Below are 144,179 nucleotides of genomic sequence, written 5' to 3'. Positions count from 1 at the left end.
CAACAGTACGAACGCCAACAGCTACAAACTTCTTGCAGACAGCGCTTCATTACAGATAAAGACGTCATATGCAAAGAATTTGCGGTTATTATTAACTATATCTGCCAGATTATTAACATAAAACATGAATAACAATGGTCTCATCACACTTTCTCGGGGCACGCCTCAATTTACTGCTACCTCTGTCGACGACTCTCCATCCAAAATAGTACAATGAGTTCTCCGAAGTCAAGAAATATTTTATCTACCTGACTGTCATGATCCATGACTTTCAGGATGTCTTGTGAGAAAAGTGCAAGGGTTGCTTCGCATGATCGACTTTTCCGGCATCTATACTAGTTGAAGGAGGTCACTCTGTTCACAGAAACTCAGTAAGTCTGAGTTCAGAATATTTTCTAGGATCATACAACAGATTAACATCAATGAGATTGGACGGTAGTTTTGTTGATCACTTCTGCTATCCGTCCTGTAGACGGATGTGACCAAAGCTCCCATCCTATCATCTGGCACAGTGTTTCATTAAAGGGATCTACGGTATATTATGGTTAAAATGGGAGTTAACTCTGCTGCAAATTCTGTATGGAATCTCACATGGATTCCCTCACTGGCGCCTTGTTTAGTTTTAGTCACTTTAGCTGATTTTGACATCGTTAACACTAATATCTAGAAGACAGTGCAGGACCAGTTCGGAAGAATGACTGACAACAGCGTCTATTAGGTAATGGATGTGCAAGATTGATGCGTGACATCAACACCTGTGGCCGAAATTGGCCTGCAGTTTCCGATCGCCCGTTGGAACATTTTACCATTCAGATGTGGTTGCTGCGGTTTGAAGTCTGTAGACTGGTTTGATGCAGCTCTCCACGTTAGTCTATCCTCCCCAAGCCTCATCTCTGTATAGTTACTGCAGCCTATATCTTGCCCATATCTATAGGAACCTGGTTGTAAGTCCTACTATTCCTCTACAATTTTTGTCCCCAATCGCCCCTCCCCCCCCCCCCCCCCCCCCACACACACACACTTCCTTCTAGCACCAAATTTTTAATTCCTTTATATTCCAGAATGTGTCCTAGCGTTTCGGACTCTTAACCAAGTTGTGCAACAAATTTCATCCTCCCTCAATCCGATTCAATACGGTACGCATCTAATACTTAGAATTCTTCTGTAGCACCATTTTTCAAAAGCTTCGTTTCTCTAATTTTCTGAAATGTTTATTGTCCACGTTTTACTTCCATACAAGATGAAACTGTACAAATAATTTCAGTATAATGTTCCTAATATTTAATTTTATATCCGACGTTCACAGATTTCTCTTTTCAGAAAAGCTTTTGTTGCGATTTCCAGTCTGCATTTCATATCCTTTCTACACTGAAGAGCCAAAGAAACTGGTACACCTGCCTAATATCGTGTAGGACCTCCTCAAGCACGAGGAAGTGCCGCAACACGACGTTGCATGGACTCGACTAATGTCTGAAGTAGTGCTGGAGAGAACTGACACTATGAATCCTATAGGGCTGTCCATAATCTGTAAGAGTACGAGAGGGTGGAGATCTCTTCTGAACAGAACTGTGCAAGGCATCCCAGATATGCTCAATAATGTTCATGGCTGGGAAGTTTGGTGGCCAGCGGAAGTGTTTAAACTCTGAAAAGTGTTTCTGGAGCCTCTCTGTAGCAATTCTGGACGTGCAGTGTATCGCACTGTCCTGCTGGAATTGCCTAAGTCCGTCGGGATGCACAATGGACATGAATGGATGCAGGTGATTAGACAGGATGCTTACGTACATGTCACCCGTCAGAGTCGTATCTAGACGTATCAGGGGTACCATATCACTCCAACTGCACACGCCCCACACCATTACAGAGCCTCTACCAGCTTGAACTGTCCGCTGCTCGCATGCAGGGTCCATGGATTCATAATGTCTCCATACCCGCACACATCCATCCGCTCGATACGATTTGAAACAAGACTCGTCCGACCTGGCAACATGTTTCAAGTCATCAACAGTCAAATGTCGGTGTTGATGGGCCCAGGCGAGGCAAAAAGGTTTGTGTCGTGCATTCATCAAGGATACACGAGCGGGCCTTCGGCTACGAAAGCCCATATTGATGATGTTTCGTTAAATGGTTCGCACGCTGGCACTTGTTGATGGCCCAGCATTGAAATCTGCAGCAATTTGCAGAAGCGTTGCACTTCTATCACGTTGAACGATTCTGTTCAGTCGTCGTTGGTCCCGTTCTTGCAGGATGTTTTTCCGACCGCAATGATGTCGGAGATTTGATGTTTTACCGGATTCCTGATATTCACGGTACCCTCGTGAAATGGTCGTATGAGAAAATCCCGACTTTATCGCTGCCTCGGAGATGCTGTGTCCCATCGCTCGAGCGCCGACTATAACACCATTGTAGCAGCAGTAACCGATCTAACAACTGCGCGGGACACTTGTCTTATATAGGTGTTGCCGACGGCAGTGCCGTATTCTGTCTGTTTACATATATCTGTATTTGAATACGCACGCATATACCAGTTTCTATGGCGCCTCAACATATATTGTCCATTATCAATTATTTTGCTGGCCCAATAGGAAAATTCGTTTGCCAATCTAATTTAATCAGCACCGCCTGATTTAATTCGACAACATTCCATTATCCTTGCCTTAACTTTGTTGATGTTAATCCCATAACCTGTTTTCAAGGCACTATCCATTCCGTTCAACCCCTCTTCGAAGTCCTGTAATGGACAAAAATTTCTACATGGTATCCGTCACAGTTTGCTCAATGTCAATACTGAATGACGTTTGGAATTAACTACAACGCTGAGTCACTCCCTTCTCAACCGATTCTTTCACCTTTCGTACATTTTGTTTATTGCACACTAGCTATCCACTGATCAGTGAAAACATTATGACCACTGCTCTCCGCAACGCTGAACGCCGCCTGGTGACGTTGCGGGCACATGACGCGGTAGTAGAAGCATGTAACCGGAGCAGACACAGATTGGGCCTCACTCTAGCGAAAATATGGACTACAAATGGGGAAATCCATGGAGATAAGCGACTTCGACAAAGAGCAGATGATTATTACTCAGAGCCTGCGAACGAGTATCTCGAAAACGGCGAAGCTGGTCGAATGTTCACGTGCTACAGTTGTAAGCATCTACGGAAAGAGGTAGAAGACTAGTGAAACCACCACTAGGTGCTAGATTGGTGGGCATGCACGACTCTTCGCGGAACGGGGGATGCGGAGGCTTGTCTGCTTAGTAAAGCAGGCAGATGGTGATCTGTGGCATCTCTGTCGAAAGAACACCATACTAGTGCACACACAGGTGTTTCGTAGCACACTGTTTATCGTACAATGTTGAATATGGAGCTGTGCACCAGACCACCCTTACGTGTTCACGTGTTGACCCGACAACATCGTCAGTAACGATTGCGGTGGGCACCGGATCATCGGGATTCAACCGTCGATTAATGGAAACCTGTCGGCTCTTCGGGTGAATAACGTTTTGACTACCCTAGGTCGATGGTCGTTTCCACAAACGTCATCATCGAGGTGAACGGCAGCTCGAAACGTGCAGCGCACCACGGACGCAGGCTGGTGCAGCAGTTTTATTCTGTGGGAGACATTCTATTGCACTTCCATGGGGCCTGCGGTAATAATCGGAGACACGCTGACAGCTGCGAACCACCTACATCCCGTCGTGCTCGACGTCTGCCACGACAGCGATGTTATCTTCTAGCAGTGTAATTGTCCTTGTCTCGAAGTCAGAACCGTGCTACAATAGTTTGAGGAGCATTTTAGTGAATTCGCGTTGAGGTCTGGGTGACCAAATTCGTCTGACGTAAACCGTATGGAACCGATCTGGGTCACTATCGGGGCCACCACTGTGTACGCGAATCTGTGACCCGTTATTTATGCTAATTATATGACCTGTGCGTAGATATCGAATCCCACGTACCTACACACACCTACCAAAAACCTGTCGGATCCCTGATACGCTGAATCAGTGATGTATTTTGTTCCAAAGACGGACAAACAACCTATTAAGCACATGATCACAATGTTTTGGCTCATCAGTGTACTTTTCTACCAGAGGTTTCGCAGAAAGTTACGTTTCATAGTTCAGCCAGTCTAAACAGCGGAGATTCTTATAACTAGCGTGGGGGAGGGGGAGGGGTGGTGTGGGGTGGGAGAAGAGGGCGCAAATAACTTGTGTGGTTCCACAAGGCTCAATCGAAGGCCCGTCGTTGTCTCCCATATATGAAAACGCGCAACTGTCTAATGCACAACAATCAGAATTATTTCTTTTTGTCGATGACACTAGTATTGTAATCAATCCAAATATACCTACAGTAACAGAAGAACTTGTAAATAACGTTCTTAAAAGTATTACTGAATGATCTTCATTGAATGTTTTCATACGCAATTTCAAAAATACACAAAATATTCAGCTCTGCCCACCTATAGGTACGACACCAATGATAAGTGTAGCAGATAGTGAGGGAGTAATAATAAGGGTGAAAACTTTAAAATCGTTGGGTATTCATATTATTCAGAATTTAAACTGAAAAAACATGTTTTGGAACTACTAAAACAACTTAATTCAGCAATAGCCAGTAAGCTGACAAACAGTGACGTGACGAAAGTCATGTCGTGCGGCTCCCCCCGGCGGAGGTTCGAGTCCGCGCGCGCGCGCCCGTGTGTGTGTGTGTGTGTGTGTGTGTGTGTGTGTGTGTGTGTGTGTGTGTGTGTGTTCCTTAGCGTTAGTTTAATTAGTGTGAAAGCCTAGGGACCGATGACCTCAGCAGTTTGGTCCTATAGTCCTTACCACAATTTTCCAAATTTCCAATTTACAGAAGTCATGAGATAACTTCTAATATTGTGTCGGGCAGTCTTTCGCCAGTTTAGTGCGGCAGCTCGACGTGGCATGGACTCAGCAAGTCGTTGGATGTCCCCTGCAGACATATTGCACCATGTTGCCCCTATTGCCATCTATAATTGGGAAAGTGTTGCCGCTGCAAGATTTTGTGCACGAACTGACCTGTCGATTATGTCCCATAAATGGAATTCATGTCCCGTCATCTGCGTGGCCAAATAATTCCCTCGAATGGTCCAGAATGTTCTTCAAACCAATCACGAACTGTTGTGGCCCAGTGACATGGCTCATTCTCGTCCATAAAAATCTCATAGTTGTTTCGATCTATGACGTCCATGAATGGCTGCAAATGTTCTCGAAGTAGGCAAATATAACCAGGGCCCTGTCCATTTCATGTAAACTAGCTCACACCATTATGGAGCCATTACCAGTTTGCAGAGTGCCTTGTTGACAACTCGGGTCCACGGCTTGGTGGGGTTTGCGCCACACTCAAACCCTATCAACAGCTCTTACCAACTGAAATCGGGACTTATCTGACGAGGCCACGGTTTTCCAGTCGTCTAGGATCCAAACAATACAGTCACGAGCCCAGGACAGGCGCTGCAGGCCATGTCGTACTGTTAGCAAAGGCATCCGCGTCGGTCGTCTGCTGCCATAGCCCATTAACGCCGAATTTCACGGCACTGTCCTAAAGGATACGTTCGTCGTACGTCCCACATTGATTTCTGCTGTTATTTCAGTCAGTGTTGCTGACAACTCTATGCAAACGCCAGTGCTATCGGTTGTTAAGTGAAGTTCGTCGGCCATTGGGTTGACTGTGGTAGGAGATGATGCCTGAAATTTGGTATTTTCGGCACACTCTTGATAATGTGGATCTTGGAATATTCAGTCCCAGAACAATTTGCGAAATGGAACGTCCTATCCGTCAATGTCTTAATTCCCGGCGTGAGGCCATAATCACGTCGGAAACGTTTTCACACGAATCCCCCGAGTAAAAATGACTACTCCGTCAATGGACTGCTCTTGAATACCTCGTGCACACCATACTACCACCATTTGTATATGTGCATATCGCTATCCCATGAATTGTGTATATTGCGTATATTCATTCAGTACCGTTATGTGACAATGTTCAGGGGGAAGTCATCTATAAGAAAGAAAATCTTCAATGGTCAAAAATTTGCTGTAGCAATAAAATATGGCGCTCCCCAGGATCATCTTGTAGAATTTGTTTTAGGAATTTGGGCATTTTGCCTACTATTTCACAGTATATTTATTCCTGCACGATGTTTCTTACTAATAATCCAATGCAGTTTAAAAGGAACTACGCTGTACACAGTTACAATACCAGAATAAAGAAAATGACGTTCGTTACTCCACATTAGCGCAAAAAGGTGTGCACAACGCTGCAATCAAAATATTTGATCACTTACCCAGTGATATAAAATGTGTGCCATACGGCAAACCTAAATGTGGAAACAAAATGAAATAGTGACTCTTTCACATCTTCTATTGCGTAGAAGAATTTCTGTTTTTGTAATGCGTTAAATTTGGTGGGTAGGAGCTACTAACTCACATCTGTTTACTAAATAAAACGAAATTTTAAATGAGAGTATGTAGCTATATTTATAAATTATTGTAACATGACTCGGTTCACATCATCACTATTAATCGTACAAATGTTCCACGGATCACAAAACTAAGTAGGTAATCAGGTTTTATCAACAACGAATCCAGCCGTATGAGCTTTGAAGTGTAGCAAAAGCACAGCGACACGGCGGAGAGGCGGCCACTCCGATTCCGGAGTGAGTGTGGTCCCGCCGGTACCTGGGCCTTATCTGGCGCCGGCATCGGCCTTGGCAGCGCCTAACCAGCTCGCGGGCCGCACAATAAAATCACTTTTTACTCCCGCCGCCCAGCTGCGCCGCCCGACCCAAGGCGGCAGGGCTACACCATTCCGCGGACTCGGTTACACACGCTAAGTTTACACCCGTCACAAGTCGCGGAAGACGCAAATTCGATTCCGCTACAAGTTCCGCACAGTCCCCTTACAAACAAAATACGACTGTACGGGATATCAGACCACCGGTGTTATGGCATTAAAAAAAGTCGTAAGAAATAGAACACAACCTGTCACTTTTATCGGAGAGAAACTTCCAGACGGAAACTACTTCGGCCGTATGTCGAGGGAGTGTTATGGGACCATTACTTTTCACAATATACACACATCAAAAAATGTTTTGCATCATCCCGGTTCCCAGAACTCCTGAAGATAGACGTTGACTGTGGATATTGTATCACAGGCACAGTCGCTTTGACTCTCCAGAGATGTCACCAAACACGCCCAAAGATGTTAGCAACCGTGCATGAGCAGCGCCTATTAGACGGAGGGGGGCCAACAGCCGATCAGTTCCAGTCATTCCACCAGAAAGGAGGTACACGGCTCGTGTTGTCTGTACTTCAACCGTGCCTAGGCGGTCAATACCGCAGTTCGATCTCGTCCGCATTGTTACTTTGTACCAGGAAGGGCTCTCAACAAGGGAAATGTCCAGGCGTCTCGGAGTGAACCAAAGCGATGTTGTTCGGACGTGGAGGAGATACAGAGAGACAGGAACTGTCGATGACATATCTCGCTCAGGCCGCCCAAGTGATACTACTGCAGCGAATGACCGCTACCTACGGATTATGGCACAGAGAAACCCTATCAGAAACGCCACCATGTTGAATAATGCTTTTCGTGTAGCCACAGGACATCGTTTACGACTCAAACTGTGCGCAGTAGGCTGTATGATGCGTCACTGCACTCCCGACGTCCGTGACGAGGTCCATGTTCGCAACCACGATGTGAGCGTGGGGTTGATCTGCTATTCTGTTATTCTGCGCAACGGATTAATCTGAGATGTACCCTTTACCCTGTGGCTCCTGCAAGATGCAATTTCCACCCCCACACTACCACAGAAGTCAGACAGACGCTGCTAACGTCCTAAAGAGAAATGCCTGAAAAACTTTCAGCAATAAATATCTTCTGGAGTCGTCCGCTGTAAGGAAATGACACAAAAATTCACAATATTTCTTACGTAACTAGTGGGATACTTGGATACTGGAATAGTACTAGTTAGTGTAAGAAAAACACGAAACTAACGAAAATTATTATTTATTTTGCAAAAATTCTGAGAAATCACAATGGCACTTTTAGTTATGAATTGAAGGAGTTATATCCTGGTTCTTTTCGCAATGTGAAGTTACCTCTCAAGAATAGGATTCGCTTATGAAATTTCTATACAAAGTTTAAGATTGTTATTGACTTGGCAGAATGGCTGAGAGGCGCGCCTACTCAGCTTGAATAATTATCCTTTCGAATGTTGTTAGGTACGGTCGAGGCTGTCGCGTGTGAAATGCAGTGAAGTGTACTGTTGTGGAGGAAATATGGGGCTCGCAATAGCTGTAGTGCACAATACCGTAAGCTGCGACGACTGCTGTCTGCGCCGCTCGCTGCTGACAAATAAGATAACTCTCGTTCTATCTGGATTGACCTTCGCCAATCAAACTCTCCCTACGCCTTCATGAAGTCAAGGATTCCTATTCGCCCCTAGTCTAACTATTGGCGTGATACAATGGTCAGATAACCAGTCCACCGCGATGCCACTCAAAAATTCGCCCGCAGGCGTTTAACTATAACTCTGTCCGTTCACACCGCACAATAAGTATGTCGGCCAACACAGTGAACAAAGCCTAATCGCAAGGACTCAATATAGAGTTGCACTTCGATTCGCTCTCGACAGAGTTGCTCTCCCACTGAAGTACTGAGGAGAGACTTGTTCCTCACTCCAAGAGTGACAACGGAATGGCGCCTCTCCATGTCAGACGTGAAGGGGTATATCTTTCAGTCTCTTCCATTACTCCTTCAGCTCAGGGCGTCGGAAATATCGTCTGCCAATCAGCATTGCTCTTCTAAAACGGGAGAATGACGTTTCGTTTAAGGAGAACAATCCGGAGATCTGTAGTATCGGCGTTTGGCGTTTGCTGTCTCCCTGTGAAAATCTCTAAAACTGTGTGCTGTCTGTAAAGAATGCGTAGGCTGGCCGCTCCCACACAATGTAGCGGAATTTGCTTTTAAGTCAAACACGGGCTCGTTCCCCCTTTCACTCAGGCACACGCTGTCTGCTCCATGGGCGGTCGAGGTTGACTCATCCTCCGAAGGGACCGGCCTCCCAGAGTGTGGTCTGCCTCTCTTGAACTAAAAGCTCCTGTGACCGTCGTGTCTGGAATGTATGTGTACGCCAGCCTCGAGTATTTCAACCCCGGTGCACACTTGTTATTTTCATATCGTTTACATGAATTCATACAACATTGACTTCATCTTATCGAGTTCGGGTTCGAATGAAGCGTTTCGATGTGCGGAATATGATTGTGAGGGCGGAATATGTAAGCAATGAAGGTCAGGAGACCACGACATCTTACAATGACACCATGCACCACAGTACAGATGTGCCCAATAACATGCTGAATGGACCGCTCAGGATTGGCATCACGTTCTCTTCACCGATGAGTGTCGCATATGCCTTCAACCAGACAATCGTCGGAGACGTGTTTCGAGGCAACCTGGCCAGACTGAACGCCTTAGACACACTGTCCAAAGTGCAGAGAGGTGGAGGTTCCCGGCTGTTTTGGGGTGGCATTATGTGGGGCCGACGTACGCCGCCAGTGGTCATAGAAGGTGCCGTAATGGCTGTACAGTACATGAATGCCATCCTCCGACCGATGGTGCAGCCACTTCGGCAGCGTATTTGCGAGGCATTCGTCCTCATTGACAATTCGCTCCCCCATCGTGCACATGTTGTGAATGACTTCCTTCAGGATAACGACATCGCTAGACTAGAGTGGCTCGCATGTTCTCAGACATGAACCCTGTCGAACATGCGTGAGATATACTGAAAAGGGCTGTTTATGGACGACGTGACCCACCAACAACTCTGAGGGATCTACTCCGTAGGTTGTTCGATAGAGAGAGGTTCAAATGGCTCTGAGCACTATGAGACTTAACATCTGAGGTCATCAGTCCCCTAAAACTCAGAACTACTTAAACCTAACTAACATAAGGACATCACACACATCCATGCCCGAGGCAGGATTCGAACCAGCGACTGTAGCGGTCGTGTGGTTCCAGAATGAAGCGCCTAGAACCGATCGGCCACATCGGCCAGCCGATAGAGAGAGGAAAAGGTGAAAATCTGAGGGTGCATGAGCAGGTGAATAAAGTGGGTGCGGAATGATTTCGCATCCCGACTCCTATACAGTTTTTGTTTGTTTGGCGAATGCGGAGGGTGTTATCGTGAAGGAGCATCACTTCACGCAGTTCTCCTGGTCGTTGTTCTTGGACTGCATCTGTAAGACGTCTCAGTTGTTGACAATAATGGCAACGGTGATGGTTACACTTCGAGAAGCAATTCGTAGTCACTATACCGTCGTTTTTCCGCCACAAGCATAACATTATCTTACGAGGTTGCGCACATGTCTCTGTACGGGGAGTTGCTGCTTTCTTTGAGTTCAACCATTCCTTTCTTTTCCTTATGTTAACATAAAGATAGCATTTCTCTTCACCAGTAACAGTACAGGATACGAATGGTCGTTCTTGTTCACGAGCTAATTTCATGACGAGCAAGCATAAATTGACCGACAGCCACTCGCTGATATCTGATGCTTTGGCTTAGAGCATGCGCTGCCGATACACCCGATTTTTCACCTTTCCTCATTGCATACAAATATCGCTCGTTGGTGGAATGATCGCAGTTCATCACATTTGCCAGTTCTAGAGTACAATGATGTGGATCATTGTGGATTCATGCGTTTAAACGATCTCCATGCAATCCCGTAGGCCTTCCTGAAAGTGGAGAGTCGCTAATGTCGAAAAAAACCTCCTTAAAACGAGGAAACTATTTTCTTGCCGTGCTCTGTGCAATGGCTTTATCCCCCATACACGAAGAAAATGTTTATGGCTTCCTCCGCTGCTGTCACCCCTTTGCTGTATTAAAAAAGAACAATATGTGCCGCGCGGGTTAGTCGTGCGGTCTCAGGCGCTGCAGTCATGGACTGTGCGGCTGGTCCCGGTGGAGGTTCCACTCCTCCCTCGGGCATGGGTGAGTGTGTTTGTCCTTAGGATAATTCAGGTTAAGTAGTGTGTAAGCTTAGGGACTGATGACCCTAGCATTTAAGTCCCATAATATTTCACACACATTTGAGCATTTTTTGAACAAAATGTCGGAAACGTTCCAATTTCTCTATTTGGCACGCCATCTTCTAGCGTCCATAGCTCCACTCACTATCTCCAGATGATAAAATGACGATATGTAAACTCAAATAGCAACAGTGAACCACAAATAAAAAATGACAATCGATAAATACACTCCTGGAAATTGAAATAAGAACACCGTGAATTCATTGTCCCAGGAAGGGGAAACTTTATTGACACATTCCTGGGGTCAGATACATCACATGATCACACTGACAGAACCACAGGCACATAGACACAGGCAACAGAGCATGCACAATGTCGGCACTAGTACAGTGTATATCCACCTTTCGCAGCAATGCAGGCTGCTATTCTCCCATGGAGACGATCGTAGAGATGCTGGATGTAGTCCTGTGGAACGGCTTGCCATGCCATTTCCACCTGGCGCCTCAGTTGGACCAGCGTTCGTGCTGGACGTGCAGACCGCGTGAGATGACGCTTCATCCAGTCCCAAACATGCTCAATGGGGGACAGATCCGGAGATCCTGCTGGCCAGGGTAGTTGACTTACACCTTCTAGAGCACGTTGGGTGGCACGGGATACATGCGGACGTGCATTGTCCTGTTGGAACAGCAAGTTCCCTTGCCGGTCTAGGAATGGTAGAACGATGGGTTCGATGACGGTTTGGATGTACCGTGCACTATTCAGTGTCCCCTCGACGATCACCAGTGGTGTACGGCCAGTGTAGGAGATCGCTCCCCACACCATGATGCCGGGTGTTGGCCCTGTGTGCCTCGGTCGTATGCAGTCCTGATTGTGGCGCTCACCTGCACGGCGCCAAACACGCATACGACCATCATTGGCACCAAGGCAGAAGCGACTCTCATCGCTGAAGACGACACGTCTCCATTCGTCCCTCCATTCACGCCTCTCGCGACACCACTGGAGGCGGGCTGCACGATGTTGGGGCGTGAGCGGAAGACGGCCTAACGGTGTGCGGGACCGTAGCCCAGCTTCATGGAGACGGTTGCGAATGGTCCTCGCCGATACCCCAGGAGCAACAGTGTCCCTAATTTGCTGGGAAGTGGCGGTGCGGTCCCCTACGGCACTGCGTAGGATCCTACGGTCTTGGCGTGCATCCGTGCGTCGCTGCGGTCCGGTCCCAGGTCGACGGGCACGTGCACCTTCCGCCGACCACTGGCGACAACATCGATGTACTGTGGAGACCTCACGCCCCACGTGTTGAGCAATTCGGCGGTACGTCCACCCGGCCTCCCGCATGCCCACTATACGCCCTCGCTCAAAGTCCGTCAACTGCACATACGGTTCACGTCCACGCTGTCGCGGCATGCTACCAGTGTTAAAGACTGCGATGGAGCTCCGTATGCCACGGCAAACTGGCTGACACTGACGGCGGCGGTGCACAAATGCTGCGCAGCTAGCGCCATTCGACGGCCAACACCGCGGTTCCTGGTGTGTCCGCTGTGCCGTGCGTGTGATCATTGCTTGTACAGCCCTCTCGCAGTGTCCGGAGCAAGTATGGTGGGTCTGACACACGGGTGTCAATGTGTTCTTTTTTCCATTTCCAGGAGTGTAAATCCATAGTAAGTGGAATACCAACATGGAAAACAAAAACGCTACGAACGTATGCACCAACCTAATAAATAAGCAGGAACACACATTATTGTATTATTACACGATTTCAGAACATCACTGGAACCAGCCATATCCATTAAATATCTGGGAGTATGCTTGTGGATTCACTGGAAGAATCCTAAGGAAGTCTACTCCACCCACGGAAGAGGTAGCTTACATAATCCTCGTTCGGCAAATACTTCAATATTGCACATCATTTTCGATGCGTAGTAGATAGGATTGATACAGGAAATAGAGAATATACAAAGAAGAGCACCACGTTTCGTTTCAGGTTCATTTAGTAAGCGTGAAAGCGTCACAGAGACGATCATACAACTTCATTAGCAGATGCTGCAACAGAGGCATTGTGCATCACAGTGTGGTCTACTGTTAAAATTCAGAGATTGTGCGGTCCTAGAAACATCAACGAGTATATTGCTTCCTGCCACATGTATCTTGCGGTTAGACCATGAAGGTAAAATTAGAAGGAGTAAAGTTCACACGAGGGCTTACGAACAATCATTCTTCTCGCGAAACAGTCGCGAGTGGAACAGGAAATGTGGGAGAGAGAGTGCCATAAAAAGTACCCTTCGCCACACACCATAAGGTGGATTGAAATGTGTGGACGTAGGTATAGTTGTAGATTTTTTATTGGGCTGCTTACAAGTTAGGCCTGAATTGGTTTTGCTATCCCTATGAACATCCAATTACCGACCATCAGTTATTTTACACGTATGGCGTCTGTAAATCAGCTATTCTGATATAGAATGAGGTGTGAAATGAGGTTATGTGTACTTCCATAATTTTTTTAGTAGAGAGAGGAAGTCAACGATTTCCTTTAACTCTTAAGGTGCAGGAGGAGCAGGAGAATGAGGAGGTAGTTCCAGAAGAGTTGTTTCAAAATCTTATCAACTCGAATTGAAGTGGGAAGGTGTTTTATTAGACGCTCCTAGATCAAGCGCGTTATGGAGACAGTACAAGGTTACCACTGGTCGCACACTACTCTACTCGAGCATTTAAATCTGGAATAGCTAGAAAACTTATGAATTAGTAAGGACACGTACCTATTCTAGTGCACAATCCTAATGAATGTTTTGTTGACAGGCGTAGTGGTGTATGAGAGCCTTCGCAGTAAAATGAGAGTCGGAATGGCAGTTGTAAATAATAGTACATTGCTATATAGTATATGACTTTTTGGCAAGCAGATCAGTTTTGATGACTCAGCAAATACACTAATAAGCCAAATCATAATTAGCATCTACTTAATAGCGTTTTGGTCCATTTATCGAACGCAAAACAGGGCCGATTCCGCATGGCATAGATTTAGCAAGTCCTTAGTAGGTTTACGAAGGTATGTGGCACCAGTTTTCAACGCACAGTTCACGCAAATTCCGTAAGTTACGTGCGTGTGGTTTATGGGTGTGGGCATGGTGCCCACTGACGTTCCACATGTACTCCATCGCATTCATATAAGATGAATTCGATGGCCAGGATCAACGTGAGTTCATTATCCTGCTCTTTAAACCACTGTAGCATAAATCTGGCATTGTGACACAGACAGTTATCCTGCTGGAAGGCGCCATCTCCCTCTGAGAAGAGGTCAGGCATCAGAGGAGGTAAGTTATGGGCAATATCGCAATAATGTCCACGTAGTCCACAGCTGTCACTGTGCCATCCATTATCGCCACAGGTCCTATAGAAGCTCAGATGAAATTTCCTCATAACTGCCAAATTTATAAGATGCTTTAATTCCCAGCAGTTCTTTGCCCTACTGTCGTTCATGAGGTCAATCTCACCCCAGCCTAACCTGTTCCCCTCTCCACCCCATTCCACTCCATCTCCTTCCTCGTCTCCCCTCTCCCCTCCCCCCCATCCTCCCAACCCCACAGGCGGAAGTTTAAATTAGCTCACTTGTGCCACGAGGTTCTCCAGTCTAGTTGCTTTATTGTATGTTTTCAGTTTATATATTTTTAGAAATTTTCCGTAGCCACCTAAGTGCGAATGGTGCTCACACCCAAACCTCCAGAAATGTGCTATTGTCCAGTAGAACATGCGTAAAGGGTAATTAAAAGTAATACCAGAACTACGAAGCACAGGAAAAGTGTGTCAGTGTGTGATTGCTTTGCAGACCTCGCGACGGTTGGTACAGCGTGAGGTCCTCATACCAAAGTTCCTGCTTTTTTCTCTCGCTCTCCCCCCTTTTTTTACGCGTTAAACTTATATGAAAGAACATTTTCCTGACATGTAAAAGTACTTTTTGGAGTTTGTACCAATGTACTTTTGTCAGTCTGCTTTCGCTTCTTTAGGTGAAAATAGCAAACCTATAAAGTACATTTGTATAGATGGGTGTGGTGTTTTGCCGGACCACTCGAGATGAAGCAGCTAGTGCATTTGTAGTTTCACAGAATAAACAAACAATCGGAACAGAATAATAAAGAGACAATTGCATCACACGTGCGGAAGTATTAATAGACCAATACAGCACTTTCGAGCATAATACGTAGATTACATTTACACTTCTTTTATAGCGTTAATCCTGGAGAGGAACCGGATGCAGTATACACCGGGCATTCCTTATAGTTTTGGCAAACACTGACTGAGTGTATATCAGCACTGCAGTTACTGATTAGACGCCAGGCAGCAAAAAAGCGTTTAAATTTCGATCGATGAAGTTTTACATAAACTATGAGGGAATTACTGAAAAGTCTAAAAATACCCCTTCAAAAACCTTTTTCAGCTTCGCAATTAGTTCTTAGAGTATCCTAAATAGTCAAATAGTTCCAAATGTTTGAGAAGTTGTGTTAACAGTAAGTTCTATTGGGTCTGTTTTGATTCTAGTGGGGCCATCTTGGCTATCAAGGTCTTGAATTTATATGGTGCAGCGTCTCTCCCCTACAGAACGGTATACGTGCCGCAATGAAATCCAGTACATATGCCGCACATTTTTTCGTCAGTAATACTTCCCGCAGAAATCAAATAACAGTTTCAAATAAGTGAAAAAATTTCTGTTTTGTTTGTATTTTCGTTTAGATGACTTAGTATGCACAAAGTTTCAGATCCCGACTACCTTGATGACACAAAAGAATAAAAAAAGTATCCCTACATGTGTGTAAGAAGATTGGAGAACTGTACTTGAAAACAGCAAAAAAAGATTGGTTGTGTTGCGCAACTTGTAAGCTTTGGTTACACTATTTTAGATATTTTTCTGTCGATTGTGGCCGAGAAAGTAGAAAGAAAGCTGAATGAACAACTTTCGTAAATCTCACTTCTATTTTTCATTTAATATTTCACCAGGATGTATTGAGTGTATTAACTAAAGATAAATTGATTATACTTCTTAATTTTAATGTTTTCAATTATTAGTAAGTAATCTAGTTATCTAAACCAGTGAGGTACTTGGAAGGTAAACTCACCATCTCCACCCACCCTCAGATATAGTCGTAAGATGGCCCAGTGGATAGCCCATCAAAAACTGAACACTGATCAAGCATGAAAACAAGGTGTACTGAACTGTGAAAAAAAAAGCAAAATAGAAACATCGAACTGTCCAAGGACAATGTGACACAGCAATGGCGTTGTGGGTAAGTGGTCTTGGTATTGGACTGTCATGAGGGCGAGGCGCGTTAAAAGCACCTTCATGCAAACTTTTCCCGCCCACAACATTATAAAATGTCTGTCCGGTCTTGAAATGTTCGTTATCTTTCTGTAGTCTTGGCAGTTGTGATACTATACATTGGTTATAGAATATGAGTCACGTGGTAAGAATACGTTACCGTCGCAAGTAAATGTGGTGAAGAGCAGGCGAGATACCACATAGACGTCTCACAGGAATGAAAACAACAAAGAAACGGATGTGAACTATGATACAACAAAGGAATTCAAGAGTCAAGACTTCTAAATCGGAACGCAACTTCAAAAACATTAAAAACATATGTTTTGACAGAGCAGAGACAAACTGTGTAATTGTGAAACATGTGTGTATTTGTAGCAGCTTATGTGACAAACTATTATGTTTTCATCATTTCCTTGGTAGCGACCACATTCACAGTCATACGAACACGTATATCGGGCAAGTAGGCATATCTCACTTATTTACCACGCGTACAAATGAGGTGACTTGGTAAGAGATTCCTATCATATGACACGTAATCTCATTGATGCCGTGTATGACACACCAGACGTGTTTTCCAGTGGAGGATTCGGTTGATTTGTCGCCTTGTCATCAAACGTTTTCAGTTCCCATTGAAAAGTCATTTCCTTTCGGCTGCTACCAGAGTAGTTGTTCAGAATCACCTGTCGTTATAGGTCCCTCCCTACCTTACACCACCCTGTTGCGAAGAGACGTTACACCACGACACAGACACAAATGTGAATAAAGCATAAAGCGAACATTTTGTTCATTATTGTTCGTCGCATCTGTTTAGGGCGGACGTCACATGACATCCGTTAAAGTTGATTGTTGATCCGTTCAGTCAGTTATTTTTTATAGAGGGTAGCTAACCCTCTGATCGAATACGCTGAGCTACCGGGCCGGCAACTGGCAGTCTATCACCATAACCACTTAACAACGACGCCATTTATCTTTCCACCTTCTTTATATTGCAGTTCTTAATCTTGGACCGCTCAGTGTTTCTTCTTTGCTTTCTTTCCACAGTCCAGTACACCTTCTTCCTGTTTTCATGTTTGATCTGTGTTCAGTTTTTGAAGGGTTGTCCACGGACCCTTCTTACCACTAAATCTGAGGGACGTGCGATGGGAAGTTTCCCTTGTTAGATATACAGATAATATATTTAAAAAGCGATTGTTAAAATTTCATAGTTTTTTCCTTAACTTCAACACATTTTTAAACAAAAATGTATTTATAAGTATATATGTTCAGGTTTTGACTTAAAAAACAGGGTATTTTTGTGGTTTTCAGCATGTGGCACATCACCCATAGCATAAGGGAGAGAGGCTGCAATATAAAGATGTTTTACGCTCAAATGTTATGTTTCAATGATTACTGAAAAAATCAAAAATGTATGTCATAGACAATGGGTGTGCTTAGTTGTACAAAAAAAGTTTTACTGTAAGTGCACCTTGGCACTTTACACATGCGATTTTGAAAATGTGCACCATCTCTCTCAGATTTACCCTACTGTAAAAATCCCGGATAATATGTCACGACAGTATTTAAAATACTTGTTCCCACTTAAACGTAGGTTTTACCGACTAATAGAATCGAGATCTTTTTCGTTCCACTTGCTATAATTTAATTACCTGTATTGGTACAATTTTTTTCAGTTCCCGCTTCTTAGTTATGGCGTCAAACCATTCAATGGGGATCTGGTGCAAAGGTACATCCGGAGGACTGGTAGCTTTACGCTTAAAGTGTAGCTAGAGTACACAAGTTGCGGTAAGAAGTATGGGTATGCTAGCAGCAGAAACACTTATTGTGATAGTCTGATAGTGTTTTTCCCAGAAATGTCGTATATGTTCGAAAATCTGTTCCATAGTAATATACCCTGTCAGTTCATCTATTGAATGTAGGAGTACCAAAGTCAAAGCGTCATTAAGAAAGGTTAAATTAAGGATAGATAGGGTACTCAAACGTTTTTGTGGCCAGTACAACATTGGTGTCGATAACTTGATTGTATTAGTACCGGTAATGGTTGCAGGTAAATGGTAATTCATTCTGGCTAGTAGTAGTAGTAGTAGGTTTAGTCATCCGTAGATCTCTTTTTATAAGGATATAAGACATGTCAAGTATTTACAGGTTTAGATAAATTTAAAATAATCTAATTCGTAAACACATACATTTGCAGACTTCCAGTTAGAGACAATCATTAGATGTACTCCTGGTATACAATACTTTTTTTTACAAATAACTTATTAAACACACACACACACACACACACACACACACACACACACACACACACACACACACACACACACACACACACACACACAGAGAGAGAGAGAGAGAGAAAAAGAGAGAGAGAGAGAGAGAGAGAGAGAGAGATATAGATATTATCTTCTGGGCCATTTTCTGTACCAAAACTTCCCATTTGCTATCCTGAAAAACTGAGTCAGTGTCCCTCTATAATAAGTGAGATGTTGGCTCAGAAAGAGGAACAGGTGTTAGTACTGTGCAATGCATAACCTGGGGGTAAGTTTTTCTAGAAAAGAAAAAAGAAAAAAAAACAGGCGGAAGGTGTTATGCGGATTTTCGGGTGTTTTATACTCATTATTATTACTTATTTGTATAACATTTTTTTACCAAACCCCTCTGTTTTATCTAACTAATCATCAATGTGTAAAATATATTGCATAAAACGTACCTTTTAGCTGCTTTTTTAAATAAGTGTATTTTTGCGAATCTTTTATCTCTTATGGTAATTTATTGGACAGTTTTATTCTTTGGTAGAAAATGCTGTTTTGAGTTTTGTGTTTATTTTTTCTTAGCAAATGTAAGTTGAGTCTAGCTCTTGTTCCATTGTCACGGACAGAACTGTTTGTGCACAACTGATTGGTAAAAGTATTCACACGAAGCAGTTAAAATCCCCAGTGTTTTGAACAAATTTTTACAACGAGCTCGACTACCATTTTTGGTTATGATTTTTCTGGAGTTTGAAAATTGGGTTCATATTTTGTGCATTTCTTCCCTAAAAAAGAATGACAGCACAAGTCGTGTCATTCATCAACATAGTTCTGAAGTTCCATACCCCTTGGTTTCCCATCTTCATAACAGTCTACAGTCTGTGGAGTAAAGACCGTATAAATACTGTGGGTACCTACTTTCTGAAAATGTGGTTGAGGTTCCAACACTTCTCTGTGGCGTTGTATTGCGTCAAGAGGGGATGTAATGGGAAATATTATTTATTTAAAAATCATTACAGCCATATTTATTAATGTACAAATCTAAAATTTTACATGTATGAAGCAAAAAGAGCTGTGTTTTAAAGGAAAATATAATAAAATATGCAGGATTAATATTTTGACAGAAATTTGAATTTTTAATTTATTGGTTTTTAATAAAAAGCCATTACTCAAATTCTAATCATGCAATTAATCTGAAAATTTTATTGTAGTGTCCTGAGAAGGTTACAAGACCACTGAACTGCAGTTACTAATTTATGGTACAAATTGTATTATTAACAGAGTTTTTAATTTTGCACATCCAAAATTACCTTTTTTCTATATACAATCATCTAAAAATCAGAATGTAATTGAACGATCTCGTATTTTTTAGTTCGAACGAGACAGCAACAGGTTGCGAACACTTTCTGAAAATTTCATGGCATTAGCGCATACTTTTTGAGGAAAGGCTTCTGATAACATAAAAAGTGTAAAACAGAGAAAATGAGGTTCAAAGACTTTCTTCTCATACTTCTACATGTAATAAGCTTACCTCAGTTTTAAAATCCTCCATACTCATACTCCTCATCCTCCAGGTTTCTCTTCTCTCCTCTTCGAATCTGACTGGCCTGTATTTGCAGGTAAGACACTGATCTGTTAGCTTTCTTGATCCTGCCCTCGTCGATGGTGTAAAATACTTTTGTTGTAAACACACCAGCATCTATACCAATTCTCTTCAGCACTTCAATTCTGCCATTATTTTCGTTATTGTAACATAAAACTGTATCACAGACACCTATTTTGAATAGTTCAAGTTCACAGAATGTTCTTTTTGAGCATTTAGTCCAAATTAAATTATTGAGTTTTTCATTTGTATTATGTGTCTTTCCGTGAAGACACTTCCTCAATAAATCAGGATTTGCAAGAAACCTGAATGTGGGCTTAATTACATTCACAATAAGTTCCGGTAATGAGTATTTATGTAAATGTGTCATTTCTGTTGTTGAACTTACATCAATCGTCTTCCAGTCACAGATTTTGCATTGGTGTTTGGTCAGTGGATAGATTGTAGAAAAAAAATTGCCTCTAAATTATGAGTGTTTTGCCTGATAGCTCTCCCATAAAATAACTGAAGACACTCAATTTCTTTCACAAGAAGCTTGCCTTTTCCTCCTAGTGGTTTTCCATCCTCAAGTACTTCACCATTCTTCTCTTTCAGCAAGCGACAAAGTCTATCACCAAGCCTCTTTTGGATGTGGCCAACACATTCCAACTTTTCTATTGTTGTATTGTACGGATTTTTATCCGTTACAGCTTTGAATGAAGAGGAGTCCCCATCACCAAGGTATTTAGTATATCTAACACCATACTGGTCCTCAGATCTAGAGAATATCCTCACAACTGCAGCAGCCTCCATGCCCCCACTTGAGCCACTGTAATTTACAGAGCATGCTACTGCATGCTTTTTTGCCACAGTTTTTCACTGTCTTGATTGTTGGACATTTTCCTTGTTGCACACTGGTGGCAGTATTTAGACATAATTTCCACATCTAGAGCTTTACCTGAGTCAATACCAATAACAGATGCAACTCTATACAGAGATGTGTGACCTCTTTTCATCCAGGTCCCATCTATAGACACACACAGGTCAGTAACATTTGTAGGAGATTCACTGTCATGAATGTTTTCACCAGCATCTATTTCTTTTTGGTTTATTTCCAACAATTCTACCACTGCTTTCCTGATAGAAGCTTTGGCAGTATCGCATACAGCATCAGACATTTCTTTAGTTATTTTTTCAAACTTTGCACAAGGTGTAGGCATGATCAGAAAACCATACAAATTACCTCCCTCCCTGTCCTGTACAGGGCATCTCAGAGCATATGCTAACCTAAAATTGCTTTCATAGGCATCAGTGTCAGGTTTTTGGAGGAGGAAAATGAAAATTCATAGCCACACGAATTACAAATTAATTTAAAATCACAAGCTATTCCCCTTCTTTCTTCAACAACAATCATGTATTCCGTATTTTTACAGCTAACACGTGAACATTAAAACTTTATAGCCTGGCAGAGAAGCTCTAAATCAATAAGTCTGAAGCAAGTGGAATCCATATCAACATCATTCACGCACCTGTTCAATTGTCCTGTCCCAAGTTTCGATGCTGAAACTGAGAGCTTATGTTCTTCATTCCGAGCTGCTTACTCTTTTTTGTTGATAAACCGATTTCCATGAAACCTCCGTTTCCTAAACACAGTTTTTCCACCACCCATTATGCATAAATCTTGACTTCCACGTAAAGGATTGCGAATTCAACCTTCCACCTAATAACATGTGTTAGTATTGTCAAAACGTAAATAAACCACATGCAAGAAAGTTTTCTGGCAAAGATATAGATGTCAGCCAGAGATCTAAATGTCAGACAAAGATATCGAAAGAAAATAGCTTTCACATTGACAAAAATTCGCTGAAGCAAGCAGTTTCCCAAACGTCACAAAAGGTGGAAGTGGCCACCAGTGCAGGGTTATCAGTTTATCAATTTAAAGGCATTTCTAAAGCTGCTATCACGATAAAATTCGCACACAACAGAGTAAACTGTGTAGAACAAGAAACCAATATTTTTGTAAAATCGATTTTTTGGACCACAATCCCTTACATCCCCCCTCAATTTCAACTCATTACAACTAAACTTCACAGGATTATGCAGCTATTCTGGTTGGACAATTGGTAATGCTTCCTGTTCTACACCCTCGCAGTTCCTCTTATGTCATAAGAGCATTTGCATCTCCTTGTTTCCAAATCACTAACACTTCCTTAGTCTATAGTTTCACCCATTTATTCGTGGTTTTCCATTTCGTCAGGTATGGATGAACAGTGTAACACTGATCATGTGGTTTCTGCGTACTGCTGGGAATCAGATCATAATAAGCCAAATCCACCTTTCTGCGACAGTTGCTAAATGATAGAAACGTGCTAGATTTCTTGTTTTAACTGAACTACATGCTGTAGTTTTGCCGGGAATTCCTTCTGTGTTGGGAAAACCCTTCCAAAAACTGTTGTGGTGGCATTAATGCTGTACTGCATACTGTATGATGTACGACTTCTTACATTCCTGCTACATGAAGTGTTGCATCATTAATGCTGTGTGTATCCATAACATTCTAGCGACAGTTATCCTTTCATTTGGAGTACGTAATCGTTTCTGAATTATTGCCAGTTTGTTAATTGCTATTGCTACCATATTATACACAAATTCCACGAGCTCTGTAGCTGTCTCCCACATTACTTTAGCACTGTTCAACACATTTTGCTCCAGATGCGTTAGTTGTGTGCTATGCCACGCTACCTTGACCTCAATACTTCCTACTGTGTCTTTCATGTGACCTATTATTGTGCACGGTTCCCACACATCATCTTTGTTTATGGTCTCAAACAAGGTTTTTTTAACAAGTCCCCTCCTGTACTTACCCAGCTCCTCTTTGTCTGTATAGATGCCAGCGCATGACATTTGTTATCTGCCACAGCTATGCTTGTAGCTTCCCGTCAGACAGTTCCAGTTCTTGATACTCGTCACTAATTTCCCATAAAGTGGTTTCTTTCCGCTCATACATAATTCCTTGAATCTCTCTTGTAGGCTACAAATCTCGTTACTAACTTTCGATACCTTGAAAGTTAGTCCCAGTATCCAATGGTGATCCGACGACAAAACATCCAGTTGCTTGGAAACAACACTCCAGGGTTCAATGGGTCGTTCATGACTGCACCTCCTACTCTTCCTTCGATGACGAGCCACAGCATCAAGATTACAATTATGCTTTGGGGTTCCCATGCCATTACGCCTCCAGAGGGAAAGGAACTTCCTTCAAAAAGGAACTACTTCAAAAAAAGAGTGCCCACGCCGTAGCACAAATAGCCATATGTCTTGCACGAATGTCATACTAACTCCTAACACACAGTATAATTGTAAGGGTACAAAAAAGGGGAAAAAGTAATAATACAATATGCAAAATACATTGCAATAATATGTAAATCTCAACTATTAGTTTCGTGACCTCAGTGCCGTGGTGCTTTGTGCATAGCATAATCATCAGGTAGCGCATTCCTCTGAACCTGCCTTGGTTTACTGCTCTGCTGTGGCACCGGTATCTGAATTTGAGATAAGGCACTGACAGAATGATTCAGTGGTTTTACTCTACTGATATGTACAATGGAAGTTTTAATTGGTAAGTGGGTCTTAACATTGACTGGGGAGGTCACTTCTGTCTCTTGATAAGAACCATTATGTTTCTTAACAAAGTTTTGGTTTTCCCTTTCAGTGTGTAAGAAATGATACCTAACACGTACTGACCAACTCTGAAATGTGGAAGACGACTTGCATTCTGCCCCATATGTTTTTGTCTTTCCAGAACTTTCGTATTTGCTAGTCTGAGTCTCTGCCAAACTTCATGTATCCGTTTGGTGAACTCATAAGCTGATACCACGTCGTAACCTAACTCAGATTGTAACACATCTACATCTACATGATTACTCTGCAATTCACATTTAAGTGCTTGGCAGAGGGTTCATCGAACCACGATCATACTATATCTCTACCATTCCACTCCCGAACAGCGCACGGGAAAAACGAACACCTAATCCTTTCTGTTCGAGCTCTGATTTTTCTTATTTTATTTTGATGATCATTACTACCTATGTAGGTTGGGCTCAACAAAATATTTTCGCATTCGGAAGAGAAAGTTGGTGACAAATTTCGTAAATAGATCTCGCCGCGACGAAAAAAAACGTCTTTGCTTTAATGACTTCCATCCCAAACACATCAAAGGAGCTGGCATTTTCCTTCTGTGTTCATCCTCATACAGTGAGAGACCTATACTAGTATGGACTTTGGAACTGTATGCACCGACCACAAATTTTAAATCTGTGTCCAAATATTTATGTTGGCTTTTAACCTAGTGAGTCATCATCTTCGAGATTGTTCAATGAGTGCATTCTGTTCAACCCTTTGCTTGTGGATGGGAGGGACTTGTCCGTAACTTGCGAGCATGACGTACATGGCACAGGTGTTTCATCAGACCAGATAAGCAGTTTTTATGTCAGAGTTAAGAATCCAGTTATTCACTAATGCTGAAGCAATTGTAGCAGCCCGCAGGTTTGAAAAATCAGACTAATATATAAAAAGGTTTTGATGCCTCTGGTAAACTTTGGAGATGGATTCTTTTATGGCTGTGATCGGCCTGTTGTGCACACGATATGCAGTTTCAAACATACTGTTCCATATCACGTTTTCTTGTGTGCCAACGAAATGTTTTCGTTACCCTTCTATGTGCCACTCTTCAACCACCACGGATCAACAATCCATCATCATGTGCCCATCGTGGTACTTCGTTCCTCAGTGACAACAAAACTACTACGTGTGGTCTGCATTTTGTTGATTTGCATAGTAAGCCCTCATCATTATGAACTGTGGCTCTGTCCTAAATTCCTGATAGTCTACATCATCTGCCTGCACTTACTCATGCTGATTTATTAGTTCAGCTTTGACAAAAGCATTCATAGTATAATGTATTAACTAAAACATTCTCACAACTCTATACTGAGTTACAGTACTCTTTACATGTGTTCTTACAATACCGTAAAATATTACAATTATTCTTGAGCCACTCTGTGTATATCCTTCAGATTACCCTCATTCACACACAGATAAATGATCCACTGATTTTGCAACAGGGCACAGCGGCGAAAAGTCTACACAACTACAGTGACCAGACACTGGTCCATACAAAGGCAAATGGAGCAAACAAGCAATCTGCCTGCACTCTCTGTCAGTCACTCACACTTTTACCAAGTGCTTGTAGCACTAAGACCTCACAGCTCAAAGTATTTGTGTTTGTATGTTTCTTCCCAGGTATATGAATAACTTTGTAGTTGAACTCACTCAACTTAAGAACTTGCTAGAGGGCTCCTTGAAACCCAGGAACCATTTCAAGTGTGATCTGTTATATATTTGCATTCCTGTCTGTACAACTAATACCAAAAGTAAGTGCTCCCACATATCACTGCCAACGTATCCTTCCCTGCGATGGAGTAATTTCATTCTGTTCTGTTTAGCTGTTGAGATGCGTACACTACAGGATGGTCTTCACCATATATATTCTGAAAGAGAATGCAACCAAAAGCACTACTGATACCATCACAGGAAAGGATAAATTCTATGTCAAAATTGGGAAATGCCAGTACTGGGTCTTTTGTTAATGCTTTTTTAAGCATCTGGAAGGCAGACTCACATTGAGAGCAACCATTCAAATTTAACAGCTTTTTTCAGCAAATGATTTAATGGTAGAGCAATTTGCACAAAGTTTTTGCCAAATTTTTGGTAATGGTTACAGAGTCACAGAAAAGACTGTAACTGTTTTGTTGTTTGAGGCGTTGAAAATTCTAATGCTACTGACAATAAACGGAGATCAGTTCATAAACCTTCTTCACGTAGAACACGGCCCAGGTACTTGTCATGAGTCGATAATAACTTAGATTTTTCAATATTGTGCGTAAGATGTGCTGCCTGTTATCTAATGAAAAGTTCCTCCATCGTTTTACATGCTCACTCGTACTTTCCGAAAAAACGATGTCATTGAGATATAGGCCATGCAAAACCCCATCTAGCAATCTTTGAATGTGGGCAGCGCATTTTTAAGCCTGAATGGCACCCTGTGATATTAATGACCCCATGGGACTATAGAAGCTGTTAAGGTCTGTCCTCTAGCACTACTTCCGTATGGTGACACCCACTCCACAAATCCACTGTGTAGAAGTATTTGCATCTGCCTAAGCTATAAAGCATTCCCGTGGTGTATATCAGACAGGTATTGCTGGTGGTTGACCATTTAAGCACCAATAGTCGCAACAAGTGATATTTTTTGGTATCATACGTCGATTTTTGTGGGACCAGGATCACAGGTGACCCTCAGGGACTATCATTAGGTTCTATGATGCCTTATACCAGCTATTAGTCGATGAGCTCTTCTATGAATGTCTGTAATTGCTTTGGCGTACGATACAGTGTCCTATAAATTGGATCATTATTTCCTCTTCGAATGCATTGTTGGGTAACCATAACAATGGGTAATGAAACCTGAGCATTAAACAAATGCTTAAACTGTAACAGTAGAGCTTCCATAGCCCTCTGGTCACTGCCCGGCATATGACCCACTTTGTCATGTTATGTAAAATTACTGATGGTATACTTTTGGCTATGGTCAGGCCATGACCTATATATCCTCTTCATCCAAAATTTTCAATGTGGCAATCGTTCAGCCTCTCGGTAAACTTGCATTGTCCATATTGAAACTGTCTAGGCTAACAGAACCATGCCGGCTGCCGTGGCCGAGCGGTTCTAGGCGCTTCAATCCGGAATCGCGCGACTGCTACCGTCGCAGGTTCGAATCCTGCCTCGGGCATAGATGTGTGTGACGTCCTTAGGTTAGTTAGGTTTAAGTAGTTCTAAGTTCTAGGGAACTGATGACCTCAGATGTTAAGTGCCGTAGTTCTCAGAGCCATTTGAACAAGAACCAGACAGACACTATTCAAAATACTTGTGTGTCCCTAACTTCTACGTACAAAACAGTGCATTATATTCAGAGGCTCGTTATTTTCAAGTGGCTCAACCATAAATAACGTCTCCTGTGGTACGTCTGTATCTGTAGAGACCCAAACTAATTTCACTGTACCTGATGGTACATTACTATGGAAATCTATGTTCAGTATGCATGTATGCGGTGCAGACAGCAACGCCTTTAAGATCAGTGAGCCCTGCGACATTGCCTCACTCACGGCGGTATCACCCACTCGAAACAAAGCCCCTCCAAGCTCAACTGTATGCTGCAGGAGATCCATTTTAGCATGGTGTATCTAAGGAAATCAAGCCCTTCCCCAACCTTTGGCAACATTTCTATATGCTCGGATAAAAGTCTTAGCCCCAGTACTACATTTGGCAATGTTTTCCCCAATGAAGCTATATAGTTATTACTAACTCCACACAACCTATAATACGGAGACTTTAGTCTCTTTCTACCCATGAGATAGCTCATAGACCAATACATAAGCTCCTATATCTACTAAAATTTACGTTCCTTGCCACCAACTAAACTCCACAAGCAAAATTTCTTCTCTGCATCTACTCTATTTAGTGGGAACTTTATCCAACAAGTGATACATTCCCATTCACGTTTAACGAACGCTTTTGCTGATCGCAATTTTCCCATTTCTTACTCCTGTTCTTTGTGACGTCCATACTGATAGTATTCCGGCTGACTACATCGTTGCTGGACATGGCCCTCACGTCCACACCTGTGACACTTTATTACTGAAGCAAATACACGGCGATCACCACGGCCCTTAGTCGCTACAAATATATCTTTCTCTTACAACTGTACGGCGATCCTAACAGCTGCAGCCAAATAAGACGGATGCTCCATCCTAACCCTAGGCGACTTTTCAGCGGGAACGCCGAGTAAAAATACGTCGATACCTCCATTCTCCACTTCTCGGCTTAACACTGTATGGACTTCCTCATTCTCCATCTGGATGTTAATCCTATCCGAGAATGTTTCAAAGGACTCATTACGATTCAGCATTAACGTATTCAATTTCTCCCTAAAGAAGCAAGTGCTGCCCTGATTACAGTACCAGTGTCATGAGCTCTCAGCTAAATGTTTGAATATTCGCGCATCCCGCAAGGTCTCATGGTAAGTAACGTATACCTTACCCTCTTCAATAAACTGAAAAGTGGTCATATCAAATTTGCTGCTGTAAAATAGATGGAAGGAGAGAGTACACTCGTCATAGTCATAACTTCCTCAACTTGTCCTGCGCCTGATCCTTGTAATGTTCTAATTCACCAGCTTTTTGTTAGAGCACTGCTTGTAACCTAACGATACGCTCTGTCACAGCTGCGACAGAATCAGACGTGCTAGCGGCGCGTGTTTCTACTAGCCTCTTGTGTATTCCACTATTACCGAAACAATAAAGAGATATACGATACAAAAGGGAATGTCACAAGGTTCACATTCTAGAGTACGTCATACACAACAAGTTACTCTGTTTCTTAAAGCATATCATACCCACGTACACTTACTACAGTCTCATGCCAATGACACCAAAGTCTCAAGACAAGGATATGGTTTGCACCACCTTCGTGCACGGTAACTCGTGCCTAAAAAGACTGCAAAATGTACACCAGACAGGTGTTAAATATGACTCATGGCAGTCAGGCAAGTCAGGGGGTTAACACAGTTGTACAAGAATTACTTTCAGATTAAAATAGATATGGTTCAAATGGCTCTGAGCACCTTGGGACTTAACATCTGTGATCATCAGTCCCCTAGAACTTAGAACTAATTAAACCTAACTAACCTAAGGACATCACACACATCCATGCCCGAGGCAGGATTCGAACCTGCGACCGTAGCAGTCACGCGGTTCCGGACTGAGCGCCTAGAACCGCGAGACCACCGCGGCCGGCTAAAATAGATATCCCTACAATCTACCTTGGCTAATAAATTATACAACGAAAATGGCCAGTTACAAGGTACACAAAATACTTCTCACTCACCGCCCTACACTGCACGAAGCGTTGACTGCAATAAGAGCGTAGGTGCTATGGTGATTATAGCGTTTTCGGAAACTAATGCCAGTCGTAGCGTTGTAAAGCTCACCTGTGGCCACCAGTTGTTGTAGTCGTCAGAAACTTCTGATATCAGTTGTAGTGGCGTCAGCATGAGGCCAACTTCTGATCACCAGATGTAGCAGTCACCCCTCAGGTCAGGATTTTTGGCAGTATGGAGACTGAGCAGGTGAGGTAGTCAGTTGCAGAAGCAGGAAACCGAGTTCGGGAGCTGGTGTGGGTAGTTGCCACACGCCCTAAAGCGTCAGTGAAACAGCGTTGTCTGGGAAAATATTTATTGCTTGTGATTTTTCAGTGCACATTGTCTTCTCCAGAACGCAGGAAGTTTTGCTAATTCACACACGCTAATGTGACAAGGAATGTGGAATGTTGACTGCGGCAGCAGTGTAGGTCATGACCCAGCAGCCGATGTCGTGTAGGTACCTGGAAAGGAGTCTGTAGGCGCAAGCCTACCGTGGCTCGCCATTATCTTGTGTGGCTCGCCCCAGCACTCTGTAATATGGACATGTGCTTAAGCTGGTACCAGTAGAGTGCCAGAGAGAGGGAGAGTCATGAAGGTGGAAGTCCAGGACCCAAATCAGCCAAACAGCATATGGCCAGGGAGGCAGTACTGCATACAATCAAAAGGCTGAATTCATGTGTCTCGCCAAGTAAGATGTAGACATTATTTTGCAGTCACTTGGTACGGCCCTTTTCCAAGGACCAGGCTCAGTTTCGTCCACATCTTCTATCAGTCACTGAGGGAACCAAACAGCAGTGGCAGCTTGGAGCGGCTAGGTTCCCCTACAGCCAGCTGTCTTGTCTAGGAAGCAGGCAGCAGATCACAGCTCGCGAACCAGGTTATCCAGTAATTAGTAAGACTGTCGTCGTGTCTGAAATCAGGGATGCAGACGGGATGACTTGATACTGAGCCTGAGGCTTCTGAATCGGTCGTATTTAAGCTGTACGTAACATCATCACGGCTGGTAGTACAGTCATTTCCCCTCCTAACTGAAGGTTTCAGCATACTTGCCCCCATTGTGATCTCTCAGTTATCGTCAGTTGCGTTTGCCTTCACACTTTCCGTCAGTGCTAGGATCCTCTGAAGCGGCTGAGGTCGGTGATCACGTGTTATGACTCGTATTGCTGCGCTTGCAGACTGACGTATTTGGCGCTGTCATACTCCGCCTTTTACCTTCCTTGATTACGGTTTGGCTCGGTGTGGAAATGTATCACGAGCGGGGCCCTGCCTTCTGCAACATCGGCACTGTTTGCGTGCGCGGATACCGATTGTGACACATGGTATGAGTCGGATGTGACACTCTGCTGTCTGCGTTAAGTACAGTAATAACTTCACAAATTTATTTGCGCATCCTTGAGTTGGATTTGCCTTGCAAAAATACTCATCGATAAAATAAATATCGCTCAAGACCAATTTGAGACCGCTCTATCGAATGGCCAAGTAAAATCCTGCTTTAAAAATAATTTTATTCATAATGTGAAGCAAACCAACGCTTTCCATCGACACTGGCCGCTGGTACATGAAAGCTGTGTAAAGCAGTATTTATTTGGGACGATTCCAACCACAGATCACAAAAACGAAACTGTAAATATCTGTACATATACATCACAGAAAATGGTCGTGCCGACTCTTAGAAGTAACACCCGGTGTATTACGGGTGCCTGTTGTAAGAGTCAGGAGGCCCATCTTCGTTATTGTTTCAGCACATGTTTGCAATTTAGTTTTTGCAATGTATAACTGGAGTCAACCCAAATAAATACTGCTAATCACGTGTGGCTTGCGATGCTCAGTGTCAATGGGAAACATCGGTTTGTTTTTCATTAAATACAAAATAATTTTTAAAGCGGAATATTATGTGCCGCTTTGATAGGTTGGTCCTGAATTAGTTTATTTCGATATTCGTTTTATCGATGTGTATTAAGACGGAAGTAAAACAAGAAGACTAACTAGAACTCAAGCAGTGACTCGCATGCTGCCTGCCCCACGTTGTCTGCTAAAGCTACCCAGCAGCGCTACTCGGTCATTGTTGGAGTACTGGTAGATCATCTTGTTTTATTGCCCCTGCTATACACATCGATAAAACTAATATCGTACTAGACTCATCTATAGGTACTTTGTCGAACGAGCACATAAAATTCCACTTTAAAAATCAACTCCGGTTTGCGACTGTACTGCACTGCCCACTAATTAACATGTGCACTGGCTAACTTGAAAATGTAAAAGTAAAACTGATGTACTGAACTGAACAAACGTCACTTGAAAGACAATTTACAGTGGATCACTGAAACAGCTCTGAGCTCCCAGCAATACTGTGCAAATTATCTATTTATTAAAGTTTTAGTTAGTAGCACACTATCATGGGCCACATTCAAAAGTTGGGTTTTTCTAAAGTCTGGCTGCATTAACTTCTAAGGACCAACCATTCACTCGTCGCATTTGTCTAAATTATTCAACAGAATGGCGGCAAGGATTTGAATAATAAAGTTCACAACTCACAAGATTTGATTTTCAATAAATTGTTAGATTTTTTTCCCTTATGAGCCGCAGCAACAAGTTTAATCAACTTCCAAGGATGAATGTTTATCCTACGCGAAAACGTAAATAACTAGACATTTCCTCACCTAGGTCCCCACTTACTCCAAAGATTCGAAAAATTCCAAGTTCAACTTGGTTCAGATTGAAGTTCAAGTTCTCAGATGGTAACTGGCAAAAATTGCAAGTCCGAATCCACACTCTAGATCGGCTGTAAAATTTTAAGAATTCTGATTCGTCCCCTGCCGAGAAAATACAAGTCTACAGCTTGAAAATATTACTAAATGTTTACTGCCGACACAAGCGAAAGTCTATAATTTGGCACTTTAAAAAAATCTCAATACTTTCACGAGACGACCAACTCACACAGAGACTACTTGCAAATACTACCCAAACCAGCCTGCCTCAGCCAAGATGGTGGCCGAGTATTTATACTCTCGTATAGGTCACATGAGTCAAATCAAGTATATTTGCTTCCTCGTCAGATAAAAATATAAATCTGTTGATATAATTATACAAGTATTATACATGAAATCACTTCAAATTTTATAAGCTTTTCAGTGCTGAAATTAGATTTTTATCACACACTTTGCTTTTGGCATGAATTAAACTTTTAACATGAAAACGTTATTTTGGTGATATTGTTAACAAATATAAAAAAAATTGATTATGGACCTATTTCTACTTTCCTAACTACTGTTGTTCTTTAATGCTACCGCTACGTTTACGACATAAATTAATCGTGTGGCTAAATTTGCCGAATTTTCAGCACGGAATACACGTTCCGGCCTTTAGTTCAAAATTTTAATGTTTATCACAATTTTGGTTTAATTTTCTGACAGATCTCTACGAGATCTATCCATTGACACTTCTTTTATGAAAATCGGTGTACCTGACACCGAGTTACAATTTCTTAAAGTTCACACAAAATAGTTCAAATGGCTCTAGGCACTCTGGGTCTTAACATCTGAGGTCATAAGTCCCCTAGAACGTAGAACTACTTAAACCTAACTAACCTAAGTCAGTATTCGAACCTGCGGCCATAGCAGCAGCGCGGTTCCGGACTGAAGCGCCTAGAACCGCTCGGCTAGAACGGCCGGCTAAAGTTCTTACAGTTTGTAAGATGTTTAACATAGCAGAACTTAAAAACTATTCATCGCACCGAGGACGCACTTATACCCTCATACTCGCTATAATTTTCCCTTTATTTCTGTGGTACTGACTCTTCAGTATCATACTGGGTTCACATTTTATTAGAACATATTTGATTTTTCAATCTTTAACAAGATCGTTTAGTCTCTCATGGTGGCCCTTTCCACCACTTTGCTCCCCAGCGGGTTTCGAGCACTGGAAATACCGACCACGTGCTTTCACAGTGAGTTACACATCTGCTAGCATTAGACTTTCTCATACATGGTTGTCGCTCCAATAGCAGACTTCAAAGAGCGCCGACATCTAGCGGACGGCCACGCTCAGCCACCACGTGTCTTTATACCAATCCCTCTTATCTGTCATACTTGAGCCATGCGCCGACAGCTGTTATACAGAGCATAACAAACTTCGCGCTGTCGGCCGCAACCATACTCAAAGTTTGTGAGGTGCCTTCTTGGGGGCCTACGGCGTCACAAGTTACACACTACAAAAACGACATTGCAAATACTTGCCAAAATGCTGGAGAAAATTCGCTTGATGTCTGTTGGGTGAGACACCCGTTATATATACACACTAAGACAAAAAAAGGACACACCACGAAGGAATTATTCGAATGGGACGGAAATCGATGTGATTTACATGTACAGACAAACAAATGATTACAATTTCAGAATAGTTGGATGGTTTATTCAATAAAAGGGCTTAACAAACTGAGCGAGTCAATAACGCGTTGGTCCAAGCAGTTATTCGGCTTGGCGTCTCAAAACACGTCTTCGCTGATCCTCGGGGCTCAGTTCGGTGCGAGACATCACTGAACTCAGTTCCACTCCTGTTCAATAAGATTCCAGGCCAAGGACGTGCCCGGAGATGCCGGGACCGCAGTGGGATGCCGTCCTATACCCCACTATACGCCCCTACAACCACGAATGATCTGGGGTGCCATTTCTTTTCGTAGCAGGACCTCTTTGGCTGTCATCAGCAAGACTCATAGCACATAAGTACGTCGACGACATTCTGCGCCCCGTTTTGTTTTCTGCCCTTCACGACAAGCCATCTTGGGCTTACATATCGGCAACGTAATGCCTGCCGGCACGTGAGGCTACCGGATCTCTCCCCAACTGAAAACGTTGGGAGAATTATGGACAGAACCCTCCAACAAGCTCGGGATTTTGATATAACGCACCCGTTACTTAGAATTTGGCACGATATCCATCACGAGGACATCCAACAGCTCTATCAATGCCAAGCCTAATAACTGCTTGCATAAAGGCCACAGCTGGACGAATGTGTTATTGACTTTCTAAGATTGTGATACTTATTCTCTTGAATAAATCTTTCAATTTTTTCAGAAATTGTAATTATTTGTTTGTCTGTCCATTTACATGACATCTATCGATTTCCGTACCATCCGGATAAATTTTTCGGGGGTGACGTTTTTTTTTCTGTCTTGGAATGTATACCAGAAGTAACGGGTATAAGTGCAGGTTTTTTTTTTATATGAGGTACCTTAATATGTTCACACATCAGTGGGTTGGTTGTTTCTTCTCTGCGTCGAACAGTCTTCCCACAAACATGTCTCAAACCTTACGACCTGCTGTATACTGCTTTTTGCATGGGCGTAACTGCACTACTGGACTATGCTCGTCAGTAGAGACTAACCGTTTTGCGTGTATATATATATATATATATATATATATATATTTGGGGGGGTTCTGTTATTTGTGTGACTGTGGGTGACCGGTAGTTGCTCGTAATTGGTGCGAGTCTCTCTTATTTGTCGCGGGTATTTATTCCTTATCAAGAGATTTTATACATGAAGAATGCGTCTGCATTACAGCCTCCAACTGGAGTCAAGTGTCTGAGCTGTAAATGTGTATTATTTTGGAACCGCACGGTACGCCGTGCAAGAGACAGGGATGTCGAGTTTGCTTTCGTAGAGAAAAACGACGATTTTGTTGCAGTCTTGGTCGTAATTTTAGTATTCTATGGCAAATACGAGTAGCCGTTTTCAGTTTCCGAGCCGAATTTAAGCAAAAATCTCCATCTTTATTTGAAAAGTGCTTGTTAAATAACCTTATAAATAGAAATTGAGGTTTTTGTTTAAAATCTGCCTGTAATCTTGCTCTTTCCCCAGTCCAACAAAAGAGGGACAGAGCTAATGCTACTTCACCCATTGGTTATTGATATTTGCTATCACTAACTTTCAACATCATCTTTGGTTGTGTGGTGGCGGCAGTGTTTCCGGCGTATGAATGTTGCCTTTCGGCATACGCTCGTTGCACTTGAGCTCTGAAAAAGACAGGGCGCACACACGTCGAAATATCGGCGGTTTTCGAAGACCTCATTTGGTTGTATTCCCGCAATTTATTTGAGCATTTTATGTGCCAGGCGAAACCCAACACTGTATTATGTGTATTTGTAACTTGAGTCAGAGTTTACTTTGATATAAATGCAAGAGTTCGACAACAAAAGGACGTAAATAGCTATCATTACTAAGTAACTATTTATCGTGTTGTACTGTTACGCAACAGTATTCGATTTAAACTGTAAACTACTCTATGGCAAGCTTTACTAATACAGTTGATCTCAGTGGCAGTCGACGAGTAGCTTACTTGCGTTTCACCGGAAGACAAAAGCGGGGGCTCCTGGATGGGAGCGGAGTTTGGGTTTGGTTCTGTGGGCGTGGTAGGTGTTACTATTTGTTACTGTCTTTCCCAGCCACCGCGCAAGTTTTACTTGTGGTCACCCACATTTTTAACGTGTTGCGGGTGCCTATAATTATAATAATAGGAGGTTCGTTCAGTAAATAAGTTGCCTATTATTTTTCTGAAAATAAAGTGTGTGTATCTCGCAAACATCTCTTCCTTCATAACAATGTCTGACATTGTGCAGCTCGAATGACCCAGGTGGTGCTCGGAAGATTCAAATGAGAAACGTTCCCACATCCTACATATTCACCAGATATTTCCCCAAATGATTTTCAAATCTTCCCGAAGTCATCCTAGAGGAAAGCACTTCCACACCAATGATGAAGTCATATCAACAGCGAGCAGCAGGTTTCGTACGAGCACAGGACCCGACCCAGTACAACGCTGGTTTGGAAGAACTTGTGTCACGTCATCAAAAATGCCTGGAAGAACATCTACATCTACATTTATACTCCGCAAGCCACCCAAAGGTGTGTGGCGGAGGGCATTTTACGTGCCACTGTCATTACCTCCCTTTCCTGTTCCAGTCGCGTATGGTTCGCGGGAAGAACGACTGTCAGAAAGCCTCCGTGCGCGCTCTAATCTCTCTAATTTTACATTCGTGATCTCCTCGGGAGGTATAAGTAGGGGGAAGCAATATATTCGATACATCATCCAGAAACGCACCCTCTCGAAATCTGGCGAGCAATCTACACCGCGATGCAGAGCGCCTCTCTTGCAGAGTCTGCCACTTGAGTTTATTAAACATCTCCGTAACGCTATCACGGTTACCAAATAACCCTGTGACGAAACGCGCCGCTCTTCTTTGGATCTTGTCTATCTCCTCCGTCAAACCGATCTGGTACGGATCCCACACTGATGAGCAATACTCAAGTATAGGTCGAACGAGAGTTTTGTAAGCCACCTCCTTTGTTGATGGACTACATTTTCTAAGCACTCTCCCAATGAATCTCAACCTGGTACCCGCCTTACCAACAATTAATTTTATATGATCATTCCACTTCAAATCGTTCCGCACGCATACTCCCAGATATTTTACAGAAGTAACTGCTACCAGTGTTTGTTCCGCTATCATATAATCATACAATAAAGGATCCTTCTTTCTATGTATTCGCAATACATTACATTTGTCTATGTTAAGGGACAGTTGCCACTCCCTGCACCAAGTGCCTATCCGCTGCAGATCTTCCTGCATTTCGCTACAATTTTCTAATGCTGCAACTTCTCTGTATACTACAGCATCATCCGCGAAAAGCCGCATGGAACTTCCGACACTATCTACTAGGTCATTTATGTATATTGTGAAAAGCAATGGTCCCATAACACTCCCCTGTGGCACGCCAGAGGTTACTTTAACGTCTGTAGACGTCTCTCCATTGATAACAACATGCTGTGTTCTGTTTGCTAAAAAACTCTTCAATCCAGCCACACAGCTGGTCTGATATTCCGTAGGCTCTTACTTTGTTTATCAGGCGACAGTGCGGAACTGTATCGAACGCCTTCCGGAAGTCAAGAAAAATAGCATCTACCTGGGAGCCTGTATCTAATATTTTCTGGGTCTCATGAACAAATAAAGCGAGTTGGGTCTCACACGATCGCTGTTTCCGGAATCCATGTTGATTCCTACATAGTAGATTCTGGGTTTCCAGAAACGACATGATACTCGAGCAAAAAACATGTTCTAAAATTCTACAACAGATCGACGTCAGAGATATAGGTCTATAGTTCTGCGCAACTGCTCGACGACCCTTCTTGAAGACTGGGACTACCTGTGCTCTTTTCCAATCATTTGGAACCCTCCGTTCCTCTAGAGACTTGCGGTACACGGCTGTTAGAAGGGGGGCAAGTTCTTTCGCGTACTCTGTGTAGAATCGAATTGGTATCCCGTCAGGTCCAGTGGACTTTCCTCTATTGAGTGATTCCAGTTGCTTTTCTATTCCTTGGACACTTATTTCGATGTCAGCCATTTTTTCGTTTGTGCGAGGATTTAGAGAAGGAACTGCAGTGCGGTCTTCCTCTGTGAAACAGCTTTGGAAAAAGGTGTTTAGTATTTCAGCTTTACGCGTGTCATCCTCTGTTTCAATGCCATCATCATCCCGGAGTGTCTGGATATGCTGTTTCGAGCCACTTACTAATTTAACGTAAGACCAGAACTTCCTAAGATTTTCTGTCAAGTCGGTACATAGAATTTTACTTTCTAATTCACTGAACGCTTCACGCATAGCCCTCCTTACGCTAACTTTGACATCGTTTAGCTTCTGTTTGTCCGAGAGGTTTTGGCTGCGTTTAAACTTGGAGTGAAGCTCTCTTTGCTTTCGCAATAGTTTCCTAACTTTGTTGTTGTACCACGGTGGGTTTTTCCCGTCCCTCACAGTTTTACTCGGCACGTACCTGTCTAAAACGAATTTTACGATTGCCTTGAACTTTTTCCATAAACACTCAACACTGTCAGTGTCGGAACAGAAATTTTCGTTTTGATCTGTTAGGTAGTCTGAAATCTGCCTTCTATTACTCTTGCTAAACAGTTAAACCTTCCTCCCTTTTTTTTATATTCCTATTAACTTCCATATTCAGGGATGCTGCAACGGCCTTATGATCACTGATGCCCTGTTCTGCACATACAGAGTCGAAAAGTTCGGGTTTGTTTGTTATCAGTAGGTCCAAGATGTTATCTCCACGAGTCGGTTCCCTGTTTAATTGCTCGAGGTAATTTTCGGATGTGCACTCAGTATAATGTCACTCGATGCTCTGTCCCTACCACCTGTCCTAAACATCTGAGTGTCCCAGTCTATACCTGGTAAATTGAAATCTCCACCTAAGACTATAACATGCTGAGAAAATTTATGTGAAATGTATTCCAAATTTTCTCTCAGTTGTTCTGCCACTAATGCTGCTGAGTCGGAAGGTCGGTAAAAGGGGCCAATTATTAACCTAGCTCGGTTGTTGAGTGTAGCCTCCACCCATAATAATTCACAGGAACTATCCACTTCTACTTCACTACAGGATAAACTACTACTAACAGCGACGAACACTCCACCACCGGTTGCATGCAATCTATCCTTTCTAAACACCGTCTGTACCTTTGTAAAAATTTCGGCAGAATTTATCTCTGGCTTAAGCCAGCTTTCTGTACCTATAACGATTTCAGCTCCGGTGCTTTCTATCAGCGCTTGAAGTTCCGGTACTTTACCAACGCAGCTTCGACAGTTGACAATTACAATACCGATTGCTGCTTGGTCCCCGCATGTCCTGACTTTTCCCTGCACCCGTTGAGGCTGTTGCCCTGTCTTTACTTGCCCGAGGCCATCTAACCTAAAAAACCGCCCAGCCCACGCCACACAACCCCTGCTACCCGTGTAGCCGCTTGTTGCGTGTAGTGGACTCCTGACCTATCCAGCGGAACCCGAAACCCCACCACCCTATGGCGCAAGTCGAGGAATCTGCAGCACACACGGTCGCAGAACCGTCTCAGCCTCTGATTCAGACCCTCCACTCGGCTCTGTACCAAAGGTCCGCAGTCAGTCCTGTCGACGATGCTGCAGATGGTGAGCTCTGCTTTCATCCCGCTAGCGAGACTGGCAGTCTTCACCAAATCAGACAGCCGCCGGAAGCCAGAGAGGATTTCCTCGGATCCATAGCGACACACATCATTGGTGCCGACATGAGCGACCACCTGCAGATGGGTGCACCCTGTACCCTTCATGGCATCCGGAAGGACCCTTTCCACATCTGGAATGACTCCCCCCGGTATGCACACGGAGTGCACATTGGTTTTCTTCCCCTCTCTTGCTGCTGACTTTGTAGAAAAGTAACGGGAGCGTTGTACAATGTCAAGAAAATTATTTCAACATGATAAACTGCGTGTAATGTTCTTTTGTAACATGAGGAAATTTATTTATTGGAAGATTCTCGCAATAGCAAAAATATGTAAAAACTGTTTGTAAGGTGGCAGAATAAATGGTCAGATTCGCACCTTACATGAGAGCTTTATACATTGCAGCGAGAAGGTGAATATGACAACGTAATTTAGCGGTTATGAGAACATTTGCCTATCAGTATGTAATACAAAAAGGTATGACAGTCAATCGATGGTAATTAACACACCATTCTTATACAATGTGTATTTTAGTTTGATAAGCCAGGTGGACAATGGTGTAGCGAAGGTATGCTGCAGGGGTTACAACAGAAACCACTTAAAGGTTCAAATGGCTCTGATCACTATGGGACTCAACTTCTGAGGTCATCTGTTCCCTAGAACTTAGAACTACTTAAACCTAACTGAAATAAGGACATCACACACATCAATGCCCGGGGCAGGATTCGAACCTGCGACCATAGCGGTCGCACATTTCCAGACTGTAGCACCTAGAACCGCTCGGCCACTTCGGCCGGCCCACTTAAAGGGGTGGCAGGAGGAAAGTCAGCAACCCTGACCAGGTGATTCAGGAGGGAGGACTACGTGTAGCGGCACATCTACACAAGGGACAGAGAAAAACCTTTAGAAAGCTGCGTTTTGGAATTCCAACGGGGTACGAACAAAAACTAGTAATGCATTTCGATAATGTGTCCAGCGAGTGCAACACACGGAAAGGTCAATGTACTTTAGAGGTCTTGAATGGGCACAAAAAGTCCGATTGGCGGAAACGCACTAGGAAGAAGAAAAATACTGAAGTTTCGACGCAGTTTGATAGAAGGGACATTGCAATTGGCAGAGAGTGTTTCCACAAAATAAGAGGAACGCTCCTATTGGTTGAAAAAGACTGATGTGAAGAACGAATGAACCCAAGTGGGGGAGGAAGTTCTGCCGTGAGTAGGACAAGAGAGAAATTTTCGGGGACTCTTCTCTGAACTGGCGTCAAGTGCAGAACAGAGCGCTTAACGCTCTATACGATGCAGAGAAGAAATTTGTGTGGACACTGCGTTCAGAGCGGCTGCAATCCAGCTAGAGATTAGCTGTAGCAACGTTTAGCTCCAACTGTGGAGAAACGAACCAGCCAAATTAGTTAATTGTTCTTGCAAGAACTGAGAGGTCACTATAATACGCACGCTGCTCCAACCATGACCGTGTATATCGCCACATACTAAGACAAGGGCTCAGTATATGTTTTCTCGCACAACGAGAAACATAGGCAAAGTTTCTGCTGGAAAGTTCAGCAAAGGCCTGATTAGTTTTGTAGGGATTTCAGTGGGAGGGAGCGGCCTTGCAGTCGGCAGCTCGTCGCAGCTTAAGGTAAACACCGCATGCAGAGGCGTAAACTTCGTTGGTTCACCAGCTTGCGTCCACTGTAAACCTGAGCTGCCTTGGTTAATCTTGCGCGCAGATTTGTCACATAACTAACCATCCACTATAGATTTGATTGTCATCCTAAATAGTACCGAACTTTGAACCGGAATCTGACGATTTTCGTAGTACTGACCAACATCATAACGTATGTTTAGGAGCAATTTTGTAAAGAAACTTCCAGTCAAACTTTCATATTATTGTGCTTAGGATTGAAGTTCTTTCAGAGAGTTAATATTTAACAGTGTTGTGTATAGGATTATTTCACTTCTTTATGTTGGCGAGGTGCGTTATCCATTGTGCTGTTTTTATGTCGTCGAGTTGAAAATACTGTGTGAAAGCTGTAATTTTGTGCTAAAATTTGCGACTTTAAACTTGTCATTTCTACTTATGCAGTTGTTCTCAGTTCTAGAATAAGCACCCACATTACATGTTTTAAGATTATTATAATTATTTGTGTGCACTTAGTACATCCCTTTAGCCTAATATTCAAGAAAATTTCATTCATCTGAAAATTTCATAAGAACATGTGTTCCTAAAACTAATTTAAGACCTATGAGAGAAACAAACACATCTTTGAACCTGACAGCATGGTGTCGGTTCTCTCGCACATGTCTGTAAGAAAACATACCACGCGGAATCCGCAGCTGTGATACATATTAAGTAAATTGAAGGTGGTGTGGGTAGAAAGGAAAGGAAAGGGATCTGCATCTGAACTTTCTACGGAATCAGTGGCGACGAGTGCAAATGTGTGTCGGACCAGGACTCGAACACAGGATCTCTTGTTTACGAAGTAGTTGCATTATCGATTGCGCCATCCGGACACGGTGTTTATCGCAATTGCGTGGGCTATGCCTGCACGCCTCTCGACCGATCGACACGTCTACCTAGCTCCACGTATCTACAGCCCCATCCATGCCCTCCATGCACGCTACTTTGAGATTCCGGCATTAGGTCAAACGTAATTGTGCATTCGCACTGAAGGTGGTGGATTCATTGCCCATCACGGCGAATCAATTATACATGAATGGGTAATGTAGCAATGGTTAACGCAACAGCCTTATAAGGAGGAGATCACAGGCTGAAATCCTCGTCCTGCACACATTTTCACTTGTCGCTGCTGATTACGCACAAAGTCCCGATGAAGCTGATATCAGTAGTTCCTTCCCTTTCCTTTCCGCCTCCTCCGCCTCCAGTTTACATAAAAGACACATCCTTCACAACGTCATAATTTACACGACATAAAATCGATGTGTGCTCTCACGGACACCAGCATTTTGCTTAGCACTATGATTGTGAGCACAGATTTTAAATTTTTGGCTATATGAGTGCGGAAATGAGGGAAACGCTGTTTCTTTCAGGTGTTTCCACCTACATTTTCGGAGTAAGTTTGCTGCTGTTTTTTTTTTTCTTACTGGAGTGTTTTCGGTTTTTGTTTCCCCGTATTCTGTTTCCTGTGGTTTGCTGACTATTAGTGGATGCGGCAAGTTCCTATGGAACCAAACTGCTGAGGTCATCGGTCAGATCTACCAGTGGACTTAACGAACAGTGTCTTTTTTTCTTTAAGCAGTTTCGGTCAGACTGATAATGTGCTCACTTGATTGAAGAGAATGCTAGTGGCGAGGTCGCAACCCCATCAACATCGACAGGCCCTCACACAAACATCTGAAAATTCTTCGTGGTTAAATTTACAGCACCCCTTTATACGAGTATTTTCGAGGCTCTTGGTTTTCATTCTACTTTATTCTCCAAAAGTCAGCTGTGAAATTTGAGTACTGACTTGTGTAAAAATATAATCGCTTCAAGTGAAATGTGTTTTTTTTTTTTGGGGGGGGGGGAGAGGTTCATTACCCTATGACCCATAACCCCTCTCCCCCTTCTCATTCGCACCTGAAATTCTGCACAACTTCGGGGAGAAAGGCGTGCAGAAGTCTTTTGTGCAGCGAAAGAGGAATACTACTTTGAACCTGGGCCTACTGACAAAATAGATTGTATTTCAGGTCTGCCTATCATAAACAACTGTTGTTTATAAGTGCCCCAACGTATTTCAGCTCCTCTGTGACGTCAGTGGGCACTGTAAATATGGTTTAAATAATAATTTTTCTAACGGGATTAGGCCTAAATCTGTTCAAATGGCTCTGAGCACTATGCGACTTAACTTCTGAGGGCATCAGTCGCCTAGAACTTAGAACTAATTAAACCTAACTAACCTAAGGACATCACACACGTCCATGCCCGAGGCAGGATTCGAACCTGCGACCGTACCGGTCGCTCGGTTCCAGACTGTAGCGCCTAGAACCGCACGGCAACTCCGGCCGGCCCTAAAACTGTGTTTATGTTCTTATTACCTTCATTTTTTCTGTATTTTCGGTTCTTTAGGGCCCTCTTTGCATTACAGTAATTCACAGCTTGTCATTTGCAATTAAATTATGTTACCTAGAAGTTTGGCTGGCGAGTTAAAATACCACTTTACGTTTATAGATAATTTTGTAGCACCACGAAAATATTTCGTGATTGTACTCCGCGGTTACTTATTATTAGTTTCGAAACAGCCGTTCTCATCTGCATTCGCATCTTTTGCGGAAATGCAGAGACAAACACAATATGAGTTTTGTGGAATTACGCTAGCAAGTTGCACTTTTTCACTTTACAAAAGACAGAGCTTGTGTTGCTGCGGTGTGTTCCGCACAAACATGTATTGTGTATACATTTTTCCAACAGATGAGAATTCACATAACGGATACAGTATTTCTATACTAACTGTAAATAATCACAAAAAATTACGTTCATGGATGAATTGATTTTTTTAACTCGCCAACTAAGCTCACAGTAACATCATTTAACTGAAGATGAATAGCTACGAATTTACCATAATGTAAAGATTGTCCCACAGTGCCCAACAAAGTAGAAAAAATTAAGGTAATAAGAACAGAAGACAAAAAAAGCTTTCAGGCCTAATGTTGTTAGAATATTTATTACTTAAAAACTTGTTGACGCTTTAAAGAACATGTTTTCCGGCAAAGTGCAAGAATGTCTAGTAAACTGTACGTCTACTGCTCTGGAGATGATCGAATATGATACAACTTACAAGGGGGTAATCATTAAGCAAATATATAAATTTTGTGTACCAATGTACACGAGATATATCGACAAAAAACTAGGTACACACATTCTGCTGGTTAACTTACGTGAAATATTTAGGATGCAAATGCGAGAAAGTCGTCTACGATGGTTTGGACACGCGCTCCGCGCAGAAGACGATACAATTGCAAAGCCAGCACACAAAGTGGAAGTTACGGGAAAAATACCCGAGGGGGGGAACGAGAGAACGATAGGTCGATAGGTCGATACTCTGCACAACGACCTGAAGGCCGTAAATCTTCATCCAGACGTAGCCCACGACCGAATCCACTCAGCCGACCCTGCCACCGGCCGGGACGAACGCTAAAGAAGAAAAAGAAGGAAGTATACTGTATTGGTTGTCTCACAAAGTTCGCTTAAGAGTATCGGTGCTAGATTGGATTTGCAAGTTCGTAACTGTTACAAGTTGACTGCAATAAAGGAAAACTGCTTGTTTACAGACATAACTTGTGTTCATGTCTGCTCCTGGATTTTCACATGGGAGACAACCAGTTCACTAGGCTAAACACACAAGTTGAAGTGAAATATACAGTAGATGTCCACCCTTTAAGGACGTTAGACATTTGGTTAGAAGATGCATGGCAGCGTGCGTACTATGGCTTTACGCAAATCTCAGGCTACTTTATCCTGCACATACCTGTCCATATCAACTTTAATCTCTTACTACGGTCAACCCTTACTCTTAGTTTATTATGTGCAAATCTCCTTATATCTTCATAAGTATTGCAACCTACATCCGCTAGATTAGATGGCTACATCGAGAAAAAAGGAAGAGCCACTGCATCGATTTGTACACAAAAGAGTTTGTGGTGAAATTTTACCGAAAGCAAGGGGTCACTGATAGGACACATCCTATAGTTGTCAGTGAATAGTTCAGCTTAATAACAGAATTGTGGAGGGATATATACACTGGAGAGCCAAAGAAACTGGTACACCTACCTAATATCGTGTAGGGCTCCCGCGAGCACGCAGAAATTCCGCAACACGTGGTGTCATAGACTCGCCTAAAGTCTGAAGTAGTGCTGGAGGGAATTGACACTATGAATCCTGCAGCGCTGTCCATAAATCTGTAAGAGAACGAGGGGGGCAAGATCTCTTCTGAACAGCACGTTGCAAGGCATCCCGCATTGCTCAATAATGTTATAGTGTTACCTAACGTAATGAAGCCTTGGTCTCCCTCTAAAATACACTGAAGCGCCAAGAAAGAAACTGGTATAGGCGTGCATATTCAAATACAGAGATATGTAAAGATGCAGAATACGGTGCTGCGGTCGGCAACGCCTACATAAGACAAAGTGTCTGGCGCAGCTGTTAGATAGGTTACTGCTGCTACAATGGCAGGTTATCAAGATTTAAGTGAGTTTGGACTTGGTGTTATAGTCGGCACACGAGTGATGGGACACAACATCTCCGAGGTAGCGATGAAGTGCGGCTTTCCCCGTACGACCATTTCACGAGTGTACCGCGAGTATCAGGAAACTGATAAAACAAATCTCCGATATCGCCGCAGCCGGAAAAACATCCTGCCAGAACGGAACCAACGACGAATGGAGAGAATCGTTCAACGTGACAGAAGTGCAACCCTTCCGCAAACCGCTGCAGATTTCAATGCTGGGCCATCAACAAGTGTCAGCGAGCGAACCATTTAACGAAACATCATCGATGTGAGGTTTTGTAGCCCAAGGGCCATCTCGTGTACCCTTGATGACTGCACGACACACAGCTTTGCGCCTTGCCTGCGCCCGTCAAGCTGGCCGAGCGGTTCTAGGCGCTTCAGTCTGGAACCGCGCGACCGCTACGGTCGCAGGTTTGAATCCTGCCTCGAGCTTGGATGTGTGTGATGTCCTTAGGTTTGTTAGGTTTAAGTAGTTCTAAGTTCTAGGGGACTGATGACCTCAGATGTTAAGTCCCATAGTGCTCACAGCCATTTGAACCATTTTTTGCCACCTTCAACACCGAAATTGGACTGTTGTTGACTGGAAACACGTTGCCTGGTCGGACGAGTCTCATTTCAAATTGTATCGAGTGGCTGGACGCGTACGGGTTTGGAGACAACCTCATGAATCCATGGATCTTGCATGTCAGCATGGTGGAGGCTCTGTAATGGCGTGAGGCGTGTGCTGCTGGAGTGATATGGGATCCTGATATGTCCAGATACGACTGACAAGTGACACGTACGTAAGCATCCTGTCTGGTCACCTGCATCCATTCATGTCCATTGTGCCTTCCGACGGACTTGGGCAATTCTAACAGGACAATGCGACATGCCACACGTCCAGAATTGCTACAGAGTGGCTTCAGGAACACACTTCTGAGTTTAAACACCTCCGCTGACCACCAAACTCCCCAGATATGAACATTATTGACCGTATTAATGAGATTTTCACTCTGCAGCGGAGTGTGCGGTGATACGAAACTTCCTGGCAGATTAAAACTGTGTGCCGGACCAGTTCGAGTCTCGGTCCGGTACACAGTTTTAATCTGCCAGGAAGTTTCATTATTGACCGTATCTGAGACGCCTTCCGACGTGCTGTGTAGAACAGATCTTCACTCCCTTGTACTCTTTCGGATTTATGGACAGTCCTGCAGGGTTTCTGGTGTCAGTTCCCTCCAGCACTAATTCAGACATTAGTCAAGTCCATACCACGTGTTGCGGCACATTTGTGCGCTCGCGGGGGCTCTACGCGATATGAAGCAGGTGTAGCAGTTCTTTGGCTCTTCAGTGTATGTCACCGTGCACAGTTTATAGTTTTTCTGTCTTCCTGGTGAACTTCCCGAATTTCTCCTTGGCTCCTTCGATGCTTGCTCGGTGTACATATTTTAGTTCGAATTCTGGCTTCCTGTCGGAAATAGCATGCGGTTATAGCTGAAACAACTGGTTTTCGGTTACGTCAATTTTTTTTCCAAGCCAGTTTAACCTGACTGTTAAACCTACTCAAAATAGATGATTTCTGAAATAACCGATTTTCTGTTTTTGTTCCTGTTGTTTCCTGTAATAAACGTAGGAAGTGAACACAGACTGAAAAATCTTTACTCTCTCAGTTTCAAGACACAGAAAATCAAAAGTAAACATTGAACTCTGCTTTTCGTGTGAATTTGTCTATTTTCAAGGGGATTTATTATATAGCCGAAGGCAGCAGATGAGTTACTTTCTATTTTTATTATACACTGTGGATGAAATATTGTTAAGTTTTTAATTTACTATTGTTACCATAATTTCCTTCCTCTTCTATTATTTCACAGAAACGGCGGATAAATCTTTAATCTTTTGAAGCAAATAAAGGAATTTACCTGATTGCTACCCCACTTCGTAAAAATATTTCCTGACTAGGATCGGTGGCATTCTACAATACAACAGACGTCCGGCGACGACAGTGAGAAACTACAGTATCGACCGGGCTGAGGCAAGTCTTGTTATACGCTGCCACGACACACAGCAAAGGAACATTATTGTCTCAGCAATGCTGTACCAATTCTTACGCAATGCCTTTGTTGCTCGTTTCTATCAGCATTCTTATTAAAATGACACTTCGCTTTTCCCATTTTCCATAATAACGCAATATTTCAAACCAATGCAAATTTTACGAATAAAAATTACTCCTGTTTTTAAAAAAGGTTAATTTAAAAACGAAAAATTTTAACAATGGTGTTGTGGCTAATTGACACTTCTTTTTTTCTTTTTAATCTCTTATTAGAAAAAAATGAAAAACACCTGCTATAATCGGAATCAAACAAATACTGCAAAATACCGGTTATTCAGAACTAAAATATCGGTATCGTTTTTAATCGGTCGGTTTTTCCCATCTCTGCTACACGGACTATTTTCCACCCAAAGATCACTACTCGAGAAGTGTCGTGGGAAAATTACGAACACTGCGGCTGTGAGCAATTGGTGTGTGTTTTAAGAGTCCCGATACCGTGATGTCTGCCATGAAAGTCAGCCGGAGTCCAATTGTCTGGCGTATCGACAGGAGGGCCGGCGCCCGCCGGCTGTGCAAACCAGGTCAGACGAGCTACAGGTGTCCGCTGGCGCTAGCGCAACGCAATACCGCTGCGTTGGCGCAATCTCGAGGGACACACACCTCCACTGTTAACGATCCTCGTAGATCTTATTTCTCATTACCGACTGTGAAAGCGCTTGGGTGCGGTTTAACTGCAAGGAAGCCACGGGTGCAGGGTCTTTCTCAATTCCCCGTGCAATATCCTAGGCTGCGTGGATGTGGTTTGAATACGAATCGTATCCGAGATACAGGAAAAAAAAACCACGAAAAATGGTTCGATTTGTGATACAACATTTATTTTGTTAGGAATTTAATATAAATTAAAATATAATAACTTTGCTTTCCAATATCTATTGTGTTCCCGACACGAGGTCAAGACGGAAATTACATATGGGAGTTACGAATTGCAATCCCTCTGTATAGAAGTAATTTTGGACCAGGATAATTTTAACGCAAAGAGTTTTAAACAGTAATGACTCGTAGTTATCATGATGTCGATAACCGTTACAGAGGTACAAAGGAGCCACGAGTACAGGGATAGGCCCCTTAAATCATTATTTAGGTTCCTTTCAGAGTATGCTAATGCAATAGCTCTATACTTAATCATATGTAACTGCTCGCTCGACGAAAGATCCGTACTCAAAGACTGGAAAGTTGCGCAGATCACGCCAATATTCGAGAAAGGCAATAGGACTAATCCACTAAATTACAGGCCCATATCATTAACGTTGATATGCACCAGGATTTTGGAACATATTTTGTGTTTGCATATTATGAATTACCTCGAAGAGAACGGCCTATTGACACATAGTCAACACGGATTTAGAAAATATCGTTTTGTGAAACACAACTAGCTCTTTACTCACGCGAAATGTTGAGTTTTATCGACAAAGAATTTCAAATTGATTCCGTATTTATAGATTTACAAAAGGCTTTTGACACTGTACCTCACAAGCGGCTTGTAACCAAATTGAGTACTTATGGAATATCGTCTCAGTTCTGGCACTGGATTCGTGTTTTCCTGTCAAAGACATCACAGTTCGTAGTTATTGACGGAAAGTCATCGAGTAAATCAGAAGTGATTTCTGGCATTCCTTGAGATAGTGTCGTAGACGCTCTGTTGTTTCTTATCTACATAAACGATCTAGGAGACAATCTGGGCAGCTGTCTTCGATTGGCCGGCCGGAGTGGCCGAGTGGTTCTAGGCGCTACAGTCTGGAACCACGCCACCGTTACGGTCGCAGGTTCGAATCCTGCCTCGGGCATGGATGTGTGTGATGTCCTTAGGTTAGTTAGGTTTAAGTAGTTCTAAGTTCTAGGAGACTGATGACCTCAGAAGTTAATTCCCATAGTGCTCAGAGCCACTTGAACCATTTGTCTTCGATTGTTTTCAGATGATGCTGTCATTTATAACCTAGTAAAGCCATCAGTAGATCAAAACCAATTGCAAAACGATTTAGGTAAGATATGTGTATGGTGCGAAAATTAGCAATTGACCCTAAATGGAAGTGCTAAAAGGAATCCGTTAAACTTCGGTTACGCGATGAACCAGTCAACTCTAAAGGCCCTAAATTCAACTAAATACCTAGGAAATACAATTACGAACAACTTAAGTTGAAAAGAACAACTACAAAATGTTGTGGGGGCGGCGAACCAAAGACTGTTTCATTGACCGAACTCTTAGAAGCTACAACAGATCTACAAACGAGACTGCCTACACTTCGCTTGTCCATCCTCTTTTGGGGTACTGCTGGGCGGTGTGGGATCCTCACCATATAGGATTAACGGAGTACATCGAGAAAGTTCAAAGAAGGGCAGCACATTTTACATTATCTAGAAACAGGGGAGATACTGTCACTGACATGATGCAGGATTTGGGGTGGACATCATTAAAACATAGGCGTTTCTCGTTGCGGAGGGATCTTCTCACGAAATTTCAATCACCAGTTTTCTCCACCGAATGCGAAAACATTTTGTTGACGCCGACCTAAAGGAAAATCAGAGGTCCCACGGAAAGATGTAGGTGTTCGTCTTTTCCGCGCGCTCTGCAAGACTAGAATAAGAGAATTTTTGTGAATGTGGTTTGATGAACCCTCTGCCAGGTATTTAAGTATTATATGCAAAGTAGCCATGTAAATGTAGATGTACCTCCCTGGGAGATATTTCGTGATTAGGCAACCTAATGTTTTTGGGGAGTTCCCTCAAAACTCGCTTGTAAGACGGACAGAGCTTTCTGTAGGAGCGGGCATTTGCGATGGCCGTAGAAAATAATGCCTACCCTGACAGTGTTCTGTTTTCTTACTGGAACCGTGCTTTTAAATAGGACTAAGCACGGTTACGCAGTTTCCTTTGTCGGTGTCTTGGAGCAGTCAACACGTAGCCAACGTTGTAATCAGTGTCTATCAGACAAGACATGGTGGTATGCGTCTTGTAGGCGAAAGTCTGGCTGTAAGGCCTCACGCCCTCGCAGGAGTAGTGAGAGCCTTTTAAAATCAAGTACGACGTTTACTATTCGCGAGGAGAAAATTATCTATGTGGTTCACGCGATCAGAAGACAACCTCCGGCCTGTGTCTGCATAAGCAAGATACTACAGCCTACAGGCTAGATAACATGACATCATGCTCGACAGTTTCTCCTCACTGCTAGTACTCCTCTCCCAACCTCGTCTCAACGCTATTATAGCTTTCTGGAGATCTGAGGTGTGACATACACTGAGGTGAAAGAAAGCTAGGGGACAGAGGTATGCACCTATACAGATGGCTGTAGTATCGCATGCACAAGGTATAAAAGGAAGACATTGGCGGAGCTGTCATTTTTACTCATCTGATTCATATGAGAAGGTTTCCGACGTGATTATGGCTGCACGACGGGATTTAACAGACTTTGAACGCGGCGTAGTAGTAGGAGCTAGACGCATGGGACATTCCATTTCGAAAATTGATAGGAAATTCAATATTCTGCGATAGACAGTGTCAAGAGTGTGCCGATAATACCAAATTTGAGGCATTACCTCTCACCACGGAAAACGCAGTGGCCGACGGCCTTAACGTCTGGGAGCAGCGGCATTTGCGTAGAGTTGTCAGTGCTAAGAGACAAGCAATACGGCGTCAAATAACCGCAGAAATCAATGTGTGACATATGACGAAAGTATCCGATAGGGCAGTGTGGCGATATTTGGCGTTAATGGCTAGGCCAACAGACGATTTACGCGAGTCCCTTTGCTAACAGCAGAACATGGCCCGCAACGCCTCTCCTGGGCTCGTGACCATATAGGTTGGACCCTAGACAACTGGAAAACCGTGGCCTGATCAGATGAGGACCGATTTCAGTTGTTAAGAGCTAATGGTAGGGCTCGAGTGTGGCGCAGACCCCATGAAGCCACGGACCCAAGGGCTCAACAAGATACTGCCCAAGCTGGTGGTGGCTCCATAATGCTATTGGCTCTGTTTGCATGGAATGGGACTAGGTCGTCTGGTCCAAATAACCGATCACTGACTGGAAATGGTTATGTTCGGCTGCTTGGAGACCATCTGCTGCCATTGATGGACTTCATGTTTCCAAAAAACGATGGAATTATTATGGATGACAACGTATCGTGTCACTGGGTCACAATTCTTCACGACTGAAGTTTCTGGAAATTAGGAGCGAATGATTTGACCACCCAGATCGCCCGGCATGAATCCCATCGAACATTTATGTGACATAATCGGGAGGTCAGTTCATGCACAAAATCCTGCACCGGCAACACTTTCACTATTATTGACGCCTATAGAGGCAACATGGCTCACAGTTTCTGCAGGGGACCTCCAACGACTTGTTGAGTATATGCTACGTCGAGTTGCTGCACTACTCTGGTAAAAGAATGTCCGATACGAAATTAGGAGGTATCCCATGACTTTCGTTATCTCAGTCACGTGTGAGGCATGCGGCCACTTGATGGATATGGAGATTCTTTATACACTGCATTTATGGTCGCTGGAAAAAATTTATTCACATTATGTTTAGCAACCTAACTTTATTGACGCGTTTCGAGTTAACTCATTTTGAGAATATTTGCGGAAAGGTTGTGAAAGCCATGAGGAACACAGATTTCTTTACGTAATTACGAAATAATAAAAGTGATAAAAGTTTGGCAGAACGTAGATTATAATGAACATACCAATGAAGGCAGAGCTTAATACGCGCGACATGGCTTCATGGACAAGAACCAACGTCAGAGTACAACTGAGTGAGAAAATATGATGTTACGTATAAAGTGACAAACGTGGCCACCAGGTGGCGTGAATGGTAGCACACGATAGTGCTAGACGCGTATCGTAAGCCAAATACAAATGCAAAATTGCTTAAAAACAAACCGTATCAAATGGGCCTTTATACAACAAAGAGCATAAAGTACACCGTTAAAATATACACTCCTGGAAATGGAAAAAAGAACACATTGACACCGGTGTGTCAGACCCACCATACTTGCTCCGGACACTGCGAGAGGGCTGTACAAGCAATGATCACACGCACGGCACAGCGGACACACCAGGAACAGAGTGTTGGCCGTTGAATGGCGCTAGCTGCGCAGCATTTGTGCATCGCCGCCGTCAGTGTCAGCCAGTTTGCCGTGGCATACGGAGCTCCATCGCAGTCTTTAACACTGGTAGCATGCCGCGACAGCGTGGACGTGAACCGTATGTGCAGTTGACGGACTTTGAGCGAGGGCGTATAGTGGACATGCGGGAGGCCGGGTGGACGTACCGCCGAATTGCTCAACACGTGGGGCGTGAGGTCTCCACAGTACATCGATGTTGTCGCCAGTGGTCGGCGGAAGGTGCACGTGCCCGTCGACCTGGGACCGGACCGCAGCGACGCACGGATGCACGCCAAGACCGTAGGATCCTACGCAGTGCCGTAGGGGACCGCACCGCCACTTCCCAGCAAATTAGGGACACTGTTGCTCCTGGGGTATCGGCGAGGACCATTCGCAACCGTCTCCATGAAGCTGGGCTACGGTCCCGCACACCGTTAGGCCGTCTTCCGCTCACGCCCCAACATCGTGCAGCCCGCCTCCAGTGGTGTCGCGACAGGCGTGAATGGAGGGACGAATGGAGACGTGTCGTCTTCAGCGATGAGAGTCGTTTCTGCCTTGGTGCCAATGATGGTCGTATGCGTGTTTGGCGCCTTGCAGGTGAGCGCCACAATCAGGACTGCATACGACCGAGGCACACAGGGCCAACACCCAGCATCATCGTGTGGGGAGCGATCTCCTACACTGGCCGTACACCACTGGTGGTCGTCGAGGGGACACTGAATAGTGCACGGTACATCCAAACCGTCATCGAACCCATCGTTCTACCATTCCTAGACCGGCAAGGGAACTTGCTGTTCCAACAGGACAATGCACGTCCGCATGTATCCCGTGCCACCCAACGTGCTCTAGAAGGTGTAAGTCAACTACCCTGGCCAGCAAGATCTCCGGATCTGTCCCCCATTGAGCATGTTTGGGACTGGATGAAGCGTCGTCTCACGCGGTCTGCACGTCCAGCACGAACGCTGGTCCAACTGAGGCGCCAGGTGGAAATGGCATGGCAAGCCGTTCCACAGGACTACATCCAGCATCTCTACGATCGTCTCCATGGGAGAATAGCAGCCTGCATTGCTGCAAAAGGTGGATATACACTGTACTAGTGCCGACATTGTGCATGCTCTGTTGCCTGTGTCTATGTGCCTGTGGTTCTGTCAGTGTGATCATGTGATGTATCTGACCCCAGGAATGTGTCAATATAGTTTCCCCTTCCTGGGACAATGAATTCACGGTGTTCTTATTTCAATTTCCAGGAGTGTAGAAAAACCATGAGATTAAAAATATTAAAACAAAATCTAAGGTAAATGATGGGCATTGGGGAGAAAACAGATGACAGCCAGGTGGCACAGTAGCCACGTGCCGTATGACATAAAAAAGGAAATACATATAGGACGTTTCATGCTCTTTGCTGTATAACTCACGTTCATACCTGTATATGGCGCAATACCGTGTGTTCAAAATGGTTCAAATGGCTCTGAGCACTATGGGACTCAACTGCTGAGGTCATTTGTCCCCTAGAACTTAGAACTAGTTAAACCTAACTAACCTAAGGACATCACAAACATCCATGCCCGAGGCAGGATTCGAACCTGCGACCGTAGCGGTCTTGCGGTTCCAGACTGCAGCGCCTTTAACCGCACGGCCACTTCGGCCGGCAATACCGTGTGTATGAAGCTTCCTACCTCCTCTGATATGTTCATTTTAATTTATGTTCTTCTAAACTTTTATCAGTTTTATTATTTGATAATTACGTCAAAAAAGAAATTGTGTTTCTCATGACTTTTGTAATCTTTCTGCAGAAATTCTGAAGATGAGCCTACTCGAAACCTCTCTATAAAGTTGAGTTGCTGAACATCAAGTGTACATATTTTTCTCCAGCGACCATAACAGCAGGGTCTAAAAAATCTCCATTCCTTGATATCATTTTATAACTTATTTTTAATGGTTGCTTGATCACATATGAAACCTGATATTCGACAGTAGTTCACTATTTCTTTCCAATTCCAATTCTTAATATTCATTGTCAAGTTTGTTTGTAAATCTTAAATACAGAATAAATTCAGTTAACGTCGAATTTGAGCTCTTCCCATTGTTATGATTGTGGTACGGCCATTCGATATAGGGAAACATAGTCCGTAGTAGGATTGTAATTACGAGACTGCAATTTGTGTCCATGCTTACGATGAATAATACATTTATTATCAACAATACGCGTTGGGTAGTGATTTACCAGTATGGTCATTCCATTTATACGTGTTTTATTTAAAGGCACGCCAAATAGGGCGCCACTATCTTGTTGTCGTGATCTTAGACAAAGCGACCAAAGAGGTGAACGTCATTCTGGTAAGTTGACGCACAGTGCAGCATGATTGGAGGCGAAAGATAAAATTAAGGATAATCACTTTCAATGACAACTAGTTACTCAGGAATTGAACAAGGTACGACGATATATGTTGCTGTGTTGATGGTGTGTTAAGTGTAGTAACACTGTCTTCCTGAATCATTATCACTTATGTGTGATTTTGGAGCAATATTAAATGATTGTTTCATATACTTAACATTCGTCTGTTATTTTGAGATGTGCACTCCACTTTCAACCTACTGTGACAATTTGAGTGTGTGTGCTATGTGACTACTTTAGAGATGTTTACTCGAGTCAGATAACGTTAGTGTGTTGCATTTTGGGGGGCAGAAGAACTCACGATGGCAGAAGTAAATACGATATAAAATGTGGAATGGCACAGCAAGGTACAGTGCTACAGATGAATGCTGAATATTAGATGGGTAGATAGGAAACTATGTAACACATCTTGAATTGAATCGGGGAGAAAAGTAATTTATGACTAAATTTGAGTGAAAGAAAGGTTGGTTAACAGGACACATCCCGAGGAAACAAGCAATAGTTAATTTGGCAATGGAGGGAAGAGTAGAGGTAGTAACTGTAGAGGGAGGCCAAGACATAATGGCAGTAAGGAGGTTCAAATGGCTGCAGGGCCCAGCAGTTATGCGGGTAGGAAAAGAATTGCACAGAATTCACAATTTTGGGAAGCTGCATCAAACCAATCTTCAGAAGTTGTAGGAACGGCAAGAGATGTGGCTGGATGATTTCTGAATATATTCTGCAGTGCTGAGTGCTCCTTTATAAAGAAATAGGGGTCATATTAGATGATTCCACTTAGCGTTATGTTGTCTGGAATCGATCCTATACGTTTCAGGCTGACAATCTCTGATAGCTGCTCCTACCGTGGTCATTTGCTTCTAGTAACATCTTTTATAACTTAATCCAGGACACGTTGCCCGGAAGTGACGTGTGATGTACAAACTTGACGAAGACAGTCAGAAATAACTGTTTCTGTCATGACAAAATAGATCTATTGTGCAGTGGATCAGCTCGAAGGAAAAGCTTTTCTTCCTTTACGTTAACGATATCGTTTCTTACGAATATTTACGATATGCAACGGAAGTTTCAAACTGATTGTCGATTAATCTTCTTTTTTGAAGACAGTAATAATATGTCAGCTCCACTTATCTGCTGTTCTGTAGAATGTGCCCATGTTATAAAACCCCATTTAGATGAAATGTGTAACTAATGACCCTCGAAACAAAGAGAAATTATACAGGATTGATAAAATTACAGGAGCATGTGTGCGGGCGCATAAATGTGTGTGTGTAAAGTGGGGCCATTATCGGTCACTAGGTACACAGTTATTAACGAACTGGACAGCAGAGACCGTAATTACGATGTTTTATGCAGGGGATCGGGTTACAGAAATATTGTACTGAGCGCACATTGTTGTTCTTCGGTATAAAGGCCATTGATCTACATGCGTGAGGTACTAACAGAAGTGAATCAGCCCCAGCTGTCTTGTCGCAGCTACAGATGTAAACGAAAGATAATGAAACTTTTCAGCACGCAATGTATTGTAAGTAAAACATCTCATAATGAGGGATAAACACTGTGTGGCCGAGGAATTGACCGCCCGGCGCACGTTCTCTGCAAGCTGAGGCCTTTAGACATGCCTAAAGCCTCTAAAGGACGCTGGTTGTCACAGAAGCTTTCCTTCTGATAATGTCTGATTAACATGGGACTTACAAGAACTTACTAGGTAAAGTCGTAAGACGAATCTTTTCGTGTGGCCCACTCGATTGTGTCAATCAGCAGAAAAATTTTTGTTCGACGCTTATTATTATTAATTGTCAATAATGAATGCAACCAACCACACTTTTAAAAAGCTTTTTAAATGTTATTAGGCTGTAAACGGTATATATCCTCTCCTGCACTACGAAGATTAGAGTATTTAAGACTATTTTGTATGTTACGTGGATAGGAAAAACATATTAATGTGCCTGTATCTGATAAGATACAAAGTAAAAGGGTTATGTTCTTTCTATGACTACGTGGTGTCTGATCACGCAGAACCCGCAGCTGTGAAACATTATACGTGAATTGATGCTGTTAGCTGCAGCGTGGCATTACGTGGCATAAGCGACGACGAGTGAAAATGTGTACCAGACCAGGCTTCGAACGTGGGATCTCCTGCTTACTATGAACGTGTGTTAACCAGTGCGCCATCCGGGACACAGCGACATCGTCATTGTGCGGACCATATCGGCACGCCTCACGGTCGATCTACATTCTCAGCGATCGCCAGCTATCAGCAGTCCCTGCCCATTCTTTAGGGCATGTCCGAAAGTACAAACATCCACTAAGTAAACACATCACACATTTTCCAGCGAGCAACGATATCAAATATCTTACGTTAAGCAAATATGTGTGTGTGCGTGGGGATGGGGGGGGGGGGGAGGATGAACACATTAATCTTTCTTTCTTTTTCCTAACGCTTATGTCGTCTAGAATGTGGTGTGATATTTCAGGATTTCCCAGTTTTTTCTTTTTTTAATTTTACTATCTCAGTTTGTGGCTGGTTGCTCTTCCTGACTACGCAGTCATCAAGTTAATCTAAGGGAACAGAGCGATGTAGTGTGCATCGTCTATCTGTGAAGCGTGTGAATTTTAATTTGTTTTTTATTGTATTTTAACTGTTTGCTCATCTTATTCTCTGAGGTGGAACTTTGGGACCAGCCAAGCATTTGCCTAAACGAATGTGCCTAAAAACCGCGCTCAGTCTAGACTGTCGAAACGTGTCAGTCAGAGTAACTTGTGAAGAACGATGTCAAAAGACTTCTGGAAGTCTAAAAATATGGATATAATTCGACATCCTCTGTCGATACCTCTCATTACTTCGTGAGAATAAAGAGCTAGTTTTGTTTCACAAAAATGATATTTTCTGAATCCGTGTTGGCTATTTGTCAATAAATCGTTTACTTCGAGGTGATTAATAATGTTCGATCCCAGTATAGTTCCAAAATCCATCTGCAATTAGGCGTTAGTGATATGGGTCTGTAATTCAGCGGATTACTCCTATTTCATTTCTTGGGTAATGGTGTGACTTGTGCAACTTTCCAGTCTTTGGGTACGGATCTTTTCTTTTGTGAAGGAAGTATGTGCTCCCAACTACCAGTAATCCCACCGTTTGTGAATGTCCAGATCTTGCAGGCTCAGACAATTCCTCCGGAACAGGGCAAACGACTTCACCTGGCTCAGGAACTTTCATCAGGCACAGATAGCATCCAAAACCTTATCGCCAGACGAACTGGGGAGGTCCTCCAATAGTCCCCTGAGAAAGTCTTTTCCTGCTGGCCACACGTTGGAACGCCTCCCCACTCGACCATAGATGAGGGATCAACCTCAGTGCGGGTAGTTCCCAAGGCAGCCACAGCAGTGGACTGATTAGGGCACGTGGGTCACGCTTGATTTCTCTCTGATCGTCCCCCACCCGACCCCCCCCCCCCCACAATGATGTCCATTGGTAAGATCTCACGCTGTATGTCCAAAGCCAGCACTGCCAGGAACTGTGAGCAGAGTGTCACCAACTCGGCTCACATCTGAACACAGCAATCACAGTTTCTATCCATATTAAAGACAGCCTGATAAATACACAGACCCGCACGAAATATAGGAGTCCAAGCTAAAGAAAACTGACGAAATGTAAAGTAATTTGCTTTTTGTGAGAAGCTGTGTCAACTCACATTACCTGACGCGAGTATTGGGCCAAGGGGGACACGGTCCGAAAGTACCGTTATCCAAGATGGCGGCGATGACGTCATCAACTGATGTCAGTCGATGACGCCATCCAAGATCGCGCCGTGACGTCACCCATCCCCACAGTGGTTTCTGCGCTAAAGTACCGTTATCAAAGATGGCGGAAAGTGTCAGGCCCCTCCTGCCACACCTCCCACAGTGGGAAGTTCAAGTTCCATCATGACAATGCAACCTCTACTCACCTAAGAAAATCGCGGGAAAGAAAGGTCAGTTGGGTTGCCTCCACTAACCTAATCCCCCTCCCCCAGAAAAATGGTGGGAAGTTCAAATTCCACTAGGATAATGCATCACACCACAGTTATCCTTACTAACCTAAGAAAATCGTGCGAAGATAGGTCACTTGGGATACCCCCACTAACCTAAGTCATCCGACCGCCACCTCCTCCTAGGGATTCATGGGAAGTGGACTCAACCAGTGCTGGGCTGTTGGAGAGAGGAAGGAGTATACTTCATTTATTTTGGAACAGTTTATTTAGGGATGGAGTATATTTATAACGTGGATACAAAACACATGCTCTGACATGCTTGGGGTCATGCTACACAGCCTACAGACATGCAAACCACTAAAAGACTGTGCAAACATGCTTGCTAATTGTCAACTGTCGAAATCATGCACCAGTCTTTATTTCAACAATTTTAGCCACCACCACCATCCTGTGTGTCCACCATGAGATCTAGAATCCAGCTGACCTAGTACACAGTACTGCCACCATAGTGTACTGTCGCCCATTCTGTTACATAACCCAAGACGTGGGAAATGGCGGGAAGCAGTGTGGTTGCCACGAGGCATGCACCTAGTACACAATACAGTCACCAGAGGGTGCTGTCATCCATTCCATGACACAACCCAAGATGACTGACTGCAGGGGAGAATGACTCAGCCTGTGCAGGGCTGCTGGAGAGAGGAATGAGTGTACTTTATTTGTTTTGGAACAATTTATTTAGGGATGAAGTATATTTACCACACTGACACAAAACACTTGCCCTGATGTGCTTGGGGTCACAATACACAGTCTGCAGACCTGCAAACTACTCTTAAATAATGCAACAGACACATTTGCTAATTGTAGACTGTTGAAGTAATGCATTCCACAGCCCACACACATGCAAACTACTACACTGAAATACTTTCAGTACTGACCTGCAAAGTGCTCCTAAATAATGCATCACACTGATGTGGAGACACGCTCAGTATTTGTAAACTGTCCAAATAGCGCATAGCATGGCCTACAGACCTGCTCACAAAATAACGCAACAGACACACAAACAACGCACGCAGGCACCGCCCGCTGTCCCCCTGTCCATTGGACTGCAGAGGAGGCTAGCGGCAACCCCCACGAAGTGACGCGGCTGTCAGCTGCCAAGCCACGCACAGGTGCACGTTTGGGGCCTCCCAAGCATGAGGTGGTGGCATCCCTTTCATACTTGACACCTGAGGAATTCCTCTCAATATACGTGTTCACATAGGCGCCGTTGATGAGGCGATCGGACGTTAGCGAAGACCTATATTCAAAGCGCAGATGGTGAAAAGTGGGCCAAGCGCTCGTGTTCGACACTGCTGACGTGAACACCCCCCCCCCCCCCCCCCCCCCACTCACCTGCGGTCTGGTGGAGAGCTAATTGCTGATCGATACCGCAGAAATCCAATCCAGAATAGCACAAGCTGCTTTCTCCCTGGCGGTTTTAACAGACCATGCATGATGTGTCCAGCCATGCCTGCATACCCTCCGTGGCTCACCCCTCGCAGTGGAATGCTCGTCCTGCTGTCAATATACCTCTCAGAAATGTTAAACATTCACACAGCTAAAAGCCTGTGCACGCTTGTGAAAACACCCTTAATCATAAGAGCATTCTCCTTGTTTGGAAATATATCTCTGTCTAAGCACAGACAGGGACGTTTAAGAACAATTATGCAAACAGAATTCGAAGCACTGCCATATAGAAGAGAAAGAAATATCATGAATTTTCGGTATCCTACAGCTACAGGTCTGGAGATGTCCTAATGCCACAGTGGGGGATGAGTGACAGCATCCCCACCAGAGATGGGTGGTATGCTTCAACTTGTCTTTGAACACTTGCTTTTCAGAACTTTCTGTACATACCTTGCCTCCATCTTGTTCGAATCAGTTTGTAGATGCTCCTATGTCCAGGCTCAAAGGCTGTCTTGTGAATGAATCTAGCATTACAATTGGCTCTTCTAGAATTTATGCGCCGAATTACGGATGCCATCAGTGTGGAAGCACCGTCAGCCTTTTTTCTGCAGACAAGGCTTTCATCAGCAAAAAACTTTTACACAGACCACCATATTGCACCAACAATTAAACCCTGCAATGTGCCCTACATGTCGTCAAATACAGAAAGACTCTTATTCAATTACAATGCTCGCCCACTGAGGACAAGAGCTTGAATATTAGAACGTGAAATCTACCTGTCACCCATCAATATATCACAGCATACCCTATGTATCACCAAATATGGAAAGGACTCCCACTCAATTACACTGCTCTTCCACCAAGGACAGGAGCTTGAATATCAGAACATGAAACCAATCTCCAACCCAGCAATATATCACCGCATACCGTGTCGATGTAGTAAACGTGCAATTCATATCCTCCACCATACAAAGGCCACCCTTTTACATCATTCATACATATACCGTGAAGACAGACAGCACAGTACGTATACTCACAGCACTAGATATATACTGCAAGATCGGATGGGCATCCACACCCAATGTGTGACCAGAGCACCCTCAGCGGATTGAAGTCACGCTCAGAACTGTTCTACAAATTCGGACTCGCTTCCCATCGTCACAAACGCGTTACTGTTTCTGGTCCAGACCTGATTGCTTGCTTGCTTGCTTGCTTGCTTGCTTGCTTTTCTACACCCATCTCCAGACTCTGGGATTCCAAGAACACATGCATTTTCACATGGTTCGCCATAATATTTTACCATTTTCGCGGTACTTCTCGATATTAAGCACACAGCACTAGCCTACTGATCGCTCACGCAACATAATTCCGAAGATATAGACTGGAAATTACTTCTCTACAACTTTAGCGCTTATCCCATCTGTGGGGACCTTTACATGAGAACTCTAAACAAATAGATAAAACTGATATTCCCACTCTCGAATACCGATGTCAGTGATGTAACAGATTCCAAGTCATCCCTATAATTTACAAGGTCAACTGACGTGTTTATCATTTCTAGAAAACTGGCAAATGTGTATTCCACATGCTAAATGCACACAACACAATCGATGCTCTCTCTACTAAACAAAGACGCGAAATGTGAAGAAGCAGTCAACCAAACAATTCACATGGGAGGGAATAATGGCCCAGCGCAAACATGTCCATATTGAATCTAGTCAAATTTCCACGCAATCACGAAAGCTATCCGACACATTCTAAGCATTAGTTCGCTATTCGGTCGTCTAGAGGACAATACGGTTAAGACGTCTACATTCCTGCACTCCAACAGATCTCTCCATTTGGAGGGCTTCTACTGTGTAACCGGAAACGTGAATCACCCCCACACACGTCACCAGCACTGCACGCCAAGCATGCACAGGTAGAATCATCATTCTAGGAAACCAGTAACATAGATATTTTATCCATGTACTTACAACTAAACGTTACGATTGAGGTCTCAGTTGAAAGACATTCGACAGTGAGGTAAGTATCGGAAATACACCCTGTTGACGGCTGTGCTCTGGAAATAGAAATATATATACCATTCTTATGACTTGACATACTCTTCCCTTTGCTATCACAGTACTCAACGTCAAATCCATACCTTCCTTACGAATGGACATAGTCATTCCCTTTTGCACATGTCGGAACACAAACACATACATTATAAGCCTGATGCTCAAGGCGAACTTATCACGCATCCCTTCTACTACTAAGTATAATACTTGACCAATAAATGATTCCACATGTGCATAATAATATCGACCGAAAATCAATGATGGGTGGGCATGTCTCATAGGTTTGTTCTTGCTAGTGCTACCACTGTGTCTTAAGAAGAGACGTAATCGGCCAGATGTTAAAAAACCCGATCACAGCAACTACTGTATGTTACTGTCACAAGCGGTCTCGGTTCTACAGGTGCATTCAAGCATCCATGTTAAAAGCTATACTGGCTTTATAAATCGAGGTATGACATTACTTCTGAATGGGATGGATTTTTCTGGACAAATACCAAGACGGTGATCGCAGGGGTGTGTATTATCAGACCAACACGTAGCCCACGATGCAAACTCGTGATGAAATTACCGCATTTTGAAAGTGATTTGGATAAGGAACGTGGTATGTAAGTGGTATTTGCGACTTTCTCACACCGTCCCAGCTAGATAATTCTATAGTATTTCTAACGCATTCTGTCTTGATGCAATGTAAGAGGGTTGGTCATATGTACACTGGGTTGTAGGCAATGGTTGTTTTAGAAGGATCACAAACAGTAGTACATGGTGTGATGATTGAGGTCGTAAGAAATGTACACAAGCTTTTCAGATCTCTAATGTCACGGTATCCGCTAGAAATGCTGTCTGAGATTTGGAATTAAGTCTTTCCATTCAAGCAAATACCTGCAATGGGTCCTTTAATGATTACAAGCACTGCTCAATCATATATCTGGCACTCTCATACCTCCAAACGATTCACCTTTCTCGAATCTATCTGCTAGAGATAATAACCGTGTCGTTTTAGGTAGCCCCTACGCATCCTGCAAATGCCTCCTCAGACTCTACGCTACCATCCCTGAACCTTTGCGCATGTGATCGTTCCAGTGTAAGTCAGAACTGAGTAGGGGTCAGAGGAAACTATATCTACCACCTCCTGCAATCCGTGCAGAAACAGGCAAAGATGAATTACTGTGACAGAACTGCGTTTTGACCATTCAATGGAAACAAGGCCTGCTTCTGCAACATGAACTAGTATAAAAGACAGTACGGGAACTGGGGGAAGGACGTGGATTTTGCTACTGCATTGTGGTGCTTCTCCAAACTACATAAAATACTACGGATCCATGTCCATTCACATCTATCTCCCCAACATGCTATCTTCGTTATTCTGTACCATCCCACACCCAAAAAATTACAACCTATAAAAGCTCAACTAACTTCATCCGATAGATAACTAGGTAAGATTTTTACCGCATCTCACTCGAAAACAAATACCATATGCGTGCAGGTAGCGAGGACATGTGACGATCCTATTAAATATCAACTGCACTCCAGTTTAAAGTTCCATCACCTGTACTGTAGGATGACTGTATACCCCACAGACCATACTGTAAGCTGCAAGAGACACTCCCTTTGACCCTGTATCGTTGTTTGAAACATTTTTTTCTGCTCTAATACACTTTGTACACTGCCAAACATTTTGTTTTTCTGCCATGACTTTGAGGGCTTTGTCAGGTTCTAAACTGACATTAAGACGCTCTTATCTACTGCCTCTCGCAGAGAACAAGGACATCACCCCAAAGTACCGTTATCAAAGACGTTGTACTGTGACATGATTGACGTCATTCAAGATAGCTGCTGTGACGTCAGCTGGTGATGCAATTGACGTCATTAAGACGTTCTGATCCTCCCGCAAGCAACAAGGACATCACCCCAAAGTACAGTTATCCAGGATATCGTACTGTGACGCAATTGACGTCATTCGAAATGACTGCCGTGATGTTCGCTGATGACGCGAATACCACAACCCAAGGAGGCTGGAAAGTGCCACACACCCACTGCCAAAACCCCCTATGGCTGGAAGTTTGAATTTTGGAGGGAAAATAGGTCAATTGGGCTACCTTTAGACGTCGTACTGTGTAAACCATATTATTACCGCTGTGACCATAACGCTGGGTGATTTTAAATAAAGTCATTTACAACATAAGGAAATTGGAAGAGCTTAACAGCGTTGACGTGGGTTTCCAAACTACATTGAAACTCATCTGTCACATTGACCGAATAGCTGCTGGCTCTGCGTTCCGTTTCAACAGATTCCTCATATTACAGTCATGTATGCTATCACTGTTTCGCTGCTAGCAAACCCCAGAAGGTGTCACCCATCCACAAAACTCATTCCCTAACTCAAACAAGCGCTGTCTGTCAATCATTATGTGGTAACCAAAATCACACCAATGCACAGATGGGATGGAAAAGACACCACCGATGTACTGTAATAATGAGCAACGCAGTTGATAGCGCGAACAATTTTAGCGATTTTACAGTAACTTCAACACCTGCCAAGGATGTGACTGCATGTTTCCCCAATTTCAGTATCATAGCCAAACCGCCCCTTCTCTACTTTGCGAATATCATTGCGAATGTAGACAGATGACTGCTCAGTTCGTCCATTCAGTGTTAATTCTCGAACACACAAATCAGAGTATACCAGACAGCACTCTACAAATTTCTAACACCTTGAGCACAGTGTTTAATTTACGATCTCTCTGCGTATGAGTGTCACAGAGCATTCTCGCTGTCTTAGGGAAAAATTAGAGAGTGAAAGACCATCTTCACACTGTCATTGACCTACACGCCCTGCAGCACCGTTACCGAATTAATCTGCAACTGATCAGAAGAAGACTGCTACACTCCACGTCTCGTGAATGAAGGGAGCTTTCTGAGTCCTCACCCATCCAAGTGCACGAGATTTCTCGAGATACGCCCATGTCGAGGAGCTTAGCACTCCTTATCGATGTATAGTAATAGATTTCAAAGTGTCGTGATGTAATAGCAGACAGTTAAGAAGAACAAGAAATGAATCATTTTATGTGCGAAGGAGCTCCAGACGGATGGAGTTCGACGCATTTTTACGTAAATCAACCAAGCTATCAACTCTAAAGTATTGTTCTAGAGTCTAGGATCGGTATCTGGAAGGTACTGGTAAGAGAGAACATAAACACAGGCGCTCCTAAGGCTACAACGTTCTGCGCTTAAAATACTATAGTGTTAGATCGCTTGCGTCTCCAACCTATCAGTCGTATGGAATGTAGCGCTGTTAATATTCCAATGTAAGAAACATATTTCAAGCACAGGAAATACATCTTTCTTCCTGGTTTCTCTACGATAAACTATGTTATCGAACAGTAAAACATTGGTTCTGTGTGATACGAGTACAAGTCCATGCAAAGTCCGAGACATGGCACCACCGGCGGTTATCGGGGTCATGTTTAGTTAGTAGCATCTTTGGAAAGAACGCACACCGAATTTCAGTCATATTGGTCTATTTCTTTGGGTTTGGCATTCGTGTGAATCAACGACGTCGAGCGACTGTCAAAAAATGAAAGAAAAAGAATTTCGTGTGGTGATTAAACATTACTTTATGAAAGGCAGAACGACTAAAGGGAAGCTTGATAAACATTACGGTGACTCTGCACCTTAGATTAGAACACAGTTTATAAGTGGTTTCAAAATTTTCGGATTGGCCATATGGGCCTAACTGACGCTGAACGTTTTGGACGCCCTTTGGAGGTTGCGACTCCAGAAATCATTGATAAAATCCATGATATGGTGATCGATAACAGAAGAGTTAAGGTGCGTGACATTACTAGTGCTGTGGGCATCTCGAATTAACGGGTACATAATATTTTGCATAAATATTTGGACATGCGAAAGCTATCCGCAAGATGGGTTCCGCGATTGCTCACGCTTGACCAAAAACAGAATCTTGTGAAGTGTTGCAAGGATGGTTTGCAGCTGTTCAGGAAGAATCCGCAAGACTTTGAGAGTCGTTTCGTCACTGTGGATGAAACATGGATACATTATTATACTTCTGAGACCAAAGAACAATCTAAACAATGGGTTACCATGGGAGAATGTGCACCAAAAAAGGCGAAGACCATTCCCTCGGACGGAAAGGTTATAGTGACTGTCTTTTGGGAATCGCAAGGGATAGTCTTCATAGACTATCTGGAAAAGGGTAAAACTATTACAGGTGCATATTATTCATCGTTACTGGACCGTCTGAAAGCCGAGCTGCAATATTGAACCACAAAAAAGGCCTTTTTCATCACGACAGTGCACCAGCACACACCTCAGGAGTTGTGGTCGCAAAATTAATGGAAATAGGATTCCAACTCGTTTCAATCCCCCTGTTCTTCAGACTTGGCTCCCTCGGACTAGTATTTGTTCCTCAATTTGGAGAAATGGCTGGCGGGACAAAGATTTTATTCAAACGAGGTGGTGATTGCAGCAACTAATATCTATTTTGCAGATTGGATAATTCCTATTATTCGGAAGCGATCAACAAATTAAAACAGCGTTGGACGAAGTGTACAAGTCTAAAAGGAGACTATTTCGAAAAATAAAAAAAGGTTTACCCCTAACACGTAAGTAGTTTCTATTTTTGCACGGACTTTTCAAACGCCCCTCGTACATGGGCGTCATAACATGTCAGAACAACTTTATCGTTTCAGGAGGAAAATGCTCTGTCAACAGTTTCAATGTGTCCTCCACAGGAACTTTTGTAAATAGCGAGAGCACATCCAAGTTGACTAAAATATCGTTTGGACTAATTCTAGTCTATTTAACTTTCTCAATGACCATCTGAGAGATTTTGATGTGATATTCACAGCGGACAACTATAGGAGTAATCGATTCAGTAAAGTATCTGGCCAGCCTGTAGATAGGAGAACCAATAGGACTAACAATTTACCTCAGTGTAATACCTCCCTTGTGGACTTTAGGCAATCTGTATAGCTTAGGAGCTCGTGCTTTAAGATTTTTCACGACATATTCTGGTAGAGATTTTACCCTGAATTGAAGCGACAAGAAGTTCGAGTATGTTTTTTGCATCTGCAAGTTATATTAAATATTTAACAAGATACAATATCAACAAAAGAACATGTTTTTTAATCTGTAATTATGGTTCGGGCAAAGTTAAGTTTGACAGTAACGTCCCAGACAATAGCTCAAAAACAATGTTTATACCACCTCTCTAAGCAGCACTTACTTGTCACAGTAAAGACATTTCTTGAAGCTCGTGCGAGGTCCACAAAAAGAAGGCAACTGCAAGTGGCAGGAAGGAGTCAGATCTCACAGCAAGTTGTATAATTTTCCTGCCAAACTGCCACGCTAAGAGCCGTCATAATCGTACAGCAGTCAAAATATCTTGCCTGTACACCTGCACCTGAAACACAAAGTTTGTGGCATTGCAAAGCCGAGCGAAGAACGCGATTGTAAAACACTGAACTTGCACTCGAGAGGAACGGCATTCAAATTCCTATCAGCTTATCCTAGTCTACGTGATTAAAATAACGAAAACGTGCGCCAGTTACGAAATTTTTCGTGTCTAGCACAACGCGTTTCGAGAATTTATTCTAATTTTCAAGTGCATCTGGTTACATACTCGTTAATATTTTTTATGTTTAAATGTGTGATTTTCGCCTCCCTTGCATTCTAGTTGTCTTTTTGAGGTTATAAAGTATTGTGCCTCCTCCATTTCACACGCAAATCTTCACTTACACTGCTTTTTTGTTTTGTTTTTGTATTCAAAACATTTTACAAAGATACTTTTCACAAAGAGTTTGTATACAGTCAGAGGTGTTACACTTTTTGTGAGTTACATTATTTGCATAAATTTACCAGTTATTAAATTTACTTTACCATTACTGACTATTGATTATGTTTATGTTCTACTTTGTTGTAGTGTTGAGTAGATTCTGGCTCTGAGCACTATGGGACTTAACTTCTAAGGTCATTAGTCCCCTAGAACTTAGAACTACTTAACCCTAACTAACCTAAGGACATCACACACACCCATGCCCGAGGCAGGATTCGAACCTGCGACCGTAGCGGTAGCGCGGTTCCAGACTGTAGCACCTAGAACCGCTCGGCCACCCTGGCCGGATGAGTAGATTCTGTTAGGAAATAAACATATCTATGGAAATTACTACATTTATCATAACGATATATGGCACGATAGCAGATAATTTTATGAACTACCTAGAACAGAAAATATTCAGAAGCCAGGAATCCTGTTTTAAAAAGCATAGTGTACTACAAAAAAAATACGTAGATGATTTCTTTATTTTAACCAAAGTTGACACCGATGGCACCTATAAGATCATAAATTTACTTAATAATGTGCACATGAAAATAAATTTCAGAGCTGAATACCAGAAAATTAGAACATTAATTTTATAGATTTGTGCATAGAAAATCACAACAAGTACAGTTTCAGTGAAAAGATAACGTCCAACAACAGAATTCCTGCCACATCATGTCACCCAGATGTAAACACGGAAGCTGCGTACAAAACGAAGATACACAGAGCAAACAAAATTCCATTGAATTAAGAGGACACGAGGAAAGAATTAGACATCATAAAGGGAGCAAACTATAAAAGATATTAGTGCATACCTTAAACAATGAAAAAGATAAATTATCAGGCTTAGGAATAGAGAAAATCACATGTAAGGTTTGCTCAAGCTACAGTACTACATAGGACAGAGTAGCAGGAACTTTCACTTTAGGTACACTGAACACATCAACTGTTACAAACATAACCAATTTACAAAAATAACAACACACACAAAAACAGTGGACACCCATTCAAGATCGCAGATCTGAAGATACTCTACGTATAATGAGTTTTATTGGAGGAGTTGGAAATTTTCGTACACCACAAGAAGAAAGTGGAAAACTGAGCTACACAGCGAATCAGTTAATTTTTTCGAATCTTTCTCCTGTATGTGGCAACGGTAGTAGTTTCCATAAATATGATCATTTCTTCATAGACTCTACTCAACATCTACAATAAAACAAAATTTAAACATATTCAATAATTTAACAGTCAACAATGGTAAAATAAATTTTGTAATCGCCATCTTAATGTGAATAATGTAATCCACAGAAAATGTAACACCTCTGACTGCATACTAACTGTTTGTGAGACTAAACTGCCGTCAGACCTGTGTAACACGTTTTGATTAAAAAACAGTGTAAGTGGTGATTTGCGTGTGATATTCTGTGTAACGGAGGAGGTATGATACTTTAAAAGCTCAAAAAGGCAACTTCAGCGGCTACACTTATACTTTCAAACATCGAAAAAAAATTTACATAAAGAAATGCACTTAAAAAGATAATAAATTCTCGAAACCCGTTATGCTAAGCATAAAAATTACATAACTGGTGCAGTTTTTTATTATTTAGGTCACGAATGAAACAGTTGCAGGCTTTCCAAAAACACTGATTATGATGAATGAAATGAAGTCTACGTGGCTTCCCTAAATCGCTTAAGCTGAATGCTGGGATGATTCCTCTGAAAAACGACACAGCCGTCTTCCTCTATACGCTTGTGCTATCTGACCGTGTGCTCCGTCTGTAATAAGCTTTTCGTTGACGGCATATTAACGCCTCATTTTTCTGCCTTCCTCTCTTCCATCCTTCCTAAATAGAGCCTAAACTCGTTACAGAGTTTGGAGATCATGTTTGTCGTATCTTGACCGAACAAGAACACGCACCTAGTAAACGGTATTGACATAGCAAGGTTAAAATCCGCTAACCGTTAAGAGTTCACAGTTCTGTCAACACAGTACAATGCGGTACTATGTAGTCGATGAATGTAAAGGAAAGATAAAAGGCCCAGGAGAATTACAGAGTTGTCATAAGACACACAGAATGATTAATAAGGAGAAAAGATTACTCGATAACAAGCATGCGAGGGAAGACCTCGTATTTTATTCTTTAATCTCTCTCTTAATTCCTCTATCATGAAAGCGTGTTATCTGGCACTACGTGCGCTCTCAAACCTCCATGAATTTTTAATCCTCACAGGAATAAAACTTTATTCACTACAAATCTGGAACACTACGACTGTGAGGAATAAAGGTTTTCAAAAAGGTTCCTGGAAAATGTTTTTAAATTACTGAAAAAAGTTAAAAATGGAAGGTTAAAATACAGTACACTAGCGTGCAAAATTTTCAGACAAAATAATGATGTGTCACTGCCGAGTAACAAAGCTCGATTAAATTTTGATTATACACTCCTGGAAATTGAAATAAGAACACCGTGAATTCATTGTCCCCGGAAGGGGAAACTTTATTGACACATTCCTGGGGTCATATACATCACATGATCACACTGACAGACCCACAGGCACATAGACACAGGCAACAGAGCATGCACAATGTCGGCACTAGTACAGTGTATATCCACCGTTCGCAGCAATGCAGGCTGCTATTCTCCCATGGAGACGATCGTAGAGATGCTGGATGTAGTCCTGTGGAACGGCTTGCCATGCCATTTCCACCTGGCGCCTCAGTTGGACCAGCGTTCGTGCTGGACGTGCAGACCGCGTGAGACGACGCTTCATCCAGTCCCAAACATGCTCAATGGGGGACAGATCCGGAGATCTTGCTGGCCAGGGTAGTTGACTTACACCTTCTAGAGCACGTTGGGTGGCACGGGATACATGCGGACGTGCATTGTCCTGTTGGAACAGCAAGTTCCCTTGCCGGTCTAGGAATGGTAGAACGATGGGTTCGATGACGGTTTGGATGTACCTTGCACTATTCAGTGTCCCCTCGACGATCACCAGTGGTGTACGGCCAGTGTAGGAGATCGCTCCCCACACCATGATGCCGGGTGTTGGCCCTGTGTGCCTCGGTCGTATGCAGTCCTGATTGTGGCGCTCACCTGCACGGCGCCAAACACGCATACGACCATCATTGGCACCAAGGCAGAAGCGACTCTCATCGCTGAAGACGACACGTCTCCATTCGTCCCTCCATTCACGCCTGTCGCGACACCACTGGAGGCGGGCTGAACGATGTTGGGGCGTGAGCGGAAGACGGCCTAACGGTGTGCGGGACCGTAGCCCAGCTTCATGGAGACGGTTGCGAATGGTCCTCGCCGATACCCCAGGAGCAACAGTGTCCCTAATTTGCTGGGAAGTGGCGGTGCGGTCCCCTACGGCACTGCGTAGGATCCTACGGTCTTGGCGTGCATCCGTGCGTCGCTGTGCTCCGGTCCCAGGTCGACGGGCACGTGCACCTTCCGCCGACCACTGGCGACAACATCGATGTACTGTGGAGACCTCACGCCCCACGTGTTGAGCAATTCGGCGGTACGTCCACCCGGCCTCCCGCATGCCCACTATACGCCCTCGCTCAAAGTCCTTCAACTGCACATACGGTTCACGTCCACGCTGTCGCGGCATGCTACCAGTGTTAAAGACTGCGATGGAGCTCCGTATGCCACGGCAAACTGGCTGACACTGACGGCGGCGGTGCACAAATGCTGCGCAGCTAGCGCCATTCGACGGCCAACACCGCGGTTCCTGGTGTGTCCGCTGTGCCGTGCATGTGATCATTGCTTGTACAGCCCTCTCGCAGTGTCCAGAGCAAGTATGGTGGGTCTGACACACCGGTGTCAATGTGTTCTTTTTTCCATTTCCAGGAGTGTATATAGAAGGAATAGCCGCCGTATAGTACCGAAGGTAGCGGCAGGAAATACGCTGTGAGATGAACAGAAGTGACATTTTTAATCAAAGACAATAATTACACTGTGGTCGCTGCAATTCATGATGAACTCCTGTATATTACAAAAGGTAGGGCATGGTGCTTGACAGGGAGCACGATCTTCATGGACGTGCTCCCACGCTGGCCACTAGGTTGATACAGACCTACCCTTTCAGTTCCCATCCCCCATCACCAAGTTCTGCTTCAAGTTTAACACATGTAGCAACTACATCCAATTTCCTCTCCAACCCTCCCACAAACCACACACTCCTGTTATCTTTGTTACTTCATATATTACGTACATCCTCATCCTCAAAAGTACACATACGAAGATATTCACTTGCTATTAAACTGTGAACATCACAATATTCATGAACAGAAATACACTTGGCTGCAAAATGTGTGTGAAAGCTTATGGGACTTAACCGTTATGGTCATAAGTCCCTAAGCTTACACACTACCTAACCTAATTTATCCTAAGGACAAACACACACACACACACACACACACACACACACACACACACACACACACACACACACACACACACACGAGGGAGGACTCGAACCTCCGGCGGGACCAGCGGTACAGTCCATGACTGCAGCGCCCCAGACCGCTCGGCTAATCGGGCGCGGCATTTCGCTGCAAAACTTAAGGACGAAAGTAACTTTCGCATGATGTGTTACACTGAAGTCAGCGCAATTCATGATTGTCAAAAATGGTTCAAATGGCTCTGAGCACTATGGGACTTAACATCTGAGGTCATCAGTCCCATAGAACATAGAACTACTTTAACCTAGCTAACCTAAGGATATCACACACATCCATGCCCGAGGCAGTATTCGAACCTGCGACCGTAGCAGTCGCGCTGTTCCGGACTGAAGCGACTAGAACCGCTCTTCCACAGCGGCCGGCTCATGATTGTCCTCTGGACATTACAGAAGGTGAAACATGGTTCCTAATAGGATGTTGATCACCACTAACGACAATGAATGCTCACAGGTGTTCGATGGGACTAAAGTCGGGGGAATGTAATCATTCCTTTTCATATCGCCACAAATTATTACGCCAAGATGTTTATATGAATTTACTGATTCCAGCTGTGACTCACATTTGATCGTAGGATACTCTCATTATGCGTTTTCTGGAGTGAACAACTTTACATTTTTGTATATTTAAAGTAAGTTGAAAATCTTTGCATTACTTTCAAAGCTTATCAGGACATAACTGAATATTTTTGCAGCATTTTTCGGATAATACTTAATTTATGGATAACTGCATCATCTCTGTTTACAATGCGAATTTTGTCAGACATAGGGGATACAAAAATGAAAAAACTGGCGTACTATGCTTACTTTCATTCCATAATGTCATATGGGATTATTTTTTGGGGTAATTCATCAAGCCAAGCTAAAGTTTTCCGGGCACAAAAACGTGCAGTAAGAGCTATATGTGGTGTGAACTCAAGAACATCCTGCAGAAGCCTGTTTAGGGAACTAGGGATACTAACTACTGCTTCCCAATATATTTATTCCTTAATGAAATTTGTCATTAAAAATATACCACTTTTTCAAACCAACAGCTCAATTCATAGAATCAATAATAGAAATAAAAATAATCTTCACAAGGATTTAAAGTCACTTAGTCTTGTACAAAAATGTGTGCATTATTCAGGAACACACATTTTCAATAACTTGCCAGCAGCCATAAAAAAGCTTAAAAAGCAATGAAATTCAGTTTAAGAGAAGCCTAAAAGGCTCTATTGGTGGCCAACTCCTACGCCATTGATGAATTTCTCAGTAAAACCAACTCTTGTGTATGTATATAAGTACAATATAACTTCTGCACAATTTCAGTGCATCAATGTGTTCATTGTATAAAATTATATATATGTGTGTGGTGTGTGTGTGTGTGTGTGTGTGTGTGTGTGTGTGTGTGTGTGTGTGTGTGTGTGTGTGTAAGTACAATCTAACTTCTGCACCATTTACCATTTCAGTGCAGTAATGTGTTCATTGTAAATAAGTATTATAGTAGTTGTATTACATGTTTATTACCTTATAAATAAACTTTTTTATTTTAAATTCAGTGCATTAGTATTTGTAAAATGACTCTTTCATATAGTGTTCATGAAAAAATGACGATCATTCCGCTTGGGACTTGTGGAATGGTACATTAGCTTATTTGTTTTAGTTGTAAATATTTGTCATGTATTATTGTTTTTCTGACATGTTCCACATCCTGGAGGACCTCCTCACTACGTATCAATTGGAATGAAAGTAAATCTAATCTAATCTATAAAAATTCTGTGGCTGCATTATTATTGTCCGCCAGGCCATTAACATACAGCGTGAACAGCGAAATTCGCAAGACACTTCCCCAGCGCACGTCTGAAGGTAGTTCTACATTTGTCGCTAACTCTCTATCCAAGGTAACATGAAGCGTCCTCTCTCCCAACAAATCCTCAATCCAGTTCCACCCCCAGTAGTGGAAATATATTTTAATCGTAGTTAATAAAACAATAGCGCGTCATTGCCTCCTGTTGGAAGTGCTAATACATGGTATATTTCCCATATGCCATCCTCCAGCTTTAGTAGTGGTGCGGCTGCTACCAGAGGACAATTCGCGGATTGGCCGGCGGCAGAATGTGGCTGCATCCTCTTGCGTGGCTGGAGTGCTGGGCTGGGCGCCAATCAATACGTCGATGCTGGTCTTCCTTACGTACTCCACAGCCATCCCTTTGTCGCGTCCCTGTGCAGGGGTTTTCCTCGACGCCAACATTCACGAGCAAGCGTGCAGGGGCGAGAAGTTTACTTTTCCTTAGAACTGATCACGAGGCTTACCGCTGTCCGTGTTGACACGATGACTGGGCGGCTTTTCACATTACCATGGACTCCAGAAACTAATCGGACTACCAGGCCAGTTATTGAGGGAATAAGAAATTCTCAGCAAGGTGATGACAGGCTGTTTACACCACTCCTCTTAGCTTACATCTACATCTAGATGGACTTACATACTCCGCAAGTCAACGTGTCGTGCGTGGCGGAGGGTGCTTTGTACTACTATTAGTCATTTCCCCTTCACTCGTAAATAATGAGAGGGAAAAAACTGTCTATATACCGCTGCATTAGCCCTAACTTTTCTTGTGTTATCTCTGTGGTCCTTACACAAAATATATGTTGGTGGCAGCAGAATCGTTCTGCATTCAGCTTCAAATGGTCGTTCTCTAAATTTCCACAATAGTGAGCCTAAAAGATAACGCCTCATTTCCTCCAGGGATTCCCATTTGAGTTTCCAAAGTACCTCCGTAAAAATTGAGTACTGATCGAACTAACGGTAACAAATCTAGCAACCCGCTTCTGAATTGCTTCGTGTCTTCCTTTAATCTAACCTGGTGGGATCCCAAGCACACTACCAGTACTCAAGAATCGGTCGCACTGCTGTTCTGTACGCGGTCTCCTTTACAGAAGACACACACGTCCCTAAAATTCTCGCAGTAAACTGAAGTCGACCACTCGCCTTGCCTACCGGCTCCTTCCATCGCTCTGGAACGTTACGCCTTGACATTTAATCGACGTGACTGCGTCAAGCCGCACATCACAAATACTGTTTTCGAACATTGCGGGAGTGTTTTTCTTACTCAACTGCCGTAACTTACTTCTTTCTGCATTCAGAGGTAGCAGCCATTCATCACACCAAGCAGAAATTTTGTCTAAGTCATCTTGTATCCTACAGCCATTCAACGACGACACAGACTGGTGCTCCCCCTGTCTGTCGAATTATTTATGTATATACGCAATAATAACTGTTATATCTATTTCCATGGGTCACTTCTGACGATACCCTTGTCTTTGATGAACACTCGCCGTCGACAACAACGTTCTGGATTCTATTGCTGAAAAAGTCTTCGAGCCACTCACGTATCTCGGATCCTACTTCATATGTTCGTACCATTATTGACAGACTAAAGTGGAGCATCGTGTCAAACACTTTTCGGAAATCTACGAATATCTAATCTGTCTGTTGCCCTTCAACCAAAGTTCGCAAGATAGTGTATGAGAAAGAAAAAGCTGAGTTTTGCACGAGCGATACTTTCTGAATCCTTACTGATACGTGGACAAATGCTTTTCCGTCTCAAGAAAATTTATTATATTATGCTCTTTCTGTTTCCTTTTTCTCAGGTGTACCTATATTACGTTTTTACTTTTCATTCCAGTTTCAACCACTCTTTCAGCGCTGTACTTAAGTCTCCAAGAATGATATGTGGCATGTGTTACTATCACCATTAGCATTATTCTTTTATTTTAGTATTTACTCATTTCTCTAGCCGTCCATCAAACCACCACGATAAGCAACCATCATGACATTTTTTCTCGATATTGCTGGTACAGCATTCACGCGATCATTTGGTATCAGTTTTTGGTTTGATTTAGCGAAAAGGCCCACATACACTGAAGAGCAAAAGAAACTGGTACACCTGCCTAATTTGGTGTAGGGCCCCCGCGAGCAAGCAGATGTGCCATCACACGACGTGGCATGGACTCGACTAATGTCTGAAGTAGTGCTGGAGAGAACTGACACCATGAATCCTATAGGGCTGTCCGTAATCTGTAAGAGTACGAGAGGGTGGAGATCTCTTCTGAACAGAACTGTGCAAGGCATCCCAGATATGCTCAATAATGTTCGTGGCTGGGGAGTTTGGTGGCCAACTCTGAAAAGTGTTCCTGGAGCCTCTCTGTAGCAATTCTGGACGTGCAGTGTATCGCACTGTCCTGCTGGAATTGCCTAAGTCCGTCGGGATGCACAATGGACATGAATGGATGCAGGTGATTAGACAGGATGCTTACGTACATGTCACCCGTCAGAGTCGTATCTAGACGTATCAGGGGTACCATATCACTCCAACTGCACACGCCCCACACCATTACAGAGCCTCTACCAGCTTGAACTGTCCGCTGCTCGCATGCAGGGTCCATGGATTCATAATGTCTCCATACCCGCACACATCCATCCGCTCGATACGATTTGAAACAAGACTCGTCCGACCTGGCAACATGTTTCGAGTCATCAACAGTCAAATGTCGGTGTTGATGGGCCCATGCGAGGCAAAAAGGTTTGTGTCGTGCATTCATCAAGGATACACGAGCGGGCCTTCGGCTACGAAAGCCCATATTGATGATGTTTCGTTAAATGGTTCGCACGCTGGCACTTGTTAATGGCCCAGCATTGAAATCTGCAGCAATTTGCAGAAGCGTTGCACTTCTATCACGTTGAACGATTCTGTTCAGTCATCGTTGGTTCCGTTCTTGCAGGATGTTTTTCCGACCGCAATGATGTCGGGGATTTGATGTTTTACCGGATTCCTGATATTCACGGTACCCTCGTGAAATGGTCGTACGAGAAAATCCCCACGTCATCGCTACCTCGGAGATGCTGTGTGCCATCACTCGTGCACCATCTATAACACCACGTTCGAACTCACTTAACTCTTGATAACCTGCCATTGTAGCAACAGTAACCGATCTGATATCTGTTCCAGACACTTGTCTTATATATGCGTTGCCGACCGCAGCACCGTATTCTGCCTGTTTACACATCTCTGTATTTGAATAAGCATGCTTGTATCGTTTCTTTGGCGCATCAGTGTAGCATCCTCTTACGTCAACTATTAGTTTATTTGTTCATAAATAACACACTGTTCTCCGAGTGTGCTGCAGATAAAAGACAGGCAAGGACAAACCCTGCAGCTAAGGTGCGGCGGAAGAGATCGATGGCCGGCACATCGGGCAGCTCTCAGCTTATCTGCCTAAGACAACCCACCGAGGAGCTCCGCGTTAACTCACTGGCTCTCTGGTTTAACAGGCTACAACGCCGTCTAAAGTACCCACGGGAGCTGCACTTTTAGCCACTCATTTTAATTTTAAACATTATTCGCTTATCACTGAAAGCCACGTGGAGCGAGAAACAAGCGAACACCCCCCATCCGACGATGCAAAATTTGCTCATGGATTTTACTAATTTTTTACAAAGAATGACTGCGAAGGAGTAGCCGACTTACGGAATTTCCCTACTGACCGAGTGAAATCACGTTTGTCAGATAAACTCGTTTCGCAATCCTATGTTCTAAAACTTAACATAAAATTTAAACGTTCTTTTTTAGTTAATTGTATCAAAATCTGCGCATGTCTTGATATATTATGTATTTTAGAATTTGAGGGCGCGAACAACGTAGCTTATGCTATAGCATCAGCTGAATCTATATTTTGCTTTACACCATTGTACTCGTAGTTATCTCTATCAAAAAATAAAAAATGTAAAAACGTCGCTGACACTAAATTTCAGTGTATATCTAGTAAATCGCCATTAGCGATTAATAGTTACTGTAGCACGTACATTAATTTCTTGTGTTCCATTTAGTTTTCCCTTTCAGCTGGGGTGTATATTGCCCGTATGTATCGTAAATTAACGCTATTTTCCCGTTTGTTAGTAACCATAACCTCAGGAACAGTTTCAGCAATCAGTAACTTTTATCCCAGCTTTGTATGTTGTCATAATTATTCTTTTTTGGGTGTTAATCGCTTCATTTCGTAAAGCCAACTTGTAAGACGTGCAACGTAACAACTCCTGAAGTTAAAACAAAACCAGCAAACTTAGTTTAAAATTATTTGTTTACTGTTCTGTAAAAACTGCACCAGCCACCATGCAGTTCAACTCTGAACGCTGTTCTCGGGCATTGAATGAATTAATTGATATTCGCAATTAGCTGTAAATCACCCTGACTACTAACAAGCAACTGGAAGCAGCTGCGAATAAACGCAATTTGTAGAGCTCTATAAATGATCGGCAGTTCAAACGTATGGCAACTAATTGCAGCCATTAGGGAAACGGCAGCAGTGATGGGAAAGAACACCAAGTGCACTCATTATGTATGCCTGTTGGTGTAATTCAACCTGTAGAAGCCGCTGTTCCACCATCCACAGAGGGATCAGGATGCAACCTATTACAGATTAAGGCGCATCTTGGAGCAAATTATGTCTGTTGTCTAGGCTCCGAGATCATACTTGGATGAGGCCAGCGAGCAGTAGAGAAGTTTGAGAATATCAGCCTTCTCATGAAGGTTCAACGAAGCTTACCATCTGCAGCTTTATCCCCAGAACTGATCGTGGTCCCCTGGTTCTGATCCATGTGGAAGGCTTTAACCAGAGACTTCAGTGTTTCTGTGACAAAAATGTGAAGTCCCCGTGGGTCAGGTGTACACTTCACATCATAGGCTACTATCCAGGGAGCTATGTTCGGGGTACACATAAAGGTTTTTTAGATTATGTGACTCTCCATTCAGTCCAGAGAACTATAGGACGCTGAGAAGTATCAGTGTAAAAGTGCTCTCACAAGAGCGATTATTAAAATCCTAGTGATTAGCTGCCGAAATATTCTCAACAGAGTGTCAGAATTTGAAGCGCTTCTAAGCAGCAGCGGAACTCACATAAAAGGTACAGAAAACTGATTAAAGCCGAAATCGATGGCAGTGAGGGTTTGGGGGAAAATTTAAGTGTATGTCGAAAGGATAGGCTAATGGGAAATGCAGGTGGTGAATTTGTCGCAATAGGCAAAAAAAAATTCAGATTTGTAGAGATAAGAATTGAAGCTGCGTGCGAGATCGTTTGGCAAGACCTAGGACCAAGGGTTGCCATAAACTGATATTTGGATTTTTATATCAGTCACCCGACTCAGTCCCAGATTTAACCGAAAGCTTTAGAGAAAACCTTAGTTCGGTAATACCTAAGTTCACAAATCATGAGAGGAGACTTAAATCATGCAACAATCGATTGAGATAATCACAGTTTTGTAAGTAGTGGACGTGAGAAGACATCCTGCGAAACTGCTGAATTACTTTTCTGCCTCTAACTAGAGCAGATAGTTTGGAAGTACACTCATGATGAAAATACACTGCATCTAATAAGAAATAGACCTGACCTCTTTCAGAACGTCCCCAATAAAACTGGTATCTGTGACTATCAGGCAGTTGTAGCGACAACGATTACGGAAGTCTAAAGCGGCACTAAAACAAGCAGAAAGATTTGTGTGCAGCAAACTGGATAAAGCGGCTGTAGTGTCATATACAGGGTGCATTCAGGTTCTAGGGCCTCTGATTTTTTTCTCCGGACTGGAAAGAGATAGAAACATGCGCATTGTTTTAAAATGAGGCCGCGTTCATTGTCAATATGTCCCAGAGATGGCAGCACCGTACGGCAGATGGAATTTAACCGCCAGCAGCGAGAATGAGAACTGTTTTAAATACTTAAAATGGCGACGTTTTCCTTACTTGAACAGCATGCAATCATTCGTTTTCTGAATTTGCGTGGTATGAAACCAATTGAAATTCATGGACAGTTGAAGGAGACATGTGGTGATGGAGTTATGGATATGTCGAAAGTGCGTTCGTGGGTGCAACAGTTTAATGAAGGCAGAACATCATGTGACAACAAACCGAAACAACCTCGGGCTCGCCCAAGCCGGTCTGACGACATGATCGAGAAAGTGGAGAGAGTTGTTTAGGGGGATCGCCGAATGACTGTTGAACAGATCGCCTCCAGAGTTGGCATTTCGGTGGGTTCTGTGTACACAATCCTGCATGACGACCTGAAAATGCGAAAAGTGTCATCCAGGTGGGTGCCACGAATGCTGACAGACGACCACATGGCTGCCCGTGTGGCATGTTGCCAAGCAATATTGACGCGCAACGACAGCATGAATGGGACTTTCTTTTTGTCAGATGTGACAATGGATGACGTGGATGCCATTTTTCAATCCAGAAACAAAGCGCTAGTCAGCTCAATGGAAGCACACAGATTCACCGCCACCAAAAAAATTTCGGGTAACCGCCAGCGCTGAAAAAATGATGATGTCCATGTTCTGGGACAGCGAGGGCGTAATCCTTACCCATTGCGTTCCAAAGGGCACTTCGGAAACAGGTGCATCCTACGAAAATGTTTTGAAGAACAAATTCCTTCCTGCACTGCAACAAAAACCTCCGGGAGGGGCTGTGAGTGTGCTGTTTCACCAAGACAACGCACCCGCACATCGAGCTAACGTCATGCAACAGTTTCTTCGTGATAACAACTTTGAAGTGATTCCTCATGCTCCCTACTCACCTGACCTGGCTCCTAGTGACATTTGGCTTTTTCCAACAATGAAAGACACTCTCCATGGCCGCACATTCACCAGCCATGCTGCTATTGCCTCAGCGATTTTCCAGTGGTCAAAACAGACTCCTAAAGAAGCCCTCGCCGCTGCCATGGAATCATGGCGTCAGCGTTGTGAAAAATGTGTACATCTGCAGGGCAATTACGTCGAGAAGTAACGCCAGTTTCATCGATTTCGAATGAGTAATTAGAAAAAAAATCGGAGGCCTTAGAACTTGAATGCACCTCGTACTTTATACATAAGCACCTAGTACTGTATTTCCCAAATTTTCTTAGATCATTACCCGTGAGTGCAATCAGATATTAGCTAGTAACACCCTGCCGCCCCCCCCCCCCCGGCCCACCACCATTTGTTGCCCCATCTCCCCCACATTATCACCAATTTTAGCACATAGATAAACTGTGTGTGTGTGTGTGTGTGTGTGTGTGTGTGTGTGTGTGTGTGTGTGTGTGTGTGTGTTTTAGAATGAATGACAAAGGAATTCGTACAAGTGCTACCCACAACTCCTTCTCAGAAAAGAAATCTAACTATCCGCAGCGAGGGTACGCACTTGTTACAAAACATGCCTCCACTGCGTTACTCCTCTCCATTGCGACAGTTGCTTGGACTGCACACTGCAACCCCATTTAAAATCAAATAAGTTCAGATGAGAGCACGGTACTTACTGTTCATAAATCACTTCACTGCTACATTCCTTACTTCTAAACTTGCAGAATTTGGACGACTCCAGGCTGTTAATGCGTTTGTATAGCCACTCTAATAATAATAATTTGGAAATTTGTGGTAAGATCTTCTGGGACCAAACTGCTGAGGTCATCGGTCCTTATGCCTACAGACTACTTAATCTAACTTGAACTTACGCAAAGGACGACACACACACACACACACACACACACACACACACACACACACACACACACCCGAGGGCGGACTCGAACCTCCGACGGAGGGGGAGCCTCGCAGACCGTGACAAGATGCCTGTATGTTCTGCCAGTCGTAAAAGGCGACGAAAAGAACAAACCACTAATAGGGCTAACCCCCCTTCTAGTGTGATTAGTTGGTTCAGGACAGAAATAATGAAGCCTCGGACAAGCGCTGTCATGGTCGGGGACGACACTTGAGCCCTATGCCCATCCACAATGGTAACGACACTGCTAGCCACATGGAAAATGATTTAAATCCAAATAGAGGTGTTTTGCAGGATATGCTTCCTGCAACCACTCTAGAAGGAAAACAGAGACAGAGGATGAGATGGTCAGATGAAATTAACCGACACCTCATGTTGTTATTACCAAGCAACAAACTTAGGAACCAACACAACTGGATACAGATCACAAGTATACACAACATTTATTATCAGATACCCAGAGTTAAAATTTTTAACAGAACAACGACTAGCTGATCAGATCCGTGTAATAATCAAAAATAACAGGATATCCCAGTCAGAATTAGAAAATATCAAACAACAAGTACAACAAATACTAGAACAAAATAATGTGCAATCAGAAGAAGAAAATACATTAATGGACATCCCAGAGCAAACAAACAAAGAACAACACGCATCAATTAAACAATCAGAGGAAAACGAAATCTTAAGACAGCCACCAGAACAAGCACAAACAGAACAAAAAGTGAAACACATGTTAGATATAGAAGAAAAATTTCAGCTGACGTATATAGAATACAAAGACACAAATACAGACATTAGACCATTCTTGCATAGACCACCAAATAACCCACAAGTCGAAACAGCAATAACAACTATCAACACAATCATACACAACAAAATAAATGAAAATACAACTATGTAAGAGTTTCAACTACTGATTTATATAGAAACACTCACTACACTAAATACACACATTAGGCAGATATCAGAACCAACCAAGACATAGAAGAAACCCACAAAACCAGCATGGCAACACAGGCTACAGATCAGAATAGAAAAACTGACATCGGACAGCCAACAATTTATAAGAAATGAAATATCAGACAAAAGACGAAAAAGGTTAGGTAAAATCTCACAACAAGAAGCGATAGAGCATTGGATGAAAAGAAGCAGAAATTACAAGCATTGGCCAAACGACTTAGAAGATGTGAAAATAGAAGGAAACAAAGCCAAACATTCAACACAAACCAAAAGAAATTTTACCAGACAATAGATAACACACACATTAAAATAGACAATCCACCAAACATAACAGACATGGAACACTTCTGGAGCAACATATGGTCAAACCCAGAACAACAGAACAGGCATTCACGTTGCATACAAACAGAAACAGACACATACAAGATGATACCACAAGTGCCTGAAGTGATAATTTTGCAACATGAAGTCACCCAAGCAATTAATTCTACTCACAACTGGAGAGCCCCTGGAAAAGATAAAATAGCAAATTTCTGGCTAAAGAAGTTCACCTCAACACATTCACATCTAATTAAATTATTTAACAGATACACTGCAGACCCATACACATTCCCCGATACACTTACACATGGAATAACTTATCTGAAACCTAAAGATCAAGCAGACACAGCAAACCCAGCTAAATATCGCCCCATAACATGCCTACCAACAATATACAAAATATTAACTTCAGTCATTACACAGAAATTAATGACACATACAACACAGAACAAAATTATAAATGAAGAACAAAAAGCCTGTTGCAAAGGAGCACGAGGATGTAAAGAGCAACTGATAATAGATGCAGAGGTGACATACCAAGCTAAAACTAAACAAAGGTCGCTACACTACTCATACATTGATTACCAAAAAGCATTTACAAAGTAGATCCTAAATTGATACAGTTCCTAAACATAGTAATGAAAAATTGGAAAAACCACACTTAATATCCAAACAAATTTAAATAATATCACATCACAGCCAATACAGATTAAGCGCAGAATATACCAAGGAGTCTCATTAAGTTCTTTCTGGTTCTGCCTTGCTCTGAACCCAATATCCAACATACTAAATAATACAAATTATGGATACAATATTACCGAAACATACCAACACAAAATCACACATTTGCTATAAATGGATGATCTGAAACTACTGGCAGCAACAAATCAACAACTCAGCCAATTACTAAAGATAACAGAAGTATTCAGCAATGATTTAAATATGAATTATGGAACAGACAAATGTAAGAAAAATAGCATAGTCAAGGGAAAACACACTAAACAAGAAGATTACATCTTGGATAACCACAGCAACTGCATAGAAGCGATGGAAAAAACAGATGCCTATAAATATCTAGGATACAGACAAAAAATAGGAATAGATAATACAAATATTAAAGAAGAACTAAAAGAAGAATATAGACAAAGACTAATAAAAATACTGAAAACAGAACTGACAGCAAGAAACAAGACAAAATCTATAAATACTTATGCTATACCAATATTGACCTACTCATCTGGAGTAGTGAAATGGAGTAACAGACCTAGGAGCACTCAATACACTTACACGATCACAATGGCACAAATATAAAATACATCACATACATTCAGCAACAGAAAGATTCACATTAAGCAGAAAGGAAGGAGGAAGGGGATTTATCGACATAAAAAACCTACATTATGGACAGGTAGACAATTGAAGAAAATTCTTTATAGAACGAGCAGAGAGTAGCAAAATACACAAAGCAATCACTCATATAAATACATCGGCTACACCACTACAATTTCATAACAACCTCTATAACCCTTTAGATCACATATCAACTGATACGAAGATAGTAAATTGGAAAAAGAAAACACTACATGGGAATCACCCGTATCATGTAACACAGCCAAACATCGATCAAGACGCATCCAACACATGGCTAAGAAAAGGAAATATATACAGTGAGACGGAAGGATTCATGATCGCAATACAGGATCAAACAATAAACACCAGATATTACAGTAAGCATATTATTAAAGATCCCAATACCACAACAGATAAATGCAGACTTTGCAAACAACAAATAGAAACAGTAGATCACATCACAAGCGGATGTACAATACTAGCAAATACAGAATACCCCAGAAGACATGACAATGTAGCAAAAATAACACATCAACAACTTGCCATACAACATAAACTAATAAAACTACACATTCCCACATACAAGTATGCACCACAAAATGTACTGGAGAATGATGTATACAAATTATACTGGCACAGAACCATTATAACAGATAAAACAACACCACATAACAAAAAAAAAATGGTTCAAATGGCTCTGAGCACTATGGGACTTAACTGCTGAGGTCATCAGTCCCCTAGAACTTAGAACTACTTAAAACCTAACTAACCTAAGGACATCACACACATCCATGCCCGAGGCAGGATTCGAACCTGCGACCGTAGCGGTCGCGCGGTTCCAGACTGTAGCGCCTGGAACGGCTCGGCCACTGGCCGGCTACCACATAACAAACCTGACATCATACTCAAAAATAAAAAGAAGAAATTAACACAACTAATCGAAATATCCATACCCAATACAACAAATATACAGAAGAAAACAGGAGAAAAAATTGAAAAATACATCCAACTGGCTGAGGAAATCAAGGACATGTGGCATCACGATAAAGTTGACATTATACCGATTATACTATCAACTACAGAAGTCATACCACACAATATCCACCAGTACATCAACGCAATACAGCTACATCCAAACTTATATATACAACTACAGAAATCTGTAATTATTGATACTTGTTTCATTACTCGAAAGCTCCTAAATGCAATGTAACATATACCGTGCAGTTAAAAGGAAGTCACGCTTCATCAAGGCCCGCGTCACTTTACATTTTTAACCAGACATAACGTCTGAGAAAGAAAAGAAATAATATCTGTGTACAGCACTATAGTAGCCCTTATGTAGATACTGCTGTGTCGTGGTGTCAATTAATTCATTTATGCGTTCCGAAGCGAGTAATGAAGAAATTTCTAGACTTTTTCACTTGCTGCCATTTATTTACTGACGCACTCTCTGATTGCTTATGGTTGGTCTGGGCGCTGTGACTTGGGTTTGGGGTCCGAGGTGGCTGTATAACATAACCCTGGGTTCCGCTGTTGCCCGTGTCCCGCCACGTGGAGGTGGGATCTTTTCGCTTTGATTTCTTTTTTTCCGTCTACACCATTTTAAATCTTGAAATTAACACAGTTGAAATTGGAAAGTGAAATATAGAAAATTTGATACTGAAGAAGGATTAAAAAAAAGAAGATAGGAAAGGACAGAATTAGATTCCCGCCACCAGGTTGTGAATGGCTGCCAGGGTCTCAGAATGAACTTCAAGTCGCTGACCGCCACCCACATTTCCCTTTCCTATGCCTACTTTCCAGGAAAAGGGCACTCTATGCCCATCCTGGCTCTCCCTCTGGCCAACAGCCCGGTGGTTGACTCCTCCTAGCTACGCAAACGACTCAGCCTGTCCCGTGGTTTTCCGCGATCTACTCCCATACCTGTCGGGTTAGGTTCTATACTTAGGAACCACAAATAATATCTTTTGTCCAGGCTGTACGTCGCTGCTCATCAGGAGGCACAGGTCGCTTGAAGAGCTACCTGACATTAAGCTCCTTTCCAACTGCTTGCTGACCTGGTGGGACGACCTCACACTTGGGTCATGGACGTGCAACTTATTTATGTACATATATACAATTTTGGTGCTCTATGCTCTTTAGTATGTTTTATCCTTTGCACCTTTACTCTGATATTCTGGTTTTGTGGGTTGCGCAGTGTCGCGGGATACCACTATGGATCTTCAGCGTGAGACTCCTAGAGTTCCGCTTCGTTGTCAGAGTCGGTTTCGGTGTCCTCATGGCTGGTTGTTTCAGCACTGACATCCATCCCGTGGGCACTATGCTGTCTTTGTATACCGACTTGCCTTCTGTGAGGTCTGATACGTATATATTCTGTGTGTAGGAACTTGGAAGTTTCATCAGTCAGTGTGTTTAGTTCTGTCCACTGGTCAGGATTGCGTAGCATAGCGTACATTGTGTTATTTATGTCCATCTGGTTAACGTGTAGTGTATGTCTTATATTTGCAGCGATACCTGCAGAAAAAGACAGTGTTCAGGGGAACCTCCTTCCTCGCATAGGCACCTAGTTGTCTGTTGCAGACTCATGCGACTCAAGTGCGTAGGATAAGGGCCGTGACCGGTGAGAAAGTGTACCATACCGTGGCTGGGATCGATATGCTTTAGTTTTAGCCTTTCCCTGATATCAGGGAAGAAGCTGTAAACTCGGTGGCCCTTATCACTATTGTCCCACTCTCCCTGCCAGGTATCCACTCGCCATGCTCTGAGTTGGCTTGTTGTTTCATGCCATACACCAGTCATCTGCCGAACTTGGTCTAGTCTCCCCATCCTAAGCAAGTACATAGCCGCACGGTACCTGATAGTTGTGTGTATCGGGAAGACCCCCATCACAACGCATAGTACATCAACCGCCGTTTTGTTGAAAGCCCCCGACAGTCGAGGTAGGACGCTTCTTTTCCCACGACGAACGGTAGTTCTATTGGTAGAAAGATTTAGTCTGTGGGCTCACGTGCTGGCGGCAAAGCACAGTACCGACTCGAAGAGAGAGCAATGATATGTTCGTGTGACTGAGAAAGGCAGTCTGAATTATTGCGAATTTAAAAAATGGTTCAAAATGGCTCTGAGCACTATGGGACTTAATATCTGAGGTCATCAGTCCCCTAGAACTTAAGAAGTACTTGAACCTAGCTAACCTAAGGACATCACACACATCCATGCCCGAGGCAGGATTCGAACCTGCGACCGTAGCGGTCGGGTGGATCCAGACTGAAGCGCCTAGAACAACTCGGCCACTGCGGCCGGCGCGTTGCGAATTTAGTCTTGGCAGTTTATGAAGTACCTTTTCTGCTTTGTCTGTGCCTATTCTTGTGTGTTCGTGAAATTTCAAGGGTTCGACTATCTGTACTCCAAGGTAGATAGTTACTAATGATCTTTTGATGTTTGTGTTCACGATTTTGACTGTTGGGTTCCTGTGCAGGATTCCCTTCAGTAATGTGTAAATTGTTTTGTTTTCTGCTGCCTTGAGTTTGCTGTTTGTGCACCATTGAGTTATTGTTCGCAGTTTTCCATTGGCTCTGTCTTCTAACTGGGCACGGTTACTTGCTGACACTGCCACTAGCAGTTTATCAGCGTAAGCGACAACTCCGTCTGTAGGATTATGCTCCTCTAGTAATTGTAGGAGCTGTTCTATCATTACGTCCCAGAATTTGGGGCCGCAGATCGACCACAGTGGACAGCCTTTTGTAATACGCTTGATTACTTTTTGGTTGTCCGTGTGCCAAACGATTCTTCTGTCTCTGCAATAGTCGACAAAGCTAATAAGACTCAGGCACCTGCAGGTATCTGAGACCCTTGAACAAGGCCGGCCACCGTTAGTTGTCAAACGCGCCTGAGATGTCAATCATGATGGCAAATGAGTATTTGGCAGATGTGTTGTGTACTATCTGTAGTGCTCTGTTGATTGCATCATCTATTGATTTCTCTTCCCGAAAGCCGAACTTCTAAAAATGGCTCTGAGCACTATGGGACTTAACATCTATGGTCATCAGTCCCCTAGAACTTAGAACTACTTAAATCTAACTAACCTAAGGGCATCACACAACACCCAGTCATCACGAGGCAGAGAAAAAAGCCGAACTGATGGGGTGTTAGTCCCTGTAGTGTTCCATGTGCGCGTTGTCTTTTGCAGAGCAGTTTCTTGTATTTTGGCGAGTGTGTTTATGAGGCAAATTGATCTGTATGATTTTGTGTCTGAGGGATCTTTGTCTGGGGCTTTTTTGATGATAACCGCCTTCGAGGATTTCCATACTGTAGGTACGCAGCCAAGCCTTCATGCGTCGTTTAGCAATGTTGAGAGATATGGAGTGATCTTCGGTGCAGTTTGGCTTAGTACCTCAGAGTGGATACCGTCCGGTCCAGGTACCTTTTTATTTTTTAGTTCTGAGATCGCTATCGCCACTACTTCCTGCGCAAAAGAACAGGTGACGGTGTGTTGCATGCGGTTTCAAGTTCACGTCTCAGTGCTGCTTGTTCTCGTGTGTGTGTGTGTGTGTGTGTGTGTGTGTGTGTGTGTGTGTGTGTGTGTGTGTGTTTTTGCGATGTCGTCAGGTAGGAGTTTGTCGAGCAGAAACCCTGCTGTGATCCTCCAGCCCTTAGTCATCGCACCGTGATCCTGTCGCAGCGATCCCATAACTAGTGGGCTCTTAATTTTTTCAGTTACAGTTCTGTATGGTTCCTACCCATATGTTTAAATGTGTTGGCGCTGCAACATGTCAGTTCCAGTGGTCCTTCCTCGTCTTATGTAGTTCTAGTTTGTATCTGTCCTTGGCAAACCGGTATGCGATTAGCCGCGTCTGTCTGTCTCTCTCTCTCTCTCTCTCTCTCTCTCTCTCTGATATCGCTCTTTGGTAGAGTTTGCGTTTACGTCTAGTGTCTTGTTATAGTTGCGTCAGATTTGTAGTCCAAGGAATAGTGTGGTGTTTTGTATTTCTTAATGTAGGCATGCAGGTGTTCTGTGTGTGTGCGATGATGTCTGTAAGCATGTGTGCTCTGTATTCTATGCTTCCATCGATATCTTGTAATATGTGTTCTTGTACTGTGTGTCTGACCTTGTTCCTGTCTGTCTTACTGAACAGCAGTCTTTTAGGTTGTATTTTTGTGTTGACGTGGGGTATGTTATGGAGAGTAAATGTTATGACGCTATGGTCGCTCATGGTAAAGTGGTCATGTACGGTCCAGTCATGTGTGAAGGTGATTGCTGCATTGTTAGCAATTGTGATGTCTATGTTAGATGTGGAGCCGTCATGTCCAATAAATGTGGGGTTGTATCCTTTATTTAGTACGTGAAGTCCAGTTTCTTGTATGATGTCGTTGACTATCCTGCCTTTGTCGTCTGTTCTATTGGAGTGCCACAGGGTGGATCTCTCGATGTCAGCACAGATTATTAATTTTTATCTCCTGCGTAGTGCGCAAACTCTCTACTGTGATCGGCGTATGGCAGAATGCAGTGGCCGTATTGTGCGTACATCGACGCGATGACCCATGTGTCACCCTTGTACGAAACTTCCACCGTGGCTAGATGCTCTGTACAGTGTTCGGTTACCTTAACCCTCTGTACAGTGTTCGGTTATCTTAACCTGGTGTATCTCTTGGTTGAGGATTATGATGGGCGCTTTACAGTCCGCCCGTCCTGCAACCGTTACCGCGTAGGGAGGGAGGTTAGGAACATTCCCTTGTCTAGTATAGGGTTCCTGTATGCCCAATATGTCGCCTCTGAGTTCGTGCAGGACTCGTGGGAGCTCCGAACTACCTAGTATACTTCTCATGGCGTTTAGCTGAGCTACTTTTAATTTGGATGTTTTACGTGTACGTAGCACCTGCTACCGGTTTGGTTGTAGTCGAAGTAAGTCCTCCCATGAGCCCTAACGTGATCTTTATACATCCTATCTATGTTGAAACGTTCCTCCCCCTACGGGCACACACTTGCAGCAGCAAGTCTAGCAGACTGTCGGGGTCCGTCGGAATTTTCGGTCTTGAGGGTGATTCTGTGTTTCTTCCGACGTTGGGAAGTAGACAGAGTCACCGTAGGGATGTAGCGTGCGAATGAGCATTCGCTGAGCCGTCTCAAGGATGTCTCAAGAATTTCTGGACTACTGTAAATACTATCTACAGCTTGGAAAAGACATTTTCTTGAGATATTTAGCATTTATTACATATATGTCTCACTTTTATCATCAGCGATATATGGGACAAAACGCAACATATGTTTGTTGTGGGTGGACTGTGTGAGAAACCTGTAACTTCCACCGCATTGATGCTACTAATTGAGAAAAAGTAATTGTTGATTACTTATATAGTCAATATTAGTCTTTCAGAATTATGATAATAGTGATGATCTTTTGAAAATAATTTAGTTTCGTGACTGAAACAGAATTGATCGTTTACTTCTTACCCCGCAGAAAATTTCATTTTACCCCTCAGGGAGTAATTGCCCCCAGGTTGGGAACAACTGACCTAGTAGAACAGTTAATGATGGTAGGAACTCACCACGTTATACAATCGCTGTCAAGAAACAGACTATTGCATAATAGCTGTAAAACAAAGTATAGGGCTACAGATAGAGAGATGTTAAATGAAACGTCTTTGACTCCCAAGGTAACGCAAATCACCCACGAAAGAATTTTCGTTCAAAACAGTCGCTTATCCTATTATTGAGTATTGCTAGTCGATGTAGGATCCTTACTTGGTAGGATTAATAAAAGTGAGAGATAAGGTTGAAAGAAGCCTTGGGTCACAGGATCATTTAGTAAGCTCTTCAGGCTCCAGAGGCAGATCGTAAAAAAAAAACGTTGTTCCTCGCGGAGAGGTTTACCGCTAAAATTAAGGGAGCATACTTTTGAAGAAGAATCAGGCGACATATTAATTCCCCTCATATACATGTCGTGAAGTCGCCACGGCAAGGAAAAAAAATAGAGCTCGTAAGGTGGCATCCGGATAGTCGCACCGTTCACGAATGGAAAGTGGGAAATGGTGGTGGTACGAGAAGTATCCTCCACTACGCATTGCAGGGTAGCTTCCGGAGTATAGACGTAGCTATAGATTTGCTTTCTCTACGGAAATTTCGATATTCTTTTAATCGAAGGCGCGGCCGTTTTCGGTATTTGGCTCCCACTACTTCGCGTTCTTTAAGCGTCACATCTGCCGCTAAGAAAAGTTCGCAGTGCTGTAAACGAAACCGGAGCTCGTCTAGGCTATGGAGTTTGTGACGCCGTGCAACGTGTCCTCACAAAATTTAATTCAAGTCCAGAGGACTGTATTACAAATATCACAATTAGTCCGAGAAAATTTGCTATAGCGCTTGTTTATCGATTTTGTGCAGAAAATGATTCATAATTTTTTGTGTCCATGCTTACATGCAGAGTGTTTTCCACAGTTTCGTCGTATTCTTCCCATAATTACGGTTGCAGTCACCGGCACTGGCCGTACAATATACATGGTTGTTCAGAAACAGTCTGAAAAGCTGGTAAGGGTGTTGCAGGGTACGTTGTGCTGAGAAATAATTGTTAAGAAAAAAATTCGATACATTGCATCCCGTCCGAGTTCATTAATGTTGAAGTTAGCCAATCAGGCCGCTGCGCGCGCAAGTTCAAGCGACCCGCAAAAGACGGTGTCGCCAAACGCGTTCTTCGTTTGGTTTCCTAAATCCGAATGAGAGAATCATACAAAAATTGGTCCTGGGACGGTAGCAAGGATCGAACCTCAGCCAAAGACTGAGAAGTCTCGTGCGCTGTCGGTTACACTATGATTACAACTGACACTATCTCCACCTGACATGCTGCTTGAATTTCCACTCTCCGACCTGACTGGCTGACTGCACTGTTAACTCAGAAGTGGTAAAACGTATCGAACTTTTTTCTAAACAATTATTTCTCGGCACAACCTACTCTGCAACAACCTTGCAAGTTTTCCAGACGATTTCTGAGCCCCCTGTATATTTTGTAACAGCGTTCAGACGCGCTACGCCTGACATACTCACAGCTTTGCACAACTGGCCCACTGCATCCTTGACACTATTCGTACACCTTACACAATATAATCTAAGGGTACAAGAAAATTCTAAATGGTACTGAAATGCAAAAAGAGGATAACTTATTAAAATGTGGATATCAAAGGTGTCTACGTACATAAAATGAAATTTTAATTGCAAACTTCATGTGTACCACCATAAAATCGAACAATTAAGATTCCTTAAGATAACAAAAACTTCGAATTAAAAGCTTCTGTAAAACGCAAATGCTAAATTTTATTCCGTGTCCCGTTCGTGTCACCAGAACAAAGCACCCCGAGGTTTCGGGGATCTGTTCATATTTTGACTCATACAATTACATGTAACCCGCAACCCCCAGATACAGAAAGAGTCTAACACGGAATTCAATACTGTGCCACGTATTCCTCCGCGTTTGTCGTCACTTCACTAGATCCTCCTAGCCGCGGAATGAAAACACGGTCAGAAATATCGACATTATCAATACAGTTCTTCGATGTATTGGAATTTCATAATTGTATTTGCTGTACATTTTTACTGGGTATTGGTTATTAGTCATCTTTGTTTTTTACATATCTCTGTCAAATGAACATATCAGGTAAAAAGTATTTCTAACATAACACTGACACAGTACTTAAATGGATTGGAAATGGGGCTGGATTCGTAAACGCCCAGTAAGTAAGTGATCATTTGTGACGAAAAACAAATGTGAACTATCGAAGCAGAAAACTGGTAAACAGCACTGAAGGTGTGGATGCTGTGGAACTGAATTCTACATGATAGAAACATTTTTAGTTTTGTCAAACATTCGCTATGCATTCTTGATTCTAGTCTTTAATTTCCTTATTGACTGCCATGGAGCTGGCGAAGGCTACAGGAACGCAGAACTTATAACATTTAGAGATTTTTATATGAAACCTACATCTCTGGTAGAGTGACATTTCCGTTACTAAACAGCTTTCTCCAGTTGCTAAATGAGCACTAACTTTTCGATAAAATTCACCTTCTGGCAAAAAATGTTCATTACAGCACACTGCGTTTCAAGCCCTGCTTCTTACAATTCTTACATTAGTTTTTCGTCAGTATTCTACGACTTACAAAAATATTCTCAAAGTACTACATTTTTTCTGGCCGCTTACATCAGTTTAAAACGTAGTCGCCAAAAGATGTAAATATAGAGTTGAAAGAGCACTCACTGCGATTCTTACCCTGACAGTTTTATTTTGACTCCGACAGCACTTGTTACTAAAACAAAGATTTTTTTCTGTATGGTAAGATTCAGCATGCTGACAAGGAGTTCTCGAAATCAGGGCAATTGCAAGGAGGACCTGTAAGCCGTAGACATAAACTGGCGGAATGCCAAATAGACATCAACAGGATCACCAGCTAGGTCAAAATGCACAAAGTGACCAACCATCCATATAACAGTATTAGCTTTTGTCCTAGGGAAAAGAGAAGTAGCCAGCCGCCGAATTATATAAGTGGAACATGTTGCTTCAGCAGACCGAGTGAGGAAAGACAGTTGGTTCCTGCGTCAGGACCAGTTAGGTAGGTGACCACAAGTAAATCGGTGCTGCAGCATATCTAGGGACCCACATCTACTGCATATATCTGTATCACTAATACCGCTATGATGTAGACACTCGTTGGTGGAAATCAAGTTGTTGACTACCCTATACCAGGGGGTACGCCACTGCCCTTGGTAGCAGTGGGAGGCTGATGTTGGTCCACACAATTTTCTAGGATATTCGCAGTGATAATTGTTCAGCGGGATTGGCGCAGGGAATCTTTTCCCAGCGGATCTACAAAAACTTGGTCATGAGCACCGGCCGCTGCAATGTGCCAGCACTCAAACGATTTAACGGCTAGGTAGAACTCTTGAATGTGTCTCAGTTTAAAATTTAGACGAAGAACGTCAACAGGGGGATGATGTTTCTGGAAACCCAGAATCTACTCTGTAGGAATCAGCATGTATTCCAGAAACAGCGATCGTGTGAGAACCAACTCACTTTATTTGTTCATGAGACCCAGAAAATATTAGATACAGGCTCCCAGGTAGGTGCTAATTTCCTTGACTTCCGGAAGGCGTTCGATACAGTTCCGCACTGTCGCCTGATAAAGCAAGAGCCTAAGGAATATCAGATCAGCTGTGTGGCTGGATTGAAGAGTTTTTAGCAAACAGAACACAGCATGTTGTTCTCAATGGAGAGACGTCTACAGACAAAGTAACCTCTGGCGTGCCACAGGGGAGTGTTATGGAACCATTGCTTTTGACACTATATAATAATGACCTAGTAGATAGTGTCGGAAGTTCCATGCGGCTTTTCGCGGATGATGCTGTAGTATACAGAGAAGTTGCAGCATTAGAAAATTGTAGCGAAATGCAGTAAGATCTGTAGCGGATAGGCACTTGATGCAGGGAGTGGCAACTGACCCTTAACATAGACAAATGTAATGTATTGCGAATACATAGAAAGAAGGATCCTTTATTATATGATTATATGATAGCGGTACAAACACTGGTAGCAGTTACTTCTGTAAAATATCTGGGAGTATGCGTGCGGAACGATTTGTAGTGGAATGATCATATAAAATTAATTGTTGGTAAGGCGGGTACCAGGTTGAGATTCATTGGGAGAGTGCTTAGAAAATGTAGTCCATCAACAAAGGAGGTGGCTTACAAAACACTCGTTCGACCTATACTTGAGTATTGCTCATCAGTGTGGGATCCGTAGCAGATCGGGTTGACGGAGAAGATAGAGAAGATCCAAAGAAGAGCGGCGCGTTTCGTCACAGGGTTATTTGGTAAGCGTGATAGCGTTACGGAGATGTTTAGCAAACTCAAGTGGCAGACTCTGCAAGAGAGGCGCTCTGCGTCACGGTGTAGCTTGCTGTCCAGGTTTCGAGAGGGTGCGTTTCTGGATGAGGTATCGAATATATTGCTTCCCCCTACTTATATCTCCCGAGGAGATCACGAATGTAAAATTAGGGAGATTCGAGCACGCACAGAGGCTTTCCGGCAGTCGTTCTTCCCGCGAACCATACGCGACTCGAACAGGAAAGGGAGGTAATGACAGGTAAAGTGCCCTCCGCCACACACCGTTGGGTGGCTTGCGGAGTATAAATGTAGATGTAGACGCACTGAGGTGAACAGCTGAGACGTATGTAAGTCCTCAGCGATTGTCAAAACGGTGTGTCGAACATATAAGAGAGGCACCTTCCTCTTAATGTCACAACGGCCAAGTCTGCTGAGGGAACGTGGCCTCGTCACAACCTCGTATCGCAATCTGAAGATGTGACGCTTCCACAAAAAGCGGCCGGACAACTGATTCAGTTCCTTATCCATCATGGATGGAAGAGGGAATAGTTGTGCGACGTAATAGGCCTTGCACAACACATACTTATCCAAAATTCGTGCCTTCTGAAGACCGGTAAGGAAGCGTCGTTCATGTTCGAGTATTGCTCCCTGAATCTTCCCAGTAACCGATCTCCAAATGAGAGTCGCCATTTGGAGCGGACAACAATCAGTAACAACTCCCAGTAATATCGACCCACAGCAGTGGCCCATGTGACTACTGCTCCAGCGAAACACCGTAAATTAAGTTTATTTTTGTCCTCGTTAAATCAAGCCCCCGAGACACGGCAATCACCTCTGCACGTAGACGCATTAAAACCATCACAGCATCAGCGTACGCGTGAACAGCGAGGGTCCTTCCAGAAAGTGTCCAACCATGAAGCTGGGAAGCAACCTTTCCAAGCGGCGGTTCTAGAGGTAAGACAAGAGAAGACATCGAAAGCGGGCTCTCCTGTGGCACTCCCCGACGGTTGGTAATCGGGGTCGTCAGTTGCCCTTTGACAACTACCGAAGCTGTAATGTCCACGAACACGTTCGATGACACTACCTTGCTCAACAGTAAACCCGACGATCTCCGAAATCCGAAGCAGAAATTCATGATTTACACGATCGAAAGCCTTATGACAAACCCCAAAGCGTAAAGGTACAATGGACAGAGTAACCCCAGCAATGGAAACCGCATCACGGTATTCATCCTGAGGGGTAAAAATAGAGCGACCAGGGAGACAATTCTGCTACTCGCCGAAGACAGTCACCAGTAAGGCAGACATCTTGCGTCTCACCGCCATCGCCTTTGTCTTATAATCAAAATTCAGTAACATGAGAGAACTAAGATTATCAACGGTATTACGACAAGGACGTTTAGGTGTCAACAGAATTTTGCGCACTCTGAATGGAGCGGGCTCAAATCCGGCCCCCCCCCCCCCACCCATCCACCGCCACCACCCCTATCACCTCGTCCAACATGGACGTAAATGTGGCGCCCAAAAGGGGCCAAGGAATGCTCATAAAATTCCTTGGGGAGCTCATCTACACCAAGAGATTTGCGAGAGAAGTAACAATAAGATCATACACGTCATCTGGGTGAAAGGTCGCCATGAATTCGGTGTTCTGGTATGGCGTGAGGTCCTAGGATCTAGGGTCTCAATAGCTGGATCGAAGGGAAAGTCGCTAGGTGTATCTAGGTCGTTGAGATACGTGTAGTACTGAGGTAAGGCGTGAACTACGTCAGCTAGCGCTGTGAGCTGCCGGCCGTCAGCCGCTGTAAGAGAAGCAATGCAAGAGCGGCGACGCCGGTCTTAATGGTGAAGCGGATGGCATAATGAAGACAATACCTCCACCACTAGTGATCGCAGTTTCGATCGCATCCGCAACCCTTCCATGACTTACCGATTCAACTGCACCAACTTCGCTTTAATACATCGTACATCTGCAATCCGTGGGGTGCGGAAGGGGGTCACTGTCCGCACCGTCATACGAGTCGCGCAGGAGAGAATAATAAAATACATGAGTTCTCCGAAAATCCCTCGCCCTAGAAGAACAATAATGATCAAAGTTTGACGGAGCTTCAACTTAGCCAAGACAGTCCACCATTCCCAAGTGGTAGAGTACTTCACAGCGGATCGAAGACTACGCTCACACATTGTGTATCACATCATCGACAAAAGAATCTGTCCTCGATGGTGAGTGTTCATCGCAGGTGAGGGTATCATCTGGAGTGCCACAGGGAAGTGTGGTAGGTCCGCTGTTTTCTATCTACATAAATGATCTTTTGGATAGGGTGGATAGCAATGTCCGGCTGTTTGCTGATGATGCTGTGCTGTACGGGAAGGTGTCGTCGTTGAGTGACTGTAGGAGGATACAAGATGGCTTGGACAGGATTTGTGATTGGTGTAAAGAATGGCAGCTAACTCTAAATATAGATAAATGTAAATTAATGCAGATGAATAGGAAAAAGAATACCGTAATGTTTGAATACTCCATTAGTAGCGTAGCGCTTGACACAGTCACGTCGATTAAATATTTGGGCGTAACATTGCAGAGCGATATGAAGTGGGACAAGCATGTAATGGCAGTTATGGGGAAGGCAGCTAGTCATCTTCGGTTCATTGGTAGAATTTTGGGAAGATGTGGTTCATCTGTAAAGGAGACCGCTTATAAAACGCTAATACGAGCTATTCTTGAGTACAGCTCGAGCGTTTGGGATCCCTATCAGGTCGGATTGAGGGAGGACATAGAAGCAATTCAGAGGCGGGCTGCTAGATTTGTTACTGGTAGGTTTTATCGTCACGCGAGTGTTACGGAAATGCTTCAGGAACTCGGGTGGGAGTCTCTAGAGGAAAGGAGGCGTTCTTTTCGTGATTCGCTACTGAGGAAATTTAGAGAACCAGCATGTGAGGCTGACTGCAGTAAAATTTTACTGCCGCCAACTTACATTTCCCGAAAAGACCACAAACATAAGAGAGATTATGGCTCGTACAGAGGCATATAGGCAGTCATTTTTCCCTTGTTCTGTTTGGGAGTGGAACAGGGAGAGAAGATGCTAGTTGTGGTACGAGGTACCCTCCACCACGCACCGTATGGTGGATTGCGGAGTATGTATGTAAATGTAGATGCCAAAAGAGCGATATTTAACATCCACGGAGAACGGAAGAGTTTCACCGATTGCCGATCAAGTTTGAGAGGCGACTAAAGCACAGTGATCAGGAAAGCGAGCAGGAATAACGTCGAATGCAAGAATGCTATCGCGCATCCAATCCGGTAAGTAGATCCGGTCAACCCTGCTACTAAAAATCGCAGTAAAATGCATAAATTTGGCCAACGATGAATTTTTACACTACCAAACATCTTTCGAGTGCTTCGAGCGTACCAACTCGTTTAAATCCCGACAATAACTAAAATGGGGAGACAGTTCAACAGGCCGCAGGACACAATTAAAATCACCACCCAACAATAGACCCCGAGGACTCCTGCGTAAAAAATAATCTCCTCGTTATACAGACGCAAACGTTCCGTTGCGTGATAAATGGTTCAAATGGCTCTGAGCACTATGGGACTTAACATCTGTGGTCATCAGTCCCCTAGAACTTAGAACTACTTAAACCTAACTAACCTAAGGACATCACACACATCCACACACGAGGCAGGAGGAGGAGAAGATTAGTGTTTAACGTCCCGTCGACAACGAGGTCATTAGAGACGGAGCCCAAGCTTGGGTGAAGGAAGGATGGGGAAGGAAATCGGCCGTGCCCTTTCAAAGGAACCATCCCGGAATTTGCCTGAAGCGATTTAGGGAAATCACGGAAAACCTAAATCAGGATGGCCGGAGACGGGATTGAACCGTCGTCCTCACGAATGCGAGTCCAGTGTGCTAACCACTGCGCCACCTCGCTCGGTGCACGAGGCAGGATTCGAGCCTGCGACCGTAGCGGTCATGCGGTTCCAGACTGAAGCGCCAGAACCGCACGGCCACACCGGCCGGCATTGCGTGATAAGAACCAGACGGAGCGTATAAGACAACCACTCTGCCAGACTGAAGACCTCAGACCTCAGCAATGGGAATGCTTTCCAGAACGAATAAAGCAGTTCCCGACGAAAATTCAGACGCCACATTAAAAACATCCAGAAATCCTGGGAGATGGAAAATGGTAAATAAAACGTCTTGCAGGAACACTTTATCTGCACAGGTCTCATATGAGCTGACACAGCGAAACTAAGCGCAGCTCTGATACCATTCGAAACATTTGACAGAAGAAAAAACACAGAAAAAACAGAGCAGTGCGACTGTTCTACCAGTCGCCCATCATAGTCCATCGGCGAATCCGATAACAAATTCGAGAGCTGGGCGGCCCGTACAGGCTCCAGCTGAATCATTTCCTTTGCTGTTTTGCGCGCCGCTGTACTTGCGGCTATACACGTTGTTTAACACGGCTGCGAGGCATAACAGCCGAGGCAGCCGGGCGGCGTCGGCGGATCTTGTACCACTTCCATATAATTCTGTGATTTCCCACTGTCAGAGGCCTGCCCCACAGAAGGGGCACTTTGCTAGGCACGCCGACTCCTTAATGGAGGGCAATCGCAGTGATTCACAGAGACAGCGGGAGACAAATCTGGAGTAACAGTTTCCGCAACGGGAGTCACAATAGGCGGCAAATTACGATCCCATCGACGAGAGCAGACAGAGGAACAGGAGGGTACTGCTGTGTTACTGACTGTAATGGTGAAGACTGCGAAGGAGACGACTAGTTCGCAGTAGTCAGCCGATGCAGGCGGACGAACTCTGACGCGCTCGGAACAACAGAAGTGGCGTTAGGTTACGAGTTGTTTCTGAACATAGTGCAGCGTTCACCATGATTTCCGGATTGTGTCTTGTTATATAGTGTTACAAATATCGCACTTTCTGGAGGAGTTTTCATTCATTTCATGTCCTCCACGATTTTTTTTTTTTTTTGTGGTTTTAGGGCGCACAACTTCAATGGTCATTAGCGCCCAGACTACGTTAAGAATGCACCGCGAGGCACAAGTTTAAAACAACAACTTAAAGGGAAAACACGATAAAAGACAGACTGACAGGCATAGGATTAAAAAAACAGCATAATCAAATGTCCTTAGAGAGGTTTGTCAAATTGATAAAACGAAGAACGCGAGCAGCTGCTCGTGGGTCATCCGCTAAAATGGCATCTAGAGTACATGGCAGGCCAAGATCAAAACGCAGTGTGTTAAAATCCGGACAGGACGTTAAAATGTGGCGGACCGTCAGCAATTGCCCACATGGGCAGAACGGCGCCGGCGCAGCCGTCAGCAGATGGCGATGGCTGAACCGGCAGTGGCCAATGCGTAACCGGGCCAAAACGACCTCCTCCCGCCGAGAAGGGCGGGAGGAGGACGTCCAAGCCGCGGGAAGAGGTTTCAAGGCCCGAAGCTTGTTGTCCATAAGTGCAGTCCAATCGGCATGCCACAGCGATAAAATGCGCCGACAAATTACCCTGCTACAATCCGACGAAGGGACACAACAAGAAGCTGTCCGAGGCTGGAGGACCGCAGCCTTGGCCGCGGCATCTGCAGCTTCGTTCCCAGGGATACCGACATGGCCAGGAACCCACATAAAGCTAACCGGAGAACCGACGTCCACCAGCTGCCGAAGAGAGCGTTGGATCCGGTGCACGAAAGGGTGAACCGGATACGGATCACTGAGGCTCTGGATGGCGCTCAGGGAATCGGAGCAGATGACATAAGCAGAATGTCGGTGGCGGCAGATGTAAAGAACAGCCTGGTAGAGGGCAAAGAGCTCAGCTGTGAAGACCGAACAATGGCCATGGAGCCGGTATTTGAAACTTTGTGCCCCGACAATAAAGGAACACCCGACCCCGTCATTGGTCTTTGAGCCATCTGTATAAATGAAGGTCATATTAATGAACTTCGAACGAAGTTCGACAAAACGGGAGTGGTAGACCGAACCGGGGGTAACGTCTTTTGGGAGCGAGCTGAGGTCAAGGTGAACGCGAACCTGAGCCTGGAGCCAAGGTGGCGTGTGGCTCTCGCCCACTCGAAAGGTTGCAGGGAGTGAAAAATTAAGGTGTTGAAGGAGGCGACGAAAGCGAACTCCAGGGGGTAGCAGGGCAGAGACATATAACCCGTATTGACGGTCGAGAGAGTCGTCAAAAAAGGAACGATAAGACGGGTGGTCGGGCATTGACAGTAGCCGACAGGCATACCGACAAAGCAATATATCGCGCCGGTAGGTGAGTGGCAATTCGCCAGCGTCAGCATGAAGACTCTCTACGGGACTAGTATAAAACGCTCCGATCGCAAGTCGTAAGCCCGGATGTTGTATGGAGTTGAGGCGGCGTAAGATGGATGGCCGTGCAGATGAGTATACGAAGCTCCCATAATCCAGCTTGGAGCGGACGATCGACCGATATAGACGAAGTAGGACGGTTCGATCCGCTCCCCACGACATACCACTGAGAACACGGAGGACATTCAAAGAACGGGTACAACGGGCAGCCAAATATGACATGTGGAGACCAGCTAAGTTTCCTGTCAAATGTAAGACCTAAAAAATTTGTTGTCTCCACGAATGGGAGAGCAACGGGACCGAGTCGTAAGGACGGTGGGAGAAACTCTTTGTAGCGCCAGAAGTTAATACAGACCGTCTTCTCGGCAGAAAAACTGAAGCCATTGGCGACACACCAGGAGTAAAGACGGTCAAGAGAACGCTGAAGACAGCGCTCCAGGACAGGTGTACGCTGCGCGCTGCAATAGATGGTAAAATCGTCCACGAAAAGGGAGCCTGATACATCAGCTGGGAGGCAATCCATTATTGGATTGCTCGCTATGGCGAAGAGAGCGACGCTCAAAACTGAGCCCTGTGGCACCCCATTCTCCTGGTGAAAGGTGTCTGACAGGACAGAACCCACACGTACCCTGAACTGTCGATCCATTAAAAAGGAACGAATAAAAAGAGGGTGGCGACCGCGAAGACCCCATGTATGCATGGTGCGGAGAATGCCCGCCCTCCAACAGGTGTCGTAAGCCTTCTCCAAATCAAAGAACACAGCCGCGGTCGGGCGCTTCCGCAAGAAGTTATTCATAATGAAGGTCGACAAGGTAACCAGATGGTCAACAGCAGAGCGGCGCCTACGAAATCCACATTGTACATTGGTAAGTAGGCGTCGAGACTCGAGCAGCCAAACCAAACGAGAGTTAACCATTCGCTCCATCACTTTACAGACACAGCTGGTAAGCGAGATGGGTCGATGACTGGAAGGCAAGTGCTTGTCCTTCCCCGGTTTAGGAATCGGGACAACAATAGACTCGCGCCAGCATGCGGGAACATGTCCCTCAGTCCAGATGCGATTGTAAGTACGAAGAAGAAAACCTTTACCCGCAGGAGAAAGGTTCTTCAGCATCTGAATATGAATAGAATCAGGCCCTGGAGCGGAGGACCGTCCTCCACGATTTAAAACCTACGTTAAGTGACAATCGGTGGTGTGTTTATAAGGTAGTGGTATCTTTCTCTCGCTATAGAACCGTTACGTGTTGTCTTGGATCTATTACAGTGCTTTAAATAATTTCCTGGTAGTGTCGGTTTAAGAGTGTTGTTGCAAAATATCGAGCTTTTATAATTTTCATTTACTTCGTGTCTGGCACTACCTACGTACAACGAACTTCGATTGTGTTATTCTAAGTCTGCTTCACGTCTGGAAGTTAGCTGCACAACTAATCGAAAAATAAGTTTTAGTGATTATCACTATCACAGTTTGAACGTGTTGTAGTGCTTTCAGTTTACTGTAAGAGTAGCGTAACGTGTGACAAATGTGGATGTTGCCGCAAGACAAGTCAGGACTGTGGATTGGTGTTTCATTGAGGAGAATGCGCTAAAAAGGCGCCAGGTGAGGATCTTCCATGGAGTTGCAGATAATTTAGTCGAGCCAAGAATATCGTGGAACAAGGAAAAAAGATTGTTGCCCTACACGCAGCATAAGAAATGGCATCTTTTGTATTAGATAGTGTTAAGGAAGGGAAAAAAAGACAATGGGAGCAGAAGGTGACAAGTAATAGAAAAAAAAAGAAAACCTCAGAAACAACATTTCAGATTTCAGTTAGCAATCAGTTTGACTCGTTATCTGGAATAGGGGAAGAACCTCAACCAGTGTTTGATCTTAACAGGGTGTAGCAGACACGTAGAAACGTTTCCAGAGAAATAAAATTAATTTCTTTGAACAGAACATAAGAGAGTTGAAAAATAAGAAATGAGCTTATTGTATGGCTACAAGATGTAGAAAATTCTGAAGGGACAGATGTTCTGTGCCTCTGTGAACAACATGTAACCAAATGGATGGAGACGTTAACTATTAGCGATTATAAATTTGTGTCACCCTTGTGTACAGTTAACACGGAGAAAGGAGTGGCAGCATGTGTAAATGTCTAACTCAAAGTGAAAAATATTTAATCAAATAGTTTTTGTATCGGTTAGAACCTAGAAGCAAGTACTTGTGAGTTGTTACTGCAGAATACTTCTGCAATGAGTGTAAAAGTCTACAGATACCCTCTAGGAAATATTCAGCTGTTTATGAGAAATCGAGCAGCATTACTAAGCGACCTGTCTGACAAGAAGAAACAGTTAGTAGTTCGTGGATATTTCACTGTAAATTTCTTAAGAGATACGGACAAGAAGAATGAATTAGAATTATTATTTGGGTGTTTATATCTAATTTTAGTAGCCAGCTTCCTACCTATCTCGTGTGCAGCAAAACACTAGGACACTGATGGATAGCATTATTAAAGACAGTGTTCAGGCTGAAACAACAAGTCTCCAGTTTCTAATGGACTATCTGATCATGATGCACATTTAATGGAAATAAACAGTATGGCATCTTACAATCTGGAAGCAAGTTCAGACAAAGGAATGAGGCTTATTAATGAGAACAGGATCCAGTGTTTTAAGCTAAGAGGATGGGGTACATGTAGAAAGAAGGGCTAATGTCAAATTCAGTTTATTCCACAGTAAATTTGTCTGAATACTTGAAAGTTCCTTTCTTAAAAGATTATCCAAAGCATCCATTAAAAAAAAAATAAGCCGTAAATAACTAAGGGAATTAAAATCTCGTGTAAGATAAAGAGGGAAATTTAAGCAAAGGCCAGAGCAATTCAAAATCCGGTATTACTTGCATACCACAAAAAATACTGTAATATTTTAAGGAAAGTCATTAAGATGTCCAGAAGTATACATGTACTGACAGAAATAATGTAGATAAGAATGAAACTATACGAGACATTGTTAAACGTGAGACAGGACAGCTAGTCAGTGCACAAAAGTCCATAACAAACTAATTGACAAGTTGCAAGTACTTTTAACAATGACTTTCTAAATGTAGCAGCAAGCATAGAATTAAATGATACAGTGGAAGAAGCAAGAGAATGTATTAACCATGTCATTCCACAAACCATTAAGCGTAATCATGGGACAATAGGCTGTCTTTAACAGCCGACTGACTAGCTTTTCGTTCAATCGATTTTTTCAGTCGATTGAAACAACCGAATGAGACTAGCCTCAGCGCCCATATCAGCTATATGAATGTTTTTACTCGCCGGTCTGAGTGGTTTCATTGAATGCGAGACAACCGCTTGACAAGTCTCTGTAGGTTGCTGTCCTTATATGAATGTTTCCACTCAGTCTCCGGGTTGTTTTTTTTTTTTTTTTTTTTTTAGAGGCAAAGTATCTCATTTCAAGGAGATGTGAATAAAAATATATTTCTAAAAATAAAGTATTTTCAAAATCGTATGCACCTACTTAAATGCGAATTTCCGTACCTTTAGCATTAAATATCAGTTTTTGGTTGGTTTTAAAAGTTTAATATCTGGTTCTGCAGAGTAAATTTATGTAACACTTTTTTATTAGGTCGGCTCCTTGGCTGTTTGTTCGGTACAATCTCGGCGCTTGTTGGACGGCAGTGCTTGGACGATTAGAGGGCTGATTTATCAGGTTGTATGCTTGTCATACCTGCTATATCCGTTAACAACAGATGAAGAGTCTGCGCACAGCGTGAAGACAGAGACGGAAAGGGTAGACATGGTGCCAACAGCGGATGGGACGAGTTGTCAGCCTGTTGTATCTACTTACGCATTATCGAGAGAAGCAATATTTAAGAACTGGTGGTGCTCCCCGTTCAAGTGGTCCATTAGATTACTGGATCAACCGTGAAAACTTATTTCCTTTTTTCAGCTCGTAATACCGCAACATCTCTTTCAGTTTTTGAGTAAAATTCCTACGTAACTGAGCATTCCGGCATTTTGATCCACAAAGCAAACACAAAGATAAAATATGGCGTTTCAGTCTTCGATCGTTTTCTTTATTTTCAATTACCGGTTTCGGGCTAGCTGCCCATCTTCAGATCATATATTGTAGTTCCAGAGTAACTTCTCTGTACAGAACACTCGGTTCGCTTATGACAGCGAACCGAGTGTTCTATATGGACAAGTTACTCTGTAACTACAATATATGATCTGAAGATGGGCAGCTAGCCCGAAACCGGTAATTGAAAATAAAGAATAGCGATCGAAGACTGAAACGCCATATTTTATTTAATGAACGATCGCGGAATTCCCATTGAGACAATCATGTCTAGTTTTGATAAACAAAAATATCACTCACTGTAATGTTGAACACTATTAGTAAATACGGACGTAAAACTGAACTAAAAGGTACTACATCTGTCAGAATGACAATATTACTGACGACAGGCGATAACAGAGTGCAGTCAATAATAACGATTTAACAGCACAATGACGATTCTCTTGCTTCCGCTAACAACTGAATGCGCCGGTGGTCAGGCGTGTAATGTCCAAGAATGATTGCCCATCGAAGTCGCTGGGTCCAAACGATACATATCGAACTTGCGATCGTAAATCGATCATGCAAATCTGGCGGGCGTTATGAGTATGTTTACGTTGGTCACTACAGCAACGATAAAAGAAGAGCGTTACAAAAATACTTGTAATTTCGAAGGAGACGACTTACCTTACTCGTCGTCGGTGTTGTCATGTGAAAGTCCATTACGGTGGTGTGGATGGATAATTTGGAAGAGTCGAACGATGTATTCTTCCTGATAATCGTTCCTTTTTCGCGCTGTCCGCAATGAAATTGTAACGGTACTTCAGCGTCGAAACTGTTCTTACGAAGTTTTACCCACTTCGCACCTCCACGTTCTACACATTCCCTTCTTTCCTCGTCCGGTAGTACGCCATATTTGCTACAAAATTTTCTACGCTGGATAAACATGGAATTAGATTCTTCCATGTGAGAGAATCCTCCGAAGAAACGCCAAGAACACCAGACATCCCACTCCCTAACGACATAAATCGTGTGGCGTTCCCTAGCATCTCACAAATAATTCGCAGGGTTATGTAATTTAGAGAAAGTAAGGGAACGACGGAAAACTGATAAAAATGATCACAAATAATTGATCACAACGCCCGCCACCGGGGTCGCATGATCGATTTCCGATAGCAGGTTCGATATGTATCGTTTGGACCCAGCGACTTCGATAGGCAATCATTCTTGGAAATTATCGTCAAGGGGAGTGTAGTTATCGCTCCCAGGGTGCAAGAGGGGCCCGAACTTGCTTATACTGTTGAAGACTGTTTACAATGCCCCCTTGAGATGAGTCTAACTGTGAAATTTAAGTACCAATATGTGACTGTGGGTGGCACTTCTTCATACCCATAAAATCTACACAAGATACTTTTCAGACTGTGCGCACGGGTGAAATTTGTACGTATGTGGCCGGTGACGTAATTTTACGTACAAAGTACTTATCTTCCACGCAAATAAATGGCTGAATAAGAGTTTACGAGCTAGATTTAAATGGTTTTTAATTTGTGGACATCACAAATTTTCTATAAACTGGAATGCAACCTGTCTCTTAAACGAGGCAACGTTCCTTTCTTCTTCTTCATATATCGTTAAGGAAACTACTACGTTCATCTTTCCAGCCGCAGCTAGGACTGCAATACGTCTGGGTTTCCCCAGATTGGTCCTAATGTTGAGGGCGTCTAGAGGTGTACTGGATTGATGTTTGCAGACATGTCCGGGGTAAACCCAGACCTTCTTCCGCGTCTGGGGAAATTAGATTGTTTGGAAATAGACTGTAATAAACCTTAGTTAAATTTCATTAAACGAGAACCGGCCCGTAGGTAGGTTTAATCTAATAAAAACCAGCGGCATGCAGGCTTGGACGGTCTCCTATACATATACAGGATGGCCCAAAATGATCTTTACAAATTTGCCCCCTATATTTCAGAAAGAGGAATATGTAGAAAGGTGTAGTTTCCGGCATAATGTTCACACGCACCTAAGACTTTTTTATTTATTTATATTCCCATGTCAATTACTGACTAGCCACTTCCAAGTAGTTGGCACACTGTGTGGAATGACTAGTACAGACCAGATTTAACACCCAGCTCCTGTGGAACTCCATTCGCGGGACCTGCAGAAACCTGAGCTCGCGTGACAGCAGCAAGCACATTTTAATGAGGATATGCTAGGCCGGACATGAAACTGGAATATATCTTGTAGCTACAGTTGGCGCACTCATTTCAGGTGACCATCCACTCCCACTCGCCGTTTCCCTTTTTCTGTTTTTTTTTCTTCTCGTGATATCACGATTTTTTAGCTCTGCAAAAACAGACAATGTCTGATAGGATATCGGCAATCAGTGATTTTACAATGTTACTTATAAACCGTCTTGATTGCAAAATGTTTATTCATATTAATACATACAATATGTACATATATAATGTAACAAATGTACCAGACGCCACCTGTTGGTAATAGTGTTATAATTAATATAAATGACGTGCATTCTGCCAACCAGTTTTATGTGACGCAGCATGTGAAAGTTACTGTGTTTAGACGGGTTACTCCTGTAACCGAAATATCAGGTACGTTCTGGTACATTGTAAGTAGGCTGTTTAGGTTTTCTTATTGGTAACGCCACGTAGCGCTCTGTATGAAAATCACTGGCTGTGCTGTGTGCAGTCTGTGGCTAGTTTTGCGTTGTCTGCCATTGTAGTGGTGGGCAGCTGGATGTTAACAGCGCATAGCGTTCGGCTGTTGGAGGTGAGCCGCCAGCAGTGGTGGATGTGGGGGGAGAGACGGCGGAGTTTTGAAGTTTGTAACACTGGATATCATGAACTGCTATATACATTATGACTTTTGAACACTATTGAGGTAAATACATTGTTCTCTATCAAAATCTTTCATTTGCTAACTATGCCTATCAGTAGTTATTGCCTTCCGTAGTTTGACTCTTATTTAGCTGGCAGTAGTGGCGCTCGCTGTATTGCAGTAGTTCGAGTAACGGAGATTTTTGGTGATGTAAGTGATTTGTGAAAGGTATAGGTTAATGTTAGTCAGAGCCATTCTTTTGTAGAGATTTTTGAAAGTCATATTGCGTTGCGCTAAAAGTATTGTGTGTCACTTTAGTGAATGTTTGAGTACGTTCAGTTTTGCTCAGCTGTTTGAAAAGCAAATAATGTAAGAGGTTTATCAGCACAGTAATTCAGAAATTTTTCTAAGGGGACGTTTCAACATTTGATGTTGATTAGATAGGATAAAAAAAGGTTTGCATACGTGAAATAGTAAATTAGTATCATTATCGTTACAGATCTGAAGATAGTTCTAGAGGAACCGAAACCGGTCATATGAATAAACATTTTTCAGTCAAGACGGTTTATAAGTAACATTGATAAATCACTGATTGCGGATATCGTATCAGACATTAGGTCTGTTTTTACAAAGTTTGTGCCACGTCAGGCTTCGGGATGCATTACGAAGTTCTTACGTATTACGACAAAGATAATGAAAGAAAACTTGAAAATAAAATTTAACAAAGCATGCTTAGACGCAGGTATTACTCCTAACTACGCAAAAGTAAAAAATCAGGAATATGTCAAACATAGCACAAATAGTAAAACGTAGAAGTGAAGTATTATGGGTTAAAACAAATTCGAGAAGCATATAAAATGAAAGACAAGTTAAATAGAGAAGCTTTTATCACTTGATTCTAGGTAACATTTTATCTCCATTACAGGTCACATACGTATGCGGAGAGATTGAAAACAGAATTGACAGGGAGCGAGAATTAACTCTAAACAGACATCAGAAGAAGCTTTCTAACCTAAGTGTAAATTTTAATGTTCATAACGAAACGGCGCGTAAAAAGTTGCATACGTTTTATGAGATTGTCGTGAACTTAACTGAGATAGAATTAACAAAGGATGAGCAGAACCTTTTAAATAAAGGACTACAGTGTAACCTAAATCCCGCAGTTAACTCAATTACGGGTCGACAGAAGCGTCCGATCCCACACGTCGGCTTTGACCCGTGACGTAAGGGTGTTGTCCTGTGTGACGTCATGACGGCGCGGAGTTTGGTTTGAGTGTGGCTGTCTCCAGTTGTTTTATTTTATTTACTTTTCTGATCTGTTCGTTCTATCTCGTGAGATTTTTTTTTTAATTTAAAAACACTTATTACTTATTTTAATTATGTTTCCTCAAATTTCTGTTTTAGTTTATTATATTTATCTTTCTGATCTGTTCGTTCTATCCCGTGAGATTTTTTTTTAAAAAAACAAAAAACACTAATCAGCTACTGAAGCATCTTTATCTTCTATGGGTTGCAGGGGTTACGACCCCTGGGGAGGTGTGTGGGTATTCATGCATGGCTGTCTTCACTTACACGTTGTAGCTACGCAAGGCGTCTAAATTTGTTTATATTTAGTTTGCCCCCCACCCAAAACACCCCATTTCCCACGCTTGTACCGTTAGTGTCATTAGGCTTCTTGTGGAAAGAGAGAGAGAGTGTGTGTGTGTGTGTGTGTGTGTGTGTGTGCGTGTGTTTTTGTTTCCGCCATATTTGTGACGTCATGGGACAAAGCAGACGGGCGGGATCGGACGCTTCCGTATTTTCCTTAATTACTATAAAAAAGGCTGTTGCAGAAGTGAAAGTTGCATGTGATATCGCAAATATGAACAGATACGAACAGACCAACACGGCAGTTAAAGTAAAGAAATGGATTATAGATGAAATGCATTCTGCTAACAAGAACAGAAACGAACTACTAACTCTTAAGGTCTTGAATAAGAAGTTAGAAGCACATAAGGCTATAGTCACAAAGGCAGATAAGGGCGGCACTATGGTTTTAATACACGATACAGACTATATATAGAAAATCGAATTAAGTTCTTTACGGAGAACGGAATAGTAGAGGTCAAGAAAGACCCAACCAGGAAATTTCAAACAGACATAAGGAAACATAACACTGTTTCTCTTCACGGAGGAGGAAAAGTTTAAACAAAGTAATGAACCCGCGCATCCGCGAATTACGGTCGCAAAGCTCCATAAGGTTGAAAAATCGATTCGCCCAATCGTCAATAATACCAGTAGCCCAAGCTATAAATTAAATAAAGAGCTAAATAACAGATTGAAGGCGGCATATACATATCGTCGGACTTAACATTAGGAACAGCTACGAATTTGCCAGGAAATTAAAGACGTAGTTATACCTCAGGATGCGTCACTAGCTTCATTGGATATCACCAATCTGTACACAAACAAAAGAAACGATTGAGAGAATCTCATCACTCGTGGTAAATTTGGTATTTGGGGAAGTGATTGAACTAGTGGAAATGTTGGAACAAGTCTTGTCGTTCAATTACTTTACTTTCAATGCTAAAATTCATCAACAGAAAGAAGGGTTGGCAATGGGTAACAGTTTAGCTGAGACGTTGGCTGACATTTTTGTAAACCACTTGGAAAACTAATTCTTTGATGAAAATCCTGATATCGCTGAGAAAATTGTATATTACAGGAGATATGTTCACGACTATTTTGTTATGCAAAGGAGCTAAAAATGATATTGGAAACGAAGCACAAAAAATGAGCTCTCAACACCCGAAAATTAGATTCACTATGGATTTTGAAGAAGACAACCGCATAGATTACTTAAATTTAACACTAATAAAGAAAGATGGGAAATATGAATTTAGCATATTCAGAAAACCTACGTGTACAGATCTAGTTACCAATGACCGCTCTTGTCACCCACCGCGATACAAACGGGCATCTTTTACTTCGATGGTACACACGCTTCTAAGATTGCCACTAAGCCAAAAGGAAGTAGAAAAGGAGCTAAGTATTTTAAAACAACTGGCCGTGGCGAACGGATATACGTGTAAGCAGGCGATGAATATTTATAAGATAAAAAAGAGGCAAATGACAAATGGAAGGAAGTCGCAGTTAAGAGGAACAACAAGAAAAACTATGTGGCTCTCACAGTGGGAGGATTACAGATAAGATTGAAAGATGCTTTCGTACATCCGACGTTAAAATAGGGTTTCGAACAAATAACACGCTAAAATTGAAGCTCCGGCACAAAATATGCAATAGTAAGAATAAATTTCATGATTCAGGTGTATATAAGATCAAATGTGATGACTGCTGTAAACGATATATTGGGCAGACTGGTAGGAACTTTGAGACCAGATTCAGGGAGCACACCTACTCTCAAAACAAAACAGCGTTTGGAGGCGCATATGGCTGCCTCGAAGCACTCAGTCACGAACATTGAACAAAATTTAGACGTCCTGCGCAGAGCTCATCAGGGACGGTTACTTAAGATCTTGGAAGAAATTGAAATATTCACCCACAAAAAGAAAGATCCGGGATTAATCCTCAACGAGCAAAGCGAGTTCAATCGTAACGCCTATTTTAGTATTTATGACGACTTACTAAGATGACAACTGTTGCGTGTGGAGCTCCAGGCCGAGGGATGAGAGATGGTGCGTGATGGAGAAGCTGGAAGATGCGTGCAGCGCCTGGCGTCGTTGACGGGGCCCTTCTGCGCTGCCCTCCTGCCCACGGCGATGGACGTCAGACGACTGAGCGGATCGCGGCACAACACCGAAATGGCGGGAACCACGCAAGCAGAGCATGGAGGAAAACAAGTCTACACCAGCGCCATAGATATAGAAATCGCCCTTTATTTTTAGATGGTGTAAAAATGATAATTTTACGGTGTTTCTTAATTTTGATAAGTACAGATTTTAACCTTGACATCTACAGATTTTAACTAAGTATTTTTAGAGATAAAAGTTAATTACAAAAATCTACTGAATACAGTATGTGCATATGTAATGTAACAAATGTACCAGACGCCACCTGTCGGTAATAGTGTTATAATTAATATAAATGACGTGCATTGTGCTAACCAGTTTTATGTGACGCAGCATGTGAAAGTTGTTGTGTTTGGATGAACATACCGAAATATCAGGTACGTTCTGGTACATTTGATGTTGATTAGATAGGATAAAAAAAAAGTTTGCATTCGTGAAATAGTAAATTAGTATCTTCATCGTTACAGATCTGAAGATGGTTCTAGAGGAACCTAAACAGGTCATACGAATAAACATTTTGCAATCAAGACGATTTATAATTAACATTTTTAACTCTGTCTCGAACTTTCGAAAAACTAATTCGAGACACCTATTTGTCCTTCAGTTAACAATTAAGAAACGATTTATCGCGAGTTATCTGTCAATTTCGCCTGTATCAGTATGCTGATCTGTTCCCCTACCAGGCAGCATTCTTGCTGGTTGTTGCAGCTGCCTCAGAGTTCCGACCTCATAACTCTACACAGATCTTAGATGACACAGCCCACGCCACGTGCGCCGCTTGGCTAGGTGTCCAGCGATCTGCACGATGATAACCCGCAATTGCCGTCCCTTTAGCCTCCACACCAAAGGGGGGGGGGGGGGTGGAAGACAGCGGTTTGAAATCGGCAGAAGATCGTAATATACAACGCCGTTCTCAAGGCGTGCTTTGTTTGGTATCTACGATGAACAATAAATTTGTTTTCAAATGTTAGTCCTCCACCCCAGCTGTGTCCTAATGAAAATAACATATATTTCGAGGGATGCAGCTGGCATATGCCGTGCCAGACTATCTACCCGTCTCAAAATAAAGAAAGGGAGTTTTTCTAAAGACAGCAGATGCGTCCAGTTTTCCAGCCGCTTGCCAAAAAAAAAAAAAGGATGATTTCATAAGGGATCTCTGTTTCATAGAATCTTTTGTCTCCCACAGCAGCCACCTGCACCAAGCCTCCTTGAAGAAGAAAAAGATGAGGTTAGAATCTTCATCCCACAGCTGTACCCTGACTAAAAACATGTATTTCGAGGGCTGCAGCAGATGTCGGAAGTATAAAGCTATCTGTTTGCCTCAGAATGGACAAAGTGTTTTTCCAAAGTTAGCAACTGCGTCCAATTTTCTGGCTGCTTACCAGCAAACAAAGGATGTTTGTCTCAGAATTTTTTTCTCCTTCACAGCCGCGATCTCTTCCTCAAACACATGCACCAAGCCTGCTTGAAGATAAGTTATAACTTGCTGGTATAGCAGCCTGAGTTCCTATTGGTCCTCTGCAAAATAGAGGGTGGAGTCTGAAGGTATATGAAGCCCAGCTCCCACCACAATCACCAGTCTTGGACAGTGCTTAGTCGTGTCCATGTGATTCCTGCAATATGAAATAGCCAGCCGGCAGTGACGCAAACAGTAGAAGTGGTGGGAAACGGCCAAACTTGGCCAATTGCCATGCCAGTGTTTATAAAAAATAAATTGAGTTGAAATCGCGACAGTTATGGTTTCGTAGCAAAGTAATAAAATTTTTCAAGATCGTGATACATTTGCATAACAAGAGGTTATGAAAGTTTTTTCTTGCTGTTGCAGCATGCACTCCCGAGTAGTTGTCTGTTAGAACGCCAGCTGTAAGCTGAAAGTCAGCAGCAAGCCGAAGAGGTTGCGCTACCATCATGTTAGTATATGTCCAAATTATGTATGATAGTTTACGTGTTCATAAAATTTTTGATCTGGCTGTTGCAGTATTAGAGCAGCAGCTGATAGACATTGGAGTTGCTGCTAGAGGCTGAAATGCAGAAGTAACGTAAGTACAGTTGTAACATATTTCTGTTAGACTTTTTTCATCACATTCAGTTGTGTGAGGCATATAGTATCCACTGTTGTCGCTCTTGCTTTAAATCAAGAGGAAGATCAGATTCTAGTAGGGTATGCATTAATAATAATGACTAGAAGTCATTACTTCCATCTGGTTTGAACTTTTTATTTTTTTTTTTTTTGTAGTTGTGTGATCAATAACTCGCTGTAGGCAAATTCAGTACAAATTTTTTGTTTCCTATAATAAATATCTTGTTGTAGAAGACTTCCATGAGATGGATAAGTGGCTCCACAAAAACAAAGATTCCGGTGAGGGTGAAGCACCAAAGTGGAAGCGTGAGATGGTGGCTGCTGAAAAGCAGTGTGATCTCTCCTTTCTGGAACAGGAGATGGACATATTTGACTAGGTGGGAAAAGTAGTAAAAAGGTCAACTGAACAGCTCAATCCTGGGAACCAGAGCGTAAAAGGTGACTATAATGTGACCATCATTGTTACAGTATCCAGTTCTTATTCTGGAATGCTGATGTACTTATTTGTTTACGGCATATACTTATAAAATTTTGAGCATTGTACAAATTTTTCCCGTTATATGTATGTTACAGAGGTGCCTCCAACACCGCCACAACAGCTTGCAGAATCAGTAGGATCCTCTGTAAACACAATATCAAGTGTGTTTTCTGTCCATCCAACAAGATCGGGGGACTGCTGGGGAGTGTCAAAGACGACCTGGGGTTACGAAAACCAGGGATTTACAATATACCTTGTCAATGTGGCATGTTCTACATTGGCCAGACGACAAGAACTGTGGAGATCAGGTGCAAAGAACATCAGAGGCACACTAGATTAAGACAGGTGACTAAGTCAGCCATTGCCGAACACTGTCTAGAACTAGATCACGCCATGAAGTATGGGGATACCAAGATTCTAGCACAAACACCCAGATTTTGGGACAGTGTTATAAGAGAATTGATAGAAATTAAAATGGCTGTCGATCTTATGAACCGTGACACAGGGTACCAGCTAAACAGAGCCTGGGATCCGGCTCTGGAATTGTTAAAGGAGCAATGGGGCCAGCTGTAGCACTACACAAACAGAAGAACCAGAGACATGGAGATGGAAAACGAGCCCCTGACGGACTGCCAGGCGCACCAGACCGAAGATGGAAACCCAGAAGTGGGACTGGTGGGCGCGGACCGCAGAGCGAACATCCAGAGCCGCAGCGGACGAAAAACGGAGCGGCAACGCTCTAACAGGTCGTGGTGAGCGGGCGCGGACCGCAGGGGGAACGCTTGGTACCCCAGACCGTTGATGAAACCCCCAGGAGCGGGTTTGGTGGGCGCGGACCGCAGAGGGAACACCTAGAACCGCAGCGGACCAAAGACGTCAAACCGACGTGCGCCCGCTGCGGCGGTGAGCACGTCGCAAACTGGCGCGGATGTCAGGCCTTCAACGGCCGATATCCCGCCACCGCAAAGGAGATGGCGCCCCAGGCAAAGAGGCGACGCCGCAGGAGAAGGAGGCGACAACGTTCTGCAGCCGCGGCGAACAACAGAGGAACGGAGGAAACAGCGAAAAGAGGAGGCAACGCCGCGGGAACAACGGCGGCACCCGGAGGAGACTCGACGACGGCCACCGCTCACGTGCGGCCGCCTTCCCCCGCCGCCTGTGGCAAGGGCGGTGGAGGGGGGCGGCGGCACGACGCAGCAAGTGGGAAGACGGCGACGACAGCTGGTCCCGACATCGAGTCGGCCCTCCGAGAGGCGGAAACACGATTCCGCATGGTCCTCCATGCAGAGATGGAGGCCGCCTGCCTCACCCTCCGCGAATCCCTCCGCCACGACACCACCAAGGAGACGCAGGCGCTGCAGACGGATGAGCTGCATAAAGACGACCAGGCCACACAAACGGCCTGGCCGAAGAAGATGACGATAAGTCGGGCCACACAGGCCACATTAGAAGGCAAGGGAGCACGCCAGGACTCATGTGTCCAGACCAAAGAGTTTGTGAATCACTACCACAATCTTGTGGACACAGAGATCCTGGACGTATCCGTCCCGGACATTGACGAACGCAGTGAGCATCAGACGAGCTACTTGGTAAGCAAGGAGCTCATAAGAAGCTGTATGCGAGAAGAAAAATGCAGAAGAGAGCGAGAGGCGGAACGCGAAAGACAACGCGAAGCCGCCCTTGCCAACCGTGAACGCCAGCGCCAAAGACGCTGGCAACTCGGTAAATAAAAGAGGAGATCACAACAAGCAGTTCTGGCCGGGTTTTGCAGGTTTTCCTTGGCCGCTAAGGTAAATACCGGAACTGTCCCCTACAAACTCCTGCAAATAAATTCCCAATTGGGAGAAACCCCCCCCCCCTTCCTTGCACCCCAGCAAACAATAATAAACAGAGTCAACACAGAATAACTTCAACCCCATGGCTGAAAAGAGCAATCGCACGCTCTCAAACAGCCCGCCCTTCTCCATCTGAGAAGGGAATGAAAAGTGCAAAAAAAAAAAAAAAAAAAAAAAAAAAAAAAAAAAGCCCACAAAACTCAGAGCAAGATACGGCTCACACATCCTACACAAACGACCCGACATGGAAGACATTCTGACGACCACGCCACGCACAGCTAGACGCCCAAAAAAGAAATACATTTACCCGGCGCGTACAGTAGCACAAAATACAACAACTGAGTTCCCCGACTTAGCACCCACAATGACACAACTGACAGAAGGCGAAACCACCCCACTCCACCTAGACAAAAGACAATAGCACAGCAACGAATGACCTAGTGCACCACGACAGCCCCTCACACTCAACACACAACACACCCCATAGAATAAAACACAATAAGATTAAGGAAATCATAGACAAGATAAGAACTATTGTTAACAAAAAAAAACCAGCTCCAAGTACCACCAAAGGGAAAGGAGAATATGTAAAACTAGAATAAGGCAAAAAACATTGTAGCAACCAGCTCCAAGTACTACAAAACAGGAAAGGAGAACCTGTAAACATTAGTATTAAGAATAGTCTAAGCTAGAATATATCATCTAAAACAACATACTCCATCACAAAGAAGTATTACAGAGGGAAAAACAAGTGTAAGCGCTGTTAAAAATAAATCCCCCATTAGAATAATGTGTCACTCCCAGTTATAAATTAAATTAAATTAAGTAAACAATTAGTTCTATTAAGTTAGTTATATTGTTAAACATGTTCAGTTAATACATAACAAAATCAATCAATATTCTCTCATTTTATATACACCAAAAAAAATAACGTAAAATTAAGGATACCCAATATAAGATAATAGCATGTAATCAGATATATAAGAAAAATGGAAATAAATAAAATAAAAATGTACCCTATGGCTGATAAAGGGCAAACAGACAAGACCTAAAACAGCCCGCCTTCTCCCCTTAGGAGAAGGAATGAAAAGTGCTAAAAAAAATTTTAAAAAATAAAAAATAAAAAAAACTAAAAAAAACGCCCACTACTAACGCACACCATACAACAGGAAGGTTTCCATATTGCAGGCATCACCGAAACATGGCTAAGGAACACACACGCCTTTAACATCCCCAGGTTCAATACATTCCGAAAAGACAGGCAGGACGGAAGAGGAGGAGTAGCTATACTCGTGCAGAACACGATTGCAGCAAAGGAGATTCCTCTCCCGGCACCACTCAATAACGTAGAAGCAGTCATAGTACAGATAAGAGACAAGAACAGACGCACTCTTACGATAGCATGCCTGTACAACCCATTTGGAACGCCCCTGCCACTGCACTTCCTACGACACATGATGACTTACAATAGATACATAATACTAGGAGACTTTAATGCACGACACCATATGCCAGGGGACACAACCGATAACGGAAACGGACGAAGTCTATTCGACTTCCTGACGACAGAACCGATGGAACGGCTACCAGTTAACCAACCGACTTTCATAGGACACCGAGGCCACTCGACACCAGATCACGTACTATATGTACACAACATTAGCGACACAATGTCAGATGCTGTCGTGGGCACCTCGATAACGAGCGACCACCTGCCAATCCTTTTTTCGACCAGCGCCACCCTGCCCCCAGACCATATACCCACAAGACGAACAATCCGCAAATACGCAAATGCGGACTGGGACAAATATAAAGAATTACTCACGGAACAACTATCAATACCACTGACGATAACAGACGACGACGACCTCCAACACGCCACAGATAGAATAGAAACTGCCATACATCAAGCAATACATGAAGCCATACCCACCATAGTAGTCGAAAATTGGAAACAAGCCATACCCCAGGAAGCCCTCAACCTAATTCGACACAAAAAACAACTTTATAGACAAATCAGACGCGACAACAACCCAGACCTAAAAAGACAATGGAATAGATTGAATGCCAGAATTAAAAGAATCATATCTGAACACCGACAAAGACAATGGGACGACACATGCAGAAGACTTAACTACATGGAAGGGGGGAAATTCTGGCAACGCTTTAAAACGCTCACGGGACAACGACAGACAACAAACACTACATTACTAGTGGATAACGAACCAACAACAGACAAAGCAGAACAAGCCGATGCATTTCGACAAGTACTGCAGCAAGTTTACTCCTTCCCACAAGACGCAAAATTTGACAACTTCAGACAACACGCCGAGCAACAGCTAACTATAATCCTAAACACCCCAACGACAGCAACAGAAGACGAAAACACGCTGACAGCAGAGATCACTAACGCAGAAATAATTAATGCCATATACTCAGGACGTAACACAGCTCCAGGACAAAATGACATAAGACGTATACACCTCCAGAAAGCCCCAGCCCACCTCCTGACACCCATCCTCTACCTCATCTACAACTATTGTCTCACAAATGAAACGCTACCCGCCACTTGGAAGACTAGCAAAACAATAATGGTACCAAAACCTGACAAACCAAGGACTGACCCAAGATCTTACAGACCAATATCTCTACTCGACGTCATAGGGAAAACTTACGAAAAGATACTAACTGACCGCATAAAAACGTATGTAGAACGCAACGACATCCTCCCTTTGACACAATCAGGCTTCCGACAAAATCACTCCACTAACGACCCGTTAATCAGACTGACCAATGGAATAACACAAGGCTTCAACAGAGGACACTGCACGCTTGCAGTCTTCTTAGACATAGAGCGTGCCTTCGACAAGCTCTGGCATACAGGACTGCTCTACAAACTGAGCAAATTGGGCATCCCGACCAAGGTTATACGACTAATACGGACGTACATCACAAACAGGAAGTGCAAGGTACATGTCGGCGGAGCCTACTCCCAAGAATTCACACCCCAAGCAGGAGTGCCACAAGGAGGTGTCCTATCCCCGCTGCTGTACGCGCTTTACACGGCTGACGTACCAACGACAACAACACCCAAAGAAACGGTAGGACTGTATGCTGACGACACCGCCTACTGGTGCACAGACTTTAAGACGACAACCATACAACAAAAAACACAGACCTACCTACAAAGATTAGAAAACTGGATGACGACATGGAGAATCCGACCAAACCCAACCAAAACCCAAATGGTTTTATTTAGACACAGACACCTGACGAAAAAACGACAACAAAACACAAATGACATACAACTGACGCTGTGGGACACACCACTAAGACTTAACGACACTGCCAGGTACCTAGGAGTGTACCTAGACAAGTACTTAAACTGGAAGACACACCTCACTTACCTGCTAAACAAGACGAGGAAAAGACAATGCCTAATCAGACAAGTACAAGGACGATTCCATGGATGTGACGACCACACGGCGATCCACACCTACAAGACGTACATCAGACCAGTGATAGAATATAGAGCAGCCCCCTTAGGAGGCTTGCACAAACCGGTAGCCGAACAACTTTACTCGACCGAAAGACGACTTTTACGCAGCATCTGTAGACTGCCAAGGCTGACGCCCAGTGACGACGTATATGACATCACAGGCGTGGAGCCGCTAAAAAACAGACTGACCAAACTCAGAGCGAACTACGGTAGACACATATTAACGAAACGCCCAGACATGGAAGACATTTTGACAACAAGACCACGAGTGAACAGACGACCAAAATTTAAGTATACCCAACCAGCGCATACAGTAGCACAAAACACCAGCCAAGAATACCCAGACCTCGCCCCCACCATGGAACCACTAACACAAGGCATCCAACTTCCCCCACACCTCACCCAAAGACACAGAAACTGACCCCAGAATATACACACAAACGCGCACGCGCACGCGCGCACACGCACGCACACACAACATACACAAGAACTGTAGACCTAAACTACATCTAAAAAGTAGCATAGAAATAACAAATTAAACATTAAAAGTAGCATACACACCAAAAACTACGGTACTACTATCGTATGCTACAAACTCCATACACACTAAAGTATTCAAAGAAAATAAAGAGAATAATCATAACGGAAAATACTGTATAATTGCCGGCCGGTGTGGCCGTGCGGTTCTAAGCGCGCCAGTTTGGAGCCGCGTGACCGCTACGGTCGCAGGTTCGAATCCTGCCTCGGGCATGGATGTGTGTGATGTCCTTAGGTTAGTTAGGTTTAAGTAGTTCCTAAGTTCTAGGGGACTGATGACCTCAGTAGTTAAGTCCCATAGTGCTCAGAGCCATTTGAACCATTTTTACTGTGTAATTTATAAACAAACACTATATCACAACATGACTTAAAATCTTTAATACTTAAACTTTAACCTCTAACCTCATTTTATGTAATATTTTTGTACCTATTTAATATCATTGTACCTACTTTGTATTTTGTTTTATTTTGTATTATTGTATTATTTTATATTTCTGCATCTTTATATATACTATATTTTTGTATACTCAATATGATCAAATGCACTTTTGCAAGAAATATTGAACTAATAAATAAATGAATGTACGTGTAATGTACAGCAAATGGCCGAAAAGGGCAATGCAAGCCCTCAAACAGCCCGCCCATCCCCATCAGGGGCGCAAAAAAAAAAAAAAAAAAAAAAAAAAAAAAAAAAAAAAAAAAAAAAAAAAAAAAAAACTGGAGGAGCTTCGCGGCAAGGCAGATAAACAGCACATTACATGTAAAGTACTCGGGGGATAGGGCCTCACTGTACGTTGCCACAGACAACGAATATAAAGATCTTCTGACCTTCCTCAAAGATCGGAAGATCGAACATTAAACGTACAGAACGCTGGACGAGAGAACCCAGCAGTACGTGATCAAGGGAGTGGACCCCAGCTGCCCCAACGAGACAGTACATGCGGCCCTTTGTTATCTGGGATTCGACTGTAAAAGTGCCTCCCGGATGATAGGGTTCCGTACACACGCACCGTTACCACACTACATGGTTGAGTTAGCCGGCACGGCTGATTCCCGCGCCATCCTGCAGATAAAGAGCTTTCTGCGGATGGACGTACGTGTAGAACTCTACGAACCACCCAACGTCCCCCAACAATGCAACAACTGCCAGCGGTTCGGCCACTCGGCCCTCCGCTGAGGCCTGGCAACTCGCTGCCGCGGATGCGCTGGCAATCACAGATCCAACACTTGCACACAAATACAGCCAAACCAGCGACGCTGTGCCAACTGCGGTGGGCCCCATGCGGCAAACTTCAGACAGTGCAACTCATACAAACAGGCGCTGAAGCGAAAACAAGACAAAAGCAGGGTACTGTACGACATACCACGCCCAAGGCCAGCGCCGAACCCAGTAAGGAACGGCGTAACGTTTGCCACGGTTGCACGCCCTGGCGGAACGGCACAGGCTGCGGAACCTCAGCGCCCTACACACACACGTGAAACAGCCGCTGCAACAGCCACACAACAGCCACAGGCAACACCTGAAACCCAACAAGCATCGGTACCAACACCTATGCCCCCAAACAACACGACCCCACTCCCAGAAATCACGTGCTGCGAAGAAACGCACCATTTACAGGAAAACACATCCACACAAGAACCCCCCAAACCCCAAGCCCAGAGGAGGAATAGACGTACACGCAAACACAGGGCGAGGAACACGAAATCACCACAAAAGGCCACGCGGCAACAACAGAACAGCAACACACAGGAAAACAGTCAACAAGACACCGAGACTGTAACTCACACTACCATCCCCCTCACCACAGAAGTATCACAGGCGCCACAACCTCTGTCACAAAGCACAAATGCCGCTCCTAACAACACGCCAATTCCCGCACAAGCGGCCGCTAACTCCACAACAGCACCTCAGGCTGCCACACCCAACACCAACACACCACCTGAGGGAATACTGGAAACACTGTTCCCCCGACACACGACCGTTCAAATCCTTACCAAGGTGCTGACGGCCGTCGCTACACTCATCACCCAGTTCATGAGCGCCGAACCCGGGCAATACTGGGCTGTCATACACACTGCCATCACAACACTCTTTCACACTCTTACATGAATAATATGCCACACCCGGCCCATAACGCAGACCCGCACACACTATCACAGATCCTGTTCTGGAATGCAGACTCGATCCACAACAAAAGGGCAGAATTTGCCGCGTTCATGGAGCGCAAGGGAATCCTTGTCGCGCTACTGAGCGAGACTAAACTTAAACCGCACAAACAATTAAACTTTCCTGGCTATTGTGTCTATCGTACCGACCGACCGGGCGACGCCGTGGCAGGTGGAACTGCAATCGTCATACACAAAGACATTGAGCACACAAACATAGAGCTCCCTGAACTGGAGAAAATCGAGGCTACGGCCATCAGAGCCAAGTTCAACGGAGCCTACACCACACTGATATCGGTATACAACCACAACCATAGATGGAAACATAAAAGACCAAAAGACATACTTGCAAGGACATAACATCTATGGCCAAGCATACGCAAACATAACGGCACAGGCGAGCCCCTGTTAATCAGACGCCATTACTGGATATCCAGCTGAAATACACTGCCGAATAACTGGCACCACACAGGGAAGCCGTACCGTACACTGCATGCAAACAAGCTCCACACATCCCCCACACAGTGAGATGATCTATGGCCGATCTCCCACTACTGTATAACGATCTTGATTGTTCCAGGAATGTAGCAGCTGCAGCAACTGGGACACATCGCCATCGCTTGTCACGGTAATGATGCGTGATACCTATACTAACAAATCCAACCTTGCATGAGCTATCGCAGCTAGTAAGCCAATACTGCTCTTACTACCCATCCCACTGTCGCAGAGGTTTTTTTTTCCCACGGCACGAGCCATGGCACTTTTTTCCCTCTGCTCTTCAAATCGCTACCCTCACTCGCGTTTCGTCCACTATCTATCACCTGATGGACCGTGTTAATGCGTAGCCTTACCCAGACGCACGGACAACATCACAGCCTAGCATCCTGTGATCCACCTACTAGATAACTAACATGTTTACGGAGGTGACAGTAGAACTTTTGGTTTGGTCATCACGTTGGTGCGGGCGTGGAGGGGCCCCATCTCTTTTTAAAACTCGAGGAGCAGTCTCAGGTCGCACTTGATGTAGGTCACGAGCTACGTGACCGAAATATCGTGCAAGTACGACGCTGATATCCGGCAGAACACCCGACAACCCAAGATGTCGAGATATGAGTATATTGCAATGTTACACGGATTGTAATGACAGGGAGTATGTCCACTGTCTGAAAGATTTGTAAAATTTGCTTGGAACTTTCTTCAAAACCTGTCCCTTTGTGAAACGCGGTAGTGGGACTATTGAACCTTTCTGCTTAAAGTCAATCGATGCATTCGCCGTCCTCATTTCAGATTTAAGTGTACTGATGTTTGCACAGAGCTTCATCCCTTTCCCAGATTGTTTTAAAACTTCATTTAAATCATCAATATCGTACGCACCAGGTTCAATTTCCACAATTTTATTTTTACCATTAATTTCCTGATGCAGTTTATCGTTAGCCTCTGTGATAGCTGGGATGGTGTTGTATGTCTCCAGTCCAGTCAGCGCGATGCTCCAATCTCCAATGCTAAAATCAATTGGTGGGAAGTTATTCGCACGTAATACAGACGATCGTTCTTTTAAACTCAGAGTGTACGACAATGCATCTAACCATCGACTGGTGAATGGTTGCTTAATAGCCGCCGTTATTTATCATTCGTAAACATCAGGAGGAACATGATCCATAGATGACCATTCAGGAATATATTAAACTCTCGGTGGCGACGAAAATTGTAGAACGCATGTCTTTTGCCTGTGTAGTATCGTTGTAATTCTTCTCTGGGTTGCAGGTCGCCAAATGAGTCGAAATAGTAGACGTTATTTGTATTTCTTTTTTTTAAACATATGCTATCCAGTGAGTTCCAGGTCCTCCCGCTCCATCCAGATTCACAATTCCGCATTCTCCTGATTTCCACATAGTCTTCGATAGTGTAATCCGCATAAACACACTTCGGAATCACGGAATGTGGAATTTCTTCTTAACAATCTTAAGTAGACCTATATTTGTAAGCGCTCTGTCTGGTAGGACTGCTAGGGGGCTTTTCTTGTTTATGAAGAGAGATAGTCCTTTCTTGTACAGTTTCAAGGATAGCTCTTTTCCGATGGCTGCTGCCGTCATCATGCAATTATGTCTTCGTGCCTCCTGCAGTTGCTCCTGAGAGTTTTGTGCAATCTTGACTGTCCTGGCAGTAGCCGCAGTCAGTGATCCGAGCACTGAGAGACCGGCTAGGGCAGGAATGAGGAAGGGAATAATTCCACTCGACGTCTTGGGTATTGGTAGAACCCTGGGTGGTTTAATTGATCTTTTTGTTCTCCCTCTTTTCTGCTTCATGCCACTTTTAGCTGCATACGACGATGTCAGGATACAGTTTTTCGTGAACCCTTTGGTTGTCATCTTCTTCCTCAGCGCCCTACGTGCAGCGCTCATAACTTGGCTAAACTTCGCCACACGCAAGCCCAATTTAACTTCACCCCGCATAGTTTTTTCAACTGCAAATGCTGCAATGCGTTGACCTATAGATTTATCCCTTCTCGCATGTTTTGCCTTAGGTTTATCAGCTAAAATTCGATCGGCGGTGTGACGATCTTTATTTGCTGCTTATGCGATCTCGTGTTCCATACACGCTTCGTCGAGCTCATTTATCCCGTTGTCACCCGTGCCAATCGTTTTTCAAGTTTTGTTCCTGTTCCACAGTAGTTATATCCAGGAACGTGTAATTCCACCGGTAGTTTGTCGAGAATACCGCCGCCTCTTCTATTGCGTCTCCTATCACGCATGTTATGCTACTGAAGTGGTTGTGGTCTGCGGAGCCTGTTATATAACACATCCTCAGCGTCGGTCCAGCTGTTTTGTGATGCGGGAGAACCAAGCCATTTAACTAACGCGCTTTGTATGACCCTCTCTATGAGCTCTTCTGTAACTCTTCTGTGTAAATGCATCTTGCAATTTCAGTAACACTGCTGTCCTTTAAGAGGTAGATTCTAGTATTCGTTCTCTGCACTTTTGAGTCTGTGAATATCTCGTTGACCAGTTTGGCATGTGTGACTTCTCAAATGCTGTCTTGTATTTTGAAATACGTACTAAATCACCTACATTAAACTGCTGTTTGCGTGGAACTAATATTTGAATACATGGATTGTTCTCATTTTTATTGTGCGATGTTTGGTTCGATTATATTGTGCAATTATTTGCGAGAGAGTATCGTTCCATTTGCGTGAGCCACCAAGACTGAATCTCATCCACATTTGGATTTTCACAATTCTGTTCAGACGTTCTACAATACTCGCCCTCAGGTGGATGAACGTCGAGTATTGATGTATTCCACACCGCTCTATCACAGTCTTGAAATATCTATTGTAAAACTCGGCACCGTGACCTATTTGAAGGCTGTCTGGGCTTCCATTCGTCCCCGTCTGCAGCAATGCCTCATATACATGCGCGACATTCTTCCCTGTTTCCTCTATCATGGGTAATGCCCAGTCATATTTAGAACAAGTATCAATGACCATTAAAATACATTTGAATCCTTTATTCTCACGTGAATATTCCATCACGTCGACAAAACTCGCCTGCCGCAGGTCGTCCAAACCTGTATGTCTTGCGTGCTACTTCGTACAGTTCTCGAACTACAGTCTCCATTCTTATTCGATGATACCTCCTTGTAAGCTCAGAAATTAGTGAAACAACTTCATTCGAATGAGCTGTATTACCAGCGACAGCTGGTGTCATGAGCAGTCGTAGCCGGTATATTAGCTCATTGAGGTCGTCGTAATATACAGGGTGAGTCACCTAACATTACCGCTGGATATATTTCGTAAACCACATCAAATACTGGCGAATCGGTTCCACAGACTGAACGTGAGGAGAGGGGCTAGTGTAATTGGTTAATACAAACCATAAAAAAATGCACGGAAGTATGTTTTTTAACACAAACCTACGTTTTTTTTAAATGGAACCACGTTAGTTTTGTTAGCACATCTGAACATATAAACAAATATGTCATCAGTGCCGTTTGTTGCATTGTAAAATGTTAATTACATCCGGAGATATTGTAACCTAAAGTTGACGCTTGAGTACCACTCCTCCGCTGTTCGATCGTGTGTATCGGAGAGCACCAAAGTGCGTAGGGATCCAAAGGGAACTGCGATGGACCTTAGGTACAGAAGGGACTGGAACAGCACATTACGTCCACATGCTAACACCTTTTTATTGGTCTTTTTCACTGACGCACATGTACATTACCATGAGGGGTGAGGTACACGTACACACGTGGTTTCCGTTTTCAGTTACGGAGTGGAATAGTGTGTCCCGACATGTCAGGCCAATAGATGTTCAATGTGGTGGCCATCATTTGCTGCACACAATTGTAATCTCTGGCGTAATGAATGTCGTACACGCCGCAGTACATCTGGTGTAATGTCGCCGCAGGCTGCCACAATACGTTGTTTCATATCCTCTGGGGTTGTAGGCACATCACGGTACACATTCTCCTTTAACGTACCCCACAGAAAGAAGTCCAGAGGAGTAATATCAGGAGAACGGGCTGGCCAATTTATGCCCGTGTTTGTTACAACACGCAACTGAACGTCGGAGGTTTCAAGCGTCAACTTTAGGTTACAATATCTACGGATGTAATTAACATTTTACGATGCAACAAACGGCACTGATTACGAATTTGTTTATATGTTCAGATGTGCTAACAAAACTAACGTGGTTCCATTTAAAAAAAACGTAGGTTTGTGTTAAAAAACATACTTCCGTGCATTTTTTTATGGTTTGTATTAACCAATTACACTAGCCCCTCTCCTAACGTTCGGTCTGTGGAATCGGTTCGTCAGTATTTGATGTGGTTTACGAAATATATCCAGTGGTAACGTTAGGTGACTCACCCTGTATATACAGCGGGAATCGATAGCTCAGTCTTTTATGCTGAATGTCAATACCATCACCACCGCTATTTTTTTCACCACCCATTACGGGTTTTATAATGGATTTGTATTTCACATTGCTTCGGATTTTTGTATTCTTATGCGGATCAGTCAAAAGCAACATTTCACGATATATTTCCAGATCTTTAGACGCATAATTTACTGTTTTTGTGGGTCTTAGGAAAAAAAGGTTCAGTAAACAGGGTGTTCTTTGAAACTGTTTATCGCTGATCTGTATTGTTTTTCTATTTAAAGTTATAGGCTGTGCGACCAGCATGTATCGTTTTTCACCACTGACACCAAATATTTTGTCTATCCTAGCGTTGCTGTGGCTGTTAATGAAATTGGCAATATCACCATCGTAGTCGTTGTGGAATTTCGCTGAGAGTTCATTGAGACTTTCAGTAACTGGTTTAAAGATTTCTCGCAGTGTCTGCTCCCTCGGGAGCGACCCTCCGTACCTCGATAACTTTATACTTAGTTGACATCTTATAGTATACGAATCGGACTTGCAGCGTGATGTTTATATATCCGCTCTTCTTCTTCTTCTTATGCTGCGCCACCTTCTCGGTAACATCTGTTTTCCCTTCAGTTGAGTCGCCTTTCTTTTCGATTGGGTTAACCTGTTCATACAGTTTTCCCTTCTCAATAATAGCTATTTCCTCTTCAGTTAAGTCGTTTACTTTCTTCCCGATTGCATTACCCCGATCATTCAGTGTACTGTTCAGTTTGAGAAGGGTGTGACAAAACGTCTCTGGTTCCTCGCGTACTCCTCCAACATTACGTTCGAGAGATTCCAGTAGTCTGCACATATCTTTACAAAATCACTGAACGACATATCGGTTCCTACATGAGCCTGGTAAATGCGCTTTAAATTCAGATTGTTCTGTTTGAATGCTATAATCAGGTTTGCATTAAACCTCACCAGCTGTTTTGGGATTCTGGAATATGTCTCACGCAGATATAATACATCAACAGCCATATGGCGACTGAAACTGAAACACCCCAGAATTTGATCTTGGTTTTCCACAACAGCATCGTCAACTATGAACACTGTGTTTGACTTTACTTCTTCTGGTGGAGGGATATCACTGCTCTCACTGGATGTCGTGTGTCACACCATCTACACTCTGCATTATCTCCGATAATAGTTGGTATTTGGGCTGAAACAGCGTTTTTGAAAATACACATACATGCTCAAAGCGGACTCCATCTGGATGTGTTAGCTGCGATATAAGAATATATGTCTTGCCGTAGTTGGATGGACCTACAATTGTTGCATGTATTTTGTTGGGAAGCAGTAATCTATTCTTCTTCTGGTCTTCTTGCACACCGTCACAGCTGCAGTCGCTTACAACAGAGTCTTGATGCTTCACCTATACTGCCATGATACCTGCCATGTCAGGAGGTACTTGCATGCAATGGGCTTTTATGGAGAATTTAGTTAAATGACATGATTTTCTGCTGTTGCATGTTTGCAGTGGAAATACTGATGGCAATAGCTTTAATACCTGCAATATAATGAGATGTAAGAAATAAAAAAAAAAGACATACATGGTAACATACATTTTTTATCAATAGTCATACACAGGATGCAATACATCAACAGGTTCTTTGTTTATTTTAACACCATTACAGAATAGAGAAAATAAAGTCTTCTTATAAGCACAGAATTCAACATGTATTTCTCTCAAAATTTTTGGCAGTACATTAGCTTTCGTTAGTACTATACTGACTCACTGTTTGAAGTCGCCTACATGCACTCTGCTCATACTTAGATACTCTGCAATGTCTCCATACACAGCATTAACACAAGGGAGCCATCTGTTCAGTCTTTTAACGCAATGGATAACACCATCTGTAGACTGAACAAGTTTTTTACGGTGGAGTGCAGTAGATAAATGGATGTGTCACCCGATTTCACATGGAGTCTCTAGTCATTGTACACTGTTTTAATGGATAGAGTTAGAGCAACATAGTAAATGTCCAGAGCAAGACGGCTCAGATAGTAATAGGCCAACAAGGACACCAGCGCATTTTGTTAGTGCAGGTTGCCTACATCAGGGGCAGGTATGCACTCAAGGGCAAACCTATTGTTCTCCTTTGATTAACAGGTACTTAACTGATTGTTCTGCTAAAAGGATCCTTCCTTTTTAATGACAGGTCCTTAACCTTTTGTTCCCAGATCCTCTCCCCCTCCCCTCTCCCATTCATCAGGAAGCCTCCCCCCTCGATACTACAGGTACACTTTCAGGTCTGAGTTATCGGAATAGCCCCTCTTACCAATTTGATTCATTACTTCATTAAATTGATCAATTAATTAGCCTCTTCCCCTCTGGTAAACCCCCTCCCCTCCCACCCTCCTTCCCGAAAATTTTCTGCTCTGTGGTGGAGAGGAAGGATCTCATGACAGGAAATTCAAGGGCATACTGTTTATTTATAAACATTCAGTTTGTGGGAGTTGGATTTCTGTTGCTCATCATTATCTGCTGTTTGGAATGATGTAGTTCTTGTAAGAAGTAATTACATCGATCACTTCTCGTTTTTTATTCCAACTGTGCAAGAAATACCATCATGAAACACCTATCACATGTAATTATACCGACAAATCTTTCGATTGCGAAGAATGCACTGCCTGCCGCCCACCTGTCCACTAGACTGCACAGAATGCCACTGTACATGCTCAGAGACCGCTACGGTCGCAGGTTCGAATCCTGCCTCGGGCATGGATGAGTGTGATGTCCTTAGGTTAGTTAGGTTTAACTAGTTCTAAGTTCTAGGGGACTAATGACCTCAGAAGTTGAGTCCCATAGTGCTCAGAGCCATTGTACATGCTCCCAGGAGTTGGGATGCACCGGCAGCCCCCGCGAAGTGACGACGCAGCTATCAACTGCCGAACCACGTGCAGATGTCAGTTCAGGACCTGCAAGCATGAGGTGGCAGCATCCCTTTCATATTTGACACCTGAGAAATACCTGTCGAAATACGTGTTCACCTAGGCACCATTGCTGTTACGATGATGCATAGCTTTAGTATCTGTGCACCCAGCGAGATGTCTGGTTAATGGCTCGCCCTCATAGGTGCAACTACTCAATGTTATACGGCCATCAAATGTCTACGTAAATAAGAGCCAAGTGTACCTCTCGGAAATATTGAAGTGCTGCAGAAATAATTAACAGTTGCTTTTGTAGGAGCTTTCGTGATGTCTCAGCTTGTCTGCATGGAAATTCTGGCCCTAACAGGACCTGTTCATGAAAAGAGCCCAGAATTACACCGACTACATTGTTCCTCGCGATCGTAACAAGACAGCCCATCCATCACTGAATTTACCTGTCAAACTGCTGCTGCTGCCGGCGTGGGAGCACTGTCCACCATTGTTTTCTGCAGATGAGACTTTCAGTGGCAAAACTATTTTGTACAGATCGCCATATTGCACTGACAGTTCAGCCCCGCAAAAGTTGTTAAATACGTCCCACGTACTCACCATGCCGCAGTGCAGCACTGGTACAGGAAATTGCTGCCGCAAACGCGGCCCATGACCGTGGCCGGTCGTGGATGAGCGCCTACCCCAGGACCTAAATGTAATTATACCTATCATACAGCACAAATTGGGTTATGGGAGCAGGAGACATGTGACCGTGTCTGCTTCCAAAGATATATAGGAGACATATCTAAAATGATATCTCCTGTGCTTGAAGGAAGCCACAAACATAGCACATGGTTAAAAGTGTACATTGTGAAAATGGGAACAGGGTTGAAAACAAGAACACAGAGGTTGTGAGGTAAAAATTCATTTATTTCTCATCCAACTAAAAACTAATTTTACATTTTCATAAGCGGACACAGCAACACTATTTTCACACATCTTCTTCTTCTTCTTCTTCTTCTTCTTCTTCTGGAGTCGATGGAGAGAAGGACACCCGTACAGTTTCAGGTCTTGAATAGCAGCAAACTTAAAGATTCGATGCATCCATGAGATCTTCTCCTTCCTCTTCACGTAGATGACGGTATCTGTGGGGTCGAATTATTGAAGCGACGTCACCGTATCTTTATACGGTATGCCAGGATCATCCCAGTGAATTCCATGGTAGAGATGTGTTAACCACTTAAGCACTCTTCGGTGTCCTAGCACACTTCACTTACTTGAAAGACCTAAGTGATGCAATGTTTGCTGAGAATGTCTCTATTATTCCTGCATCTTCTGTGTACGCTATAAACGCAACATCTTTAAATATGAACTGTCTATGCTGACCATCATGGAAAGCCTGAGTGTCCTCAATGATGTTCACACCTTGAGATGCCATTGTGAAATAATCTAGGTATGGTGCAGCACCTGTTCATTTATACAGCTTGTTGTACAACACAGGTGAGCGGACAGTAGTTGATCACATGGTCATGTAGAACTAGAGCAGACATGGCAGTGTGTTCTGGGAAATTTGTCAACAATTCAAATTCAAATCGCACATTTATAGGTCCAGACTTAAATATATCATTCTGTTTCGAGCAGTCTATTACGATGATCAGTGACAGCTCCCTGAACTTTCATGGACAGAGTAGACACCCTCCTCCTTCTTCTTCAGCACTTTCATAGTAAGAAGCATGAAACCTTGCATACGTGTCATATGCTAGACTGTATACATTTTAATTCCACTGCAGATGTAAATTGTCATATGGGTAGAATTCTGAATTCAGGTAGACTTTGGCATTGGTTAACTTGCAGTTGTCAAACAAGGTGGAATCATTTGCTATATTCCCTCTTCTATCGCTCTGAAACGCAAGTATGGTGAATCTAAGTGTCTCTAGGTGCAAAGAGGTTTTAACAGCCCATGTTTGTCTGCAAGCAGTCGGTAACACTAGGTACTCAAAAACCTCCCACGAGCGAAATGTCAGTGACAGAAATATATCGGAATTCAGGACTTTTAAAAGCTTCAAACGCTCCTTGTCTGATACACTCACCGTGCAGGGTAGCCGCGTGGTCTGAGGTGCCTTGTCACGGTCTTCGTGGCTGCCCCCATCAGAGGTTCAAGTCCTCCTTGTGTGTTGTCCTTAGCAGAAGTTAGTTTAAGTTCGATTAAGTAATAAGTAAGCTTAGGGACCGATGATCTCAGTAGTTCGGCCCCACAAATTTCCAATTTCTGATACACTGATGTGACGCATTTCCATATTATCATGCTGATTGGGATCATTTTCTCCTCTTGAGCTCCTTGAATGTATGAGTTATTATCTGTCGCACTCCGTACCAGAATGAGTTCCTGTTTAGCATTCCTAATAATATGCCTCATGTCCTCGAAGTACCCCCTAAGCATTTTCGAGGTATGTATGGAGTAAATTGCTTGTACTCTGCAACTGTTCTATCCTCCGGATCGTCTATGAACCATCACACGTCTTCTGTGAGTGAGGTATCTTTGTAATTCTCTTGGTGGTTGCAGATCACCAAATGAGTCGAAACAGTAGACGGTATCAGCATTTTTCATAACATATGACACCCAGTGGGCGCCGGAGCCTCCAGCAACATCTAAATTCACAATACCACACTCACCAGTTTTCCACATAGAATTCAGTACTGTATCCCACATAAACACACCTCGGAATCTTGGAATGTTGAATTTTTTTCTAACAAACTTAAGAAGATCAGTATTTGTGAGTGGTCGATCTGGTAGGACCGCTAATGAGCTTTTTTTTAAATTTATGAATAGACCAAGCCCTTTCCTGTTCGGTTTCAAGTGTAGTCCATTTCCTATGGCTGTGGCTTCCATCAAGCGGTTACGTCTTCTTGCCCATTCTAATTGCGCTTGGGAGTTTTTCCCACTCTTGACCGTTTGTGCAATAGCTGCAGTACCACCAGCGAGTGACGCTATTGCCAAGAGCGCGGAGAGGGCCGGGATGAGAAATGGAAGAAAACCGCCAGATGTCTTGAGTATTGGTAGAACTAGAGGTGCTTTAACCGATCCTCTTGTTCTTCCTCTCACACCTTTCTGCTTCAGTGTGTTTTTAGCTGCATATATCGCTGTCAAGACACAGTTCTTCAAACAGCTCTGCTTCTCACCCTTGTCCTTCTTCTTGTTTAGTGCACAATGTGCAGCATTCATAACATACCTGAAATTCATCACTCCTAAACCCAACTAAATGCATGCATCATTTTATCAACTGCGAATGCTGCGATATGTTGATCTATATCAATATCCTTTCTTCTCTGTATCGCTCAGCCTTATCAGCTAAAATCCTATCTGCAATGTGACAACTTGAGACATCTTTATTTGCAGCATATGCAATGTCATGTTCTATACACACTTTCTCGAGCAGAATAACCCCCTTATCACCTCGTGCCAAGCGTTTCTTAAGCTTTGTTCCAGGTGCACAGTAGTTATACCCTGGAATGTGTAATTACACTGGCAGTTTGTCTATAATACCAACTCCTCCGCCAGTGCATCTCCTAGCATGAATGTTGTGCTACTGCAGTGGTTGTGGACTGTGCGCCCCCATTATATAGTATATCATTAGCATTAATACAGCTGTTTTGTGCTGCAGGAAAACCAAGCCATTTGACCAGTGCTCTCTATTTCCCCGACGTCTTACCACTCTCTCCATGAGAAACACATCCAGTTCCAAGCTTTTCTGTAACTCCTCGGTGTAGAAGCAGCCTGCAGTTTCTTTGCCTTTACTATCCTTCAGTATATAAGTTCTAGGATTCGGTCTTTGCATCTTAGAAACAGTAAATATATCTGTTGACCAGTTCGGTAGGTATGATTTCTCAAATGCTGTCTTGCGTTTTGAGATACATACCAAATCACCTACATTAAATTTCTTTCTGCATGGATCCAGCATTTTAGTGCGATAGTACACCGTTTCCATGAGTCCATTATCATGAACATCGATTGGTCTCATTTTTATTGTGCTATGTTAGTTTCGATTATACTGAGCAATTATTTCTGGGAGACATGTGACAGGGATACTGTCGTCTCATGCTTGTAGGACCCGAAATGACACCTGCATGTTGTTCGGCAGCTGACGGCCACGCTGTCCCTATGCGAGGGCCGCCGATGCATCCTGACTCCTGGGAGCGTGCAGTGTCGTTCTGTGCGGTCCAGTGGGCAAGGGGGGGGGGGCGGGGGGTAGTTGCATGCTTTGTAATCGAAAGATTTGCCAGTGCAATTACATGTGATTGTTGTTTTATAACGGTATTCCTTGCACGCTAAGAATAAAAGAAGGAAAGCGATCGATGAAAATTATTTCTTACAAGGTCTACATCTTTGCAAACAACAGAGAATGATGAGCAAAAGAAATCCAAACCCCGCAAATTGAATTTTTGTAAATAAACAATAAGTCATTCAATTTCCTGTCATGAGATCCTTCCTCTCCACCACAGAGCCGCCAATTTTCAGGAGGGAGGATGGGAGGGGAGAGGATTTACCAGAGGCAGAGAGGTTAATTAATTGATAAATTTAATTAAGCAGTCAATCAAACTGATAAGAGTGAGAGGGGCTATTCCAATAACTCAGACCTGAAAGTGTACCTGTAGCATCGAGTTGGAAGGTTTCCTGAGTCGTGAGAGGGGGGAGGCAGAGGGTGGTGGGAGAGGGGTGAGTGAGAGGGGGGAAGGAGAGGTGGAGGGAGATGGGGGAGGGGGCAAGGGAACAAAAGGTTAAGAATGTGTCAATCAGAAAGAAGGATCCTTTTGGCAGAACAATAGGTTATGTACCTGTCAATCAAAGGAGAACAATAGGTTTGCCTCTGAGTGTGTACCTGCCCCGATGCAGGCAACCTGCACCAACAAAATGCGCTGGTGTCCTTGCTGAACTACTAGCTGTGTGTCCTGCAAAGTACACAGAAGAGCTTCTGTGAAGTTTGGAAGGTAGGAGACGAGGTACTGGCGGAATTGAAGCTTTGGGGACGGGGCATGAGTCGTGCTTGGGTAGCTCAGCTGGTAGACCACTTGCCCGCGAAAGGCAAAGGTCCCGAGTTTGAGTCTCGGTCCGGCACACAGTTTTAATCTGCCAGGAAGTTTCACTAGTGGTTAAATTGCATACTGAAATGAAGGGTAGTGGTGCACGGGGTTAACTGGCATCTTCTCATCCACTACATGCCCACTTTGCCAACATAGTATCACTGGAATATTCTGTGATGGCATGTATGATGGGATCCAGTATCGATCTGTGTCATGCTTATTAGGACCACCGATGATGCACTTCAGTGGGTCAGAGGCTGGCTGTGTATCTACAACAGACAATAACAGTTGATCCTCCTGCTTCATCAAGCTGACCAGATGAATGACAAGGAGCCCAGGATGCTGCCATTGCTGTGGGTCCCAACAGGCTGGGACACTGAATGGTGGGCTCCATGTGGTTCAATTTTGCGACTGGTTGCTGCTTATGTGATAATTTTATGGGCTGGGACATGTCGCTGTTCCAGACTCCAACAAAATGGAGGTCGTCGCATCCACTGATGAGCAAAGATGAAAAACCGTTACAAGCGATGATAGAAGCACGAAGACTTCATCGCCATTAAGCAGGGGGTACTTACCATTCTGTGGCTTCTTCTTATTCTGTTGCTGCTGCAGCTGGGTGGTGCTGGATGATCTCTGCTGCCACTTCATGCTGACTGACTGCAACTGAGGCTGCAGAACTGCTGGGTCCACCTTATATCACCAATGAGATCAGATGCTGTGTTCCTATTGGCTACTGCCGATTACAGACAGGGGATTGTACTTGGGCTTTCCTTCCAGGAGGCCTGTGCTCGAATACTGGAAACAGCAACGTCATTTTTAATTTCTCGCCGATTTCCGGATGGGGGGGGGGGGGGGTCGTCAGCGCAGTCCTGGGACAAAGAAATTCTCACCAAAATTCGAAATTCCCTCTAAAATTCAAAATTCCCTCTAAAATTCGAAATTCCAGCCAAAATTTGAAATTCCTGCCAAAAGGATTGGTGTTGGGGGAGAGGTAGGGTTGGGGAAGGGGGAGGATGTGGAGATCCACGTGCAGGCTGAGAAACACACGTGATGTCATCTGGGGGGGGGGGGGGGATGGCTGGTGGGAGGAGGTACTTAATTGATCAATTTAATTAATTTGCATATCAATTTGATATCAAGATTGTGCCAACACCGAACTCTCCCTACTACTCTCGATTGTTTTCATTTGGTTGATCCTACAGACTAGTTTAACTCAAAGGAATAAATGCCTAATTCAATTGTCATGTCAAACTACAACTGAGTGAGTCGACTGTTTTACAACAACCAAATCAATCGATTGTTTCAATTCGGTTGTTCTCATCACTATTAAAGCAACTGGAAGTAGTACCAACATCCTTCACTGAAATTAATGCAATTATAAGAATTATAAAAAACAAAAGCTTTTGTGGGACTGATGATTGATGGAATTTCAATCACAATTCTGAAAAGTTATTCCAACTTAATTTTTAGTGTCCTTAGTGATATATGCAATGCATCACTGGCACAACGAATTTTTCCAGACAGGTTAAAATATACACTTATTAAACCACTTCAAAAGAAAGTTGAAAAGACATACTTAAGCTGTTGTCGTCCAATTTCCTTACTTTCATTACTAACATATTTTTACAAAATATTCTAAAAGTAATATATGCAAATGTAGTCGCACATTTAGCTGGCAAGGGTTGGTGTTGAGGGAGGGGTAGGTTTCAGGAGGGGGAGGATGTGGGGACCCACGTGCATGCTGAGAAACACACATGATGTCATCTGGGGGGGGGGATGGCTGGTGGGGGGGGGGCGGTGGAGGTACTTAGCATCACAGTTTGGATTCCTGAAAGGTTGCTAGACTGAGAATGCCATTATACAATCATTCATCAAATAGTACAAGCCTTGAATAATAATATATCGACAGTTGGTATTTTCTACAATCTCTCCAACGCCTTCTATTGTGTAGATCGTTGTACAGTCTCAGAAAAACTCTAGTTTTATGGAACTGATGGCTTCAAAAATGGCTCTGAGTACTATGGGACTTAACTTCTGAGGTCATCAGTCCCCAAACTGATGGCTTTACACACAGCTGGTCTGAATAATGCTTCACAAACAGTGGGCAAAAGCTAGTGCTCAATAAATCAGACAATGTCTGAAAAGTAGAAAATTTTAGCGATTTGGGTAAAATCACAAAGGGAGTCCCACAGGGTCAGTTTAGGGGCGACTCCTATTCCTTATATACGTGAATGACTTTGCATTTAACATTAGACAAGCAAAATTGGTACTTTTTACAGACGATACTAGTGTTATAATAAATCCCACTAGAGAGAAAGCAAGAGAAGAGTTAGTAAATGATATTTTCCAAACAGTTAAGTAGTTCTCTGAATATACAAAAATCTCCCTACATTCAGTTCTGTACAACATGTAGTCGTACCAACAACTGATGTAGCACATGATGAGGAGTCAGTAAGTTGGGTACAATGGTCCAAATTTTTGGGTGTAAATATTGATGAAAATTTGAACTGGAGGAGGCATATTACTGAGCTACTCAAACAATTAAATTTCATTACTTTTATTCTTCGTATAACTGCTAGTTTTGCAAACAAACGTATCAACCCTCTGACATATTTGACATATTTCCACACAATAATGTCGTATGGACTAATTTTTTGCGGTAACTCATCACTTAGAAGGAAAGTATTGATTGCACAAAAGAGAGCCATAAGAATAATACACAGTATTCATGTAGGTACCTCTTCACGGACCTAGGCATTAGAACTGTGCCATCACAATACATATTTTCTCTTGCGAAATTCATAATAAATAATCCATCTCAATTCTAGAAGAACAGTAATATACATACCTAAGATTCTAGAGGGAAAATTTTTTTTTATTAGCCACTGTTAAAGATCTCAGTGGCTCAGAGAGAAGCTCAATATACAGCATCAAATATTTTTGGTCATTTGACCAATAACACAAAATATCTGATAGGTAGCGAAGAAGGTATTAAATCTAATCTGAAATCATTTCTCCTGGACAACTCCTATTCAATGACGAATTTCTTCTTAGAAACTGGTAGCCAGTAGAAACACTTGTTTTTAAGTGCAGTGGCATGAGTAGGAATAAAATGGTAATGTGTTCATTAATGATAACAGTAATCGTGTATACATATCCTGTAAACTAACTCACTCTACATCATTTCGATAAAAGTATCGTTCAGATGGTCTACGGAACATCGAACGAACTAACACACACACACACACACACACACACACACACACACACACACACACACACACGGATACGTCTCCTCCTTCGATGCAGCAGCAGGAATACCAGATAGTGCCTCCCCCATATCCACATCGCCAGGGCTGTTTGGTGTCACTCTACTGGTAGGAGTAACAGACAAAGACGGTTCAGCGGAAGGTGGGACAAAGGAAGGCACACCTACTGCATTACCATCCTGAATGCGGCGGCACTTATTACGAATTGCGCGTGCCGTCGTCCAAGCAGTAGCAGGAAAAAGGTCAGCTTTTGTTTGCAACTACGGAAAACCAACTGCAGCAATAGTGGAAAATGTCGGATGATGAGCAGAAACGAGGGAAGATATAGCCACAAGGTCATTGCCAGGGTTCAGCAACCGTTAGCTTACGGCGCTGCTCCTAGGAAGACCGTAAAAGAAAAACTCGTCGAGGGCAGTTGGTTCGAAGATGGACACTTTCACTGCACAGAAAACACCCACCTGTGCGCTGTACATAACATGAATACGATAGTCACAAACATGCAAATGAGACGGAATTTTTATTTGCATTTTCACCGAACTTACGCCGCTATAACATTGTAACTTGTGTAAACTTGGCCAACATTCACGGCGAATGCCTCTCACGTCACCATATTGCGCCAAAACTTCCTTAAGATAAATATCCTCTACCTCCGGAGGAAGGCTGAATATTCGAAATTTGGTGTATTCAGCGTCTGCATTTGCAAGCAGAACCATACTGACTGAACCACCTCTATGCCGGAAGGGAACGTGATTACTGACTTTAATAGGAACTCCTCTGCTTGAAAGGGGCCTACGAATTTCATAAAGAATACATCACTCTCAGTGTCAAAATAGCCATCATGCACTTGGTACGAGGTAACATGAAAAGCATCAACTAACCAGTCATGAATTTCTAAAGATCCGGAGTACAAGTTAGGTGTAGACTTATCAAAAGAAATCTCACCGTACCTTTACGTGGAACGCTCTTGGATGCCATGAGAAACAAAGAGGAAGGGATTAGGTAGGCCTAAGTCAGACACACACCCAACGAAGGACGAGACGAGAAAATGACGATGTCGAACACACAAAGGCACAATCACCACTGAAGCGATGAACTCCCAAACACTTGCGACGCTGCGATGGAGCGAATAAATAAACAATGACCTGCTCGTTCGGCGTACAAGGCGGAACTACGATTAGACCACGAACTGCCGAGGGCCTTCATCGAAAAGAAGTCGGCATGTTCTGTTAGCGCTGTGCGTGCCACAATACACAAAAATTGTCACTGTAAATAATCGCAGTAAATGTACTTTTAAATCAGCATTAAAGTATCTTTGAAAATGTATTTTGAACTAATGTATGAAGGAATAAGAATCATTTAGCAATTTGTGTAAGATGTACAGGAAAGAGGAGAAACTAATTTAATAATTATGAAAAGCATATAAATGTGATGCCATAAGGTTTTAAATGCATTGCACACTGTTTATTATTTATTTTTTGTGAGTGTTGTCAGATTTTATTTAACACTACTATGTGATTCTTAGTCACGGTTGTAAACATTCCAGTCATGGAGAATATGAAGTAAATTCTGCTCTTCTGTAGGAATTTGTAGGGAGGTATAACATAGAGAGCAGCCACCATTACTTGCTATGATTATGTTTCTTGATCGACAGATCAAAACATTGAGAGGGAACAGCTTGTTCCATCTCAATGTAATTAGCTTATATTGAGTATTATAGATGTTTGAGATACTTTCATCAGTTTTTTTCAAATTTAAGAAATGTTACAACTCGAGTGAAGAAATGGACTACCTGTTTATTTAATTAATAATTGCATAAATGCACTTCCTTTCGTTAATACCTCTACGTTGCCTTGGGTTAATTAACTTTGAGTTTGTATTAAGAGTTCGTCTGCCAACATAAATTTGGGGTAAAAGCAGCGATGATGCACCTGTTTTCCAGAGGTAGTTCGGGTTGGTAACAGGTTCCCCTCCCATGCAGGACGGAGGAGAACGGCCGCCATGACTGGGTCACTCTGAAGGAAGCTGTTGAACTGAGCGGACGGAATCGAGAGCGATCTCCGTCTTTGCATCCAATTTCTTTGTGGGATGAGTTATAATCTATCATATTGTTATTAATCCGCTCTTTTTCAGGATGGAAGTAGTTGGCATGTCGTTACGACAATTCATTTTTTTGATGAATTTTGCCTGTAAAAATGTATTTTCAGTTAGGATAGGATGTTTTATTTTTAAGAGATAGTTTTTTTTGTGTATACGAGAGATGTTTGTGTCTGCTTTGTTTCTCCGTTTTCCCGTCAAGAACCTTTGCTATAATTTTGACTAAGGCAACGGTGCTGAGAAATAATGGAGTGTGTGACCATTGAGGAACCGAAGCGCAGTTCATTAATTCATAAAGATTAGGTCCAAGTAACAAAATGGGTTGCGAATTTCAATCGCTGTCCAGGCAGACGGACTACATATGCAGCAACGCAGATCCCTCCACTTTCCCTATGCACAATATTAAAAGCGAGTCCAGATTTCTGATAGTATAAGCACCTTCAGTGCGAGAGAGTGTTGAATAGATTTTTGATAATATGGGCACCTTCAGTGCTAAATAAGATAGAATTTTTTCGTCTTTGCTTTTTTAACTACATTTGTGAGACCGCTTAAGTATCGAGTAAAAGAGATGGTTATTGTAAAGTTTCTAGGTAAATAATTTAAAAAAATGTCATATGGATTTAATTTCATGGATTCAGTGGCTGATCATAACACCCCCATCCTGAGTAGAGAACAATGTTAGCACTAAATTGGAGTCATGATAATCTGGCGGGAATGAAACTTAAATTAGAAAATATAGATCATGTTAGAGGTTCGAAATTAATTACTTGCCCACTTGGTTGCTTGAGCCCTCCCCCGCGTTATCCGTTGCGAAATATTAATATTGTTGTTGTTGTTGTGGTCTTCAGTCCTGAGACTGGTTTGATGCAGCTCTCCATGCTACTCTATCCTGTGCAAGCTTCTTCATCTCCCAGTACCTACTGCAACCTACATCCTTCTGAATCTGCTTAGTGTATTCATCTCTTGGTCTCCCCCTATGATTTTTACCCTCCACGCTGCCCTCAAATACTAAATTGGTGATCCCTTGATGCCTCAGAACATGTCCTACCAACCGATCCCTTCTTTTGGTCAAGTTGTGCCACAAACTTCTCTTCTCCCCAATCCTATTCAATACTTCCTCATTAGTTATGTGATCTACCCATCTAATCTTCAGCATTCTTCTGTAGCATCACATTTCAAAAGCTTCTATTCACTTCTTGTCCAAACTATTTACCGTCCATGTTTCACTTCCATATATGGCTACACTCCATACAAATACTTTCAGAAATGACTTCCTGACACTTAAATCTATACTCGATGTTAACAAATTTCTCTTCTTCAGAAACGCTTTCCTTGCCATTGCCAGTCTACATTTTATATCCTCTCTACTTCGTCCATCATCAGTTATTTTGCTCCCCAAATAGCAAAACTCCTTTACTACTTTAAGTGTCTCATTTCCTACTCTAATACCCTCAGCATCACCCGACTTAACTCGACTACATTCCATTATCCTCGTTTTGCTTTTGTTGATGTTCATCTTATATCCTCCCTTCAAGACACCATCCATTCCGTTCAACTGCTCTTCCAAGTCCTTTGCTGTCTCTGACAGAATTACAATGTCATCGGCGAACCTCAAAGTTTTTATTTCTTCTCCATGGATTTTAATGCCTACTCCAAATTTTTCTTTTGTTTCCTTTACTGCTTGCTCAATATAGAGATTGAATAACATCGGGGAGAGGCTACAACCCTGTCTTACTCCCTTCCCAACCACTGCTTCCCTTTCATGTCCCTCAACTCTTATAACTGCCATCTGGTTTCTGTACAAGTTGTAAATAGCCTTTCGCTCCCTGTATTTTACCCCTGCCACCTTTAGAATTTGAAAGAGAGTATTCCAGTCAACATTGTCAAAAGCTTTCTCTAAGTCTACAAATGCTAGAAATGTAGGTTTGCCTTTTCTTAATCTTTCTTCTAAGATAAGTCGTAAGGTCAGTATTGCCTCACGTGTTCCAGTATTTCTACGGAATCCAAACTGATCTTCCCCGAGGTCAGCTTCTACCAGTTTTTCCATTCGTCTGTAAAGAATTCGTGTTAGTACTTTGCAGCTGTGGCTTATTAAACTGATTGTTCGGTAATTTTCACATCTGTCAACACCTGCTTTCTTTGGGATTGGAATTATTATATTCTTCTTGAAGTCTGAGGGTATTTCGCCTGTTTCATACATCTTGCTCACCAGATGGTAGAGTTTTGTCAGGACTGGCTCTCCCAAGGCCGTCAGTAGTTCCAATGGAATGTTGTCTACTCCGGGGGCCTTGTTTCGACTCAGGTCCTTCAGTGCTCTGTCAAACTCTTCACGCAGTATCGTATCTCCCATTTCATCTTCATCTACATCCTCTTCCATTTCCATAATATTGTCCTCAAGTGCATCGCCCTTGTATAGACCCTCTATATACTCCTTCCACCTTTCTGCTTTCCCTTCTTTGCTTAGAACTGGTTTTCCATCTGAGCTCTTGATGTTCATA

The sequence above is a fragment of the Schistocerca serialis genome, chromosome 3 (assembly GCF_023864345.2).
Source record: "Schistocerca serialis cubense isolate TAMUIC-IGC-003099 chromosome 3, iqSchSeri2.2, whole genome shotgun sequence".
Lineage (NCBI taxonomy): Eukaryota > Metazoa > Arthropoda > Insecta > Orthoptera > Acrididae > Schistocerca > Schistocerca serialis.
Note: the sequence above shows the minus strand (reverse complement) of the source record.